This window comes from Pelecanus crispus, chromosome 32 (genome assembly GCF_030463565.1).
Source record: "Pelecanus crispus isolate bPelCri1 chromosome 32, bPelCri1.pri, whole genome shotgun sequence".
Lineage (NCBI taxonomy): Eukaryota > Metazoa > Chordata > Aves > Pelecaniformes > Pelecanidae > Pelecanus > Pelecanus crispus.
In genome coordinates, this window is record NC_134674.1 from 1 (window position 1) to 110,551 (window position 110,551).

At 64.5% G+C, this 110,551-nt stretch overlaps 1 protein-coding gene across 1 annotated transcript; it reads right to left on the reverse strand.

Annotated features, from left to right (window-relative positions):
• Nucleotides 1-12,485: 12,485 nt before the first annotated feature.
• CHD3 (chromodomain helicase DNA binding protein 3) lies at nucleotides 12,486-103,992 on the reverse strand. Its single transcript, XM_075725503.1, is given in 44 exon segments — nucleotides 12,486-12,589; nucleotides 13,653-13,779; nucleotides 15,524-15,595; nucleotides 15,597-15,688; nucleotides 17,523-17,718; nucleotides 21,118-21,250; nucleotides 24,191-24,299; nucleotides 24,384-24,497; nucleotides 24,779-24,877; nucleotides 26,203-26,338; nucleotides 28,880-28,969; nucleotides 28,971-28,993; nucleotides 31,206-31,368; nucleotides 32,670-32,814; nucleotides 37,315-37,448; nucleotides 38,925-39,010; nucleotides 41,520-41,585; nucleotides 46,275-46,413; nucleotides 46,415-46,453; nucleotides 47,731-47,897; nucleotides 50,945-51,152; nucleotides 51,154-51,177; nucleotides 52,157-52,281; nucleotides 54,251-54,368; nucleotides 54,633-54,764; nucleotides 57,005-57,146; nucleotides 57,259-57,432; nucleotides 59,195-59,316; nucleotides 60,232-60,369; nucleotides 62,095-62,295; nucleotides 63,455-63,646; nucleotides 65,132-65,231; nucleotides 66,802-66,933; nucleotides 69,665-69,879; nucleotides 71,933-72,127; nucleotides 75,625-75,855; nucleotides 76,964-77,167; nucleotides 79,202-79,351; nucleotides 79,568-79,698; nucleotides 81,206-81,444; nucleotides 82,592-82,716; nucleotides 83,799-83,981; nucleotides 87,904-88,022; nucleotides 103,779-103,992. Coding segments are annotated over 44 exon segments (6,048 nt in total).
• Between the last annotated feature and the right edge of the window lie 6,559 nt (nucleotides 103,993-110,551).

Sequence of the window (110,551 nt, forward strand, 5' to 3'; positions counted from 1 at the left end):
AATAACCCCGCCAGCGAGCCAGGGCCCGTGACATTAATTATTATTGTCCCCTTAATTGGGTCAGTGGTGGCCTTGGCAGCGTGGGGTTAATGGTGGGACTGGGTGATCTTGAAGGGCTTCGCCAACCCCAACGATTCCATGATTCCATAAATTTCTTCATGGAAAGAGTGGTCCCCAGCCCTGGAGGGGCTCAAAACCGGTAGAGGTGGCACTGGGGCCACGGTTCGGTGGGCGGGGGGTGCTGGGGTGATGATCTCAGCGATCCCTTCCAACCGTAATGATTCCCGGTTTGAATTCCATTAAAAATAACCCCGCCAGCGAGCCAGGGCCCGTGACATTAATTATTATTGTCCCCTTAATTGGGTCAGTGGTGGCCTTGGCAGCGTGGGGTTAATGGTGGGACTGGGTGATCTTGAAGGGCTTCGCCAACCCCAACGATTCCATGATTCCATAAATTTCTTCATGGAAAGAGTGGTCCCCAGCCCTGGAGGGGCTCAAGACCGGTAGAGGTGGCACTGGGGCCATGGTTCGGTGGGCGGGGGGGTGCTGGGGTGACGTTGGGCTGGGGTGATGATCTCAGCGATCCCTTCCAACCGTAATGATTCCCGGTTTGACTTCCATTAAAAATAACCCCGCCAGCGAGCCAGGGCCCGTGACATTAATTATTATTGTCCCCTTAATTGGTTTAATGGTGGGCTTGGCAGTGTAGGCTAACTGTTGGCCTGGGTGATCTTGAAGGGCTTCGCCAACCCCAACGATTCCATGATTGATTCCACGATGACTCCACGGCCGCCCTCGGTGGCAGCTGGGTTAGAGGGAGGACCTCGCGCCCCTCGGGACAGCCGCAGCGGACGGCTGCGCTACAGGCACGCGGGTTGTCTTCCGTCGGTGCTGCCTGCCTGCCGGTTTGAGGGCAGCGCGTGGGGCCGGCCACGGGCCACGGGCCACGAGAGCAGCAGGCCCGCGGCGCCGCCACCGGCCAGTCAGCGGCCGCCACGTCACAGTGGGGGCGGCGACGCGGCTGCGGCGACGCGCCGGGTGGGGGGGTCCGTGCCACGACAAGCGGGGGCGGCCGCGGGGCGGTGGGGGTCCCCGCGCGCCGGAGGGGCGGCCGCGGCAGCCATGCGTTCCTGCGCGGCTCTCGCCCCTCGGGAGCGCCCCGCCGGCGCGCGGCGTGCCGAGATGGCTCTCTGGGGCGGCCCGGAGCTCGCCTCCGTGATGCCCAGCCTCGCCGCTGGAGGGTACCGGCGCCCGTGGCCGCCGCGGGAAGGTGGTGGCGGGCGACGGTCGCCATGTTGGCGGGCGACGGTCACCATGTCGGTGGGCGATGGTCGCCATGTTGGCGGGTGACGGTCGCCATGTTGGCGGGCGATGGTCGCCATGTCGGTGGGCGATGGTCGCCATGTCGGTGGGCGATGGTCGCCATGTTGGCGGGCGACGGTCACCATGTCGGTGGGCGATGGTCGCCATGTTGGCGGGCGACGGTCGCCATGTTGGCGGGCGATAGTCGCCATGTCGGTGGGCAATGGTCGCCGTGTCGGCGGGCGGGCGATGGTCGCCATGTTGGCGGGGCGACGGTCGCCATGTTGGCGGGCGACGGTCGCCGTGTCGGCGGGCGAGACGCCGCGCCCGCAGCCGCTCTCCTTTGCTTTCCAGAGCGAAGAGCCGTCTGGGACGCGGGTGGCCGGCGCCGTTCGGGAGCGGCTCTTGCTGCGCAAGGCAGGGCAAGACCTTCGGCCTCCTCGCCCGCCCAGAGACGCGGGGAGGCCCTGCGGCCACGGGGCAGGGCCTGCGGCCGCTCTTCCCTTCTCAGAAATGGCGGGGGGGGGGGGACGGGACACCCCGAAAGTCCCCACCGAGGGCCAAACGAGGCCCGTGCGAGGCGGTGTCCCCGCCGGTCGGCGGTGGGGCTGAGCCCGCTCGCTGCGGATCCCCGGATGCCCTGGGGCGGCTCCGGCCCTGCCCCCCCCCCCAGCGCTGCTTTTTGGGAGCGGGGGGCGGCAAGGACTATGGCGTCGCCTCTCCGAAATTCTCCGCCCTGCCCCGGCTCGTTGCCTGCGAGCGGCGGGAGCGGGCAGGAGCCGCCCCGAAGCACCGTCCCGGGGCAGGGCGACCGGCGGCTCTTCCCCTCCGGCCGCTCCTCACCCTCCGCGCCTTCCCTTCTTCTTGCTCCAGGGGCTCCGAATCCCCACCCTCGGCTCCTTCGAAGCTCTCCCCGCACGGATCCAGGTTGGCGACGAGGCCGTGGCCATCCAGCGGCCCGCCTTTCGCCTGGCCAGGAATCTGGCGGTTGACCACAACCTGATGGACAACAAGGCCTACCTGCCCGGTAAAGACGGCGGATTAAAATCCGGCCGGCTCCTACGGTCATGGCATCCCTTCCCTGGCGCTGAGCTGCTTGGCTAAAGCAGCTCCCCCTCTGCAAAGCAGGCCCAAAAATGGGTTGGTGTTTTTTTTTTTTTTTTTGGGGGCGATGCGCTATGCACCCTTGGGAAACGCCGGCAGAAGGGCGGCGGTGCGAGCGTCTCCGCCCCTCTCCCGTATTTTTCCAGGCAACAAGGAGCTGGAGCCCCTCAGATACACCGAGGTGGCCGCGGCCGCCGCTGTGTCCCGGCGGAAGGTGGACGCCTGCATCCAGGGCACCACCTCCCTCCTCGCTCACTGCCTGGGGAAGGGGGAGGCCGTCGCCCTGGTCCTGAGGGACGTGGGGCTGCTTCTCATCGACGGCATGAGGGTACAGATGAGGTTCTACTACGACTTCCTGGAGCAGTTGAGCGGGACGGAGCAGGCGGAAAAAGTTTTCCAGGTGTTTTGGTGTCTCCTCGGCGCGGGCGGTCCCATGGCAGCATCCCGGCGCTGCTTTTGCGGGTGGCCCGTCAGGACATGGTCATCCACTCGGTCCAGGAGAGAGCTGAGGTCCTACCAACTCTCAAGCCTCGGGCTCCTGCGATATTGAGGGCCTCAGCCACGCTGAGGATGTCCTGACATCTCTGGGTTCCTCTGACATTGAGGGTCTCAGCCACGCTGAGGATGTCCTGACATCATTGGGTTCCTCCATCATTGAGACCCTTGGCCATGCTGGGGATGTCCTGACAGCTCTGGGTTCCTCCATCACTGAGGGCCTCGGCCATGCTGAGGATGTCCTGACATCGTTGGGTTCCTCTGACATTGAGGGTCTCGGCCACGCTGAGGATGTCCTGACATCGTTGGGTTCCTCCAATATTGAGGGTCTCAGCCACGCTGAGGATGTCCTGACATCTCTGGGTTCCTCCATCACTGAGGGCCTCGGCCATGCTGAGGATGTCCTGACATTGTTGGGTTCCTCTGACATTGAGGGTCTCAGCCACGCTGAGGATGTCCTGACATCGTTGGGTTCCTCCATCATTGAGACCCTTGGCCATGCTGGGGATGTCCTGACAGCTCTGGGTTCCTCCATCACTGAGGGCCTCGGCCATGCTGGGGATGTCCTGACATTGTTGGGTTCCTCTGACATTGAGGGTCTCGGCCACGCTGAGGATGTCCTGACATCGTTGGGTTCCTCCGATATTGAGGGTCTCAGCCACGCTGAGGATGTCCTGACATCGTTGGGTTCCTCCATCATTGAGACCCTTGGCCATGCTGGGGATGTCCTGACATCGTTGGGTTCCTCCATCACTGAGGGCCTCGGCCATGCTGAGGATGTCCTGACATCGTTGGGTTCCTCCATCACTGAGGGCCTCGGCCATGCTGGGGATGTCCTGACATCGTTGGGTTCCTCTGACATTGAGGGTCTCGGCCACACTGAGGATGTCCTGACATCGTTGGGTTCCTCCATCATTGAGGGACACTACCACACTGAGGATGTCCTGACATCGTTGGGTTCCTCCATCATTGAGGGACACTACCACACTGAGGATGTCCTGACATCGTTGGGTTCCTCCATCATTGAGGGTCTCGGCCACGCTGAGGATGTCCTGACATCTCTGGGTTCCTCCATCATTGAGGGTCTCGGCCACACTGAGGATGTCCTGACATCGTTGGGTTCCTCCATCATTGAGACCCTTGGCCATGCTGGGGATGTCCTGACATCTCTGGGTTCCTCCATCATTGAGGGTCTCGGCCACACTGAGGATGTCCTGACATCGTTGGGTTCCTCCATCATTGAGGGCCTCAGCCATGCTGGGGATGTCCTGACATCTCTGGGTTCCTCCATTGCAGGTCCCTGAGCTGCTGGACATGGTGGTGTCCCGGGTGGCACCCGTGGCCTCACTGACGTTTTCCAGCCGTGTCATCGTCTTTCCTGAGTGAGTACGACGGCGGCTGTAGCCGCTGCCTGCTGCGGGCGCCTCAAGGTAGCGTTTGCTCCGTGCTGTCCTCCCATGGGGACACCAGGCAGCGACTCTTGATGTCCCCAGATCGCAGTCGTTCCCATAAGGCAGATCCGATGGGAAAGAGAGGAATTTAGGCGACGCTTTCTTCCCATGGTGGCCTGGGCTTCTTTGCCGGGTGACTCCAATTCCCAGGACTGTCCTTGGGGATGGGGCAGGGTAGACTTGGGAAAACGACGGCCTTTACGGCAACGCCAATATCCGCCGGTGAGCGGCAAGGGCTGGGGGTGCTCTGGGTCACGTCGCTGTCTTCTCCTTGTTTCCAGGTTTGAAGTGGAGTTTGTGCCCAGGGCTCCTCCCAAGACCTCGAGACAAGTCCCCGGAGAGGGCAAGCAGAGAGGAGAACGTTTGCCATCTCTCAAGCAAGACACGAACGGTAGAGCTGCTCCCGGCTCCTTTCCATAGGACAGGAACCCAACTTTTGTCATCTGATGGGGAAGTCCCCGGCGTTGGGTGTCAAAAGGCTCCGACTTCTGCCCGGCACAGACTTTTGTCCTAACGCCTCGTTAGCTTCACCAAAACGGAGCCCTGGGGTGGGCTGCGCCCAAGGGTACGGTGGGAGGATGGTGATCCAAGAACCGCCCCCTCAGAAATGACCCCCCTGGAAGAGTCCCTGTCACCCCCCGGCATCACAGCTCCTCGTTCCCAAACCTGGTGCTGGTAACGCAGTTGCGAAATTCCCTTGGCAATGGGGAACCGGGGCGAGAGCCGGCGTTGGGCGGGGGGAGCGGGGGGCATGTCACCGGGGCCGGCAGCGGCACAGCGCTGCTCTCCTGACGAGGTGTCTCCTTCTTGGTTCCAGCGGGGTCTTGCAGTTCTTCCTTTCCTGCTAGTCCGTCCTCGTCTAGTAGCAATACACCACCCTTCTGGGAAGTCATGGGGATGAGGAAGAGGAGGAAGAGTCAGGTCAGGTGAGGCTGGAGGCTCAGGGCTGGCCATTTTTGCCCAGAGAGGTGGCGGCTGCCCCGTCCTCGGAGACGTTCAAGGTCAGGTTGGACGAGGCTCCGAGCAACCTGATCTCGTGGAGGACGCCCCTGCTCATCGCAGGGAGGTTGGACGAGATGACCTTCGAAGGTTCCTTCCAACCCAAACTGTTCTCTGATTTTTACGATTCCATGAGCCCGTTCCCCAGCCCCAAACACTCGCTGTTCGTCGCCGCCCAACAGCGGCGAAGGGCAACGCCCGGAGGGGTGGGATGGGGCTGCCGGGACCCCCTCATTTCACACGGCTGGATCTTCTCCGGCTCACGGTGCGGGATGCGGCGCCAAACCCGTCGCGCCCTCAGGTAGACCTCTCCCGTCGCGTCCTTCCAGGAAGCAGTCGGTGATCCCGGTGGATTCCTCTGTCAAAAAGCAGCCTGGGGTTGGCCAACCCAAGGGCAAACGCACGGGCAAAGGCCAAGCGTCAAAGCAGAGCCCAGCGCCGGCGGAGAAAGCGCAGCGCCATGGAGGAGGAGGAGGAGGAGGAGGAGGAGGACGAGCAGGAGGAGGAGGAGGAGGAGGAGCAGGAGGAGGAGGACGAGCAGGAGGAGGAGGAGGAGGAGGAGGAGGAAGAGGAGGAGGAGGAGGAGGAGCAGGAGGAGGAGGACGAGCAGGAGGAGGAGGAGGAGGAGGAGGAAGAGGAGGAGGAGGAGGAGGAGGAGGAGCAGGAGGAGGAGGAGGAAGAGGAGGAGGAGGACGAGCAGGAGGAGGAGGAGGAGGAGGAGGAGGAGGAGGAGCAGGAGGAGGAGGAGGAAGAGGAGGAGGAGGACGAGCAGGAGGAGGAGGAGGAGGAGGAGGACGAGCAGGAGGAGGAGGACGAGGAGGAGGAGCAGGAGGAGGAACAGGAGGAGGACGAGGAGGAGGAGGACGAGGAGGAGCAGGAGGAGCAGGAGGAGGAGGAAGAGGAGGAGGAGGAGCAGGAGCAGTAGAAGCAGGATTAGTGGAGAAAGTCCTCGCTGAAATGGCAGCGATGGAGCCGGTGGAAGCCGAGCCCTCGCCGCGCCAGGCGCCCTCGCCCTTCCTCACCCCCGTGGTAGCCGTGCTGTCGGCAGCGGGCTCGGGGGGCAGCCTGCCCGAGGAGCCCACCCACGGGGCGCGCCGACGGCCCCCACCGGGGCCAAGGCGGCAAAACCAGCGACGTTCCGTCCTGCGACGTTCCGGCGGGCGCTGGCGCAGCCGCGGCGGGCTGCGTTGGAGACCCGGAGCGCGCGAAGCCAACGTGCCGGAGGCGCCCGCGGCGAACCGGCGCTCCCTCGGCCGCGGCTGGGACGATCCGGAGAGCGACGAATAAAAACGCGGAGGAGACGTTGCAAAAAAGAAAAAAAAAGAAGCGGTGACTTGTTTTAATTCTTCCCAACTGGAACGGGGGAGAAGGGATTTACACTTGCCCATGGCTCTGAGATCAGCCGGCGTGGAAGGGGCGCTCGCGGAGGGACCTTCCCGCGGGATCTTTTCCAGCTGAGGGACCTTCCCGCGGGATCTTTTCCCCCTCAGGGACCTTCCCGCAGGATCTTTTCCAGCTGAGGGACCTTCCCGCGGGATCTTTTCCCCCTGAGGAACCTTCCCGTGGGATCTTTTCCCCATGAGGGACCTTCCCGCAGGATCTTTTCCCCATGAGGGACCTTCCCGCGGGATCTTTTCCCCCTGAGGAACCTTCCCGTGGGATCTTTTCCCCATGAGGGACCTTCCCGCAGGATCTTTTCCCCATGAGGGACCTTCCCGTGGGATCTTTTCCCCCTGAGGAACCTTCCCGTGGGATCTTTTCCCCATGAGGGACCTTCCCGCAGGATCTTTTCCCCGTGAGGGACCTTCCCGCGGGATCTTTTCCCCCTGAGGAACCTTCCTGCGGGATCTTTTCCAGCTGAGGGACCTTCCCGCGGGATCTTTTGCCCCTCAGGGACCTTCCCGCGGGATCTTTTCCAGCTGAGGGACCTTCCCGCGGGATCTTTTCCAGCTGAGGGACCTTCCCGCAGGATCTTTTCCAGCTGAGGGACCTTCCCGCGGGATCTTTTCCCCCTCAGGGACCTTCCCGCGGGATCTTTTCCCCGTGAGGGACCTTCCCGCAGGATCTTTTCCCCCTGAGGGACCTTCCCGCGGGATCTTTTCCAGCTGAGGGACCTTCCCGCGGGATCTTTTCCCCCCGAGGGACCTTCCCGCGGGATCTTTTCCCCGTGAGGGACCTTCCCGCGGGATCTTTTCCAGCTGAGGGACCTTCCCGCGGGATCTTTTCCCCCTCAGGGACCTTCCTGCGGGATCTTTTCCAGCTGAGGGACCTTCCCGCGGGATCTTTTCCCCCTCAGGGACCTTCCCGCGGGATCTTTTCCCCCTCAGGGACCTTCCCGCGGGATCTTTTCCCCCCGAGGGACCTTCCCGCGGGATCTTTTCCCCCTCAGGGACCTTCCCGTGGGATCTTTTCCCCCCGAGGGACCTTCCCGCAGGATCTTTTCCCCCTGAGGGACCATGGCCGCTATGGAAAGGACCCGGCTTTCTGGGGCAAGCGAGGGCAACGGGGCGCTCGGAGCGATGTGGTGAAGATCTGGATGTCCCCGGAGGGGAAAGGCAAGGATGCGAGCGCAGCCGGGGAAGCGTGGAGGGCACCTACGTGCGGGGGGGGCAGCGGAGACCACCCAAGCTTGCACCCAGGGCCATAGATAAGGGTCCAGGGAAGGCAAGAGAGCAAGGCTGAGCCCAGCTCTGCTGGGCTGGACTTCTACATCCACTTGAGGTAGAGCCAGGGCTCTTTACTATCCAATTTGTCTCCCAGTTTATGCAATTTAGCTCAAATTTATATCAAATTTCTCTCTCTACTTATGAAAGCCTCCAAGCCGGTCTGCCTTTGGCCACCCCATGGACCAGCCGCGATGGACAGAAGGGCCGTCTCCAGTCCCAGCGCTACGGCACTCGTGGTCCCTGCTGTTCCTTGGCGTTTTCCTCCTTGCCCAAATCCATCCTATTTAACCCAGAAACCCAACCGTCCTTATGGGCTGCTCCCCTCGCCAGGCCCACGTTGGGCTGATCTCAGAGCCATGGCGGCGCGGGTGAGGTCCCAAGAGAAGTCATGGCTAAAAGGTTAACGAAAAGGGTCCTCCCCATGGGCTGCAGATCTTCACCAACTGCTCCAACGCGGGTCCTCCCCATGGGCTGCAGCTCTTCATGAACTGCTCCAGCGTGGGTCCTCCCCATGGGCTGCAGCTCTTCAGGAACTGCTCCAGCGTGGGTCCTCCCCATGGGCTGCAGCTCTTCACCAACTGCTCCAACGCGGGTCCTCCCCATGGGCTGCAGCTCTTCATGAACTGCTCCAACGTGGGTCCTCCCCATGGGCTGCAGCTCTTCATGAACTGCTCCAGCGTGGGTCCTCCCCATGGGCTGCAGCTCTTCATGAACTGCTCCAACGTGGGTCCTCCCCATGGGCTGCAGCTCTTCATGAACTGCTCCAGCGTGGGTCCTCCCCATGGGCTGCAGCTCTTCATGAACTGCTCCAACGTGGGTCCTCCCCATGGGCTGCAGCTCTTCATGAACTGCTCCAGCGTGGGTCCTCCCCATGGGCTGCAGCTCTTCATGAACTGCTCCAGCGTGGGTCCTCCCCATGGGCTGCAGCTCTTCATGAACTGCTCCAGCGTGGGTCCTCCCCATGGGCTGCAGCTCTTCATGAACTGCTCCAGCGTGGGTCCTCCCCATGGGCTGCAGCTCTTCATGAACTGCTCCAGCGTGGGTCCTCCCCATGGGCTGCAGCTCTTCATGAACTGCTCCAACGTGGGTCCTCCCCATGGGCTGCAGCTCTTCACCAACTGCTCCAACGCGGGTCCTCCCCATGGGCTGCAGCTCTTCATGAACTGCTCCAGCGTGGGTCCTCCCCATGGGCTGCAGCTCTTCATGAACTGCTCCAACGTGGGTCCTCCCCATGGGCTGCAGCTCTTCATGAACTGCTCCAACGCGGGTCCTCCCCATGGGCTGCAGCTCTTCATGAACTGCTCCAGCGTGGGTCCTCCCCATGGGCTGCAGGCCTCCACCAACTTCTCATTTAAATGATCATTTAAATGATTTAAATGACGATTTAGGCAAAGATGATTTAGAAGATGATTTAGAAGGTGATTTGATGATGATTTAAATGACGATTTAGGCGTTGATGACTTAGAAGATGATTTAGAAGGCGATTTGACGACGATTTAAATGATTTAAATGACAATTTAGGTGACGATGATTTAGAAGATGATTTAGAAGGCGATTTGACGACGATTTAAATGATTTAAATGACAATTTAGGTGACGATGATTTAGAAGATGATTTAGAAGGTGATTTGACGACGATTTAAATGATTTAAATGACGATTTAGAAGATGATTTAGACAATAATTCAGACGGCGGCCAAACGCTCTACTACTTACTACACCGCTAATAATTAAGCTATAGCTGGGTATATGAGTGTTGCTATCGTACAATATAATTTTATATCTAATATCAAGCGTCACTCACCCCGTTGCAGTTGCCAGATCTACGGGGGGGTCCCTCAACCCTGAGGGGTGACCTTGGGAGGTGTCCTGGCGCAAGGGGAGACGACCGCCGTGCAGCACCCACCCGTGTTGGGGGTCAAGCGTGATGGGCCCCAAGGACTGAGGGGACCCCAGGGTGAACCACGCCAAGGGTGATGGGCCCATGGGTGGGCCCCCAGGGTTAACCACCGCAAAGGGTGGTGACCCCCACCCAGGGGGACGGACCCCTGGGGTTGACCTTCAGTTGTTGCAACCCATGGGTGAGCACCCCAGGGGTTAAGGGTCCCTGGGGTCAGCCAGGAAACTGCGATGATCAGCGCGGTGTCCGGGACAGGACCCCGGGAGATCCCCTGGGATCACCCCCCTTGGGTAGGACCCTGGGAGGTCCCCTAGGATCATCCCAGTTGGACAGGACCCTAGCAGATCCACTGGGATCACCCCACCTGGACAGGACCCCAGGAGGTCCCCTAGGATCATCCCAGTTGGACAGGACCCCAGGAGGTCTCCTAAGATCACCCCACCTGGGACAGGGCCCCAGGAAATCCACTGGGATCATCCCACTTGGGCAGGACCCTGGGAGGTCCCCTAGGATCATCCCAGTTGGACAGGACCCTAGCAGATCCACTGGGATCACCCCACCTGGACAGGACCCCAGGAGGTCCCCTAGGATCATCCCAGTTGGACAGGACCCCAGGAGGTCTCCTAAGATCACCCCACCTGGGACAGGGCCCCAGGAAATCCACTGGGATCATCCCACTTGGGCAGGACCCTGGGAGGTCCCCTAGGATCATCCCAGTTGGACAGGACCCTAGCAGATCCACTGGGATCACCCCACCTGGACAGGACCCCAGGAGGTCCCCTAGGATCATCCCAGTTGGACAGGACCCTAGCAGATCCACTGGGATCACCCCACCTGGACAGGACCCCAGGAGGTCCCCTAGGATCATCCCAGTTGGACAGGACCCTAGCAGATCCACTGGGATCATCCCAGTTGGACAGGACCCCAGGAGGTCTCCTAAGATCACCCCACCTGGGACAGGACCCTGGGTGGTCCCTGTAGGTGACGTGGGTCTGGAAGGTCCCCGTAGGTGACGTGGGGATGGTGTGGGCCCAGAAGGTCCCCTCATGCCTCCACCTGTCCCTCTGCCCGGCCCCCTCGTCCTTGTCAAAGGGCTCATGGTAGCCCCAGGGCACTCACGGTGGCCCCAGGGCACTCACGGTGGCCCCAAAGGGCGTTAGGTCGCCATGGCCGTAATGACTCTCCCCATGATGTCACCGCAGTCATGCTGGTCCCCATGGCTGTGCCGGTGGCCATGGCCACCGCTATGGCTGTGACTCCCACCAGGACTGTGCCGGTGGCCGTGGCCATGCTGGTGACTGTCCCCGTGGTGGCACAGGCTGCCACAGCTGGTGGCCATCCCCATGACCACGCTAGTGGCCACAATCACGCAGGTGGCTGTACCCACACCGGTGCAGGTGGCCAGTGGCCATGGGGGTGACTGTGCCAAGGGTGGTGGCCATCCCCATGACCACGTCAGTGATCATGACCACGCTGCTCATCATCACCATAGCAGAACACGCCGGTTACTGTCCCCGTGACCTTGACAGTGGCCATAACCATGTGGATGACCATCCTCATGGTGGCCATGACCATCCCTATGACCACAACCATGGCCATGACCATCCTCATGGTGGCCATGACCATCCCTATGACCACGACCACGGCCATGACCATCCTCATGCTGGCCATGACCATCCTCATGGTGGCCATGACCATCCCTATGACCGTGACCATGGCCATGACCATCCTCATGGTGGCCATGACCATCCCTATGACTGTGACCACGGGGATGATGCACCTCACGGCTGGTAGCCAAGCTGGTGACCACCCCCATGACCATGCTGGTGGCCACAATCACACGGTTGACCATTCCCATGGTGGCCACGACCATAGCCGTCCCCGCAACCACCCCAGTAGCCACCTCCACGACTGCTGGTGGCCGCAACCACCCCAGTGGCCACCTCCACGACTGCTGGTGGCCGCAACCACCCCAGTGGCCACCTCCACGACTGCTGGTGGCCACGACCGCATCGGGTGCCCATCCCTACAGCTGCCCAGGACCGCGGCCATCCCTACAGAGAGGTGACTAGCCCGACAGCGGCGCGGGTGGCCGCACAGCCGCCATCCTGGATGGGTGAACGGTGATGCCGAGGGACGAGCGGAGCCGGGTGCCGTAGCCAAGGAACCGGGTTTTATTCTGCTGCGGTTAAACAAGTGCCCGAGCCCCGGGGTGGGGGGGGGGGTGGGGGCCCTGGGGACCCCAGGGGAGGACACCGGGGCCACCCGGACACTGGGGTCCCCCCCGCCACCGGGGATATATATATATATTCATATTTATAGTTGCAGTGGTCCTCGTCACCCCGCCTTCCCCCCCCTCCCGCACCCCCCCAAAAAACACCCCCACCCCTGGGTGCTGCCCCACCCCGGCGCCGGATTTCGGGTGAAACGAGGCGTTTCTGGCAGTGTGTCCCACCCCTCCCCCCCACCCCCGCCGTTGCCGCCTCCTCCGGCTTGGGGGGGGGGTGGGGGGAGGGGTGGGGGGTGGGGGGGGTGGGGGCGTCCCCCCCGCCACGGACCCCCCCCCCCCCTCAGTCATCGATGCAGATGACCTCGCCCCCGCGCGGCTCCTTCTTCTCCGGCCCTTCGGCCTCGCGCTCCCGTTTCACCAGCACCGGGGGGCCGTTGGCAGCGGCTGTAGCGGGGAAGGACCCCCAGGAGTCCGGGCTGGGGTCCGCACACCCCCACCCAACAACACCCAACCGGGGAGCCAGGCAGGCCGGGGCAACCCCCTTCCCGGGGAAGCCAGGTGTCCCCCCCCCCCATGGGCCCAGGCGCCTGGGGGACCCCCACCCACGGACCCAAGTGTTGGGGTGTCCCCCCCATGGGCCCAGCCATCTGGGGGACCCCCACCCATGGACCCAGGCATCCGGGTGCCCCCCCCATGGACCCAAGTGTTGGGGTGTCCCCCTCCCATGGGCCCAGCCATCTGGGGGACCCCCACCCACAGACCCAGGCATCTGGGGGACCCCCACCCAGGCGTCCAGGAGGCCCCCACCCATGGACCTAGCCATCCTGGGGACCACCACCCACAGACCCAGGCATCCGGGTGCCCCCACCCATGGACCTAGGTGTCTGGGTGACCCCCACTCATGGACCCAAGTGCTGGGGTGTCCCCCTCCCATGGACCCAGCCATCCAGGGGACCACCACCCATGGGCCCAGGCATCTGGGGTGCCCCCTCCCATGGACCCAAGAATTGGGGTGCTCCCCCACCCACGGGCCCAGGCATCTGGGGGACCCCCAGCCAGGCGTCCAGGAGACCCCCACCCATGGACCTAGCCATCCTGGGGACCACCACCCACAGACCCAGGCATCCAAGGGACCACCACCCATGGACCCAGCCATCCAAGGGACCACCACCCATGGACCCAGGCATCAGGGAGACCCCCACCCATGGACCCAGCCATCCAGGCACCCCCACCCATGGACACAGGCATCTGGGGGACCCCCACCCATGGACCCAGGTGTTGGGGTGCCTCCCACCCATGGACCCAGGCATCTGGGAGACCTCCACCCATGGACCCAGCCATCCAGGCACCCCCACTCATGGACACAGGCATCTGGGGGACCCCCACCCATGGACCCAGGTATCGGGGTGCCCCCCACCCATGAGCCCAGGCATCGGGGTGCCCCCCACATATGGACGCAGGCATCCGGGTGCCCCCCACCCATGGGCCCAGGCGTCGGGGTGCTCACCAGTGATGAAGGAGCCAGGCGGCATCTGGCTGTAGTTGGCCCCTCCAGGGGGGAGGGCTCCGGCCGGGGGGGTCCCAAAGGTGCCCCCGTAGCTCTGGGGGGTGGCATAGGGCCCCGGCGGGAAGGTCTGGAGAAATGGGGACACCACTGTCACCCCCCCCGATGCCACCAGGATGGGGGGGAGGTGCTTCTGGAGGGGTCTGGGTGGGGGTCCCCAAGGTGGGGGTGCCCACGGGAGGGGTGTCCCCACGGGAGGGGGTGTCCCCACATGTCCCCAGGGCTGAGGGTGTCCCCAAGCCAGGGATGTCCCCAAGAGGGTGGCCCTGGGGCAGGGTGTTCCCAGTCTGGGTCCCCAGGGCAGGCAGGTTAAGGGTCCCTTGAGGTGGGGGTGTCCCCAGTGGAAGGGAGGGTCCCCAGGGAAGGGGTGTCCCCAAGGTGAGGGATGTCCCTAAGGCGAGGGATGTCCCCAACGCTGAAGATGTCCCCAAGGTGAAGGATGTCCCCAGGGAGGGGGGGATGTCCCCAAGTCAGGGGGAACATCCCCAAGGTGGGAGGAAAGTCCCCAAGGTGAGGGATGCCCCCAGGGTGAAGGATGTCCCCAGGGTGGGGGGAACATCCCCAAGGTGAAGGATGTCCCCAGGTTGAAGGATGTCCCCAAGGCGGGGGGAATGTCCCCAGGGCGGGGGGGACGTCCCCAAGGCAGGGGAAATGTCCCCAAGGTGAAGGATGTCCCCAAGGCAGAGGGAACATCCCCCCCAGGGTGGGGGGAACATCCCCAAGGTGAAGGATGTCCCCAAGGCAGGGGGATCGTCCCCAAGGCGGGGGGAACATCCCCAAGGTGAAGGATGTCCCCAGGGTGGGAGAACGTCCCCAAGGTGGAGGAATGTCCCCAGGGTGGGGGAATGTCCCCAAGGTGGGGGAATGTCCCCAAGGTGAATGATGTCCCGAGGGTGGGGGAACGTCCCCAAGGTGAAGGATGTCCCCAGGGTGAAGGATGTCCCCAGGGTGGGGGGAACATCCCCAAGGTGAAGGATGTCCCCAAGGTGAGGGATGTCCCCAAGGCGGGGGGAATGTCCCCAGGGCGGGGGGAATGTCCCCAGGGCGGGGGGAACGTCCCCAAGGCAGGGGAAATGTCCCCAAGGTGAAGGATGTCCCCAAGGCAGAGGGAACATCCCGCCCAGGGTGGGGGGAACATCCCCAAGGTGAAGGATGTCCCCAGGGTGAAGGATGTCCCCAAGGCAGGGGGATCGTCCCCAAGGCGGGGGGAACATCCCCAAGGTGAAGGATGTCCCCAGGGTGGGAGAACGTCCCCAAGGTGGAGGAATGTCCCCAGGGTGGGGGAATGTCCCCAGGTTGAAGGATGTCCCCAGGGTGGGGGAACGTTCCCAAGGTGGGGGAATGTCCCCCAGGGTGGGGGAACATCCCCAGGGTGGGGGAACATCTCCAAGGTGAAGGATGTCCCCAGGTTGAAGGATGTCCCCAGGGTGGGGGAACGTCCCCAGGTTGAAGGATGTCCCCAGGGTGAAGGATGTTCCCAGGGCGGGGGGGAACGTCCCCAGGGTGGGGGGAACGTCTCCAAGGTGAAGGATGTCCCCAAGGTGAAGGATGTCCCCAGGTTGAAGGATGTCCCCAGGTTGAAGGATGTTCCCAGGGCGGGGGGGGAACGTCCCCAGGGTGGAGGGAACGTCCCCAGGGTGAAGGATGTCCCCAAGGTGAAGGATGTCCCCAGGTTGAAGGATGTCCCCAAGGCAGGGGAACATCCCCAAGGTGAAGGATGTCCCCAAGGTGAAGGATGTCCCCAGGGTGAAGGATGTCCCCAGGGCGGGGGATCGCCCCCAGGGCGGGGGGGCGGGGACGCGGCTGTCACTTACGGGCGGGGGGTGGCTCTCGGTGCCCTTGCTGGCGAGGCGGCTGAGGATGCTGCGCTCCGACATCTGGAGGCGGGGCGGCGATGGGGGGGATGCGGGAGAGGGTGGCGGGCAGGCGGGTGACGTCCGCCTTCATGTCGCTCAGCAGCTCCTCCAGCTGGTTCAGCACTGGCGCCGGGGGAGAGGGGGGGGAGAGAGAGAAAAAAGAGGGGCGGGGAGGGCCCGTCAGCGCCGGGGGGGCCGCCCCGCACCTACTCGCAACTTACTCATAGGTTACTCATAGCTTACTCCGCAGCTTACTCGGCGGCTACGGGGAGGAGGGGGGGGTGGAGATACTCACGTGAGAGCGGGGGGTGGGGGGGGAGAGGGAGGGGAAGCCTGAGAGCTTCTCGAGGGATACTCGGAGGATACACCTACTCGGGGGATGCACGAGCAGGGGGCATGCTCCAGGGTGGGGGCGGGGGGGGCTCAGAGGTACCCTGGGTACGAGCCTTGAGTAGACTGGAAGTACTCTGGGTGTACTCCTTACACACTCCAGGTATACTCCTTAAACACACTGGAGATACTCGGCTTATACTATTTACTCTGGGTATAGTCTCTAGATACACTGGAGATACCTTCAGGTTTACTCTTTCCGCTCTGGGCATACTCCTCTGACACACCAGAGATACTCTGGGCGTACTCCTTACATACTCCAGGTTCTACTGTCTAGCAGACTGGAGATACTCCGGGTACGCTCTTTTAGAGACACCAGAGATACTCCAAGCATATCGCTTAGGCACTTGAGGGGCTCCCGCTGTAGCTACGCTGGAGATACTCCGGACTTACTCCTTAAACACCCTGGTATACTCTCTAGCCACACCAGAGCTATTCCAGGTATAACGTTTTAGCGACACCTGAGATACTCCGGGTATACTCCCTAGTCCCTCTGGGCATATTCTGTAGATACACCAGAGATACTCTGGGTACACTCCTTAGACACTCTGGCTACACGCTTTAAGCACTCCGGAGATACTCTTGGATATACTCCTTCGACACACTAAAGACACTCCAGGTATACTCCTTGGATACACCAGAGATACTCCAGATCCATGCTATAGCCACATGAGAGATACTCTGGGCATCCTCCTCGCTTGCTCCTGCTCAGGGCTAAGAGGCTGCAGCCACATCACCGCTACTCTGGGGATACTCAGTACACACAGCCCCTGAGATCCTCTGGGCCCCAGAGATCCTCTGCACAAGAGCCATCAGCCTACACCAAGGATACTCATTGCTTCCTCCAGTCATACTGCTGGCAAAGACATCAAAGACACCAGAGATACTCTGGGCTTCCTCAACACATTCCTCTGGAGTACTCCAGGCTTACTCATTAAATACACCAGAAGTACTCTGGGAAAAGACTGTCCGTGCCCCAGGGATACTCCGGGCAAAGCCGTTACATGCAAGCAGGGACAACCCCGTCCGTACACCAGCGTTACTCCAGGCTTACTCATGACATGCACCAGGGATACTCTGGCCACTGGGATACTCAGAATATACGCCTTCCATGCCCCCAAAATACTCCGGGTAAATGCATTACATACTCCAGAAGTACACGGGACATACCAGTGACATACTCCGGACTTACACTACAGATACTCAGCAGATACATCTTAGCGCAAAGCGACAGAGGCACCCGCCTGCTCCTCACGCACCCCAGAGCCCCTTGGCCGCCCTAAAGCCGCACCCCGCCTTACTCCGCGCTTACTCCGAGGTTACTCCAGGTTTACTCACACCCCAGAAACCCCTCGGGGACCTTCCAGCAGCTGCCCCGCCGCCCCTCCCCGCCCCCTTACGCCCCCCCCGCCCCCCCGCCGGCCGCCAGAAAGCACACGCAGAGCAAGGATACACCGGGAGCCGGTTGGGAGGAGAACCCCACTTTAATGATTGAGAGCGCGGTACAGAGGTGCGAGGCGCTACACGGGGCGTCCGCGCCGGGCGCGCCGGCCCACCCGCCTCTTACCCTTGTGCAGGACGGCGTTCGCGGGCTTGTTGCCCGCCAGCGACTCCTTGGACAAGTGCTGGTGGCTCTCGGCCAGGCACTCGACCTCGGCGAAGCGGGTGTTGAGGGCCATGGCGGGGTGGCTGGGGTCCTGCGTCATGTTCAGGTAGGCGGCGCGACGGAGCTGCTCCTCGATCACCAGCGCCTGCTCCAGCAGCTGATGGGGTGGGGAAGGGAGAAGGGTGGCCAAGGGGACCCAGGCATCCGGGCACCCAACTCTGACCTCACGCCCCAAAAAGGCCAAGGAAGGACCCAAGCGTCCGGGCACCCAACGCTGACCTCACACCCCAACACTGTCCAGAGAGGACCCAGGCGTCCAGGCACCCAACTCTGACCTCACACCTCAACAAGGCCAAGGACCCAGGTGTCCGGGCACCCAACTCTGACTTCAGCCATCGCTAAAGCCCAGAAAGGACCCAAGCGTTTGGGCACCCAACTCTGACTTCACACCTCAACAAGGCCAAGGAAGGACCCAAGCATCCGGGCACCCAACGCTGACCTCACCCATGGCTTAGAGGACCCAGGTGTCCAGGCACCCAACTCTGACCTCGTGCCCCAAAAAGGCCAAGGAAGGACCCAAGCGTCCACGCACCCAACTCTGACCTCACACCTCAACAGCGTCCAGAGGGGACCCAGGTGTCCGGGCACCCAACTCTGACCTCACACCTCAACAAGGCCAAGGAAGGAGCCAAGCATCCGGGCACCCAACTCTGACCTCACACCTCAACAGTGTCCAGAGGGGACCCAAGCATCCGGGCACCCAACTCTGACCTCACCCATCGCTTAGAGTACCCAGGTGTCCGGGCACCCAACTCTGACCTCACACCTCAACACTGTCCAGAGGGGACCCAAGCATCCGGGCACCCAACTCTGACCTCACACCTCAACAGTGTCCAGAGGGGACCCAAGCATCCGGGCACCCAACTCTGACTTCAGCCATGGCTTAGAGGACCCAGGTGTTTGGGCACCCAACTCTGACCTCACACCTCAACAAGGCCAAGGAAGGACCCAAGCGTCCACGCACCCAACTCTGACCTCACACCTCAACACTGTCCAGAGAGGACCCAAGTGTTTGGGCACCCAACTCTGACCTCACACCTCAACAAGGCCAAGGACCCAGGTGTCCAGGCATCCAACTCTGATCTCACCCATGGCTTAGAGGACCCAGGTGTCCGGGCACCCAACTCTGATCTCACACCTCAACACTGTCCAGAGAGGACCCAGGTGTCCAGGCACCCAACTCTGACTTCAGCCATCGCTAGAGCCCAGAAAGAACCCAAGCGTTTGGGCACCCAACTCTGACTTCATGCCCCAACAAGGCCAAGGAAGGACCCAAGTATTGAGGTACCCAACTCTGACCTCACCCATGGCTTAGAGGACCCAGGCATCCGGGCACCCAACTCTGACCTAGTGCCCCAAAAAGGCCAAGGAAGGACCCAAGCGTCCACGCACCCAACTCTGACCTCACCCATGGCTGAGAGGACCCAGGTGTCTGGGCACCCAACTCTGACCTCACACCTCAACACTGTCCAGAGGGGACCCAGGCATCTGGGCACCCAACTCTGACCTCACGCCCCAGAAAGGCCAAGGAAGGACACAGGCGTACAGGCACCCAACTCTGACCTCACACCCCAACACTGTCCAGAGAGGACCCAGGTGTCCAGGCACCCAACTCTGACTTCAGCCATCGCTAGAGCCCAGAAAGGACCCAAGTGTTTGGGCACCCAACTCTGACTTCATGCCCCAACAAGGCCAAGGAAGGACCCAAGTGTCCACGCACCCAACTCTGACCTCACCCATGGCTGAGAGGACCCAGGTGTCCGGGCACCCAACTCTGACCTCACACCTCAACACTGTCCAGAGGGGACCCAGGCGTCTGGGCACCCAACTCTGACCTCACGCCCCAGAAAGGGCAACGAAGGACCCAGGCGTCCGAGCACCCAACTCTGACCTCACACCCCAACACTGTCCAGAGAGGACCCAGGTGTCCAGGCACCCAACTCTGACTTCAGCCATCGCTAGAGCCCAGAAAGGACCCAAGCGTTTGGGCACCCAACTCTGACTTCATGCCCCAACAAGGCCAAGGAAGGACCCAGGCATCCGGGCACCCAACTCTGACCTCATACCCCAACAAGGCCAAGGAAGGACCCAGGCATCCAGGCACCCAACTCTGACCTCACCCATCGCTTAGAGGACCCAGGCATCCGGGCACCCAACTCTGACCTCGTGCCCCAAAAAGGCCAAGGAAGGACTCAAGCATCCACGCACCCAACTCTGACCTCACCCATGGCTGAGAGGACCCAGGTGTCCGGGCACCCAACTCTGACCTCACACCTCAACACTGTCCAGAGGGGACCCAGGCGTCCGAGCACCCAACTCTGACCTCACACCCCAACACTGTCCAGAGAGGACCCAGGCGTCCGTGCATCCAACTCTGACTTCAGCCATCGCTAGAGCCCAGAAAGGACCCAAGCGTTTGGGCACCCAACTCTGACTTCATGCCCCAAAAAGGCCAAGGAAGGACCCAAGCATTGAGGTACCCAACTCTGACCTCACCCATCGCTTAGAGGACCCAGGCATCCGGGCACCCAACTCTGACCTCGTGCCCCAAAAAGGCCAAGGAAGGACCCAGGCATCCGGGCACCCAACTCTGACCTCGTGCCCCAAAAAGGCCAAGGAAGGACCCAGGCATCCGGGCACCCAACTCTGACCTCGTGCCCCAAAAAGGCCAAGGAGGGACGCAAGCGTCCGGGCACCCAACGCTGACCTCACACCCCAACAGTGTCCGGAGAGGACCCAGGCATCCGGGCACCCAACTCTGACCTCGTGTCCCAACAAGGCCAAGGAAGGACCCAAGCACCCGGGCACCCACCTATGGCCTCACCCATCGCTTAGAGGACCCAGACGTCCATCACCCAACTCTGACCTCACACCTCACCAGTGTCCAGAGGGGACCCAGGCATCCGGGCACCCAACTCTGACGTCACCCACGGCTTAGAGGACCCAGGCGTCCGAGCACCCAACGTGGGCCTGACCACCCGCCCGCCCGCCCCACAAGCCTCTTGCACGAGGCCCCGCATTGGCCAAGCCTCACCCTCTCGTGTGCAGCCCACGTGCAAGCCCCACCCCCTTTCCACTGCCACCCCCCCCACACACCTGGGCACTTGTGCAAGATCCTCTTGTGCCCGGATCCTCGTGCAAGTCCCTCGTGCAAGCCCGACCCTCACACGAGCCCGGCCCTCGTGCAAAACCCTCGTGCGAGCACAGCCCTTGTGCGAGTGCCGCACTCACGCGTGCGCAGCCCTCGTGCGAGCCCCTCGTGCAAGCCGAGCCCCGGTGCGCACACAGCCCTCGAGCACGCCCCTGGTGCAAGGGAGCAGATCCCCGGTGTGAAAGCCACCCTCGTGCGAGGCCCTCGCACGAGCCCCCAGCGCAAAAGCAGCCGCCGCGCGTGCTCCTCGCACCGGCGCCGCCCTGGCACGAGCCCCGCGCGGGCACCACCCCCGTGCAAGCGCAACCCCCGTGCGAGCCCTCGTGCGAGCCCTCGGGCGCTCACCTTGAAGCGGCGTGCGAGGAACTTGTTCTTCATCTCGAGGAAGTTGCCCTTGGAGGCTTCGCCCTTGAAGGGTTCGTTGATGACCCCGAAGGCGCCGTCGTTCTGGATGTCCGTCCAGCGCGCGTAGCCGTGGCTGCGCGCTAAGGACTGTCACCGCGTCACCGTGTCACCGCGTCACCGTGTGGCTGTGTCACCCTGTCACCGCGTCACCCCGTCCCCAACACCCCCCTCACCCCTCACATCCAGCGCACGGAGCCATGGCTGCGTGCTAAGCGCTGCCACCTCGTCACCACCGCCGTGTCACCATCACCACGTCACTGTGTCACCGTTACCGTGTCACCGTCACCACGTCACCTTGCCCCCAACATCCCCCAGGTCATCACCCAGCCAGCGCACGGAGGCGTGGATGCACGTTATGGACTGTCACTGCAGCACCATCACCACCATGTCACCGTCACCAAGTCACCATCACATCACCGTCACCGAGTCACCGCATCACCATCACCATGTCACCCTGTCCCCAGTGTCCCCTTCAACAACCCCAGATCATCCCCTGGCCGGCCTGTGGAGGTGTGGCTGCGTGGTAAGGACTGTCACCACACGACCGTCACCACGTCACCATCACCACGTCACCATCACTGTGTCACCGCATCGTTGTCACCATGTCCCCAACATCCCTCTCATCCACCCCACGTCATCCCCCGTCCAGTGCGCAGAGCCATGGCTGCACGCTAAGGACTGTCACCGCGTCGCTGTGTCACCACCACAATGTCACCGCGTTACTGCCTCGCCATCACCGCACCACCGCCACCGTGTCACCCAGTCCCCAACGTCTTCCTCTTGTCCCCCCAGGCCATCCCCCCTCCAGCACACGGAGCTGTGGCTGCATGCTAAGGACTGTCACCGTGTCACCGTCACTGTGTCACCACCACGTCACCATCACTGCATGATGGTCACCACATCACCCTGTCCCCAGCATCCCCCCAGCTCATCCCCCGGTCCAGCACGCGGAGCCATGGCTGCACGCTAAGGACTGTCACCGCGTCACCAACACCACATCACCGTCACCGTGTCACCCCGTCCCCAACATCTCTCTCATCCCCCCCATGCTAAGGACTGGCACCGTTTCACCGCGTCACCACTGCTGTGTCATTGTCACATCACCATCACATCACCCTCATGGCATCACCCTGTCCTCAGTGTCCCCATGACCCCACGTCACCGCGTCCCCATGTCCCCAACACTACCTCCTCCTCCGTCACCTCCCCGAGGACTGTCCCCAGTGTCACCATGTCCCCACGTCACTGTGTCCCCATGTCCCCATGTCCCCAACACCACCTCCTCTGTCACCTCCCCCTGAGGACTGTCCTCAGTGTCACCATGTCCCCAGTGTCACCACATCCCCATGTCCCCAACACCACCTCCTCTGTCACCTCCCCCTGAGGACTGTCCCCAGTGTCACCATGTCCCCACGTCACCACGTCACTGTGTCCCCATGTCCCCAACACCACCTCCTCTGTCACCTCTCCCTGAGGACTGTCCTCAGTGTCACCATGTCCCCAGTGTCACCACATCCCCATGTCCCCAACACCACCTCCTCTGTCACCTCCCCCTGAGGACTGTCCTCAGTGTCACCATGTCCCCAGTGTCACCATGTCCCCATGTCCCCAACACCACCTCCTCTGTCACCTCCCCCTGAGGACTGTCCTCAGTGTCACCATGTCCCCAGTGTCACCACATCCCCATGTCCCCAACACCACCTCCTCTGTCACCTCCCCCTGAGGACTGTCCTCAGTGTCACCATGTCCCCAGTGTCACCATGTCCCCATGTCCCCAACACCACCTCCTTCTCCGTCACCTCCCCCTGAGGACTGTCCTCAGTGTCACCATGTCCCCAGTGTCACCACATCCCCATGTCCCCAACACCACCTCCTCTGTCACCTCCCCCTGAGGACTGTCCTCAGTGTCCCCATGTCCCCAGTGTCACCATGTCCCCAGTGTCACCACATCCCCATGTCCCCAACACCACCTCCTCTGTCACCTCCCCCTGAGGACTGTCCCCAGTGTCACCATGTCCCCATGTCACTGTGTCCCCATGTCCCCAACACCACCTCCTCTGTCACCTCCCCCTGAGGACTGTCCTCAGTGTCACCATGTCCCCAGTGTCACCATGTCCCCATGTCCCCAACACCACCTCCTCTGTCACCTCCCCCTGAGGACTGTCCTCAGTGTCACCATGTCCCCAGTGTCACCATGTCCCCATGTCCCCAACACCACCTCCTCTGTCACCTCCCCCTGAGGACTGTCCTCAGTGTCACCATGTCCCCAGTGTCACCATGTCCCCATGTCCCCAACACCACCTCCTCTGTCACCTCCCCCTGAGGACTGTCCCCAGTGTCCCCATGTCCCCAGTGTCACCATGTCCCCATGTCCCCAACACCACCTCCTCTGTCACCTCCCCCTGAGGACTGTCCTCAGTGTCACCATGTCCCCAGTGTCACCACATCCCCATGTCCCCAACACCACCTCCTCTGTCACCTCCCCCTGAGGACTGTCCCCGGTGTCCCCATGTCCCCAGTGTCACCACATCCCCATGTCCCCAACACCACCTCCTTCTCCGTCACCTCCCCGAGGACTGTCCCCAGTGTCACCACGTCCCCAACACCACCTCCTCCTCCATCACCTCCCCCTGAGGACTGTCCCCAGTGTCACCATGTCCCCAGTGTCACCATGTCCCCATGTCCCCAGCACCACCTCCTTCTCCGTCACCTCCCCCTGAGGACTGTCCCCAGTGTCACCACGTCCCCAACACCACCTCCTTCTCCGTCACCTCCCCCTGAGGACTGTCCCCAGTGTCACCACGTCCCCAACACCACCTCCTCCTCCATCACCTCCCCCCGAGGACCGTCCCCAGCGTCACCACCACCGCTGTCCCCAACACCACCACGCCACCTCCCGCGTCACCCGCCCCCGGCTCGCTCCCAGCTTGGCGTCACCCTCCTCGGCGCTGCCGCTGCCACCGGCGCAGGATGACACCACGGGCGGGGGGGACCCCGGCGTGCCGGAAGGATACAGGACGATGCCGGCCAGCAGCCAGTAGTCGTGGCGCCGGTGCCAGATCTCATTGAGCTTCCCCGAGGAGATGGCGGCGCGCTCCTCGTTCTGCCACAGCGTGTGCAGCTCTGCGGGGGGACACGGGCGTCGGGTCAGCGCGAAGCCCGGCCCGCGTGTCCCCACCCGCCGCCGGCCCCCGTCACCCCGCTCACCCGTGAAGCCGCCGTCGGCGATGTTGAACATGAAGCGCGGCTTCTCGGCCTTGTCATCCCGCCGGCCGTTGGCGCGCGCCTCTAGCTTGGGCTCCTTCTCGGCCTTCACCTCCTCTGCACGCAGCGGGGGGACGACGACGCGGGGGTCAGCGCCGTGTTACAACCCCCCCCCCCCAACCCCCTCTGGACCCCCAAACCACCCCCAGCCCCCCCTCAAGTAAGCAGGAAGACATTCGAACCCATCAGCCATCAGTAGGCTTCAGAGTGAACGCGACAAGAGTAAGAGCAGAGCACTCCTGGCGCCTCCCTTTGGTTAAGCCCCGCCCCCTCTGGCTTGGCCGCAGCCCTGGGTGCGTTTGGCCCCGCCCCCGCGGTTAAGCCCCGCCCCCAGGCACCTCGTTTGGGGTCAGGGTCCCCCGGCCGCTCCTTGGGCTCCTCCTCGGGGGGTTTCTCGTCGCCCTTCTCTGCCCCGGGACCCTTCTCGGCCTCGGCGCCTGCAGTGGGGGACGGGGCTGCTCGGACACCCGGGTTCCCCCAGGGATTTTGGGGGGGGGCACCCGAACGCCTGGGTCCCCTCGAGGGATGGGGTGGGGGCACCCAGACGCCTGGGTCCCCTGGAGGGATTTGTGGGGGGCACCCAAACGCCTGGGTCCCCTCAAGGGATGGGGTGGGGGCACCCGAATGCCTGGGTCCCCTTCAGGGAGTGGGGGGGACCCCCCCAAATGCCTGGGTGCCCTGGGGATTTTGGGGTGGGGGCACCCAAATGCCTGGGTCCCCCGGGGGATTTAGGGGGGGCACCCAAACGCCTGGGTCCCCTTCAGGGAGTGGGGGGGACCCCCCCAAATACCTGGGTGCCCTGGGGATTTGGGGTGGGGGCACCTGAACGCCTGGGTCCCCTCGAGGGATTTTGGGGTCGGGGCACCCAAACGCCTGGGTGCCCCTGGGGATTTTGGGGTGGGGGCACCCAAACGCCTGGGTCCCCTGGAGGGATTTGTGGGGGGCACCCAAATGCCTGGGTCCCCTCAAGGGATGGGGTGGGGGCACCCGAATGCCTGGGTCCCCTTCAGGGAGTGGGGGGAACCCCCCAAATGCCTGGGTGCCCTGAGGATTTTGGGGTGGGGGCACCCAAATGCCTGGGTCCCCTTCATGGATTGGGGGGAGCACCCAAATGCCTGGGTGCCCTGGGGATTTTGGGGTGGGGGCACCCAAACACCTGGGTCCCCTTCAGGGAGTGGGGGGGACCCCCCCAAATACCTGGGTGCCCTGGGGATTTAGGGTGGTGGCACCTGAACGCCTGGGTCCCCTCGAGGGATTTGGGGGGCGGGGGGGCACCCAAACGCCTGGGTCGCCTTCAGGGATGGGGGGAGAGCACCCGAACGCCTGGGTCCCCCCAGGGATTTGGGGGGGGGCACCCGAACGCCTGGGTCCCCTCGAGGGATTTGTGGGGGGCACCCGAATGCCTGGGTCCCCTTCAGGGAGTGGGGGGACCCCCCAAATGCCTGGGTGCCCTGAGGATTTTGAGGTGGGGGCACCCAAATGCCTGGGTCCCCTTCAGGGATCGGAGGGAGCACCCGAATGCCTGGGTGCCCCTGGGGATTTTGGGGTGGGGGCACTCAAATTCCTGGGTCCCCCAGGGGATTTTGGGGGGAGCACCCGAACGCTTGGGTGCCCCGGGGGGATTTGGGGGGCAGGGGGGCACCCAAACGCCTGGGTCCCCTGGGGATTTTGGGGTGGGGGCACCCAAACACCTGGGTCCCCTTCAGGGATGGGGGAGAGCACCCGAACGCCTGGGTGCCCCAGGGATTTTGGGGGGGCTCACCTGCTCGCTCCTCCCGGGCCGGGGGCCCTTCGGCCTCAGGCTCCCGCTGGCCGGGTCCCTCCTCCTCCTCCCCCTTCCGTGGCCCTTCGGCCTCGCTGCTGTCACCCGGGGACGGTGGCACCTCGGAGACAGGCGGCTGCGGGGACGGGGTGGGGGGCGGCGTCACCCCGGATGCCTGGGTTCCCCCGCACCCCCGGAGGGACCGGGGGGACGTGGGGACAACGGTGGGGAGGGGCCGGGGAGGGGGAGAGAGGGGACAGGGACGGAGGGGACAGGGACGGAGGGGACAGGGAGGGGACAGGGATGGGGAGAGAGGGGACAGGGACAGAGGGGACAGGGATGGAGAGGGGGGACAGGGACGGAGGGGACAGGGACGGAGGGGACAGGGAGGGGGAGAGAGGGGACAGGGAGAGAGGGGACAGGGACAGAGGGGACAGGGAGGGGGAGAGAGGGGACAGGGACGGAGGGGACAAGGACAGAGGGGACAGGGACGGAGGGGACAGGGACGGAGAGAGGGGACAGGAACAAGGACAGAGGGGCAGGGATGGGGAGGGAGGGGACAGGGACAGAGGGGACAGGGAGGGGGAGAGAGGGGACAGGGACGGAGGGGACAGGGACAGAGGGGACAGGGAGGGGGAGAGAGGGGACAGGGACGGAGGGGACAGGGACGGAGGGGACAGGGAGGGGGAGAGAGGGGACAGGGACGGAGGGGACAGGGACAGAGGGGACAGGGACGGAGGGGACAGGGACGGAGGGGACAGGGGACAGGGATGGAGGGGACAGGGAGGGGGAGAGAGGGGACAGGGATGGAGGGGACAGGGATGGGGAGAGAGGGGACAGGGACGGAGGGGACAGGGATGGAGGGGACAGGGAGGGGGAGAGAGGGGACAGGGACGGAGGGGACAAGGACAGAGGGGACAGGGACGGAGGGGACAGGGACGGAGAGAGGGGACAGGAACAAGGACAGAGGGGCAGGGATGGGGAGGGAGGGGACAGGGACAGAGGGGACAGGGAGGGGGAGAGAGGGGACAGGGACGGAGGGGACAGGGATAGAGGGGACAGGGATGGGGAGAGAGGGGACAAGGACGGAGAGAGGGGACAGGGACGGAGGGGACAGGGATGGAGGGGACAGGGATGGAGGGGACAGGGAGGGGGAGAGAGGGGACAGGGATGGAGGGGACAGGGACAGAGGGGACAGGGATGGGGAGAGAAGGGACAAGGACGGAGAGAGGGGACAGGGACGGAGGGGACAGGGATGGAGGGGACAGGGACAGAGAGAGGGGACAGGGATGGGGAGAGAGGGGACAGGGACGGACGGGACAGGGATGGGGAGAGAGGGGACAGGGACAGAGAGAGGGGACAGGGACAAGGACAGAGGGGACAGGGATGGGGAGAGAGGGGACAGGGACAGAGGGGACAGGGACAGAGGGGGGAGAGAGGCGACAGGGACGGAGGGGACAGGGATGGAGAGAGGGGACAGGGACATGGAGAGAGGGGACAGGGACAACAGGACTGGGGACAGGGACAGGATGGGACACAGGGTCAAGTTGGAGGAAAGGGGACAGAGGGGACAGGGACAGGGACAGGAGGATGACAACAGCGTTGGGGACAGACAGGGTTGGGGACAAGGATAGGGGAGGAGGACAGGGCTGGGGTGGGGACAGGGTTGGGGACAAGGGGAACATGACTGGGGACAGGGACGGGGACAGGGAGGACATGACTGGGGACAGGGACAGCAAGGACACGATTGGGGACAGGGCTGGGGATGGAGAAGACATGATTGGGGACAAGGATGGGGACAGTGTGGGGACAGAGTTGGGGACAGAGGACACGACTGGGGACAGGGGTGGGGACAGGGACGACAGGATGGGGGACAGGGACAGCAAGGACATGATTGGGGACAGCAATGGGGACAGGGTTGGGACAGAGCTGGGGACAAAGAACGTTACTGGGGACAGGGATGGGGACAGAGAGGACACGATTGGGGACAGGGTTGGGGACAGTGATGGGGACAGGGAGGATACGATGGGGGACAGGGTTGGGGACAAGGAGAATGTGACTGGGACAGGGATGGGGACAAGGAGGACACGATTTGGGACAGGGTTGGGGACAAGGAGAACGTGACTGGGACAGGGATGGGGACAAGGAGGACACGATTTGGGACAGGGTTGGGGACAGGGAGGACATGACTGGGGACAGGGTTGGGGACAGGGATGGGGACAGGGAGGATACGATGGGGGACAGGGTTGGGGACAAGGAGAACGTGACTGGGACAGGGATGGGGACAAGGAGGACACGATTTGGGACAGGGTTGGGGACAGGGAGGACATGACTGGGGACAGGGTTGGGGACAGGGATGGGGACAGGGAGGATACGATGGGGGACAGGGTTGGGGACAAGGAGAACGTGACTGGGACAGGGATGGGGACAAGGAGGACACGATTTGGGACAGGGTTGGGGACAGGGAGGACATGACTGGGGACAGGGTTGGGGACAGGGATGGGGACAGGGAGGATACGATGGGGGACAGGGTTGGGGACAAGGAGAACGTGACTGGGACAGGGATGGGGACAAGGAGGACACGATTTGGGACAGGGTTGGGGACAGGGATGGGGACAGGGAGGACATGACTGGGGACAGGGTTGGGGACAGGGATGGGGACAGCCTTGTCACCCACCTCCGTCTCCATCTTCTCGGGGCCTTTGGGCTCCTTCTCGTCCCTGGTGTCACTGTCGTCCCTGTCCGGGGGTGGCCCTGGACCGTCCCCCGCGCTCGCTGGGCGCCGGCGTGGCTGAGGACAGGGGACGTTAGGACATGGGGACACGGGGTGTCCCCACGCCTGTCCCCATATCCCCGTGTCCCCATGCTCTGTCCCTGGTGTACTCGTGCCCTGTCCTCTACGTCCTCACACCTCCATCCCCGCACCCTGTCCCCCACGTCCCTGTCCCCATCCCGTGTCCCCCTTGTCCCCATCCCCATCCCATGTCCCTGTCCCAAGTACCCCTTGTCGCCGGTGTCCCCATCCCCATCCTGACCCCTGTGTCCCCATCCTGTCCCCCATGTCCCCATCCCATGTCCCCCATCCCCGTATCTCCTCCATGTCCCCATGTCCCCATCCTATGTCCCCCATGTCTCCATCCATGTCCCCCATCCCTGTATCTTCTCCATATCCCCATCCCATGTCCCCGTCCCTGTAACTTCTCCATGTCCCCATCCCATGTCCCCCATCCCCGTATCTTCCTCATGTCCCCATCCCATGTCCCCCATGTCCCCATCCTTTCCCCATGTCCCCCATCCCATGTCCCCATCCCTGTATCTCCTCCATGTCCCCATCCCATGTCCCCCATGTCCCCATCCCTTCCCCATGTCCCCCATCCCATGTCCCCATCCCCCTTATCTTCTCCATGTCCCCATCCTACGTCCCCCATGTCCCCATCCCATGTCCTCCATGTCCCCATCCCTTCCCCATGTCCCCCATCCCTGGATCTTCCCCATGTCCCCAGCCCATGTCCCCCATGTCCCCATCCCATGTCCCCCATCCCCCTTATCTTCTCCATGTCCCCATCCCATGTCCTCCATGTCCCCATCCCTTCCCCATGTCCCCCATCCCTGTATCTTCTCCATGTCCCCAGCCCATGTCCCCCATCCCTGTATCTTCTCCATGTCCCCATCCTATGTCCCCCATGTCCCCATCCCATGTCCCCCATCCCCCTTATCTTCTCCATGTCCCCCATCCCATGTCCCCCATCCCCCTTATCTCTCCATGTACCCATCCTACGTCCCCCATGTCCCCATCCCATGTCCTCCATGTCCCCATCCCTTCCCCATGTCCCCCATCCCTGGATCTTCCCCATGTCCCCAGCCCATGTCCCCCATGTCCCCATCCCATGTCCCCCATCCCCCTTATCTTCTCCATGTCCCCATCCCTTCCCCATGTCCCCATCCCATGTCCTCCATGTCCCCATCCCTTCCCCATGTCCCCCATCCCTGTATCTTCTCCATGTCCCCAGCCCATGTCCCCCATCCCTGTATCTTCTCCATGTCCCCATCCTATGTCCCCCATGTCCCCATCCCATGTCCCCCATCCCCCTTATCTTCTCCATGTCCCCCATCCCATGTCCCCCATCCCCCTTATCTCTCCATGTACCCATCCTACGTCCCCCATGTCCCCATCCCATGTCCTCCATGTCCCCATCCCTTCCCCATGTCCCCCATCCCTGGATCTTCCCCATGTCCCCAGCCCATGTCCCCCATGTCCCCATCCCATGTCCCCCATCCCCCTTATCTTCTCCATGTCCCCATCCCTTCCCCATGTCCCCATCCCATGTCCTCCATGTCCCCATCCCTTCCCCATGTCCCCCATCCCTGTATCTTCTCCATGTCCCCAGCCCATGTCCCCCATCCCTGTATCTTCTCCATGTCCCCATCCTATGTCCCCCATGTCCCCATCCCATGTCCCCCATCCCCCTTATCTTCTCCATGTCCCCATCCCATGTCCCCCATGTCCCCATCCCATGTCCTCCATGTCCCCATCCCTTCCCCATGTCCCCCATCCCTGGATCTTCCCCATGTCCCCAGCCCATGTCCCCCATGTCCCCATCCCATGTCCCCCATCCCCCTTATCTTCTCCGTGTCCCCATCCCTTCCCCATGTCCCCATCCCATGTCCCCCATGTCCCCATCCCATGTCCCCCATGTCCCCATCCCTTCCCCATGTCCCCCATCCCTGTATCTTCTCCATGTCCCCATCCTATGTCCCCCATGTCCCCATCCCATGTCCCCCATCCCCCTTATCTTCTCCATGTCCCCATCCCATGTCCCCCATCCCCCTTATCTCTCCATGTCCCCATCCCATGTCCCCCATCCCCCTTATCTCTCCATGTCCCCATCCTACGTCCCCCATGCCCCCCATGTCCCCATCCCATGCACCCCATCCCCGTATCGTCCCCACGTCCCCATCCCACGCCCCCGCCGTCCCCCCCGGTGTCCCCGTCCCGCGGGTACCGGGCGTGGGGGGGCCGGGGCTGGGGGGGCCGCTCTGCTCGGGGCTGGGGGGGCAGGTCTTGGCGGGGGAGGAGGCGCGGGACGAGCGCTTGGAGTCGGCGCTGGGCTCCGGGGCCAGCTCGGGAAGGCTCCAGCGCCCGTTGATGTGCTCGAACTCCTGCACCTGCGGGGGGGACCCAGGCGTTGGGGGGGACCCAAGGGACCACAGAGGGGACCCTGGCGTCCAGGGGGGACCCAAGAGACCTCGGAGGGGACCCAAGGGACCATGGAGGGGACCCGGGCATCTGGGGGGTTCCTAAGGGACCATGGAAGGGACCCAGGTATCCGGCAGGGGGGACCCAGGTGTCCAGAGGAGACCCAAGGGACCACAGAGGGGACCCAGGCGTCCAGGGGGGGACCCAAGGGACCATGGAGGGGACACACGCATCCGGGGGGGGACCCAAGGGACCACGGAGGGGACCCAGGTGTCCGGGGGGGACCCAAGGGACCATGGAGGGGACCCAAGGGTCCATGTGGGGGGACCCAGGCATCCAGGGTGGGACCCAAGGGACCATGGAGGGGACCCACACGTCCCCAGGGGGACCCAGGTGTCTGGGGGGGTACCCAGGCATCCGGGGGGGGACCCAAGGGTCCATGGAGGGGACCCAGGCATCCAGGGGGGTTCCCAAGGGACTATGGAGGGGACCCAAGGGACCACAGAGGGGACCCAGGTGTCCGGGGGGGACCCAAGGGACCATGGAGGGGACCCAAGGGTCCATGTGGGGGGACCCAGGCATCCAGGGTGGGACCCAAGGGACCATGGAGGGGACCCACACGTCCCCAGGGGGACCCAGGTGTCTGGGGGGGTACCCAGGCATCCGGGGGGGGACCCAAGGGTCCATGGAGGGGACCCAGGCATCCAGGGGGGTTCCCAAGGGACTATGGAGGGGACCCAAGGGACCACAGAGGGGACCCAGGTGTCCGGGGGGGACCCAAGGGACCATGGAGGGGACCCAAGGGTCCATGTGGGGGGACCCAGGCATCCAGGGTGGGACCCAAGGGACCATGGAGGGGACCCACACGTCCCCAGGGGGACCCAAGGGACCATGGAGGGGACCCAAGGGACCACAGAGGGGATCCAGGTGTCCGGGGGGGACCCAAGGGACCATGGAGGGGACCTAAGGGACCACGGAGGGGACCCAGGTGTCTGGGGGGGACCCAAGGGACCATGGAGGGGACCCAAGGGTTCATGTGGGGGGACCCAGGCATCCAGGGTGGGACCCAAGGGACCATGGAGGGGACCCAAGGGACCACAGAGGGGGCCTAGGCGTCCAGGGGGGGACCCAAGGGACCACAAAGGGGACCCAAGGGACCATGGAGGGGACCCAGGCGTTTGGGGGGGACCCAAGGGACCACAGAGGGGACCCAGGCGTCTGGGGGGACCCAGGCATCTTGGGGGGTCCCAATCGTCCGGGGGGGCCGTACCTTCTTCTTGACGAGGGACATGACGCCGATGCGGGTCAGCACCTGCTGCCGCGAGAGCCCCTCCCGGGGGACCCCGTCCGCGAAGGTCTCGGAGCCGTCGGCCCCCGGCTCGCAGAGGTGACGCATGAACAGGGACACGTAGGCCCTGGGGGACATGCTCAGGGCCACCGCCTGCCACCGCCCCTCCCGCGGCCCCTCGGGGGACCCCTGGCCCCACGGACCCCCTCCCCAGGATCCCTGTCCCCACAGACCCTGTCCCCAGGGTCCCCGTCCCCAGGGTCCCTGTCCCTACGGTCCCTTGTCCCCACAGACCCCCTCCCCAGGGTCCCTTGTCCCCACAGACCCCCTCCCCAGGGTCCCTTGTCCGCATAGACCCCGTCCCCAGCGTCCCCGTCCCCAGGGTCCCTGTCCCGACAGTCCCTTGTTCCCACAGACCCCCTCCCCAGGATCCCTGTCCCCACAGACCCTGTCCCCAGGGTCCCCGTCCCCAGGGTCCCTGTCCCTACGGTCCCTTGTTCCCACAGACCCCCTCCCCAGGGTCCCTTGTCCCCCCAGACCCCATCACCAGGGTCCCTTGTCCCCAGACACCCTCCCCAGGGTCCCTGTCCCCAGGGTCCCTGTCCCCACAGACCCCGTCCCCAGCATCCCCGTCCCCAGGGTCCCTGTCCCTACAGTCCCTTGTCCCCACAGACCCCATTGCCAGGGTCCCTGTCCCCAGGGCCCTGTCACTAAGGTCCCTTGTCCCCACAGACCCCCTCCCCAGGGTCCCTGTCCCTACGGTCCCTTGTCCCCACAGACCCCCTCCCCAGCATCCCCATCCCTTGGGCCTTGTCCCTACGGTCCCTTGTCCCCAAAGACCCCGTCCGCAGGGTCCCGTGTCACTGTCCTCAAGAACCTGTCCCCACAGTCCTCGCTCTCAGGGTCCCTGTCACCTTCCCCAGGGCCCTGTCCCTAGGGTCCCTTGTTCCCAGACCCCGTCCCCAGGGTCCTGTCCCTACAGTCCCTTGTCCCCATAGACGCCCTCCCCAGGGTCTCCGTCCCCAGGGTCCCCATCCCTAGGGTCCCTTGTCCCCATAGATGCTGTCCCCAGGGTTCCTGTCCCCAGGACCCTGTCCGTACAGTCCCTTGTCCCCATAGACCCCATAGACCCTGTCCCCAGGGTCCCTTGTTCCCAGACCCCATTCCCAGGGTCCCCATCCCCGGGGTCCCTTGTCCCCACAGACCTGGTCCCCAGGGTCCCCATCCCCAGGGTCCCTTGCCCCCATAGACCCTGTCCCCAGGGTCCCTGTTCCCAGGGTCCCTTGTCCCCAGACCCCATTCCCAGGGTCCCCGTTCCCAGGGTCCCTTGTCCCCAGACCCCATTCCCAGGGTCCCCATCCCCAGGGTCCCTTGTCCCCATAGACCCCGTCCCCAGGGTCCCCGTTCCCAGGGTCCCTTGTCCCCATAGACCCCATTCCCAGGGTCCCCATCCCCAGGGTCCCTTGTCCCCACAGACCCCATCCCAGGGTCCCCATCCCCAAGGTCCCTTGTCCCCAGACCCCATTCCCAGGGTCCCCATCCCCAGGGTCCCTTGTCCCCAGACCCCATTCCCAGGGTCCCCATCCCCAGGGTCCCTTGTCCCCAGACCCCATTCCCAGGGTCCCCATCCCCAGGGTCCCTTGTCCCCAGACCCCATTCCCAGGGTCCCCATCCCCAGGGTCCCTTGTCCCCAGACCCCATCCCAGGGTCCCCATCCCCAGGGTCCCTTGTCCCCAGCACCCCTGACCCCAGTGTCCCCAGCATCCCCGATGGCCCCAGTGTCCCCGATTGTCCCCAAGGTCCCCACGCCATCAGCCTGTCCCCTCATCACGGCGCCCGTCCTGGGCTGTGCCGGCTCTGGCCCGGGTCCTGCCACCGCTCTGGTGTCCCCTGGGCCAGGCCCGGCCCCCCGAGGGGACCTCGGGGGTGACTCTGTGTCGGGGTGAGGGGGACACGGGCTCGTCCGGTCCCCAGGAAAACCGACAGCGACGGCGCTCGGCTGAGTAAGGGCTCATCACGTGGCGTGGGGACACGGGGGACACGGGAAGATGGGGATGCACAGGGACATGGGGGACATGGGGGGACACAGAGGGACAAGGGACAATGGGAACACAGGAGGACACAGGAAGATGGGGATGCACAGGGACATGGGGGACAAGGGGGGACACGGGAAGATGGGAATGCACAGGGACATGGGGGACAAGGGGGGACACAGGAAGATGGGGATGCACAGGGACATGGGGGACATGGGGGACACAGAGGGACAAGGGACAATGGGGACATGGGATGCACAGGGACATGGGGGACAAGGGGGGACACAGAGGGACAAGGGACAATGGGAACACAGGAGGACACAGGAAGATGGGGATGCAGAGGGACATGGGGGACATGGGGGGACACGGGAAGATGGGGATGCACAGGGACATGGGGGACACGGGGGGACATGGGAAGATGGGGATGCACAGGGACATGGGGGACAAGGGGGGACACGGGAAGATGGGAATGCACAGGGACATGGGGGACAAGGGGGGACACAGGAAGATGGGGATGCACAGGGACATGGGGGACATGGGGGACACAGAGGGACAAGGGACAATGGGGACATGGGATGCACAGGGACATGGGGGACAAGGGGGGACACAGAGGGACAAGGGACAATGGGAACACAGGAGGACACAGGAAGATGGGGATGCAGAGGGACATGGGGGACATGGGGGGACACGGGAAGATGGGGATGCACAGGGACATGGGGGACACAGAGGGACAAGGGACAATGGGGACATGGGGGGACACAGGAAGATGGGGACGCACAGGGACATTGGGGACAAGGGGGGACACGGGAAGATGGGGATGCACAGGGACATGGGGGACACGGGGGGACACGGGAAGATGGGGATGCACAGGGACATGGGGGACATGAGGGGACACAGAGGGACAAGGGACAATGGGGACACGGGGGGACACAGGAAGATGGGGACGCACAGGGTCATGGGGGACAAGGGGGGGACACAGAGGGACAAGGGACAATCGGGACACAGGGGGACACGGGAAGATGGGGACGCACAGGGACATTGGGGACATGGGGGGGACACAGAGGGACAAGGGACAATGGGGACACGGGGGGACACAGGAAGAGGGGGATGCACAGGGACATGGGGGACATGAGGGGACACAGAGGGACAAGGGACAATGGGGACACGGGGGGACACAGGAAGATGGGGACGCACAGGGACATGGGGGGGACACGGGAAGATGGGGATGCACAGGGACATGGGAGGACACAGAGGGACAAGGGACAATGGGGACATGGGGGGACACGGGAAGATGGGGATGCACAGGGACATGGGGGACATGAGGGGACACAGAGGGACAAGGGACAATGGGGACATGGGGGGACACAGGAAGATGGGGACGCACAGGGACATGGGGGACATGGGATGCACAGGGACATGGGAGGACACAGAGGGACAAGGGACAGTGGGGACACGGGGGACACGGGAAGATGGGGACGCACGGGGACATGGGGGGACACAGAGTGTCACCTGTCCCTGATGCCACCGCCTGTCCCCAGCGCCACTGCCTGTCCCTGATGCCACCGCCTGTCCCCAGCGCCACTGCCTCTCCCCAGTGTCGCCTGTCCCTGATGCCACCACCTGTCCCCAGTGTCACCTGTCCCTAATGCAAACGCCTGTCCCTGACACCACTGCCTGTCCCCAGTGTCACCTGTCCCTGATGCCACCGCCTGTCCCTGATGCCACTGCCTGTCCCCAGTGTCACCACTTGACCCCAGCGCCACCGCTTGTCCCCAGTGTCACCTGTCCCTGATGCCACTGCCTGTCCCCAGTGCCAATGCCTGTCCCCAGTATTGCCGCCTGTCCCCAGCACCACTGCCTGTCCCTGATGCCACTGCCTGTCCCCAGTGCCACCGCCTGTCCCCAGCACCACCTGTCCCTGACACCACTGCCTGTCCCTGATGCCACCTCCTACTCCTGATGCCACTGCTTGTCCCCAGTGCCACCTGTCCCCAATGCCACCACTTGTCCCCAGCACCACTGCCTATCCCCAGTGCCACCGCCTGTCCCCAGTGTTGCCTGTCCCCAGTGTCACCTGTCCCTGACACCACCGCCTGTCCCCGGTGTCGCCTGTCCCTGATGCCACCGCTTATCCCCAGTGTCACCTGTCCCTGACACCACCGCCTGTCCCTGATGCCACCGCCTGTCTCCAACGCCACTGCTTGTCCCCAACACCACCGCCTGTCCCCAGTGTCACCTGTCCCTGATGCCACCGCCTGTCCCCAGCACCACCACCTGTCCCCAGTGTCACCTGTCCCTGACGCCACCCGCCTGTCCCTGACTCCACCACCTGTCCCTGATGCCACTGCCTGTCCCCAGTGCCACCTGTCCCTGATACCACCGCCTGTCCCCAGTTCCACTGCTTGTCCCCAACACCACCGCCTGTCCCCAGTGTCACCACCTGTCCCCAGCACCACTGCCTGTCCCCAGTGTCACCCGTCCCTGACGCCACCCCGCCTGTCCCTGACGCCACCCGCCTGTCCCCGGTACCACCGCCTGTCCCTGATGTCACCCGCCTTTCCCCGATGCCACCGCCTGTCCCCAGCGTCACCTACTTGAACTCCTTCTCGGTCTTGCCGCGCAGGTCGCGGACGAGCCACTGGGAGGTGAAGGCGTCCTGGGGGGGCATCCCCCACCGCATCACCGCGTTCAGGAAGGCCTTGCGCTGCCGCGTGTTGAACCCCAGCACCTGCGGGGCGCGCGGGGGGGGACCCCAGGGCGGGGCGTGGGTGGGTGGGGGGACCCCAGCACCCAGGGGGGGCACAGGTGGGTGGGGGGACCCCAGCATCCAGGGGAGGGAGGGGCACAGGTGGGTGGGGGGACCCCAGCACCCAGGGGGGCACAGGTGGGTGGGGGGACCCCAGCATCCAGGGGAGGGAGGGGCACAGGTGGGTGGGGGGACCCCAGCACCCAGGGGGGCACAGGTGGGTGGGGGGACCCCAGCATCCAGGGGAGGGAGGGGCACAGGTGGGTGGGGGACCCCAGCACCCAGGGGAGGGAGGGGCACAGGTGGGTGGGGGGACCCCAGCACCCAGGGGGGCACAGGTGGGTGGGGGGACCCCAGCACCCAGGGGAGGGAGGGGCACAGGTGGGTGGGGGACCCCAGCACCCAGGGGAGGGAGGGGCACAGGTGGGTGGGGGACCCCAGCACCCAGGGGAGGGAGGGGCACAGGTGGGTGGGGGGACCCCAGCATCCAGGGGAGGGAGGGGCACAGGTGGGTGGGGGGACCCCAGCACCCAGGGGGGCACAGGTGGGTGGGGGGACCCCAGCATCCAGGGGAGGGAGGGGCACAGGTGGGTGGGGGGACCCCAGCATCCAGGGGGGCACAGGTGGGTGGGGGGACCCCAGCACCCAGGGGAGGGAGGGGCACAGGTGGGTGGGGGGACCCCAGCATCCAGGGGAGGGAGGGGCACAGGTGGGTGGGGGGACCCCAGCACCCAGGGGAGGGAGGGGCACAGGTGGGTGGGGGGACCCCAGCATCCAGGGGAGGGAGGGGCATGGGGGTGGGGGACCCCAGGGCAGGCGCGGGTGGGTGGGGGGACCCCAGCACCAGGGGGGCACAGGTGGGTGGGGGGAACCCAGGGTGTGGCGTGGGTGGGTGGGGGGGACCCCAGGGAGGGGCATGGGTGGGTGGGGGGGACCCCAGCAGCTGGGTGGGACATGGCGGGGCATGAGGGGGGGGACGCCAGGGTGGGGTGTGGGTGGGTGGGGGGACTCCAGGGAGCGGACGCAGGTGGGTGGGGGGACCCCAGCAGCCTGGGGGATACAGGTGGGTGGGGGGACCCCAGTAAGGGGCACAGGTGGGTGGGGGGACCCCAGCAGCCGGGGGGGGGCAGAGGTGGGTGGGGGGACCCTAGGGAGTGGACGCAGGTGGGTGGGGGGACCCCAGCAGCTGGGGGGGTACAGGTGGGTGGGGGGACCCTGGCAGCTGGGGGGGGGGCAGAGGTGGGTGGGGGGACCCCAGGGAGGGACACAGGTGGGTGGGGGGACCCCAGCACCCAGGATGGCGCGGGTGGGTGGGGGGACCCCAGCACCAGGAGAGGGAGGGACACGGGTGGGTGGGGGGACCCCAGGGAGGGGCACAGGTGGGTGGGGGGACCGCAGTACCCGCGGGGGGCACGGGTGGGTGGGTGGGGGGACCCCCCGGCACCCCGGGGTGCTCACCTCGATGTTGCCGCCCACCCGGGCCAGCAGCGGGGGCAGGGGTTTGTCCTTCTCGTTCCGCAGCTGCCGCTTGGACTGACGCCGGCCTGGGGGGCAGGGGGGTCAGCACCCACCCCTGGCACCCTGACCCCCCTTAGGGCACCCTGACACCTCCCCCCCCAGCACCCTGAACCCCTTGGGACACCCTGACCCCCCCTTGGGGTACCCTGACCCCCCCCCCCCAGCACCCTGAACCCCCTTGGGACACCCTGACCCTCCCCTTGGGGCACCCTGACCCCCCCCCCCCCAGTACCCTGATCCTCCTTGGGGCACCCTGACCCCCCCCCCCCAGCACCCTAAACCCCCTTGGGACACCCTGACCCTCCCCTTGGGGCACCCTGACCCCCCCAGCACCCTGAACCCCCTTGGGACACCCTGACCCTCCCCTTGGGGCACCCTGACACCTCCCCCCCCAGCACCCTGAACCCCTTGGGACACCCTGACCCCCCCTTGGGGTACCCTGACACCCCCCCCAGCACCCTGAACCCCTTGGGGCACCCTGACCGACCCTGGGGCACCCTGACCCCCTTTGGGGCACACTGACACCCCCCCCAGCACCCTGAACCCCCTTGGGACACCCTTACCCTCCCCTTGGGGCACCCTGACCCCCCCCCCCCCAGTACCCTGATCCTCCTTGGGGCACCCTGACCCCCCCCCCCAGCACCCTAAACCCCCTTGGGGCACCCTGACCCCCCCCCAGCACCCTGATCCTCCTTGGGGCACCCTGACCCTCCCCTTGGGGCACCCTGTCCCCCCCTCCCCAGCACCCTGACCCTCATCTTGGGGCACCCTGACCCTCCCCTTGGGGCACCCTGAACCCCCCCCCCCAGCACCCTGATCCCCCTTGGGACACCCTGACCCTCCCCCCAGGGCACCCTAACCCCCCCCAGAGCACCCTGACCCCCCCAGGGGACCCCGACCTCCCCCCACCACCCTGACCCCCTTGGGGCACCCTGACCCCCCCCCCAGGGCACCCTGACCCCCACCCCCGGGTGCCCCCACCCCCCCAGGGATCCCCCCCAATTCCCCCAGTGCCACCCTAGACCCCTCCCCAGACAAAGGGGGGGACATGGGGGGGACATGGGGGGACACAGGTGACATGGGGGGTCAGAGAGGGGACATGGGGGGACACGGGGGGGGACATGGGGGGGACACAGGTGACATGGGGGGTCAGAGAGGGGACATGGGGGGACACGGGGGGAGACATGGGAGGGACATGGGGGGGACACAGGGGACATGGGGGGGTCAGAGAGGGGACATGGGGGGACACGGGGGGAGACATGGGAGGGACATGGGGGGGGACACAGGGGACATGGGGGGTCAGAGAGGGGACATGGGGGGACACGGGGGGGACATGGAGGGACACAGGTGACATGGGGGGGTCAGAGAGGGGACGTGGGGGGACTTGGGGGGGGACACGGAGGGGGACATGGGGGGCATGGGACACTTGGGGGGACAGAGGGGACATGGAGGGACATGAGGGGACATGGGGCACTTGGGGGGACACAGAGGGGACACGGGGGACACGAAGGGGACATGGGGGGACAGGAGGGGCTATGGGGGGACACGGGGGACAGCGAGGGGACACGCAGAGGGGACATGGGGCACTTGGGGGGACACAGGAGATGGAAGGACATCAGGGGACGGGGGGGCATGAAGGGGACACGGGGGACATGGGGGGACTACACAGGAGACACTGAGGGACACGAGGGGGGTCAGAGGGGACAGAGAGGGGACATGGGGGGACTTGGGGACACAGAGGGGTCAGAGGGGGGACATGGGGGGACTTGGGGGGACTTGGGGACACAGAGGGGGGACATGGGGGGACTTGGGGACACAGAGAGGGGACACAGAGGGGGGACATGGGGGGACTTGGGGACACAGAGGGGTCAGAGGGGACACAGAGGGGGGACATGGGGGGACTTGGGGACACAGAGGGGGGACATGGGGGGGACATGGGGGGACTTGGGGACACAGAGGGGTCAGAGGGGACACAGAGGGGGGACATGGGGGGACATGGGGGGACTTGGGGACACAGAGGGGTCAGAGGGGGGACATGGGGGGACTTGGGGGGACTTGGGGACACAGAGGGGGGACATGGGGGGACTTGGGGACACAGAGAGGGGACACAGAGGGGGGACATGGGGGGACTTGGGGACACAGAGGGGTCAGAGGGGACACAGAGGGGGGACATGGGGGGACTTGGGGACACAGAGGGGGGACATGGGGGGGACATGGGGGGGACTTGGGGACACAGAGGGGTCAGAGGGGACACAGAGGGGGGACATGGGGGGACATGGGGGGACTTGGGGACACAGAGGGGTCAGAGGGGGGACATGGGGGGACTTGGGGGGACTTGGGGACACAGAGGGGGGGACATGGGGGGACTTGGGGACACAGAGAGGGGACACAGAGGGGGGACATGGGGGGACTTGGGGACACAGAGGGGTCAGAGGGGACACAGAGGGGGGACATGGGGGGGGACAGAGGGGACACGGGGGGGACACAGAGGGGGGACACAGAGGGGGGACAGAGGGGACAGAGGGGGCCGCTCACCCTCCGGCCGCTCGTCGAAGTCCTCGTCCTCCTCCTCGGAGCCCACCGAGTACTCGGACTGGTTGTCTGGGGGGCACCCTCAGCACCCAGGCACCGCGCCCCCCCCGGCACCCCCAAACACCCCCCGGCACCCCCAAACACCCCCCCCCCACACCCCCGGCACCCCCAAACACCCCCCACATGCCCCCTGCACCCCCAAATACACCCCCGCACCCCCAAACACCCCCACACCCCTGGCACCCCCAAATATCCCCCAGGCACCCCCAAACACCCCCCACATGCCCCCTGCACCCCCAAATACACCCCCGCACCCCCAAACACCCCCACACCCCTGGCACCCCCAAATATCCCCCAGGCACCCCCAAACACCCCCCCACACCCCCCCAAACATCCCCTGAACCCCCAAATGCACCCTGCACCCCCAAACGCCCCACACACGCCCCCTGCACCCCCCAAACACCCCCCACACCCCCAAACACCCACACACACCCCCAGCACCCCCAAATATCCCCCCTGCACCCCCAAACACCCCCCAAATATCCCCTGCACCCCCAAATGCACCCTGCACCCCCAAAAGCCCCACACACGCCCCCTGCACCCCCAAATACACCCCCGCACCCCCAAACACCCCCCACACACCCTGCACCCCCAAACACCCCCCAACACCCCCTGCACCCCCAAATACCCCCTGCACCCCTAAATCCCCTCTGCACCCCAAGGTACCCCCAAATACCCCCTGCACCCCTAAATCCCCTCTGCACCCCAAGGTACCCCCAAATACACCCTGCACCCCCAAACACCCCACACACCCCAGTACCCCCAAATACACCCTGCACCCCCAAACACCCCCTGCACCCCAAGGTACCCCCAAATACCCCCTGCACCCCAAGGTACCCCAAACACCCCCTGCACCTCAGGGTACCCCCAAATACCCCCTGCACCCCCAAACACCCCCTGCACCCCGGCACCCCCAAACACCCCCTGCGCCCCCAAACACCCCCTGCACCTCAGGGTACCCCCAAATACCCCCTGCACCCCCAAACACCCCCTGCACCCCGGTACCCCCAAACACCCCCTGCGCCCCCAAACACCCCCTGCACCTCAGGGTACCCCCAAATACACCCTGCACCCCCAAACACCCCCTGCACCCCGGTACCCCCAAACACCCCCTGCGCCCCCAAACACCCCCTGCACCTCAGGGTACCCCCAAACACCCCCTGCACCCCAAGGTACCCCCAAACACCCCCTGCGCCCCCAAACACCCCCTGCACATCAGGGTACCCCCAAATACCCTGCACCCCCAAACACCCCCTGCACCCCGGCACCCCCAAACACCCCCTGCGCCCCCAAACACCCCCTGCACATCAGGGTACCCCCAAATACCCTGCACCCCCAAACACCCCCTGCACCCCGGCACCCCCAAACACCCCCTGCGCCCCCAAACACCCCCTGCACATCAGGGTACCCCCAAATACCCTGCACCCCCAAACACCCCCTGCACCCCGGCACCCCCAAACACCCCCTGCGCCCCCAAACACCCCCTGCACCACAGGGTACCCCCAAATACCCTGCACCCCCAAACACCCCCTGCACCCCGGCACCCCCAAACACCCCCTGCGCCCCCAAACACCCCCTGCACATCAGGGTACCCCCAAATACCCTGCACCCCCAAACACCCCCTGCACCCCGGTACCCCCAAACGCCCCCTACACCCCCAAACACCCCCTGCACCTCAGGGTACCCCCAAATACACCCTGCACCCCCAAACACCCCCTGCACCCCCGTACCCCCAAACACCCCCCACACCCCAGTACCCCCAAATACCCCCTGCACCCCCAAACACCCCCTGCACCCCAAGGTACCCCCCAAACACCCCCTGCACCCCCAAACACCCCCTGCACATCAGGGTACCCCCAAATACCCTGCACCCCCAAACACCCCCTGCACCCCGGCACCCCCAAACACCCCCTGCGCCCCCAAACACCCCCTGCACATCAGGGTACCCCCAAATACCCTGCACCCCCAAACACCCCCTGCACCCCGGTACCCCCAAACGCCCCCTACACCCCCAAACACCCCCTGCACCTCAGGGTACCCCCAAATACCCCCTGCACCCCCAAACACCCCCTGCACCCCGGTACCCCCAAACACCCCCTGCACCCCCAAACACCCCCTGCACCCCGGTACCCCCAAACACCCCCTGCGCCCCGGTACCCCCAAACACCCCCTGCACCCCCAAACACCCCACACACCCCAGTACCCCCAAATACACCCTGCACCCCCAAACACCCCCTGCACCCCAAGGTACCCCCAAATACCCCCTGCACCCCAAACACCCCCTGCACCTCAGGGTACCCCCAAATACCCTGCACCCCCAAACACCCCCTGCACCCCGGCACCCCCAAACACCCCTGCGCCCCCAAACACCCCCTGCACCTCAGGGTACCCCCAAATACCCTGCACCCCCAAACACCCCCTGCACCCCGGCACCCCCCAAACACCCCCTGCGCCCCCAAACACCCCCTGCACATCAGGGTACCCCCAAATACCCTGCACCCCCAAACACCCCCTGCACCCCGGTACCCCCAAACGCCCCCTACACCCCCAAACACCCCCTGCACCTCAGGGTACCCCCAAATACCCCCTGCACCCCCAAACACCCCCTGCACCCCTGTACCCCCAAACACCCCCTGCGCCCCCAAACACCCCCTGCACCCCCAAACACCCCCCACAACCCCAGTACCCCCAAATACCCCCTGCACCCCCAAACACCCCCTGCACCCCGGTACCCCAAACACCCCCTGCGCCCCCAAACACCCCCTGCACATCAGGGTACCCCCAAATACCCCCTGCACCCCCAAACACCCCCTGCACCCCCGTACCCCCAAACACCCCCTGCACCCCCAAATCTGCCCCGCAAAGTCTCCCCCCCGGCTGTGGGCTAGGCCAGCCCCAAGCCCTCCCAGTGCCTCCCAGTCTGCTCCAGTGCCCTCCCAGTAACTCCCAGTGCCTCCCAGTACCTCCCAGCCCATCCCAGTATCCTCCCAGTGCCTCCTGAGGGACGTCCCAGTATCCTCCCCAGTGCTCCCAGTTGCCCCGTACCCCACCTCGGTCCTCCCGAGCGCGAGCGCCCAGGGTATCAGGACTCCCCCAGAGCCTCCCAGTCCATCCCAGTAGCCTCCCAGTCCATCCCAGTACCGACAGGGCGCGCTCTCAGTGCCTCCCGTTCCCCCAGCAATGGCACCCAGTGCCTCCCAGTGCTCCCAGTTGCCCTGTACCCACTTTGGTCCTCCTGGGTGCAAGTGCCCAGGGCATTGGGACTCTCCCCAGTAACTCCCAGTGCCCTCCCAGTAACTCCCAGTGCCTCCTGAGGGACGTCCCAGTATCCTCCCAGTGCTCCCAGTTGCCCCGTACCCCACCTCGGTCCTCCCGAGCGCGAGCGCCCAGGGTATCAGGACTCCCCCCCGAGCCTTCCAGTCCATCCCAGTAGCCTCCCAGTAGCCTCCCAGTCCATCCCAGTACCGACAGGGCGCGCTCCCAGTGCCTCCCGTTCCCCCAGCGACGGCACCCAGTGCCTCCCAGTGCTCCCAGTTGCCCTGTACCCACTTTGGTCCTCCTGGGTGCAAGCACCCAGTGCATTGGGACTCTCCCCAGTATGCCCCAGTATCCTCCCAGTCTGTCCCAGTGCCCTCCCAGTAACTCCCAGTGCCTCCTGAGGAACATCCCAGTAACTTCCAGTACTCCCAGTTGCCCTGTACCCACTTTTGTCCTCCTGGGTGTGGGCACCCGGGGCATCAGGACTCCCCCCAGTGCCTCCCAGTACCTGACCAGTGCCCTCCCAGTCTGTCCCAGTGCCTGACTGGTCTGCTCCAGTGTCCTCCCAATGTGTCCCAGTGCCCTCCCAATGTGTCCCAGTGCCTGTCCAGTCTACGCCAGGGTCCTCCCAGTCTGTCCCAGTACCTGACCAGTGCCTCCCAGTCTGCTCCAGTGCCCTCCCAATGTGTCCCAGTACCTGACCAATGCCTGACCAGTGCCTCCCAGTCTGTCCCAGTGCCCTCCCAATGCATCCCACTACCTGACCAGTGCCTCCCAGTCTGCTCCAGTGCCCTCCCAATGTGTCCCACTACCTGACCAGTCTGCTCCAGTGCCCTCCCAATGCGTCCCAGTACCTGACCAGTGCCTCCCAGTCTGCTCCAGTGCCCTCCCAATGTGTCCCACTACCTGACCAGTCTGCTCCAGTGCCCTCCCAATGCGTCCCAGTACCTGACCAGTGCCTCCCAGTCTGTCCAGTGCCCTCCCAATGCATCCCACTACCTGACCAGTGCCTCCCAGTCTGCTCCAGTGCCCTTCCAATGTGTCCCACTACCTGACCAGTGGCTCCCAGTCTGTCCCAGTGCCCTCCCAATGCATCCCACTACCTGACCAGTCTGCAACAGTCTGTCCCAGTGCCCTCCCAATGTGTCCCAGTACCAGACCAGTGCTTCCCAGTCTGTCCCAGTGCCCTCCCAATGCATCCCACTACCTGACCAGTCTGTCCCAGTCTGTCCCAGTGCCCTCCCAATACATCCCAGTACCCCACCAGTGCCTCCCAGTGCCCCCAGCTGCCCTGTACCCACCTCAGTTCTCCTGGCCAAGGGTGCCCAGCGCGTCAGAACCCCTCCCAGTAACTCCCAGTGTGTCCCAGCGCCCTCCCAGTGCCCTCCCAGGTCCTCCCAATGCCTCCCAGTGCCCTCCCAGTGCCTCCCCAGTGCCCACCTTGGTCCTCCTGGGCGGCATCGTTGTAGTTGACCTGCTTGCGCACCCGCTTCCCCTTGCCCAGGTTGCGCGCCAGGTCCTCCTGCTGCTGCTCGTAGTGGTGTCGCAGCAGCTTCTCCCAGTAGTCGGGGTCGACGTTTCTCCTCCTGCTTGATGATCTCCCGCTCGATCTCCTCGATCTGCCGGCACACGCACCCTCAGCGGCCACCCAGGGCACCCGCGGGCACCCGCTGAGAGCCCGGCGGCCTGAGGTTGCCACCACCAGGTCTGTCATCGCTGGCTCCAGGGTCCCCAGCTCCATCGTTTCCACCGTCCCCAGCTCCGTCAGCTCCCCCTGCATCATCCCGTGGCCTCCCATCCCCATCGTCCCCACCACCGTCTCCATCATCTCCACCATGACCACCACCTCCGTCACCTGTATCATCCCCATCCTCATTGTCTCCACCATCCCCACCTCCACCATACTCCTCTCCATTGTCCCCATCACCTCCGTCACCTGTATCATCCCCATCATACTCATCTCCATCGTCCCATCACCTCCATCTCCATTGTCCCCATCACCCCCACCATCTCCATCGTCCCCCATCTCCATCACCTCCACCACCTCCAATCATCTACATCACCCCCATCCTCATTGTCTCCATCATCTCCATCCACATTGTCTCCACCATCCCTGTCTCCACTGTCCCCATCATCTTCATCCTCCCCATCTCCACTGTCTTCATCACACCCAACCTCCCCATCATTCCCATCCCCACCATCCCCATCACCCCCACCTCCATTGTCCCCATCTTCCCCATCATCTCTTCATCATCTCCATTGATCCCATCTCCATTGTCTCTATTGTCCCTGCCTCTACCATCTGCATCGTCCCCACCGTCTCCATCATCCCCATCTCCATCTTCTCCAAAGTCCCCCACCTCCATCGTCTCAATCATCCCCACCTCCATTTCCATTGTCCCCATTGTCACCCATTTCCATCATCTCCATCATGCCCACCTCCACCATCTCCATCGTCCCCACTGTCTCCATCATCCCCATCTCCATCTCCCCAAAGTCCCCCATCTCCATTGTCTCAATCATTCCCACCTCCACCATTTCCATCATCCCCACCGTCTCTATCATCCCCATTGTCCCCATCATCTCCAACGTCTCCATCTCCATCATCTCAATCATCCCCACCTCCATCTCCATCATCCCCATCATGCCCACCTCCACCATCTCCATCGTCCCTGTCTCCATTGCCCCATCTCCATCTTCTCCAACATCTCCCATCTCCATCATCTCAATCATGCCCACCTCCATCATCTCCATCATCCTCATCATCCCCCATCCCCATCATCCCCATCATGCCCACCTCCACTGTCTCCATCGTCCCCACCACCTCCAACCATTCCCATCACCCCCTCCTTCACACCCTATCGCACGTCCCCGTGTCCCCGTCCCCCGGGCGCACCTTGTCCTCCTCACGCACGACGTACTGGGCCACCTTGAAGGAGCTGAGGTACTCGTTCATGTTCTGCACGTCGGCATCGTCAGTGGCATCCTGGTTGCGGTCGAGCAGCCGGGCGATGGCCTCGTTGTCATAGTGGATGACGCTACTGTCCTCCTCCTTGTTCTCCCCTGCGCCGGCAACACGCTGCTGACACAGCCTGACTTGGTCCAGCAGCGCCTGGCACGGCTCAACATGGCCTTGGCATGCTCCAACGTGGCCCAGCATGGCCTGACATGACCTAGTATGGCCCAGCGTGGCCCAGCATGGTCCGGCACAGCCCAATGCAGCTCAACATGGCCCAACGTGCCCAACACGGCCTGACATGACCTAGTATGGCCCAGCGTGGCCCAGCATGGTCCAGCACAGCCCAATACAGCTCAACATGGCCCAACATGGTCCAACACGGCCTGACATGACCTAGTATGGCCCAGCATGGTCCAGCACAGCCCAATGCAGCTCAACACGGTCCAACACGGCCCAACACGGCCTGACATGACCTAGTATGGCCCAGCGTGGCCCAGCATGGTCCGGCACAGCCCAATGCAGCTCAACATGGCCCAACGTGGCCCAACACGGCCTGGCATGACCTAGTATGGCCCAGCATGGTCCAGCACAGCCCAATGCAGCTCAACATGGCCCAACACGGTCCAACACGGCCTGACATGACCTAGTATGGCCCAGCGTGGCCCAGCATGGTCCAGCACAGCCCAATACAGCTCAACATGGCCCAACATGGTCCAACACAGCCTGACATGACCTAGTATGGCCCAGCATGGTCCAGCACAGCCCAATGCAGCTCAACATGGCCCAACACGGTCAAACACGGCCCAACGCGGCCTGACATGACCTAGTATGGCCCAGCGTGGCCCAGCATGGTCCGGCACAGCCCAATGCAGCTCAACACGGCCCAACACGGTCCAACATGGCTCAGTTACGGTCCAACATGACCTAGTACAGCCCAGCACGTCCCAACATGGCCCAACACAGCCCAATGTGGTCCAACATGGCCCAACACGGCCCAACACAACCTAGTACGGCCCAGTGTGGCCCAGCATGGTCCAGCACAGCCCAATGCAGCCCAGCATGGCCTGACACAGCCCAACACGGTCCAACATGGCTCAATATGGTCCAACACAGTTCAACATGGCCCAATATGGTCCAGCAGGATCCTGCATGGCCTCACATGGCCCAGCATGATCCAGCGTGGCCCCACACGGCCCAACACAGCCTGACATGACCTAGTATGGCCCAGCATGGCCCAACATGGTCCAGCACAGCCCAGTACAGCCCAACACAGCCTGACATGGCCCAACGCAGCCTGACATGGCATGACATGACCTAGTATGGCCCAGCATGGTCCAATACAGCCCAATGCAGCCCAACATGGCCTGACCCGGCCCAATATGGTCCAACATGGCCCAATATCGTGCAACATGGTACAACATGGCCTCACATGGCCCAGCATGGTCCAAAGTGGCCCAACACAGCCTGATATGACCTAGTATGGCCCAGCGTGGCCCAACGTGGTCCAGCACAGCCCAACACAGCTCAACATGGCCCAACAAAGCTCAACATGGCCCAACACAGCTCAACATGGCCTGACATGGCCTGACACAGCTCAACATGGCCCAGCATGGCCCAGCATGTCCTGGCACAACCCAACACAACCTGACGCGGTCCAGCATAGCCTGATGTGGCCCAGCATGGCCCAGAATGGCCTGACACACGCTGACATGGACTGTCACAGCCTGGTACAGCATGGCACGGCCTAACGCACCTGGTCACCACCTCACATGTCCCATCACAGCCCTGTCACAGCCTCTCACGCTCCATCATGGCCTCACACCTTCTGTCATAGCCTCACGTGTCCCATCATGGCCTCACGTGTTCCATCATGGCCCCAAGTCCCACCACAGCCTCATGGGCCCCATCACGGCCCCATCATGTTCTTGCATGTCCCATCACGGCCTTTCATGACCTGTCACAGCCCCATCATGACCTCACGTGTCCCACATGGCTCCATCATGGCCTCGCGTGTCCCATTACGACCTCATCATGACCTTGCACGTTCCATCATAGCTTTGCATAACATTTCATGGCCTCCCATGTCCTGCCATGGCCTCGCATGTCCTGCCATGGCCTCGCATGTCCCACTGTAGCTTTGCATGACTCATCATGACCTGGCACAACCCATCACGGCTCTGCGTGACCCATCATGACCCCTGGCACAACCCATCATGGCTTTGCGTGACCCATCATGGCCCCACAACGACCTGGCACAACCCATCACGGCTCTGCGTGACCCATCATAGCCCCACCACGACCTGGCACAACGCATCACGGCTCTGCGTGACCCATCATGGCCCCACCATGACCTTGCACATCCCATCATGGCTTTGTGTGACCCATCATGGCCCCACAACGACCTGGCACAACCCATCACGGCTCTGCGTGACCCATCATAGCCCCACCACGACCTGGCACAACCCATCATGGCTCTGCGTGACCCATCATGGCCCCACCATGACCCGGCACAACCCATCATGGCTTTGCGTGACCCATCATGGCCCCACCATGACCCGGCACAACCCATCACGGCTCTGCGTGACCCATCATGGCCCCACCATGACCTGGCACAACCCATCACGCTTTGCGTGACCCATCATAGCCCCACCACGACCTTGCACAACGCATCACGGCTCTGCGTGACCCATCATGGCCCCACCATGACCCGGCACAACCCATCATGGCTTTGCGTGACCCATCATGGCCCACCATGACCCGGCACAACCCATCACGGCTCTGCGTGACCCATCATAGCCACACCACGACCTGGCACAACCCATCATGGCTTTGCGTGACCCATCATGGCCCCCACCATGACCCGGCACAACCCACCACGGCTCTGCGTGACCCATCATGGCCCCACCATGACCTTGCACATCCCATCATGGCTTTGCGTGACCCATCATGGCCCCACCATGACCCGGCACAACCCATCACGGCTTTGCAAGCCCAGTCACAGCCCACCATGGGCTCCCGTGTCCTACCATGGCCTCCCACATCTCATCATGTCCCACCATAGCCTCCCACGGCCCACCAGGGCCTCCCAAATCCCTCCCCAAAGCCCGGCACACCCTGTCCCACCCATCCCCAAACCCCGTCGGGTGCTGACCCTCATTCTCATCCTTGAAGAGCTCCTCAGTGCCAAACTTGAGGATGTCATCAAGCTCCTGCTTGGACATGGAGCCGGCCTTGGAGCCCAGCCCTGGGCGCACCACCAAGTGCGTCAGCATCATCTTGCGCTTGGCCACCTGTGTGATGCGTTCCTCCACCGACGCGCGCGTGACGAACCGGTAGATCATCACCTTGTTGGCCTGGCCGAATGCGGTGCGCCCGGCTGAAGGCCTGCGGAGACAGGGACGCGTCAGCAGGGACGCGGCGGAGAAGGGAGGTGGAGATGGGGGACGCGGCAGGGCCGCGGTGGGGGACGTCCGTAGGGACATTGTGGCGGGGGACACGGCGAGGGGAACGTCAGAGCTGGGACAGGGTGGTGGGCGACACGGTGGGGGATGGGGGACCCGTCAGAGCAGGGACACGGTGGCGGGGGACACGCTGTAGCAGGGACACGGTGGTGGGGGACGTGGTGGCAGTGGGGGACACAGGGACAGGGGGGGAGGACCGGGACAGGGTATCAGGATGGGTGATATAGCGGGTGACAGGGTGCTGGGTGGGTGACACCGGGTGCCAAGGGGGGTGCCAGGTGGATGACACTGGGCGTGTGACAGTGCCAGGCGAGTGACAGGGTGCCAGGCGGGTGATGCCGAGCAGTTGATAGGGTGCTGGGGTGGGTGACATGGTACCAGCTGGGTGACAGGGTGCCAGGTGAGTGATGCTGAGTGGGTGACAGGGTGCTGGGTGGGTGATACCAGGTAGGTGACAGGGTGCCAAGGTGGGTGACAGAGTACTGGGTAACAGGGTGCCAGGTGGGTGACACCAGACAGGTGACAGGGTTCTGGGCAGGTGACAGGGTGCTGGGTGGGTGATGTCGGACAGCTGACAGGGTGCTGGGTGGGTGATGCCACACAGGTGACACTGGGCGGGTGACAGGGTGCTGGGTGGGTGATGCCAGACAGGTGACAGGGTGCTGGGCGGGTGACAGGGTGCTGGGTGGGTGATGCCACACAGGTGACAGGGTGCTGGGCAGGTGACAGGGTGCTGGGGTGGTGATGCCACACAGGTGACAGGGTGCTGGACAGGTGACGCTGGGTGGGTGACAGGGTGCTGAGCGTGTGACAGGGTGCTGGGTGGCTGATGCCAGACAGGTGACAGGGTGCTGGGCGGGTGACAGGGTGCTGGGGCGGGTGACGCCGGGTGGGTGACAGACCTGGATGTCGTTGTGGGGGTTCCAGTCGGAGTCGAAGATGACGACGGTGTCGGCGGTGGCCAGGTTGATGCCGAGGCCCCCGGCCCGCGTCGACAGCAGGAAGCAGAACTGCTGCGCCCCCGGCGCTGCCCCCCCGGCGTCAGCGTGGGGGGCCGGCCCCCCAAACCCGGGACCCTCCAACCCCCCCGGCGTCAGCGTGGGAGGCCGGCCCCCCAAACCGGGACCACCCAATTCCCCGGTGTTGCCCCCCCAAACCCAGGACCCCCCAACCACCCCCACATGCTGCCCCCCAAACCCCCTGATCTTATCCCCCTCCCAGTGTTGCTGTGCCCAGGGAAATTGCCCCCCCACCCCGTCCTGCCTTGGGTGGGGTGCAGGGCCCGGACACCTGGATGCCCCCTGAACTCCTGGGTCCTCCCAAACACCTGGGTCCCCCCCCAGACATCTGGGTGCCCCCTGACCACCTGGGTCCCCCCCCAAACACCTGGTTCCCCCCCCAGACATCTGGGTGCCCCCTGAACTCCTGGGTCCCTCCCAAACACCTGGGTCCCCCCCCCGACATCTGGGTGCCCCCTGAACTCCTGGGTCCCCCCAAACACCTGGGTCCCCCCCTGACTGCCTGGGTCCCCCCCCAGACATCTGGGTGCCCCCTGACCACCTGGGTCCCCCCCCCCAAACACCTGGGTGCCCCCCTGACTGCCTGGGTGCCCCTCAAACATATGGGTGCCCCTGAACTCCTGGATTCCCCCAACACCTGGGTCCCTCCCTGACCACCTGGGTGCCCCCCAAACACCTGGGTCCCCCCCAGACATCTGGGTGCCCCTCTGACTGCCTGGGTCCCCCCACAAACACCTGGGTGCCCCCCGACTGCCTGGGTGACCCTCAAACATCTGGGTGCCCCCTGAACTCCTGGATTCCCCAAACATCTGGGTCCCCTCCCAGACATCTGGGTGTCCCCTGAACTCCTGGGTCCTCCCAAACACCTGGGTCCCCCCCCCGACATCTGGGTGCCCCCTGAACTCCTGGGTCCCCCCAAACACCTGGGTCCCCCCCCTGACTGCCTGGGTCCCCCCCCAGACATCTGGGTGCCCCCTGACCACCTGGGTCCCCCCCCCCCAAACACCTGGGTGCCCCCCTGACTGCCTGGGTGCCCCTCAAACATATGGGTGCCCCCTGAACTCCTGGATTCCCCCAACACCTGGGTCCCTCCCTGACCACCTGGGTGCCCCCCAAACACCTGGGTCCCCCCCAGACATCTGGGTGCCCCTCTGACTGCCTGGGTCCCCCCACAAACACCTGGGTGCCCCCCGACTGCCTGGGTGACCCTCAATTATATGGGTGCCCCCTGAACTCCTGGATTCCCCAAACATCTGGGTCCCCTCCCAGACATCTGGGTGTCCCCTGAACTCCTGGGTGCCCCCCTGACCACCTGGGTCTCCCCCCGATCGCCTCGGTGCCCCCCAAACACCTGGGTCCCCCCCAGACATCTGGGTGCCCCCCCGAATACCTGGGTGCCCCCCTGAACTCCTGGGTGCCCCCCCCAACATCTGGGCCCCCCCTGGAACTCCTGGGTGCCCCCCTGACCGCCTGGGTGCCCCCCTGACCGCCTGGGTCCCTCGCCAGACATCTGGGTCCCCCCTGAACTCCTGGGTCCCCCCGAATACCCGGGTGCCCCCCCAAATACCTGGGTCCCCCCGGAACTCCTGGGTGCCCCCCGACCACCTAGGTCCCTCGCCAGACATCTGGGTCCCCCCTGAACTCCTGGGTGCCCCCCTGACCGTCTGGGTCCCCCCCCGAATAGCTGGGTGCCCCCCCCAAATACCTGGATCCCCCCTGAACTCCTGGGTGCCCTCCCCAGACATCTGGGTCCCCCCTAAACTCCTGGGTGCCCCCCTGACCGCCTGGGTGCCCCCCCCAGACATCTGGGTCCCCCCTAAACTCCTGGGTGCCCCCCTGACTGCCCGGGTGCCCCTCAAACATCTGGGTGCCCCGAATGCCTGGGGTCCCCCCCCCCCCCCAAACACCTAGGTCCCCCCGCCAGACATATGGGTGCCCCCCGACTGCCTGGGTGCCCCCCGGACGCCGGGGTCCTACCGTTGAAGCGGTCGATGGCCTCCTGGCGCAGGGCCCCCGTGATGCCCCCGTCGATGCGCTCGTACTTGTAGCCCTCGTAGTCCAGGAAATCCTCCAGCAGGTCCAGCATCTTCGTCATCTGCGGGCACTGGTTAGACTGGGAGCACCCAGGGGTGCTGGGGGCACCCGGTACTGGTCAGACTGGGAGGAGGTCCTGAGGGGGGGCGGTGCTGGGGTGGGCGCTGGGGTTCCTGGCCACCCCGGGAGAAGATCTGGGAGAAGATCCCAGATCTGGGAGAAAATGAGCAGCCGGTGGCTCTAGGGGGGTGTGGGTGCCCCCCCCAGGGGGGGTGTGGGTGCTGGGGGGGTCCCAGGGGGTCCCTGGGGGTCCCAGCCGCCCCACCTGGGAGAAGATGAGCACCCGGTGGTTTTGCTCCTTCAGCTTCCGCAGCATCTTCTGCAGCAGCAGCAGCTTCCCCGAGGCCTTGATCAGGGCTCCCCCCTCGTAGGCGCCGCTCGGCAGCTTCGGGGACTCCTGGGGACGGGGGCGTCACCTCGCCGGCCCCCCCGACGTCCCCCCAGCCCGCACCCCGCGTCCCTCGGCGCCCCCCAGCCCACCTCCCTCTGCCCGCTCTGCAGCCCCTCCGTGTGCCTCCAGCCTGGCTCCCCGCTGTGTCCCACCTCCCTCTGTCCCCTCCACGTCCCTCCATGTCCCCATGTCCCACCTCTATGTCCCCCCATGTCCTTCCACCCCACATCCCTCTGTCCCCTTCATGCCCCTCCAACCGTTCCATGTCCCCACCATGTCCTCCTGGCCCATCCATGCTCCTCCACCCCACATCCCTCTGCCCCATGTCCCTCCAACCCCTCCATGTCCCAATGTCCTACCATGTCCCACCATGCTTCCATGCTTCCATGCTCCTCCACCCCACAGCCCTCTGCCCCATGTCCCTCCAACCCCTCCATGTCCCCATGTCCTACCATGTCCCACCATGCTTCCATGTTCCTCCACCCTAACATCCCTCTGCCCCATGTCCCCCCCGATCCCTCCAACCCCTCCACGTCCCCATGTCCTACCGCATCCCCACCATGCCCCACCATGCTTCCATGTTCCTCCACCCCATATCCCTCTGCCCCACGTCCCTCTATCCCCCCCCGATCCCTCCAACCCCTCCACGTCCCCATGTCCTACCATGTCCCACCATGTCCCACCATGCTTCCATGTTCCTCCACCCCACAGCCCTCTGCTCCATGCCCCTCCAACCCCTCCATGCTTCCATGTCCCTCCACCCACGCCCCTCTATCCCCCCCGATCCCTCCAACCCCTCCACATCCCCATGTCCTACCATGTCCCACCATGTCCCACCATGCTTCCATGTTCCTCCACCCCATATCCCTCTGCCCCACATCCCTCTATCCCCCCGATCCCTCCAACCCCTCCATGTCCCCATGTCCTACCACGTCCCCACCATGTCCCACCATGCTTCCATGTTCCTCCACCCCATATCCCTCTGCCCCACGTCCCTCTATCCCCCCCGATCCCTCCAACCCCTCCACATCCCCATGTCCTACCACATCCCCACCATGTCCCACCATGCTTCCATGTTCCTCCACCCCACAGCCCTCTGCCCCATGCCCCTCCAACCCCTCCATGTCCCCATGTCCTACCATGTCCCACCATGTCCCACCATGCTTCCATGTTCCTCCACCCCACAGCCCTCTGCTCCATGCCCCTCCAACCCCTCCATGCTTCCATGTCCCTCCACCCCACGCCCCTCTATCCCCCCGATCCCTCCAACCCCTCCACATCCCCATGTCCTACCATGTCCCACCATGTCCCACCATGCTTCCATGTTCCTCCACCCCATATCCCTCTGCCCCACGTCCCTCTATCTCCCCCCGATCCCTCCAACCCCTCTGTGTCCCCATGTCCTACCACGTCCCCACCATGTCCCACCATGCTTCCATGTTCCTCCACCCCACAGCCCTCTGCCCCATGTCCCTCCAACCCCTCCATGTCCCCATGTCCTACCATGTCCCACCATGTTTCCATGTTCCTCCACCCTAACATCCCTCTGCCCCATGTCCCCCCGATCCCTCCAACCCCTCCACGTCCCCATGTCCTACCACGTCCCCACCATGTCCCCCATGCTTCCATGTTCCTCCACCCCATATCCCTCTGCCCCACGTCCCTCTATCCCCCCTGATCCCTCCAACCCCTCCACGTCCCCATGTCCTACCATGTCCCACCATGTCCCACCATGCTTCCATGTTCCTCCACCCCATATCCCTCTGCCCCACGTCCCTCTATCCCCCCCGATCCCTCTAACCCCTCCACATCCCCATGTCCTACCACATCCCCACCATGTCCCACCATGCTTCCATGTTCCTCCACCCCACAGCCCTCTGCCCCATGCCCCTCCAACCCCTCCATGTCCCTATGTCCTACCATGTCCCACCATGTCCCACCATGCTTCCATGTTCCTCCACCCCATATCCCTCTGCCCCACATCCCTCTATCCCCCCGATCCCTCCAACCCCTCCATGTCCCCATGTCCTACCACGTCCCCACCATGTCCCACCATGCTTCCATGTTCCTCCACCCCACAGCCTTCTGCCCCATGCCCCTCCAACCCCTCCATGCTTCCATGTCCCTCCACCCCACGCCCCTCTACCCCCCCCAATCCCACCAACCCCTCCACGTCCCCACATTCCCTCTAGGTCCTGTCCCTCCATGTCCCCCCCTCACCCCCCCGGTGTCCCCGCGGCCCCCACCATGGCAGCGACGGGGAAGAGGTAGGGGTGGTTGCAGCACTTCTTTAGGTCCATCATGATGTTGAGCAGCGACACCTGGTTCCCGCCGCCCCGCGAGTTCAACGCCTCAAAGTTGCGCGTCAGGATGTACTTGTAGTACTTCCTACGGGGAGGTCGGTGGGACCCAGGCGTCCTGGGTGCCTCCCCTCCCCTGCCTCCCGGGGGACCCCAGCACCCAGGGGACCCCCCCCAGCACCCAAGGGACCCCAGCGTACTTCTGCATGGGGCTGAGCTCCACGCGGACAATGAGCTCGGTCTTGGCCGGCATGTTCTTGAAGACGTCGGCTTTGAGGCGCCGCAGCATGTGGGGACCCAGCAGGTCGTGGAGCTTCTTGATTTGGTCCTCCTTGGAGATGTCGGCAAACTCCTCCAGAAAGCCCTCCAGGTTGCTGCGGGGAGGGGACGCAACGTGACTTTGGGGGTGGCACGGGGATGTGGGGACGGGGATGTACATGGAGGTGACATGGGGGGATGCGGGGACAGCCATGACGTGGCAGGGTGTGGGGGACATGGGGACAGCCATGACGTGGCAGGGTGTGGGGGACATGGGGACAGCCGTGACGTGGAGGGATGCGGGGACAGCCGTGACATGGAGGGGCGCAGGGGACAGGGGGACAGCCATGACATGGCAGGGTGCAGGGGACAGCCATGACGTGGCAGGGTGCAGGGGACACGGGGACATGGGGACATGGGGATGGCCGTGACGTGGAAGGATGTGGGGACAGACGTGACATGGCGGGGCGCAGGGGACACGGGGACATGGGGATGGCCGTGATGTGGAAAGATGTGGGGACAGCCGTGACATGGCAGGGCGCAGGGGACATGGAGGGATGTGGGGACAGCCATGACGTGGCGGGGTGCAGGGGACAGCCATGACGTGGTGGGGCGCAGGGGACACGGGGACATGGGGACATGGGGATGGCCGTGATGTGGAAGGATGCGGGGACAGCCATGACGTGGCAGGGCGCAGGGGACATGGGGACAGCCATGACGTGGCGGGGTGCAGGGGACATGGAGGGATGTGGGGACAGCCATGACGTGGCGGGGCGCAGGGGACACGGGGACATGGGGACATGGGGATGGCCGTGACGTGGAAGGATGTGGGGACAGCCGTGACATGGCAGGGCGCAGGGGACATGGAGGGATGTGGGGACAGCCATGACGTGGCGGGGCGCAGGGGACACGGGGACACGGGGACATGGGGATGGCCGTGATGTGGAAAGATGTGGGGACAGCCGTGACATGGCAGGGCGCAGGGGACATGGAGGGATGTGGGGACAGCCATGACGTGGCGGGACGCAGGGGACACGGGGACATGGGGACATGGGGATGGCCGTGACGTGGAAGGATGCGGGGACAGCCGTGACATGGAGGGGCGCAGGGGACATGGGGGGACATGGGGACAGCCATGACGTGGCGGGATGCAGGGGACAGGGGGACAGCCATGACATGGCGGGGTGCAGGGGACAGCCATGACGTGGCGGGGCGCAGGGGACATGGGGACACGGGGACATGGGGATGGCCGTGATGTGGAAAGATGTGGGGACAGCCGTGACATGGCAGGGCGCAGGGGACATGGAGGGATGTGGGGACAGCCATGACGTGGCGGGACGCAGGGGACATGGGGACAGCCATGACGTGGCGGGACGCAGGGGACAGGGGGACATGGGGACATGGGGATGGCTGTGACGTGGAAGGATGCGGGGACAGCCGTGACATGGAGGGGCGCAGGGGACATGGGGGGACATGGGGACAGCCATGACGTGGCGGGATGCAGGGGACAGGGGGACATGGGGACGGTCGTGACATGGAGGGATGCGGGGACAGCCATGACGTGGCGGGGCGCAGGGGACATGGGGACAGCCATGACGTGGCGGGACGCAGGGGACATGGGGACAGCCATGACGTGGCAGGACGCAGGGGACATGGGGAGGGATAGGGGGGACCCTGGGGAAGGGGAGGGGACACCAGGGGACACAGAGGGACAGGGAGGGGGGACAGGAGCAGCAGGGACACACCGGTGGCGGAGGGATGTGGGTGGATGCAGGAGGATGCAGGGGGACCCAGAAGGGACAGGAGGGGGGCACAGGGGGACCCCAGGGGAGGAGGGGGGGGGGACAGGGGGACGCGAGGGGACATCGGGGGACGCACTTGAAGCGCTCGGGGGTGAGGAAGTTGAGGAGGTGGAAGAGCTCCTCCAGGTTGTTCTGCAGCGGGGTCCCCGTCAGCAGCAGCTTGTGCTCGATCTTGTACCCGTTCAGCACCCGAAAGAACTGGGGGGGGGGGGAGGGGGGGGGGGGGGGCGTCACCCATGGACCCCGGCGTCCGGGAGCGACTCCCCCGATCCCACCCATGGACCCTGGCATCCGGGAGTGACCCCCCGACCCCCCCCCCCCCCAGGGCACCCATGGACCCCAATGTCCAGGACCAACCCTACCACCCCCCAGGATCCAGGAGCACCCCCCACCCTCCCAGGGCACCCACGGACCCCAGCATCTGGGGAACATCCCCCCCCCCCCCGCAGCACCCAGGGACCCAGGCATCTGGGTGCCCCCTCCCCAGGGACCCAGGCATCCGCATGCCCCCCACCCTGGGGACCCAGGCATCCATGTGCCCCCTCCCCGGGGACCCAGGCATCCGGGTGCCCCCTCCCCAGGGACCCAGCCATCCGCGTGCCCCCTCCCCAGGGACCCAGGCATCCGCATGCCCCCCACCCTGGGGACCCAGGCATCCATGTGCCCCCTCCCCGGGGACCCAGGCATCCGCGTGCCCCCTCCCCAGGGACCCAGGCATCCGGGTGCCCCCTCCCCAGGGACCCAGCCATCCGCGTGCCCCCTCCCCAGGGACCCAGGCATCTGGGTGCCCCCTCCCCAGGGACCCAGCCATCCGCGTGCCCCCTCCCCAGGGACCCAGGCATCCGGGTGCCCCCTCCCCAGGGACCCAGGCATCCGGGTACCCCCTCCCCAGGGACCCAGCCATCCGCGTGCCCCCTCCCAGTGGCCCCAGGCATCCGGGTGCCCCCTCCCCAGGGACCCAGCCATCCAGATGCCCGCTCCCAGTGGCCCCAGGCGTCCAGGTGCCCCCTCCCCAGGGACCCAGGCATCTGGGTGCCCCCCACCCCGGGCACCCAGCCATGCAGCCCCCCCCCCCCACCCACCCCGCGCCCAGGACCCCCGGGGCGCGGGCACCTTGGACTGGTTGTTCTTGAGGCGGTGGGCCTCGTCCACCACCAAGCAGGCCCAGCGGATGGAGCCCAGGGCCGCCTGGTCGATGGTGATCAGCTCGTAGGAGGTCAGCAACACGTGGAACTTCACCTGCGCCTCCCGCTGCCGCGGCCGTCAGCACCCATGGGTCCCCCCCGGGGACCCCGGCAGCCAGGGGACCCCGACCCCCTGCACCACCGCCACCCCCCACCCCAACCCACGCCCCACCGCCCCGGGATTCTGGCGGACAGGGCACCTCGATCCCCTGGCATCCGGCTACCCCAGCACCCCGATCCCTCTGGGACCCCAGTATCTGGGGCACCCACACCCCACCAACACCCCAACACCCTGACCCCTCAGGATCCTGGCATCTGGCCACCCCAGCACCCCGATCCCTCCAGGACCCTGGCATCTGGGGCACCCAGACCCCCAACAGCACCCCAACACCCTGACCTCCCCGGATCCTGGCATCTGGCCACCCCAGCATCCCAATTTACCCCAGGACCCCGGTGTCCGGGGCACCCCGAGCACCTGGGACCCCAGCATCTGGCCACCCCAGCACCCTGACCCCTCCAGGACCCTGGCGTCTGGGGGACCCAGACCCCCACCACCACCCCAACACCCCAGCCCCCCAGGATCCTGGCATCTGGCCACCCCAGCACCCCAATTTACCCCAGGACCCCGGCGTCTGGGGCACCCTGACCACCTGGGCCACCCCGACCCCCCTGGCACCCCAACGCCTCCTGGGATCCCAGCATGCAGGCACCCCTGTACACCCCAACCCCGGGGACCCCAATGTCTGGGCTACCCTGACCCCCTGGCACCCTGACCCCCCAGGACCCCTGTACCAGGCCACCATGTCACCCCAACACCCCCAAGACCCCAGTGTCTGGGGCACCCTGACCCCCCAGGACCCCTGTACCAGGCCACCATGTCACCCCAAGCCCCCAGGCACCCCATGTCCAGGTCACCCCAACCACCCCCCAGGGACACTACTGCCCAGGTCACCCCAAGCACCCCAACCACCCCGGGACCCCAGTGGCTGGGGTACCCTGACCCCTTGGCACCCCTGACCCCCCAGGACACCCATGTCAGGCCACCATGTCATCCCGACCCCCCTGGGACCCCAATGGCTGGGGTACCCTGACCCCCTGGCACCCTGACCCCCCAGGGGCTGGGGTACCCTGACCCCCTGGCACCCTTGACCCCCCAGGACACCCACGTCAGGCCACCATGTTACCCCGACCCCCCAGGACCCCAGTGTCCGGGGTACCCTGACCCCCCAGCACCCTGACCCCCCAGGACCCCTGTACCAGGCTACCATGTCACCCCAACCCCCCAGGCACCTTGTGTCCATGTCACCCCAACACCCCAGGCACCCCGTGTCCAGGTCACCCCAACCACCCCCCTGGGACCCTACTGTCCAGGTCACCCCCAGCACCCCAACCCCCCTGGGACCCCAGTGTCCGGGGTACCCTGACCCCCCAGCACCCTGACCCCCCAGGACCCCTGTACCAGGCTACCATGTCACCCCAACCCCCCAGGCACCCTGTGTCCATGTCACCCCAACACCCCAGGCACCCCGTGTCCAGGTCACCCCAACCACCCCCCTGGGACCCTACTGTCCAGGTCACCCCCAGCACCCCAACCCCCCTGGGACCCCAGTGGCTGGGGTACCCTGACCCTCTGGCACCCTTGACCCCCCAGCACACTCACGTCAAGGCCACCATGTCACCCTAACCCCCCATGCACCCCGTGTCCAGGTCACTCCAACCACCCCCCAGGGACCCTACTGCCCAGGTCACCCCCAGCACCCCAACCCCCTGGGGACCCCGACGTCCCGCTCACCTTCATCTTGAAGGCCTTCTTGCCTCCCTTCATGGCGTTGTCATCGAAGGAGAACTCGTTCTCGCGGATGATGGCCCGGCTGTCCTTGTCCCCAGTGTAGGTGACGACGTAGAAGGCGGGGGCCCACATCTGGAACTCCCGCTCCCAGTTGATGATGGTGGAGAGCGGGGCGCTGACGAGGAACGGGCCCTTGGTGTGGCCCTGGGGGACAGCGCGTCACACGGGGACACGGGGACGGGGCCCTTGGGGGACGTGGGGACAGTGTGACACAGGGGGATGGGGGCTGGCATGGGACAGGGGCCTTGGGGGACATGGGGACAGTGTGGGACAGGGCACTGGGGGACGTGGGGACAGTGTGGGCCGTGTGGGTGACACCAGGGCCAGGTGGGTGACACCAGGGGCCAGGAGGGTGACAACCAGGGCCCAAGTGGGTGACACCCAGGGACCAGGCGGGTGACAACCAGGGACCAGGCGGGTGACAACCAGGGCCAAGTAGGAAACACCAGGGCCAGGCGGGTGACACCAGGGTCAGGCGGGTGACAACCAGGGACCAGGTGGGTGACAACCAGGGGCAAGTAGGAAACACCGGGGCCAGGCGGGTGACACCAGGGCCCAGGCGGGTGACAACCAGGGCCCAGGCGGGTGACAACCAGGGCCCAGGCGGGTGACAACCAGGGGCAAGTAGGAAACACCGGGGCCAGGTGGGTGACACCAGGGTCAGGCGGGTGACAACCAGGGACCAGGTGGGTGACAACCAGGGGCAAGTAGGAAACACCGGGGCCAGGCGGGTGACACCAGGGTCAGGCGGGTGACAATCAGGGACCAGGTGGGTGACAACCAGGGGCAAGTAGGAAACACCGGGGCCAGGTGGGTGACACCAGGGACTAGGTGGGTGACACCAGGGCCAGGCAGGTGACAACCAGGGACCAGGCGGGTGACAACCAGGGACCAAGAAGGAAATATCAGGGCCAGGCGGGTGACACCAGGGACCAGGCGGGTGACACTGGGGCCAAGTAAGAAACACCAGGGCCAGGCAGGTGACACCCAGGGCCCAGGCGGGTGACAACCAAAGCCAAGTGAGTAACAACCAGGGACCAGTGGGTGACAACCAGGGTCAAGTAGGAAACACCAGGGCCAGGCAGGTGACAACCAGGGGCCAGGTGGGTGACAACCAGGGCTAGGCAGGTGACACCAGGGCCAGGCGGGTGACACCAGGGCCAAGTAGGAAACACAAGGGCCACGTGGGTGACAACCAGGGCCAAGTAGGAAACACAAGGGCCAGGCGGGTGACAACCAGGGCCAGGCGGGTGACTCCAGGGCCAGGCGGGTGACAACCAGGGCCAGGCGAGAGCGACCTCACCTCCTTGTAGAGGGAGTAGAGGAAGACGATGGTCTGGATGGTCTTGCCCAGCCCCATCTCGTCGGCCAGGATGGTGTCGGTGCTCTGCGCCCAGGAGAAGCGCAGCCAGTTCAGCCCCTCCAGCTGGTAGAGGTGCAGGGTGCCGCCCGTCGCCGTGATGAACCGCGGTTGCGTCTCGTACTTCACCGTCGGCTGCCGGCATAGGGGAGGGTGTCGCTGGGTGGGGGACCCAGGCATCTGGGCGACCGAACCCCCCCATGGACACCCAGGGGGGTTGTTAATGACGTGGAGGTGCCGGGGGACCCAGGTGTCCGGGGTGGGACCCAGGCATCCAGAGGTGGGACCCAAGGGACCATGGAGGGGACTCAAGGGTCCATGGAGGGGACCCAGGCATCTGGGGAACCCAAGGGCCCATGGAGGGGACCCAGGCGTCCAGGGAGGGGACCCAGGCGTCCGGAGGACCCAAGGGTGCAATGGGAGGGGTCCACGGAGGGACCCCAAGCTTCTCAGGGGACCCAGACGTCCAGGGAAGGACCCAAGGGTCCATGGAGGGGACCCAGGCATCCGGGGGACCCAAGAGACCATGAAGGGGACCCAAGGGTCCATGGAGGGGACCCAGGCATCTGGGGGACCCAAGGGACCATGGAGGGGACCCAGGCATCCAGGAAGGGGACCCAGGCGACCATGGAGGGGACCCCAAGCTTCTCAGGGGACGCAGGCATCTGGGAGGGGACCCAAGGGTCCATGGAGGGGACCCAGACATCTGGGGGACCCAAGGGACCATGGAGGGGACCCAGGCATCCAGGAAGGGGACCCAAGGGACAATGGAGGGGACCCCAAGCTTCTCAGGGGACGCAGGCATCTGGGAGGGGACCCAAGGGTCCATGGAGGGGACCCAGGCGACCATGGAGGGGACCCAGGCATCTGGGGAACCCAAGGGCCCATGGAGGGGACCCAGGCGTCCAGGGAGGGGACCCAGGCGTCCGGAGGACCCAAGGGTGCAATGGGAGGGGTCCACGGAGGGACCCCAAGCTTCTCAGGGGACCCAGACGTCCAGGGAAGGACCCAAGGGTCCATGGAGGGGACCCAGGCATCCGGGGGACCCAAGAGACCATGAAGGGGACCCAAGGGTCCATGGAGGGGACCCAGGCATCTGGGGGACCCAAGGGACCATGGAGGGGACCCAGGCATCCAGGAAGGGGACCCAGGCGACCATGGAGGGGACCCCAAGCTTCTCAGGGGACGCAGGCATCTGGGAGGGGACCCAAGGGTCCATGGAGGGGACCCAGGCATCTGGGGGACCCAAGGGACCATGGAGGGGACCCAGGCATCCAGGAAGGGGACCCAAGGGACAATGGAGGGGACCCCAAGCTTCTCAGGGGACGCAGGCATCTGGGAGGGGACCCAAGGGTCCATGGAGGGGACCCAGGCGACCATGGAGGGGACCCAGGCATCTGGGGAACCCAAGCGTCCATGGAGGGGACCCAGGCGTCCAGGGAGGGGACCCAGGCGTCCGGAGGACCCAAGGGTGCAATGGGAGGGGTCCACGGAGGGACCCCAAGCTTCTCAGGGGACCCAGACGTCCAGGGAAGGACCCAGGGGACCACGGAGGGGACCCAGGTGTCTGGGGGGGGACCCAAGGGACCACGGAGGGGACCCAGGCATCCGGACACTCACGTCGTTGGTGGGGGAGTCGGGGGGTCCCTCCCCCGGCGTCTCCTTCTTCTTCTTCTTGTAGCGGCGGGGCTGGGCCGGGTCCTCCCCCATGAACACCTCCCTGGGGACACGGGGACAGCGGGTGGGGGACAGGACACGAGGGGGACACAGGGAGATGGGGGGACATGGGGACACAGGGACATGGAGGGGACAGGGGGCACAGGGACACCGGGGAGGATGGGGACACGGGGGGGGACAGAGGGACATGGAGGGGACACATGCAGACATGAGACCATGAGGACACCACAGGGACACGTGGCAGCATGAGGACATTGGGGGACTCACGGGGACACGGGGGCACACGGCCAGTCGGGATGTCCCCATGGCCTCCCTGCGTCCCTCTGTCCCCCTCTGTCCCCATGTCCCCCCCTCGTTCCCGTATCTCCAGCCTCACCAGTGCTTCCAGCAGGCGTGTCCCCATGTCCCCCCGTGTCCCCATGTCCCCCCATGTTCTCCCATGTCCCCATGTCCCCCCACCCTCCTCCATGTCCCCCCCGTGTCCCCCCATTCCCTGTGTCCCCATGTCCCCCTGTTCCCATGATCCTCACGGATGCTTCCAGCAGCCATGTCCCCACATCCCCCATGTCCCCTCCGTGTCCCCATGTCCCCCCGCGTTCCCCCATGTCCTCATGTTCCCCCGTCTCCCCCCAGTGTCCCCAGGTCCCCCCACATTCCCCCAGTGTCCCCATGTCCCCCCTGTGTCCCCACATCCCTCACTGGTGCTTCCAGTAGGCATGTCCCCGCGTCCCCCCCCGTCCCCATGACCCTCACTGATGCTTCCAGCAGGCGTGTCCCCATGTCCCCCCATATTCCCCATGTCCCCCTGTCCCCATGACCGTCACTGATGCTTCCAGCAGGCATGTCCCCATGTCCCCCCGTGTCCCCACATCCCCCTTGTGTCCCCATGTCCCCCCGTGTCCCCATATCCCCCCCATATCCCCCCCGTGTCCCTCACCGGTGCTTCCAGTGGGCATGTCTCCATGTCCCCCCATGTCCCCCCCATGTCCCCCTGTGTCCCTCACCAGTGCTTCCAGCAGGCATGTCCCCATGTCCCCCCCGTGTCCCCCCCGTGTCCCTCACCAGTGCTTCCAGCAGGCATGTCCCCATGTCCCCCCATGTCTCCCCCATGTCCCCATGTCCCCGTGTCCCTCACCAGTGCTTCCAGCAGGCATGTCCCCATGTCCCCCTGTGTCCCCATGTCCCCCCGTGTCCCCATGTCCCCGTGTCCCTCACCAGTGCTTCCAGCAGGCATGTCCCCATGTCCCCCTGTGTCCCCATGTCCCCCCGTGTCCCCCCCAATGCTTCCAGCAGGCATGTCCCCATGTCCCCCTGTGTCCCCATGTCCCCCCGTGTCCCCCCCCAATGCTTCCAGCAGGCATGTCCCCATGTCCCCATGTCCCCCCATGTCCCCCCGTGTCCCCATGTCCCCGTGTCCCTCACCAGTGCTTCCAGCAGGCATGTCCCCATGTCCCCCTGTGTCCCCATGTCCCCCCGTGTCCCCCCCAATGCTTCCAGCAGGCATGTCCCCATGTCCCCCTGTGTCCCCATGTCCCCCCGTGTCCCCCCCCAATGCTTCCAGCAGGCATGTCCCCATGTCCCCATGTCCCCCCATGTCCCCCCGTGTCCCTCACCGGTGCTTCCAGTAGGCCATCTTGTGGAGGTCGTAGTCGGGGATGGGCATCTCGTCCTCCTCCCAGGTGGCCTGGTCGTAGGGCAGGTCCCGCCACTTCACCAGGTAGTGGTACTGCCCCTTCCGGTCCACGCTGCGCGGCACGGCGTCACGGCCCGCACCGGGCACCCGGGGGACACCGGGCACCGGGGGGACAACGGCCACCCAGGGGACAACCGGCATCGCGGGGACAACGAGCACCGGGGAGACAATGGGCATTATGGGGACAACGGGCATTATGGGGATAAGGGGCATCGTGGGGACACCAGGCACCCGGGGAACAACGGGCATCGCGGGGGACAATGGGCATCATGGGGACAACAGGCATTATGGGGACAACGGGCACCCAGGGGACAACGGGCATCGTGGGGACAACGGGCACAGAGGGGCCATTGGGCACCCAGGGGACACCGGGCACCAGGGCGGACACTGGGCACCCAGAGGACACTGGGCACCCAGGGGACACCGGGCATCGTGGGGACACCGGGCACCCAGGGGACAATGGGCATTGCGGGGACACCGGGCACCCGGGGGGACACCAGGCATCGTGGGGACAACGGGCACCCAGGGGACACCGGGCACCCGGGGGACAACGGGCACCCGGGGAGACAACAGGCATTATGGGGACACCGGGCATCGTGGGGACACCGGGCACCGGGGGGACACCGGGCATCGTGGGGACACCGGGCACAGAGGGGCCATTGGGTACCCGGGGGACACCAGGCACCAGGGGGGACACCAGGCACCCAGCGGACAATGGACCTGGGGGGGACACCGGGCACAGAGGGGACACCGGGCACAGAGGGGACACCGGGCACCCGGGGGGACAATGGGCATGGGGGGACAATGGGCACCAGGGCGGACACCAGGCATCATGGGGACAACGGGCACCCAGGGGACAATGGACATGGGGGGGACACCGGGCACCCGGGGGACACCGGGCACCCGGGGGACAACGGGCACCCGGGGGGACAACAGGCATCGTGGGGACAACGGGCACCCAGGGGACAACGGGCATTGCGGGGACACCGGGCACCTGGGGGACACCGGGCACCGGGGAGACAACAGGCATTATGGGGACACCGGGCACCGGGGGGACACCGGGCACCGGGGAGACAACAGGCATTATGGGGACACCGGGGGGACACCGGGCACTGGGGAGACAACAGGCATTATGGGGACACCGGGCACCGGGGGGACACCGGGCACCGGGGAGACAACAGGCATTATGGGGACACCGGGCACCGGGGAGACAACAGGCATTATGGGGACACCGGGCACCGGGGGGACACCGGGCACAGAGGGGCCATCGGGCACCCAGGGGACACCGGGCACCCAGGGGACACCGGGCACAGAGGGGACACCGGGCACAGAGGGGACAACGGGCACCCAGGGGACAACGGGCATGGGGGGGTCACCTGGGGACAGGGAGACATAGACAGGACAGGGTCACATGGGGTCACCCGGGGACATGGGGTCACCTGGGGACAGGGGCACACAGACAGGACATGGGGACACCTGGAGACACCTGGGGACAGGGACACATGGAGGGGACATGGGGTCACATGGGGACACCTGGGGACATGGGGTCACCTGGGGACAGGGACATGCGGAGAGGACACAGGGTCACATAGGGACATGAGGTCACCTGGGGACACCTGGGGACAGGGACACATGGAGGGGACATGGGGTCACATGGGGACAGGGGGTCACATGGGGACAGGGGGTCACATGGGGACACCTGGGGACAGGGACATGGGGTCACCTGGGGACAGGAGTCACCTGGGGACAGGGACACACGGACAAGACGCGGGGTCACATGGGGACAGGGGGTCACATGGGGACACCTGGGGACACAGGGTCACCTGGGGAAAGGGACACACGGACAGAACATGGGGACACCCAGGGACATGGGGTCACCTGGGGACAGGGACACACGGACAGGACATGGGGTCACCTGGGGACAGCTGGGGACAGGGACACATGGAGGGGACATGGGGACACCTGGGGACAGGGACACATGGACAGGACATGGGGTCACATAAGGACACAGGGACACCTGGGAACAGGGACACACAGACAGGACACGGGGTCACATGGGGACATCGGGTCACCTGGGGACAGGGACACACGGACAGGACACGGGGACACCCAGGGACACGGGGTCACCTGGGGACAGGGACAGACCGGAGAGGGGTCACATGGGGACAGGGACACCCTGAAGGGACATGGGGTCACCTGGGGACAGTGCCCAAACTGCTCCCAATGGGTGCTGGGGGGCACCCATGGGTGCTGGGGGTGCCCGTAGAGGACCCAAGGGTGCCCAGAGTGTCCCCACGGGTGCCAGCGGTGTCCCCAAACCCCGCCCAGGCGCTCCCCCAGCCCCACCACAATGCCAGCCATCCCAGCCCAATTTTGGGGGGTCCCCATGCGTACCAGGGGCCTCTGTGGGTGCTGGGGGGCACCCATGGGTGCTGGGGGTGCCCGTAGAGGACCCAAGGGTGCCCAGAGTGTCCCCACGGGTGCCAGCGGTGTCCCCAAACCCCGCCCAGGCGCTCCCCCAGCCCCACGCCAATGCCAGCCGTCTCGCCCCAATTTTGGGGGGTCCCCCTGGCTACCAGGGACCTTGTGGGTGCTGCGGGGCACCCATGGGTGCTGTGGGTGCCCGTAGAGGACCCAAGGGTGCCCAGAGTGTCCCCACGGGTGCCAGCGGTGTCCCCAAACCCCGCCCAGGCGCTCCCCTGCCCCCATGCTGATGCCACCCATCCCCTCCCGATTTCGGCGGGGGGTCCCGGGCCACGTGGCACCCATGGGTGCTACCCCACCTGTGATTGATGATGCGGTGCACCGTCATCCACTCGGGTTTGATGCCGTAGCGGTAGAAGCGCTCCTCCATCCCCCCAAAAAGGGGGTCCCCCCCGGCCCCCCGCTTCTCGCTTTTGGGGTCGTCGTCCCCCGAGCCGTAGTCGAGGGGGGGCGGCTCGTCCATGTCGTTCTTCCGCTGGTAGTTGCGGTACATCACCAGGTGGAAGATCTCCAGCTGGGGGGACACGGAGGGGGGCACCCCCAAATTACGGGGGGGCTCAGCACCCCCCCACACCCCCTCCCAGCTCCCCCCAGAGCTCCTGGAAAGGGGTAGGGGGGGAGGAATTGGGGTGCTGCCCCCGCCCCAGGGGTGGGGGTGATGGGGGAGCGGGGGGAGCGCTGCACATCATGGCGGCCCCCCAGCTGGGGATGTCCCCAAAATTGGGGACCCCTCCAGCCCCTCCAGGTGGGGAAATTGGGGGGTCCTCAGTCCTGGGGAACGCCCCCATGTCCCCCCAGCTGGGAATATTGGGGTGTCCCCAAGCCAGGGGACCCCCATTTGGGAATATTGGGGTGTCCCCAAGCCTTGGGACCCCCCAGTTGGGGATACTGGGGTGCCCCCAGTCCTGGGGAATCTCCCCGCATCCCCCCAGTTGGGGATACTGGGGTGCCCCCAGTCCTGGGGAACCCCCCCCGCATCCGCCCTGCTGGGGATATCGGGGTGTCCCCAGTATCTGCCCCCCCCAAACTGGGGATATTGGGCTCCCCCAGTATCAGGGCCCCCCACACTGGGTATATCAGGCCCCCCCCCAGTATCAGGGCCCCCAAAACTGGGTATACTGGGCTCCCCCAATATCAGATCCCCCCACACTGGGTATATCGGGCCCCCCCAGTATCTACGCCCCCCAAACTGGGTATATCGGGCCCCCCCAGTATCTACGCCCCCCCAAACTGGGTATATTGGGCTCCCCCAGTATCAGAACCCCCAAAACTGGGTATATTGGGCCCCCTCCCAATATCAGATCCCCCCACACTGGGTATATCGGGCCCCCCCCAGTATCTACACCCCCCATACTGGGTATATTGGGCTCCCCCAGTATCAGATCCCCCCAAACTGGGTATATTGGGCCCCCTCCCAATATCAGATCCCCCCACACTGGGTATATCGGGCCCCCCCCAGTATCTACACCCCCCACACTGGGTATATTGGGCTCCCCCAGTATCAGATCCCCCCAAACTGGGTATATTGGGCCCCCTCCCAATATCAGATCCCCCCACACTGGGTATATCGGGCCCCCCCCAGTATCAGGGCCCCCCAAACTGGGTATATTGGGCTCCCCCAGTATCAGGGCCCCCCAAACTGGGTATATTGGGCCCCCCCCCCAATATCAGATCCCCCCACACTGGGTATATCGGGCCCCCCCCAGTATCTACGCCCCCCAAACTGGGTATATTGGGCCCCCTCCCAATATCAGATCCCCCCACACTGGGTATATCGGGCCCCCCCCAGTATCTACGCCCCCCAAACTGGGTATATTGGGCTCCCCCAGTATCAGGGCCCCCCAAACTGGGTATATTGGGCCCCCTCCCAATATCAGATCCCCCCACACTGGGTATATCGGGCCCCCCCCAGTATCTACACCCCCCATACTGGGTATATTGGGCCCCCTCCCAATATCAGATCCCCCCACACTGGGTATATTGGGCCCCCTCCCAATATCAGATCCCCCCACACTGGGTATATCGGGCCCCCCCCAGTATCTACGCCCCCCAAACTGGGTATATTGGGCTCCCCCAGTATCAGATCCCCCCAAACTGGGTATATTGGGCCCCCTCCCAATATCAGATCCCCCCACACTGGGTATATCGGGCCCCCCCCCAGTATCAGGGCCCCCCACACTGGGTATATTGGGCTCCCCCAGTATCAGAACCCCCAAAACTGGGTATATTGGGCCCCCTCCCAATATCAGATCCCCCCACACTGGGTATATCGGGCCCCCCCCAGTATCTACGCCCCCCAAACTGGGTATATTGGGCTCCCCCAGTATCAGAACCCCCAAAACTGGGTATATTGGGCCCCCTCCCAATATCAGATCCCCCCACACTGGGTATATTGGGCCCCCTCCCAATATCAGATCCCCCCACACTGGGTATATCAGGCCCCCCCCAGTATCAGGGCCCCCCAAACTGGGTATATTGGGCTCCCCCAGTATCAGATCCCCCCACACTGGGTATATCGGGGCCCCCCCGACACTGGGGTCCCCCCCCGGTAGGGGTCCCCCCCATACCTGCAGCTCCTTGATCCAGGAGCAGTGCCAGTAGGAGAGCCCGACCCACTTGACGAAGAATTCCCGCTCGGAGCGACCCTGGAGCGCTGGGGGGGGCCCCTCGGGGGGGGCCCCGGGGGGGGCGGCCACGGGGGGGGGCGGCTCCCCCCACCGCCAGTACAGGATCTTCTGCACCCGCCCCTTCAGCACCGGGCACTGCGGGGGGACAGCGGCGTTGGGGACAGCGGGGGGACACGGGGACGGCCAGCGGGGCGGGGCCTGTCCCGTGCGTGCCCCCCCCCCCACAAACCCCCCACCCACCCACCCAGAGGTGGGGGCACCCGGGGGGGGCGGGTGCCCACCCCAAGGGGTGGCTGCAGCGTCCCTGCGTTGGCCCCGTCGCCGTGGTTGTCCTCGTCCCTGTCCCCAGCCTTGTCCCTGTCCTGTCCCTGTTCCTGTCCCCAAACTTGAGACCCCCCTGTCCCCAGCCCTGTCCTGTCCCTGTTCCTGTCCCCAAACTTGAGACCCCCCTGTCCCCAGCCCTGTCCTGTCCCTGTTCCTGTCCCCAAACTTGAGACCCCCCTGTCCCCAGCCCTGTCCTGTCCCTGTCCCTGTCCCCAGACTCGAGACCCCCCTGTCCCCAGCCCTGTCCTGTCCCTGTCCCCAGCCTTGAGACCCCCTTGTCCCTATCCCTGTCCCCATCAGGTCCTGTCCCTGTCCCCAGACTCGAGACCCCCCTGTCCCCAGCCCTGTCCTGTCCCTGTCCCCAGCCTTGAGACCCCCCTGTCCCCAGCCCTGTCCTGTCCCTGTCCCCAGACTCGAGACCCCCCTGTCCCCAGCCCTGTCCTGTCCCTGTCCCCAGACTCGAGACCCCCCTGTCCCCAGCCCTGTCCTGTCCCTGTCCCCAGCCTTGAGACCCCCCTGTCCCCAGCCCTGTCCTGTCCCTGTCCCCAGCCTTGAGACCCCCCTGTCCCCACCCCTGTCCTGTCCCTGTCCCCAAACTTGAGACCCCCCTGTCCCCAGCCCTGTCCTGTCCCTGTCCCCAGCCTTGAGACCCCCCTGTCCCCAGCCCTGTCCTGTCCCTGTTCCTGTCCCCAAACTTGAGACCCCCCTGTCCCCACCCCTGTCCTGTCCCTGTCCCCAGCCTTGAGACCCCCCTGTCCCCAGCCCTGTCCTGTCCCTGTCCCCAGCCTTGAGACCCCCCTGTCCCTATCCCTGTCCCCATCAGGTCCTGTCCCTGTCCCCAGACTCGAGACCCCCCTGTCCCCAGCCCTGTCCTGTCCCTGTCCCCAGCCTTGAGACCCCCCTGTCCCCACCCCTGTCCTGTCCCTGTCCCCAGCCTGAATCACCCCTTTCCCCAGCCCTGTCCCTGTCCCCATCAGGTCCTGTCCCTGTCCCCAAACTTGAGACCCCCCTGTCCCCAGCCTTGTCCCTGTCCCCATCAGGTCCTGTCCCCAGCCTTGAGCCGTCCCTGTCCCCATCAACTCCTGTCCCTGTCCCCTTCCCAGTCCTGTCCCCATCCCTGTCCCCACCAGACGCCCTCCATGTCCCCCTCCCCAGAGCACTCCTGTCCCCAACCCCATACTCACCCTGTCCCTGTCCCCATCCCCACCCATGTCCCATCCCTGCCCCCTCCCCACCAGGTCCTGTCCCCCTTGCTCTCCCTGTACCCACCAGCTCCCTGTCCTGTCCCCAACCCTGTCCCCATCCCATTCCCATCTTCTCCATGTCCCATCCCCATCCATGTCCCCAAGCCCATCAGCTCCATCTTTGTCCCCATCCCTGTCCATCACCATCCTCGTCCCCATCAGGTCCCTGTCCTGTCCCCAACCCTGTCCCTGTCCCCATCCCCAGCAGGTCCCTGTCCCATCCCTCTCCTGTCCCCACCAGGTCCCTGTCCCATCCTCACCCACATCCCGTCCCTCTCCTGTCCCCACCAGGTCCCTGTCCCATCCTCACCCACATCCCGTCCCTCTCCTGTCCCCACCAGGTCCCTGTCCCATCCCCACCCACATCCCATCCCTCTCCTGTCCCCACCAGGTCCCTGTCCCATCCCTGTCCCATCCTCACCCACATCCCTTCCCTCTCCCGTCCCCACCAGGTCCCTGTCCTGTCCCCAGATCCTTGTCCCATCCCCACCGACATCCCATCCCTCTCCTGTCCCCACCAGGTCCCTGTCCCGTCCCCACCAATGTCCCATCCCCACCAGGTCCCTGTCCCATCCCTCTCCTGTCCCCACCAGGTCCCTGTCCTGTCCCCAGATCCTTGTCCCATCCCCACCCACATCCCATCCCTCTCCTGTCCCCACCAGGTCCCTGTCCTGTCCCCAGATCCTTGTCCCATCCCCACCCACATCCCATCCCTCTCCTGTCCCCACCAGGTCCCTGTCCCATCCCTGTCCCATCCCCACCCACATCCCATCCCTCTCCTGTCCCCACCAGGTCCCTGTCCTGTCCCCAGATCCTTGTCCCATCCCCACCGACATCCCGTCCCTCTCCCGTCCCCACCAGGTCCCTGTCACATCCCTGTCCCATCCCCACCCACATCCCATCCCTCTCCCGTCCCCACCAGGTCCCTGTCCCATCCTCACCCACATCCCGTCCCTCTCCTGTCCCCACCAGGTCCCTGTCCTGTCCCCAGAAGATCCTTGTCCCATCCCCACCGACATCCCGTCCCTCTCCCGTCCCCACCAGGTCCCTGTCCCATCCCTGTCCCATCCCCAGCAGGTCCCAGTCCTGTCCCCACCAATGTCCCGTCCCCAGCAGGTCCCTGTCCCATCCCTCTCCTGTCCCCAGCAGGTCCCAGCCCCATCCCCACCAGGTCCCAGTCCCACCCCCACCAGGTCCCTGTCCCATCCCTGTCCCATCCCCACCCACATCCCATCCCTCTCCTGTCCCCACCAGGTCCCTGTCCCATCCCTGTCCCATCCCCACCCACATCCCATCCCTCTCCTGTCCCCACCAGGTCCCTGTCCCATCCCTGTCCCATCCCCGGCAGGTCCCAGTCCTGTCCCCACCAATGTCCCATCCCCACCAGGTCCCTGTCCCATCCCTCTCCTGTCCCCACCAGGTCCCAGTCCCATCCCTGTCCCATCCCCACCGACATCCCGTCCCTCTCCTGTCCCCACCAGGTCCCTGTCCCATCCCTGTCCCATCCCCACCGACATCCCGTCCCTCTCCTGTCCCCACCAGGTCCCTGTCCCATCCCCACCCACATCCCATCCCTCTCCTGTCCCCACCAGGTCCCTGTCCCATCCCTGTCCCATCCCCACCCACATCCCATCCCTCTCCTGTCCCCACCAGGTCCCTGTCCCATCCCTGTCCCATCCCTACCAGGTCCCTGTCCCATCCCTCTCCTGTCCCCAGCACGTCCTTCTCCCATCCCCACCAACATCCTCTCCCTCTCCTGTCCCCACCAGGTCCCAATCCTGTCCCCAGAAGATCCTTGTCCCATCCCCACCCACATCCCATCCCTCTCCTGTCCCCACCAGGTCCCTGTCCCATCCTCACCGACATCCCATCCCTCTCCCGTCCCCACCAGGTCCCTGTCCCATCCCTGTCCCATCCCCACCCACATCCCGTCCCTCTCCCGTCCCCACCAGGTCCCTGTCCCATCCCTGTCCCATCCCCACCCCGTCCCCCGCAGGTCCCCCACCACCTGCCCACTCCCCACCCCCCGCACCCCGTCCCCCCTCCGCCCCCGTGCCCCCGTACCGTGCAGCGGGGACAGAGCCACTCGCCGTTGGGGACCTCGGGCAGGGGCGGGTTGAGGCAGTGGATGTGGTAGGAGGAGACGCAGGCGTCGCAGCAGAGCAGCTCCCCGCCGTCCTTGCACACCCGGCAGTACTCCATGTGGTCGTCCTCCTCCTCCTTCTCCCCTTCCTCCTCCTCCTCTTCCTCCTCCTCCTCTTCCTCCTTCGCTTCCCACTGCACCCCCTCCTTCTCCTGAGCGACACCCAGCGTCAGGCACCCCAAACCTTCTGGGAGTGCCCCCAAAACAGCACCCAGTGACCCCAAGCCTCCTGGGGACACCCCCAGGGACACCCAACACCTCCTGGGGACACCCCCAGGGACACCCAAACCTCCTGGGGACACCCTGAGGGACACCCAAACCTCCTGGGGACACCCCCAGGGACACCCAAACCTCCTGGGGACACCCTCCAGGGACACCCAAACCTCCTGGGGACGTCCCCCAGGGACACCCAAACCTCCTGGGGACACCCTCCAGGGACACCCAAACCTCCTGGGGACGTCCCCCAGGGACACCCAAACCTCCTGGGGACACCCCCAGGGACACCCAAACCTCCTGGGGACACCCTCCAGGGACACCCAACCTCCTGGGGACACCCCCAGGGACACCCAAACCTCCTGGGGACACCCTCCAGGGACACCCAACCTCCTGGGGACACCCCCAGGGACACCCAAACCTCCTGGGGACACCCTGAGGGACACCCAAACCTCCTGGGGATATCCCCCAGGGACACCCAACCTCCTCAGGATGTCCCCCAGGGACACCCAAACCTCCTGGGGACACCTTGAGGGACACCCAACCTCTTCAGGACGTCCCCCAGGGACACCCAAACCTCCTGGGGACACCTTGAGGGACACCCAACCTCTTCAGGATGTCCCCCAGGGACACCCAAACCTCCTGGGGACATCCCCAAAACTGCCCTGGGGACACCCTGAGGGACACCCAGACCTCTTAGGGACACCCTGAGAGACCCCTACACCCCCCAGGGACCCCCAAATCCCTCTACCAGGGACCCCCAAGGAACCCTCTAACCCCTGCAGGACCCCCCTAGGGACCCCCCAAACTCCCTGAGGATCCCCTTAGGGACCCCCAAATCCCCCAGCATCCCCCCAGGGACCTCCAAACCCCCTCAGGGACCCCCAATCCCCCCCCAGGACCCCTCTAGGAGCCCCCAACCCCCCTCAGGGACCCCGAAAGCCCCGCAGGGACCCCTCTAGGACCCCCAAACCCCCCCAGGGACCCCTCTAGGACCACCCAACCCTCCTCAGGGACCCCCCCCAAGCCCCCCAGGCCGCAGCTCACGCAGTGGGGGCAGCTCCAGCGTCCCTCGGGCGCGCGGTCGAGCTCGGGGTCGAGGCAGACGAGGTGGTAGGCGCGGGGGCAGGTGTCGCAGAGGATGATCTCCCCGCCCTGCTGGCACACCTCGCAGTAGTCCTGGTGGTCCGTCTCGTAGCCGTCCCCCTCCTCCTCCGGCCCCGGCCCTGCGGGGACGCCACGCACCGCCCGCTGCCACCCGGATTGATGGGGGGGGGAGCGCCGGGGACAGGGGGATGGGGACGTGGGGACACTCGGGGATGGGGGCACTGGGGATGGGGGGACAGGAGGATGGGGACATGGGGGCACCGGGGGACAGGGGGATGGGGACATGGGGACATTCAGGGATAGGGGCATGGGGAGGGGGACGTGGGGGCACTGGGGGACAGGGGGATGGGGACGTGGGGACACTCGGGGATGGGGGCACCGGGGACACCAGGGGACAGGGGGATGGGGACATGGGGGCACCGGGGGACAGGGGGATGGGGACATGGGGACACTCGGGGATGGGGGCACTGGGGATGGGGGGACAGGAGGATGGGGACATGGGGGCACCAGGGGACAGGGGGATGGGGACATGGGGGCACCAGGGGATGGGGGCATGGGGAGGGGGACATGGGGGCACTGGGGGACAGGGGGATGGGGACGTGGGGACACTCGGGGATGGGGGCACTGGGGACACCAGGGGACAGGAGGATGGGGACATGGGGGCACCGGGGGACAGGGCGATGGGGACATGGGGACATTCAGGGATAGGGGCATGGGGAGGGGGACATGGGGGCACTGGGGGACAGGGGGATGGGGACGTGGGGACACTCGGGGATGGGGGCATGGGGAGGGGGACGTGGGGGCACTGGGGGACAGGGGGATGGGGACGTGGGGACACTCGGGGATGGGGGCACTGGGGATGGGGGGACAGGAGGATGGGGACATGGGGGCACCGGGGGATGGGGACACCAGGGGACGGGGATGGGGACATGGGGACACTCAGGGATGGGGGCATGGGGAGGGGGACATGGGGGCACTGGGGGACAGGGGGATGGGGATGTGGGGACACTCGGGGATGGGGGCACCGGGGACACCAGGGGACAGGGGGATGGGGACATGGGGGCACCGGGGGACAGGGGGATGGGGACATGGGGACACTCGGGGATGGGGGCACCGGGGACACCAGGGGACAGGAGGATGGGGACATGGGGGCACCGGGGGATGGGGACACCAGGGGACAGGAGGATGGGGACATGGGGGCACCAGGGGACAGGGGGATGGGGACATGGGGACACTCGGGGATGGGGGCATGGGGAGGGGGACGTGGGGGCACTGGGGGACAGGGGGATGGGGATGTGGGACACTCGGGGATGGGGGCACTGGGGATGGGGACATGGGGGGACAGGAGGAGACAGGGGCACTGGGGATGGGGACAGCAGGGGACAAGGCCACTGGAGATGGGGACACTGGGGCAGTGGGGACACTGGGGGGACAGGGCAGTGGGGTTGGGGACACCCAGGGACGGGGGCACTGAGGGATGGGGACGTGGGGGCACTGAGGGATGGGGCGCTGGGGACAGAGCATGGGGACACTGGGGACAGGGTGCTGGGGATGAGGGCACTGGGGTTGGGGACACCCAGGGACGGGGGCACTCGGGGATGGGGACGTGGGGGTACTGGGGTGCTGGGGACACGGGGGTTGGGGACAGCGGGGGACAGGAGCAGTGGGGATGGGGGCACTGGGACGCGGGGACACCAGGGGCACTGGGTGGATGGGAGCACTGGGACACAGGGATGGGGTGGCACCAGGGACACCAGGGGATGGGGACACTGGGATACCTGGAGACGGGGACAGTGGGGACACCAAATGCCCAGGAGAGATGGTGGGGACAGGGACGGCGGGGTCATGGGGACATGGGGACACCGCTACACCCCTTGGAAGAAGCCAGGGGCTGGGGACCCCCCAGACGCCACCACCGACACAGGGAAGGGACCGAGGACCCCGCTCAGGGGGACAGCGCGGGCTCGGGGACCCCGGGTGACAACGTGGGGACACCGGGAGGGGTGGGGTGTCTCACCGTGCGCGGGCGCCGCGCCCGTCCCCACGGGGCCGCGCTCCCGGCTGAGGCCGGCGCAGGGGGCTGCAAGGAGAGAGGGGGGACGGGGACGGGGGCGTCACCCGGCGTCCCCGCCGCGGGGTCTTCGGTGGGTGGTGGCGGCACCCGGGGGCCGGTGACACTTGGGGACACTCACCCTTCTTCTTTTTGCGGCCGGGACGTCCCCGCTTGAGCTTCTTGAGGCGGGTGGTGGGGTCGGGGCGGGCGGTGGCACCCAGCACCCCGGGGCTCTCGGCGTCCGACTCCTCCTCCACCTCCCCAGCGTCCTCGCTCTGCCCGGGGACAGCGGGTGACATCAGGGACAGCGGGTGACAGCGGGTGACATCAGGGACAGCGGGTGACAGCGGGGGGACAAGGGGACCGGGAGAGCAGGGATTTGGGGGGACAGGGAGACACGGGGGGCACCGGTGGGATGGGGCGACGGGGCGGGGTGCCACCGTTTGGGGACACTGGGGGACAGGGGGGGGACCCAGGGGTCCGGGCCCTACCGAGCTGCTCTTCTTGCGCTTGCCGCCCAGGACGCCCAATTTGATCTTGAGCGGTGCCATCTTCCTCCCCTTCATCTTCCTCTTCAGCTCCGGCACCCGCGGGCTTTTGCTGCGCTTCTTGTGGCCGGGACCTACGGGGAGGGGGGGGGGGACCCAGGCGTTCGGTGGGGGGGACCCAAGCATTCGGGCACCCCCTCCCCCAGCCCCATGAGGACCCTCGGGACCCCCCCAATCCCCCCAGGATCCACCTAGGGATCCCCAACCCCCCCCAAGGGTCCTTAAAGCCTCCCCAGGGACCCCCAACCCCCCCCCAGGATCCCCTCAAACCCCCCAAGATCCCCCTAGGGATCCCCAACCCCTCCCAAGGGTCCCTAAAGCCTCCCCAGGGATCCCCAAACCCCCCAAGATCCCTCTAGGGATCCCCAACCCCCCCCAAGGGTCCCTAAAGCCTTCCCAGGGACCCCCAAACCCCCCCAGGATCCCCTTAGGGATCCCCAACACCCTCCAAGGGTTCCTCCTAGGGACCCCCAAACCCCCTAGAGAATGCCCCAACCCACCCCAGGCACCCCCAAACTGCCCCCAGGATCCCCCTAGGGACCCCCAACCCATGCCAAGGATCCCTAAAGTCTCTCCAGGGACACCCAAAGTCCCCCAGGATCCCCACAGGGACCCCCACCCCCCCCGAGGATCCCTAAAGCCTCCCCAGGGACCCCCAAAGCCCCCAGGGTCCCCTAGGGATCCCCAGCCCCCACCAAGGAGCCCTAAAGCCTCCCGAGGGACCCCCAAACCCCCAACAGATCCCCTAGGGACCTCCAACACCTCCCAAGGATCCCTAAAGCCTCCCCAGGGACCCCCAAGGATCCCCCTAGGGACGCCCTAAACTTCCCCAGGGACCACTAGAGTCTCCCCAGGGACCCCCAAACCCCTCCCCAGGATCCCCCTAGGGATCCCCAACCCCCCCCAGGGATCCCTAAAGCCTCCCCAGGGACCCCCAAAGCCCCCCAGGATCCCCCAAACCTCCCCAAGATCCCCCTAGGGACCTCCAACACCTCCCAGGGATCCCTAAAGCCTCCCCAAGGACCCCCAAAGCCCCCCAGGATCCCCCTAGGGACCCCCTAAACTTCCCCAGGGACCACTAGAGTCTCTCCAGGGACCCCCAACCCCCTCCAAGGATCCCTAAAGTCTCCCCAGGGACCCCCAAAGCCCCCCAGGATCCCCCTAGGGACCCCCTAAACTTCCCCAGGGACCACTAGAGTCTCTCCAGGGACCCCCAACCCCCTCCAAGGATCCCTAAAGCCTGCCCAGCAGGGACCATCAAAGCCCCCTAGGATCCCTCTAGGGACCCCCTAAACTTCCCCAGGGACCACTAGAGTCTCCCCAGGGACCCCCAAACCCCCCCAAAGATCCCTAAAGTCTCCCCAGGGACCCCCAAAGCCCCCTAGGATCCCCCTAGGGACCCCCTAAACTTCCCCAGGGACCACCAGAGCCCCCCCAGGGACCCCCAACCCCTGAGGACCCAAGCGTCTGGGCACCCCCTCCCAAACCTGGCGAGGACCCAGGCATCTGGGGGGTGACCTAGGTGGTCGGGGGGACCCAGGCGTCCAGGGGGGGGACCCAGGTGACCAGGGGGGGACCCACCTTTTCCCTCTTTGGTCTTGGCCTTGCGCAGGGGCGGGGGGGGTGCTTCGGGGGCCACGGCGGCCACGGCGGCTGACACTTGCTCGGCCACGGCGGCGGCGGCAGCGGCGGCGGCGGCGGCCACGGCGGCGGCGGAGCCCTTGAAGGGGTTGTTGGCGCTGAACTCCCGCCACTTGGCCCCCAGGATGGTCATCATCTTCGACATGGGGATTTTGGGGTTCTTCTTGGCAATCAGGGGCCTGGCGGGGAGGGAGGAAGGTGGGCTGGGAACGCAGGCGGCCGGGGCACCCAGGGACCCAGGCGTCTGGGGGGAACAGGGGACCCCAGGCATCCGGGGGGGCACCCAGGGTCCACTGATGCTCCCCACAGCCCCCCAGCACCCTGGGGTGCCCCTGTGTCCCCCCAGCCCCACAAGATGCCCTCCCCAACACCCCAAGGGCCCGCCCCAGCACCCTGAGCTGCCCTAAAAACATCCCCGCAAGCACCCTGAAGCAGCCCCCGCCACCCAGAGAGACCCTCCAGGACCCTGAGGTGCCCCCCCAGCACTCCCGAGGTGCCCCTGTAGCCCCTCAAGACCCTAAGGCACCCCCCAGTACCCAGAAGAATCCCCTCCAGAATGCTGGGGGCCGCCCAGCACTCCAGGGTGCCCCCCATTCCCCTGAGGTGTCCCCCAGCACCCTGAGGTGCCCTAAAAGGACCCCAAACAGCACCCTGAACTGCCCCCCAGCACCCAGAGGGATCCTCCAGGACTCTGAGGTGCCCCCAGCACCCTGAGGTGCCCTAAAAGGACCCCAAACAGCACCCTGAACTGCCCCCCAGCACCCAGAGGGATCCTCCAGGACTCTGAGGTGCCCCCAGCACCCTGAGGTGCCCTAAAAGGACCCCAAACAGCACCCTGAACTGCCCCCCAGCACCCAGAGGGACCCTCCAGCACCCTGAGGTGCCCTAAAAGGACCCTGAAGTGCCCTAAATGCCCCCACCAGCACCCAGAACTGTCCCCCAGCACCCAGAGGGACTCTCCAGGACCCTGAGGTGCCCTAAAGGGACCCTGAGGTGCCCTAAAATGACCCCCACCCAGCACCCTGAACTGCCCCCCAGCATCCTGAGATGCCACCCAGCACCCTGAGGTGCCCTAAAACGACCCCCACCCAGCACCCTGAACTGCCCCCCAGCATCCTGAGGTGCCCTAAAAGGGCCCCCACCAGCACCCCGAAGTGTCCCCCAGCACCCAGAGGGACTCTCCAGGACCCTGAGGCGCCCTAAAAGGACCCCCACCAGCACCCCGAAGTGTCCCCCAGCACCCAGAGGGACTCTCCAGGACTCCAAGGTGCCCCCCCAGCACCCCGAGGTGCCCCCCAGGACCCCAGGGTGCCCCCCAAGCCTCACCTCATGAACTGGCTGAAGGCCTTGTAGTTGGTGAGGGTGTGATAGTCTTCCTCGGTGAAGACATGGTCCACGTCCTCCAGCCCCCAGGCCCCCAGCAGCTGCGCCGAGGACTTCTGCTCCACCGCCTGCACCGGGGAGGGGGACACGGGGGGACACGGGGGGACACGGCCAGGCCGTGGAAGGGACACGACAGAGACCGACACCAGGATGGGGAGAGAGGGATGAGAAACACGCAGGAATAGGGACAGAGAGGAGGAGGAGACATGTCACCTGCCGGGACCCCAACAGGCCCCAACACGGGTGACAGGGCGTCCACGAGGACCCACATGGGTGACGGGACCCCCACAGGCACCCACACGAGTGATGGGACCCCCCACAACGACCCACATAGGTGACGGGACCCCCATGGGCACCCACACGAGTGATGGGACCCCCCACAACGACCCACATAGGTGACGGGACCCCCATGGGCACCCACACGAGTGATGGGACCCCCGCAACGACCCACATGGGCGATGGGACCCCCCACAGGCACCCACACGAGCGATGGGACCCCCACAACGACCCACATGGGTGACAGGACCCCCGTGGGCACCCACACGAGTGATGGGACCCCCCACGATGACCCACATAGGCGACGGGACCCCCATGGACACCCACAGGAATGATGGGATCCCCACAACAACCCATGGGCGATGGGACCCCCCACAGGCACCCACATGGGCAACAGGACCCTCACGGGTCCCCATACAGTGACAGGACCCCCATGAGGACCCACACAGGTGTCAGGACCCCCATGGGCACCCACACAGGTGACGGGACCCCCCACAGGTCCCCACACAGATGTAAGGACCCCCATAGGCCCGGACACAGGGACGGGACCCCCACGGGCACCCATGTGGGTGACAGGACCCCCATGGGCACCCACATAGTGACAGGACCCCCACAAGGACCCACACGAGTGTTGGGACCCTCACTGACACCCACACAGGTGTCGGGACCCCCACAAGGACCCACATGGGTGATGGGAAACCCACGGGACCCGCCATGGACAATGAGACCCCCACAGGTGTCAGGGCCCCCAAAAGGACCCCCACAGTGATGGGACCCCCATGGGTCCCCCGCCATGGGTCCCCTGTGCACCCAGGTGCCCCCGCAACCCACCAAGTGCCCCCCACCCACGGGTGCCCCCCAGCCGTACCTTCACCTTCTGCCCCCCCTCCTCATCGGCCTTTTTCCGTCTCTTCGTTTTCTTCTCCTTCTTCTCGCGGTGCTTCCGCCGCCGCTTCCTGGCCGCCCCCCCGGAGTCGCTGCCGCCGCTCTCCGACTTCTCCCGGTACTCTTCCCGCTGGTATTCCTCCCGCTCCGACTCCAGCTCATCCTCGCTCACCTGGGACCACCGCCCAGCGCTCGTCCTTGGGGCCCATCACCCCTCCCCAGGGCCTGACAGCCACCCCGAGACCCCCATCAGCCGCCCCAGGACCCCATCAGCCACGCACAACCCTGTCAGCCACCCTGAGACCCCCATCAGCTGCCCCAGGACCCCGTCAGTCGCCCCAGGACCCCATCAGCTGCCCCAGGACCCCATCAGCTGCCCCAGGACCCCCATCAGCTGCCCCAGGACCCCATCAGCTGCCCTGAGACCCCCATCAGCTGCCCCAGGACCCCCCATCAGTCACCCCGAGACCCCCATCAGCTGCCTCCAACCCTATCAGCTGCCCCGAGACCCCCGTCAGCCGCCTCAAGACCCCATCAGTCACCCCCGACCCCGTCAGCTGCCCCGAGACCCCCGTCAGCCGCCCCCAACCCCATCAGTCACCATGAGACCCCCATCAGCTGCCCCAGGACCCCATCAGCCACTCCCAACCTTGTCAGGCACCCTGAGACCCCCATCAGCTGCCCCAGGACCCCATCAGTCACCCCGAGCCCCCCATCAGCTGCCCCCAACCCTATCAGCTGCCCCGAGACCCCCATCAGTCACCCCCAGCCCCGTCAGCTGCCCTGAGACGCCCATCAGTCACCCCCAACCCCGTCAGTCACCCCAAGACCCCCATCAGCTGCCCCGAGACCCCCGTCAGCCGCCCCGAGACCCCCGTCAGCCGCCCCCAAGAGTCCGTCACCCGTCCTCAGACCCTGTCAGCTGACACCAGACCCCGTCACCCACCCCAGACCCTGCCAGCCATCCCTGGGACCCGTCACTCCTCCCCAGGGCCCGTCAGCCGCCCCGACACCCCCATCAGCTGCCCCAGCACCCCGTCAGTGCCCCCAACAGCCACCACCAGACCCCATCAGCTGCCCCCAGACCCTGTCAGCCACTCCCGGGCCCCATCAGTCACCCTGAGACCTGTCAGCCACCTGAGACCCTGTCACACATCCCCAGACCCCGTCCATGGTCCCCAGACCCTGTCAGCCACCCTGAGACCCCGTCCAGCATCCCCAGACCCCATCATCCATCCACCTCAGACCCCCTCAGACACCCTGAGACCCCGTCCATCATCCCCAGACCCCATCATCCATCCACCTCAGACCCTGTCAGTCACCCTGAGACCCCGTCCAGCATCCCCAGACCCCATCATCCATCCACCTCAGACCCTGTCAGTCACCCTGAGACCCCGTCCATCATCCCCAGACCCCATCATCCATCCACCTCAGACCCCCTCAGCCACCCCAAGACGCCCTCATCCATCCCCAGACCCCATCAGCTGAACCAAGAGCCCCATCAGCTGCCTTGAGACCCCATCTGCTGCGCCCCAACCCCATCAGCCAACCCAGAACCCCACCAGCCACCCTGAGACCCCATGTATCATCCCCAGACCCCATCATCCATACACCTCAGACCCTGTCAGTCACCCTGAGACCCCGTCCATCATCCCCAGACCCCATCATCCATCCCCAGACCTTGTCAGCCACCCCAAGACCTCCAACAGCCACCACCAGACCCCAACAGCTGCCCCCAGACCCACATCAGCCACCCCGAGACCCCGTCCAGCATCCCCAGACCTCATCATCCATCCACCTCAGACCCTGTCAGTCACCCTGAGACCCTGTCCATCATCCCCAGACCCCATCATCCATCCACCTCAGACCCCCTCAGACACCCTGAGACCCCGTCCATCATCCCCAGACCCCATCATCCATCCACCTCAGACCCCCTCAGACACCCTGAGACCCCGTCCATCATCCCCAGACCCCATCATCCATCCACCTCAGACCCCCTCAGACACCCTGAGACCCCGTCCATCATCCCCAGACCCCATCATCCATCCACCTCAGACCCCCTCAGACACCCTGAGACCCTGTCCATCATCCCCAGACCCCATCATCCATCCACCTCAGACCCCCTCAGACACCCTGAGACCCCGTCCATCATCCCCAGACCCCATCATCCATCCACCTCAGACCCTGTCAGTCACCCTGAGACCCTGTCCATCATCCCCAGACCCCATCATCCATCCACCTCAGACCCTGTCAGTCACCCTGAGACCCCGTCCAGCATCCCCAGACCCCATCATCCATCCACCTCAGACCCTGTCAGTCACCCTGAGACCCTGTCCATCATCCCCAGACCCCATCATCCATCCACCTCAGACCCCCTCAGACACCCTGAGACCCCGTCCATCATCCCCAGACCCCATCATCCATCCACCTCAGACCCTGTCAGTCACCCTGAGACCCTGTCCATCATCCCCAGACCCCATCATCCATCCACCTCAGACCCCCTCAGACACCCTGAGACCCCGTCCATCATCCCCAGACCCCATCATCCATCCACCTCAGACCCTGTCAGTCACCCTGAGACCCTGTCCATCATCCCCAGACCCCATCATCCATCCACCTCAGACCCCCTCAGACACCCTGAGACCCCGTCCATCATCCCCAGACCCCATCATCCATCCACCTCAGACCCTGTCAGTCACCCTGAGACCCTGTCCATCATCCCCAGACCCCATCATCCATCCACCTCAGACCCCCTCAGACACCCTGAGACCCCGTCCATCATCCCCAGACCCCATCATCCATCCACCTCAGACCCTGTCAGTCACCCTGAGACCCTGTCCATCATCCCCAGACCCCATCATCCATCCCCAGACCTTGTCCATCGACCTCAGACCTTGTCAGCCACCCTGAGACCTCCATCAGCCACCGCAAGACCCCATCAGTTGCCCCCACGAGTCTGTCACCTGTCCCCAGACCCCATCAGCTGCCCTGAGAGACTGTCACCCAACCCCAGACCCCATTAGCCATCCCCAGGGCCTGTCAGCCACCCCGAGACCTTCATCAACCACCCCCAGGCCCTGTCACCCCTCCCCAGACCCCATCACCCATGCCGAGACCCCGTCACCCACCCCGAGACACCCGTCTCCAGACCCCATCCGTCATTTCCAGACCCTGTCAGCCACCCTGAGAGTCTGTCACCCATCGCCTGACCCCGTCACCCATCCTCAGACCCTGTGCATTGTCCCCAGACCCCATCAGCCACCCTGAGAGACTGTCACTCGACCCCAGACCCTGTCCGTCATTCCCAGACGCCGTCAGCCATCCCTGAGAGTCTGTCGGCTGTCCCCAGGCCCTGTCCATCATTCCCAAAACCTGTCACTGGCCCTCAAACCCTGTCACCTTTCCCCAGACCCCATCAGCCGCCCTGAGAGTCTGTCACCCATCCCCAGACCCCATCCATCGTCCCCAGACCCTGTCAGCTGTGCCCAGACCCTGTCAGCCGCCCTGAGAGTCTGTCACCTGTGCCCAGACCCCATCAGCCATGCCCAGACCCTGTCAACCGCCCTGAGAGTCTGTCACCCGTCCCCAGACCCCATCAGCCGTGCCCAGACCGTCAGCCGCGCCCAGACCCTGTCAGCCGCCCTGAGAGTCTGTCACCCATCCCCAGACCCCATCCATCGTCCCCAGACCCTGTCAGTGCCCTGAGAGTCTGTCACCCGTCCCCAGACCCCATCAGCCATGCCCAGACCCTGTCAGCCGCCCTGAGAGTCTGTCACCTGTGCCCAGACCCTGTCAGCCGTGCCCAGACCCCATCAGCCGCCCTGAGAGTCTGTCACCCATCCCCAGACCCCATCCATCCTCCCTAGACCCCGTCAGCCGTGCCCAGACCCCATCAGCCACCCTGAGAGTCTGTCACCCATGCCCAGATCCCATCAGCTGTGCCCAGACCCCGTCAGCTGCCCTGAGAGTCTGTCACCCATCTCCAGACCCCATCATCCGTGCCAGGAGGACCCAGGTGTCCGGGTGTAGCGCAGCCCCCCCACCCCAGCCTGGAGGACCCCGGCATTCAGGCCGGGTGTCCCGGCAGAACTCACCAATTTTTTCCGTTTCCGTGGTTTTCCGGGTTTATTTTCCTTCTGCTTCCGGGGGCCCCGTTTCTTCTTCTTCACCCCCAGGGCCCCCTCGAGGCCCCGCAGCAGCTCATCGTCACCATCTGCAGGGACACAGCAGCCCTCAGGGACGGGGACAGGCGCTGGCGGCTGACAGGGACGGGTGGCTGCGGGAGGGCCCGTCCGTGGCCACTGGGACGGTGACACGCAGGAAGGCGGGTGATGGGGACAGTCAACTTGCGCCAAGGTCCCCTCTTGTGGCCACCAGGATGGTGACAGGATGGAAGACGGGTGACAGGGACATGTGGCCACAATGGGGTTCCCTCCGTGGCCACCAACCCCCGACACAGGCAGAGGCAGGTGACAGGGACGGGTGCTCACGCTACGGTCCCCTCTGCGGCCAGCAAGACAGTGACACACAGGAAGATGGGTGACAGGGACAAGCAGCCGCACTGAAGTCCCCTCCACAGCCGCCAGAACTGTGACACACATAGAGGCGGGTGACAGGGACAGGCAGCCACACTGAGGTCCCCTCCACAACCACCAGCACACTGACACCACAGGAAGATGGGCGACAGCCACAGGAGGCCATGCTGAGGTGCCCTCCGCGGCCACCAACCGACTGACACACACAGAGGCGGGTGATGGCTACAGGTGGCCATGCTGAAGTCCCCTCTGCGGCCAGCAAGACAGTGACACACAGGAAGATGGGTGACAGGGACAGGCAGCCACACTGATGTCCCCTCCACAGCCACCGGGATGGTGACACGCAGCAAGATGGGTGACAGGGACAGGCAGCCACGCTGACGTCCCCTCCACAGCCACCGGGATGGTGACACGCAGCAAGATGGGTGACAGGGACAGGCAGCCACACTGATGTCCCCTCCACAGCCACCGGGATGGTGACACACAAGAAGACGGGTGACAGGGACAGGCAGCCACGCTGACGTCCCCTCCACAGCCACCGGGATGCTGACACACACGGAGGTGGGTGACAGCCACAGGTGGCCATGCTGAGGTCCCTGAGATGGTGACACACGAAGACGGGTGACGGGGACAGGTGGCCACGCTGAGGTCCCTTCTGTGGCCACCAGCACAGTGTCACCCACAGAGATGGGTGAAGAGGACAGGCCACCAGACCACTGACACACACGGAGACGGGTGACGGGGACAGGTGGCCACGCTGAGGTCCCCGCTGTGGCCAGCGGGTGACAGGGACACACCAGCACCCGCTTTCCCCTGGCAGAAACGAGCCCAAAATCGGGGCAGAAAAAGGGGCTGGGACTCCCGGCGCCACTCAGTACCACCGTTACCTTTTTACCCTGTTTTTTGACCCCAAACCAACTGACCTTTGGTTGGGCCTTTGGAGCAGAAATGTTCGGGGAAAAAAAACACCTTTTTGGGCAAAACTCAAAGATAATAAAACCAGCAGCCATAGCCCTAGGCCCCTCCACTGACGGTACTGGCAACACTCACTCACGCCATGAAAAAAAGAGTAAAAAACCACCAGAAACGGGATTCTGGGGCATTTTCCCCTGTTCACAAGAGGCCTGGAAGTACCACTTTGGCTTTCATGCTGCCAAAAACTACCAAAACCCCAGGGTTTCACCCCAAAACACTCCTGGAAATGCCCCACGGAGTGAGGGGGGGAGTTGCCCCCAAAACAGGGAACCCAACCACCAGTGGAGGGACGCTGGTGTCTCTGTGACGGTGACCAACTGCCGGTGGAGGATTCCCCAACACCTCGGCCCTGGGGACGGCGGTGTCACCGTGACGGTGACCAACCGCCGGTAGATTCCCCAACCCCTTGGCCCCGGGGACGCCTCTGTCCCCGTGACGGTGACCAACCACCAGTGGAGGATTCCCCAACACCTTGGCCTTGGGGATGGTGGTGTCATCGTGATGGTGACCAACTGCCGGTAGAGGATTTCCCAACCGCTCAGCCCTGGGGATGCCCATGTCCCCATGACGGTGACCAACCGCTGGTGGAGGACTCCCCAACACCTTAGCCCTGGGAACAGCAGTGTCCCCGTGACAGTGACCAACCGCCGGTGGAAGATTCCCCAACCCCTCAGCCCTGGCAACAACCTTGTCCCCGTGACAGTGACCAACCGCCGGTAGAGGATTCCCCAACCACTCAGCCCCGGGGACGGCGGTGTCCCCGTGACAGTGGCCAAACACCAGTAGAGGATACCCCAACACCTTGGCCCCAGGGACACCCGTGTCCCCGTGACGGTGACCAACTACCAGTAGAGGATTCCCCAACCCCTCAGCCCCGGCGACAGCGGTGTCCCCGTGACAGTGACCAACCACCAGTAGAGGATTCCCCAACCACTCAGCCCCGAGGACAGCAGTGTCCCCGTGATGGTGACCAACCGCTGATAGAGGATTCCCCAATGCGTCAGCCCCGAGGACGGCGGTGTCCCTGTGACGGTGACCAACCACCAGTAGAGGATACCCCAACACCTTGGCCCCAGGGACACCCGTGTCCCCGTGACGGTGACCAACCGCCGGTAGAGGATTCCCCAACGCGTCAGCCCCGGCGACAGCGGTGTCCCCGTGACAGTGGCCAAACACCAGTAGAGGATACCCCAACACCTTGGCCCCAGGGACACCCGTGTCCCCGTGACGGTGACCAGCTGCCGGTAGAGGATTCCCCAACCCCTCGACCCCGGGGACGGCGGTGTCCCCGTGACAGTGACCAACCACCAGTAGAGGATACCCCAACACCTTGGCCCCAGGGACGGCAGTGTCCCCATGACTGTGACCAATCACCGGTAGAGGATTCCCCAACCCCTCGGCCCCAGGGACGGTGGTGTCCCCGTGACAGTGACCAACCACCAGTAGAGGATACCCCAACCCCTCAGCCCCGGGGACGGCTGTGTCCCCGTGACAGTGACCAACCGCTGGTAGAGGATTCTCCAACCGCTCGGCCCAGGGGATGGCTGTGTCCCCGTGACGGTGACCAACCGCCGGTAGAGGGTTCCCCAACCCCTCAGCCCTGGGGACGGCGGTGTCCCCGTGACAGTGGCCAAACACCAGTAGAGGGTACCCCAACCCCTCAGCCCCAGGGATGGCAGTGTCCCCGTGACGGTGACCAACCGCTGGTAGAGGATTCCCCAATGCGTCAGCCCCGAGGACGGCGGTGTCCCTGTGACGGTGACCAACTGCTGGTAGAGGATTCCCCAACCGCTCGGCCCCAGGGACGGCAGTGTCCCCGTGACTGTGACCAATCGCCGGTAGAGGATTCCCCAACCCCTCAGCCCCGGGGACGGCGGTGTCCCCGTGATGGTGACCAACTACCAGTAGAGGATTCCCCAACCCCTCGGCCCCAGGGACGGCAGTGTCCCTGTGACGGTGACCAACCACCGGTAGAGGATTCCCCAACCCCTCAGCCCCGGGGACGGCGGTGTCCCCGTGACAGTGACCAACCACCAGTAGAGGATTCTCCAACCGCTCGGCCCAGGGGATGCCCGTGTCCCTGTGACAGTGATGAACCGCCGGCACTGGTGGATTCCCCAACCCCTCAGCCCCGGGGACGGCGGTTTCCCCCGTGACTGTGACCAACCACCGGTAGAGGATTCCCCAACCGCTCGGCCCAGGGGATGCCTGTGTCCCTATAATGGTGACAAACCGCCGGCGCTGGTGGATTCCCCCCTCCTTGATCCTAAAAGTGATCAACTGCTCGACACGGTTGCTCCTCTCTGGCTGACGGTCCCCAACCGCCGGCGGAGGATTCCCCAACCCCTCAGCCTGGGGGATGCCGGTGTCACCGTGACAGTGACTAACTGCCGGCAGCGGTGGCAGATTCCTGCCTCTTTCACCCTAAAAGCGATCAACTGCTCGGCACAATCGCTCCGCTCCGGCTGACAGCCCCCAACCGCCGGCAGAGGATTTCCCAACTGCTCACCCCAGGGGACGCCGGTGTCACCGTGACAGTGACCAACAACCGGCGGAGGATTTCCCAATCGCTCACCTGGGGGCACGCCCGTGTCACCGCGACGGTGACCAACTGCTGGTAGAGGATTCCCCAAGCGCTCAGCCCGGGGGACGCCGGTGACCCCGTGACAGTGACCAACCGCCAGCAGAGGATTTCCCAACCTCTTGGCTGAGGGCCACCGGCATCCCCGTGACGGGGGCCACCGAGAATCCCCGAGGACCATCCCCGGAGCGCTGACACCTACATCTGTGTCACGGCCTCGGTTGTCCCCGGTGTTTTTGGCAGCTGGTCGGGGTGAAGCCTGGGAGAGGTGTCACATCTGCCCGGCGGCTCTTGCAACGAGCTGGCACATCCTCAGCCCGGCATGCGTGTCGTTCCCCCCCCCCCCCCCCAACGCCGACGTCACCCGTCCGCCCCCATAAATCACAACCGGCGCTCGCTGACAGGTCCCAGCCGACCGCCGGCGGTCAGGGATGAAGCTCACCGCCGCCACTGCCGCCGGGGAGGGAACCCCCGGTGTCCCCGAGCCGCCGAGGGAGGTGGGGGGGGGTGTCCGGGCGGGTGACGGCGGGTGCTAAGTTTGGCGTGGGGAGAGGAAGCAACACCCGGCGCCGCCGGGGTCACATTCCTGCCTAATCCCTTGGCACCGCCGGCCAGCCTGCTGCCAGACCGCTGCCGGCGGGGTCCGGGGACAGGCAGCGCTGCCGGGACCACCCGGATAACACCCAACGCCACCTCCGTGTGTGCGCGGGGTGGGGGCGACGCCAGAAAATGGTAACGGGAGGGGAAGGAAAAAAAAAAAAAAAAAATCACAAAAACCCTTTTTGGGTTGTTTTTTTTTGTTGTTGTTGTTGTTCCTGCTTTTTTCCGTGGCGGCGGGGTCCCAACCGGCCAGGCCGGATCCTGCCCTCCCACTCCCCCCCCCCCCCCGCCCCAACTCCCAATTTTCCCCCCTCCCCTGGTTGTTCCCCCCCCACCACCACCCTCCACCGTCACCTTCGGGTGCTCCCCGCAGCGCACAGCCGCTCGCCGGGACGGGGCTCAGCCCCACCGGGCCTGATCCTGCCATTTTGGGGGTGTTTCCCCCAACCCCCCCCACCACCACCACCCCCCTCCATTCCCCCGCACCCCCCCCCAGCACCAGCAGACATGCGCGGGGAGCCGGGGCGCGTTGGCAAACCATCAACGAGAATTTTCCACACACGTGACGCTCCCACTCCCCGCACCTCGAGAAAAAACGTAGACACCCGGACGGGGAAGAAGGGGGGGGGGGAGGCGTACACCCGCCCGCTGCCTGTGCCGACAGGCGGCTGCCAGACACAAAGCACCCCCCACCCCGGGGCGGCGAACGTGCGCGAAAAAAGCGGAAAAATAAAAAAAAAAAAAAAAAAAAAGGAGAGAAATTGATGAAAATTTAAAAGAGCGAACAATCGTGCGGGAGAAAGGTGAAAAAAACGGGAAAGATGGGAAAAAAAAAAAAAACCACAACCCCACCGCGCGCGCACGCACACACACACAAAAAAAAAAAAGGGGGGGGAGTGATTCTGCAAAAGGGGAGGAAAGAAAAGAGTTTGAACAAAGAAAGAGGTGAGGCGTCCTCAAAAATGGGGGAAGAAAGCAAAAAACAAAAAAGGGGCGAACGGTGCGGAGAGGAGCGAGGCGCGGTTTTCCCACAGCGGAAAAAAAAAAATCACCGGTTTGGCTCTTTTTGGGGTGTTTTACCCCGTTTTCTGGCTGACCCCGGCGGCGCGGCAGCCAGCCGGGCCTTTGGTCCAACAACTTGGTGACACAGTGGAAAAAACTCAACTTTTTGCCTGATTTTGGCTTTTTTTTTTTTTTTTAAAAAAAAAACTGAAAATTTGTCGGTGGGGGCGTTCCCCCCCCTCCCCGGCGCTCGAACGAAGCCGCCGCGTCCCCAGCCGACGCCATTGTTCTCAGCCGGGACGGGCTGGAAATGGCAAAAATAGGGAAAAAAAGGGGAAAAAAAAAGAAAAAAAAACCAAACAAAAAAATCCCAACCCAACAAGTTTCAGCGGAGGAGGAGGGGGTCAGCCTCCCGCCGGAGAAGTGAGGAAAAAGCGTGATTTCACCTCAAATCCGGGGAGCCCCGAGCACCCGGCTCGCTGTCGGGAAGGGGACGGACGGACAGACGGACGGACAGAGGCCGACCTCCCGCTGCTCCTGCTCCGGGGAGAAACGTTAAAAACGTGCAATACTGCTGCTCTGGGGAGAGAAAGGTTAAAAAAAATAGCTATTATTGGTGCTAGGGGTAGGAGAAGTTTTAAAAAAAAAGGGTTATTAGCGCTGTTCTGGGGAGAAAAAAGTTTAAAAAAGTGCATTTAGGGCTGATTGAGGGGCGTCCGCACGGCCCCACGTGGAGCGTTTGTGGGATCGCGGCTGCAGAGAGAAAAAAACAATTAAAGAATTGCCAAAAAAGCCAAGAAAAAGCCAAAGGAAACGGCCGGGGAAGCGGCGCTGGCTTGGGGAGGCCGTGCCGGAAAGTCAGATTTGCCCGTTTCTAAGCGGTTTTGGAGGAAAAGAAGGGGGTGCTAAAATCCAAATTTCCCCATTTCTGAGCTTTGCCGGAAAAGAGGGAGTTCTAAAATCGGAATTTACCCATTCCTGAGCATTTGGGGGGGGGGGGGGGGGGGGAGGGGGTCTAAAACCCAAATTCACCCAATTCTGAGCACTCTGAGGAAAAACGGGGGTCTAAAACCCAAATTCACCCAATTCTGAGCATTTTTTGGGGGAAAGAGGGGTCTAAAATCCAAATTCACCCAACTCTGAGCATTCTGGGGAATAAAGGGGGGTCTAAAATCCAAATTCACCCAATTCTGAGCATTCTGAGGAAAAAGGGGGTTCTAAAATCCAAATTCACCCAATTCTGAGCATTTTGGGGGGGAAAGAGGGGTCTAAACCCAAATTCACCCAATTCTGAGCACTCTGAGTAATAAAGGGGGGTCTAAAATCCAAATTCACCCAATTCTGAGCATTTTTTGGGGAAAAGAGGGTCTAAAATCCAAATTCACCCAATTCTGAGCACTCTGAGGAAAAGGGGGGGTCTAAAATCCAAATTCACCCAATTCTGAGCATTTTGGGGGAAAGAGGGGTCTAAAATCCAAATTCACCCAATCTGAGCACTCTGAGGAAAAGGGGGGGTCTAAAATCCAAATTCACCCAATTCTGAGCACTCTGAGTAATAAAGGGGGGTCTAAAATCCAAATTCACCCAATTCTGAGCATTTTGGGGGGAAAGAGGGGTCTAAAATCCACATTCACCCAATTCTGAGCATTTTGGGGAATAAAGGGGGGTCTAAAATCCAAATTCACCCAATTCTGAGCATTTTGGGGGGGAAAGAGGGGTCTAAAATCCAAATTCACCCAATTCTGAGCATTTTGGGGGGAAAAGAGGGGTCTAAAATCCAAATTCACCCAATTCTGAGCACTCTGAGGAAAAGGGGGGGTCTAAAATCCAAATTCACCCAATTCTGAGCACTCTGAGTAATAAAGGGGGGTCTAAAATCCAAATTCACCCAATTCTGAGCATTTTGGGGGAAAAGAGGGGTCTAAAATCCACATTCACCCAATTCTGAGCATTTTGGGGAATAAAGGGGGGTCTAAAATCCAAATTCACCCAATTCTGAGCACTCTGAGGAAAAGGGGGGGTCTAAAATCCAAATTCACCCAATTCTGAGCATTTTGGGGGGAAAAGAGGGGTCTAAAATCCAAATTCACCCAATTCTGAGCACTCTGAGGAAAAGGGGGGGTCTAAAATCCAAATTCACCCAATTCTGAGCACTCTGAGTAATAAAGGGGGGTCTAAAATCCAAATTCACCCAATTCTGAGCATTTTGGGGGAAAAGAGGGGTCTAAAATCCACATTCACCCAATTCTGAGCATTTTGGGGAATAAAGGGGGGTCTAAAATCCAAATTCACCCAATTCTGAGCATTTTGGGGGGGAAAGAGGGGTCTAAAATCCAAATTCACCCAATTCTGAGCATTTTGGGGGAAAAGAGGGGTCTAAAATCCAAATTCACCCAATTCTGAGCACTCTGAGGAAAAGGGGGGGTCTAAAATCCAAATTCACCCAATTCTGAGCACTCTGAGTAATAAAGGGGGTCTAAAATCCAAATTCACCCAATTCTGAGCATTTTGGGGGGGAAAGAGGGGTCTAAAATCCAAATTCACCCAATTCTGAGCATTTTGGGGGGAAAGAGGGGTCTAAAATCCACATTCACCCAATTCTGAGCATTTTGGGGAATAAAGGGGGGTCTAAAATCCAAATTCACCCAATTCTGAGCACTCTGAGGAAAAAGGGGGGTCTAAAATCCAAATTCACCCAATTCTGAGCACTCTGAGTAATAAAGGGGAGTCTAAAATCCAAATTCACCCAATTCTGAGCATTTTGGGGGGGAAAGAGGGGTCTAAAATCCACATTCACCCAATTCTGAGCACTCTGAGGAAAAGGGGGGGGTCTAAAATCCAAATTCACCCATTCCTGAGCATTCTGGGGGAAAAAGGGGGGGGTCTATAAAATCCAAATTTACTCATTTCTAAGCTTCTCCAGCAAAGAAGGGGTTCTCAAATCCAAATTTACCCATTCCTGAGCGTTTTCAAAGCGAGCGGATCCACTTTAAAATCAAGCTGCTTTTTCAATCAAACTGGCCACTTTGGGCTACGAGATGCCTTTTCTCCCCCCTCTGTTTGAGGCCAAACTAGAAAAAGCGAAAAAATCGTATTCAGAAGGCAAAAAACTCGTATCATTTTGCAGAGAAATGGTCAATTTTGGGTCCCCACCTCGGGGAAAACCGCCAGAAAAGGTGTCCGAAACCCAAACCGTCCCCACGCGGACAAACCCGGGGACCTGCCGGGGCTCCCCGCTGAGGAAAATGGGCATTTTTTGCGCTAAATCCTCTTTTTTTCCCCCGTTTTTCCCGTTTTTTAACGCCCGTACGTGCCCCTGGGGGAGGAAACCTCAGCCGAGCGGGGCGCGTTTGGAGGGCGCAGACCTGCCCAAAACCAGCGGCGCCAAAATTTTGGGTGAAGGCGCAGCCGAGGCGCCGACACCGAGAAGTGGTGTTTGAGGAACACAAGGAACTACAATAAAACACAATAAAATACAATAAAACGCAATAAAACACAATGGAAGCGTCCCTTCGGGCCTGGCGTAAGTCAGCGCCGGGATGCCGATGGTTCGCCGGGACTTTGGGTCCTCCCTGGAAGGGGGTTTGCACGGCGCCATCCGTCACCATCGGCACCCAAACCCCCGCCAAGGGTGCAACACCCGCTCTGGGTCCCGCCAGGCAGCCAACAGCCCCCCGTCACCCCACACCATGGGGTGCAACAACCGCTCAGGGTCCTGTCAGGCGCCCAACAGCCCCCGTCACCCCACACCACACGGTGCAACAACCACCCTGGATCCTGTCAGGCACCCAACAGCCCCGTCACCCCACACCACACGGTGCAACAACCACCCTGGATCCTGTCAGGCACCCAACAGCCCCCGTCACCCCACACCACACGGTGCAACAACCACCCTGGATCCTGTCAGGCACCCAACAGCCCCCGTCACCCCACACCACACGGTGCAACAACCACCCTGGATCCTGTCAGGCACCCAACAGCCCCCGTCACCCCACACCACACGGTGCAACAACCGTGCCGGATCCTGTCAGGAGCACAACAGCACCCATCGCCCCACACCACGGGGTGCAACAACCGTGCTGGATCCTGTCAGGCACCCAACAGCCCCCGTCACCTTACACCACGGGGTGCAACAACCACCCTGGATCCTGTCAGGCGCACAACAGCACGCATCGCCCCACACCATGGGGTGCAACAACCGTGCCGGATCCTGTCAGGCGCACAACAGCACCCACTGCCCCACAACCGCCTGGGCTCCTGTCAGGCACCCCACAGCACCCATCACCCCACACCGTGGGGTGCCCCAACCATCCTAGATGCTGTCAGGCACACAACCGCATCCATCACCCCAGAACTACCTGGGTTGCTGTCAGGCACCCAACAGCACGCATCGCCCCACACCACAGGGTGCAACAACCATCCTGGATCCCGTCAGATGCACAACAGCACCCGTCGCCGTGGGGTGCAACAACCAACCTGGGTCCTCCCAGCTGCACAGCAGCACCCACCACCCCATGACAGGGTGCAACAACTGTCCTGCATGCCGTCAGGCACCCAACAGCCCCCATCACCCCACACCACAGCGTGCAACAACCGCTCTGGGTCCTCCAAGGCACACAAACAGCCCCATCACCCCACAACCGCCTGAGTTCCTGCCAGGCACCCAGCAGCACCCGTCACCCCACACCACACGGTGCAAACAACCACCCTGGATCCTGTGAGGAGTCCAACAGCCCCCTTGCCCCACAGCGCCCTGGGTTCCAACAGCACCCATCACCCTACAACTGCCTGGGTTCCTGCCAGGCAGCCAACAGCACCCATCACCCCACACCACGGGGTGTAACAACCACCCTAGATCCTGTCAGGCACCCAACAGCACCCATCACCCCACACCACGGGGTGCAACAACCATCAACCATCCCGGACCTTGTGAGGTGTCTACCAGCCCCCCTTGCCCTACAACTGCCAGGGTTCCTGTCAGGCACCCAACAGCACCCATCACCCCACACCGCAGGGTGCAACAACCACACTAGATCCTGTCAGGTGCACAACAGCACTCATCACCCTACACCATGGGGTGCAACAACCACCCTGGATCTTGTCAGGCGCACTACCGGCCCCATCACCCCACGCCACGGGGTACAAGAGCCGTCCTGGATCCTGTCAGGCACCCAACAGCACCCATCACCCCACACCATGGGGTGCAACAACCATCCTGGACCCTGTCAGCTGTCCAGCAGCCCCCGTTGCCCCAGAACATCTTGGGATCCTGTCAGGCAACCAACAGCACCCATCACCCCACACCATGGGGTACAAGAACAGTCTTGGGTCCTGTCAGACACCCAACAGCCCCCGTCACCCAACACCAGGGGGTGCAACAGTCGCCCTGGGATCCTGTCAGGTGCCCAACAGCACCCACCACCCAGAACCTCCTCGGACCCTGTCAGACACCAACAGCCCCCACCACCCCAGAGCGTGGGGTGCAACAGTTGCCCTGGGATCCTGTCAGGCACCCAACAGCACCCATCACCCCACACCACGGGGTACAACAACAGTCTTGGGTCCTGTCAGGCACCCAACAGCCCCCATCCCCCCACACCACAGGGTACAACAACAGTCTTGGGTCCTGTCAGGCACCCAACAGCCCCCATCACCCCACACCACGGCGTACAACACCACTCTCAAGTCCTTCAGGCGCCCAACAGCACCCATCACCCACAACCTCCTGGGATCCTGTCAGGCACCCAACAGCACCCATCACCCCACCCCACAGGGCACAACATTATTCTTGGGTCCCGTCAGGCGCCCAACAGCACCCATCACCCCACACCATGGGGTTCAACAACCATCCTGGATCCTGTCAGGTGTCCAACAGCACCCAGCACCCCACACCATGGGGTTCAACAACCGTCTCGGGTCCTGTCAGGCGCCCAACAGCACCCATCACCCCACACCATGGGGTTCAACAACCTCCTGGGATCCTGTCAGGCGCCCAACAGCACCCATCACCCCACACCATGGGGTTCAACAACAGTCTCGGGTCTGTCAGGCGCCCAACAGCCCCCATCACCCCACACCATGGGGTTCAACAACAGTCTCGGGTCTGTCAGGCGCCCAACAGCCCCCATCACCCCACACCATGGGGTTCAACAACCTCCTGGGATCCTGTCAGGCGCCCAACAGCACCCATCACCCCACACCATGGGGTTCAACAACCTCCTGGGATCCTGTCAGGTGCCCAACATCCCCCATCACCCCACACCATGGGGTACAACAACAGTCTCGGGTCCTGTCAGGCGCCCAACAGCACCCATCACCCCACACCATGGGGTTCAACAACCTCCTGGGATCCTGTCAGGCGCCCAACAGCACCCATCACCCCACACCATGGGGTTCAACAACAGTCTCGGGTCTGTCAGGCGCCCAACATCCCCCATCACCCCACACCATGGGGTACAACAACAGTCTTGGGTCCTGTCAGGCGCCCAACAGCCCCCATCACCCCACACCATGGGGTACAACAACCATCCTGGATCCTGTCAGGTGTCCAACAGCACCCATCACCCCACACCATGGGGTGCAACAACCACCCTGGGATCCCGTCAGGCACCCAAGAGCACCCATCACCCCACCCCACAGGGCACCACAACAGTCTTGGGTCCCGTCAGGCGCCCAACAGCACCCATCACCCAGAACCTCCTGGGACCCTGTCAGGCACCCAAGAGCTCCCATCACCCCAGAGTGTGGGGTGCAACAGCCGCCCTGGGATCCTGTCAGGCGCCCAACAGCCCCTGTCACCCCACACCATGGGGTACAACAACAGTCTTGGGTCCTATCAGGCACCCAACAGCACCCATCACCCCACAACCGCCTGAGTTCCTGCCAGGCACCCAACAACCCCCATCACCCCACACCATGGGGTTCAACAACTGTCTCGGGTCCTGTCAGGCGCCCCAACAGCCCCCATCACCCCACACCATGGGGTTCAACAACAGTCTCGGGTCCTGTCAGGCGCCCAACAGCACCCATCACCCCACACCATGGGGTTCAACAACCTCCTGGGATCCTGTCAGGCGCCCAACAGCACCCATCACCCCACACCATGGGGTTCAACAACAGTCTCGGGTCCTGTCAGGCGCCCAACAGCCCCCGTCACCCCACACCATGGGGTTCAACAACCTCCTGGGATCCTGTCAGGCGCCCAACAGCCCCCATCACCCCACACCATGGGGTACAACAACAGTCTCGGGTCCTGTCAGGCGCCCACAGCCCCCGTCACCCCACACCATGGGGTTCAACAACCTCCTGGGATCCTGTCAGGTGCCCAACAGCACCCATCACCCCACACCATGGGGTTCAACAACAGTCTCGGGTCCTGTCAGGTGCCCAACAGCCCCCATCACCCCACACCATGGGGTTCAACAACCTCCTGGGATCCTGTCAGGCGCCCAACAGCACCCATCACCCCACACCATGGGGTTCAACAACCTCCTGGGATCCTGTCAGGCGCCCAACAGCACCCATCACCCCACACCGTGGGGTTCAACAACCTTCTGGGATCCTGTCAGGCGCCCAACAGCACCCATCACCCCACACCATGGGGTTCAACAACAGTCTCGGGTCCTGTCAGGCGCCCAACAGCACCCATCACCCCACACCATTGGGTTCAACAACCTCCTGGGATCCTGTCAGGCGCCCAACAGCCCCCATCACCCCACACCATGGGGTACAACAACAGTCTCGGGTCCTGTCAGGCGCCCAACAGCCCCCGTCACCCCACCCCACGGGGTACAGCCACCACCCTGCCCGCCGTCCCCTCAGGCCCTGGGGGGGGATCCCCAGCCCCGCCCCTCCCAGGGGGTGGGACCCCCACCCGCGGGCGATGTGGGGGGGGACACACGCGTGGCAGGGTCACACACACACGCGTGGGGGGGACGACACACGCGTGGCAGGGACGGACACACGCATGTGGCGGGGATGGACACGCACGCGTGGCAGGGACGGACACGCACGCGCGCGTGGCAGGGATGGACACGTATGTGTGGGGGGGGACACGCGTGGCAGGGACACACACGTGTGGCGGGGACAGACACGCGTGGCGTGGTGAGGACAGACAGACACACACGTGTGGCATGGTGGGGACAGACACACGTGTGGTGTGGACGGACACAGACACGCGTGGGGATGGACAGACACACACACACGTGGGGGGGGATGGATGGACACATGGACACACAGACACACACGCGTGGGGGATGGATGGACACACAGACACGCGTGGGGGACACACAGACACACAGTGTGGGGGGGCACACGGACTCACGGACACACACACGTGTGGGGGGACACATGGACACACAGACACGCGTGGGGGGGATGGATGGACACACAAATACACAGACACACACATGTGTGGGGGGGACACACAGACACACAGACACGTGTGGGGGGGACACACGGACACACAGACACACACACGCGTGGGGGACGGACACACAGACACGTGTGGGGGGGCACACGGACACACACACGCGTGGGGGGGACACACACGCGTGGGGGGGCACATGGACACATGCGTGGGGGGGGCGGACAGACACATGGACACACAGACACACACACACGTTGGGGGGACACACGGACACACAGACACACACGCGTGGGGGGGCAGACAGACACACGGACACACACACACGTGGGGGGGACACACGCGTGGGGGGACACATGGACACACGGACACACACGCGTGGGGGGCAGACAGACACACGGACACACACACACGTGGGGGGGACACACGCGTGGGGGGGACACATGGACACACGGACACACACGCGTGGGGGGGCAGACAGACACATGGACACACAGACACACACACACGTTGGGGGGACACACGCGTGTGGGGGGACACATGGACACACTGACACACACGCGTGGGGGGGCGGACAGACACACAGACATGCGTGGGGGGGACACACGGACACACAGACACGCGTGGGGGGGACACACGGACACACAGACATGCGTGGGGGGGACACACGGACACACAGACACACGTGGGGGACACAGACGCGTGGGGGGGACACATGGACACACGGACACACACACGCGTGGGGGGGGCGGACAGACACACAGACACGTGTGGGGGACACAGACACACGTGGGGGGGACACATGGACACACGGACACACAGACACGCGTGGGGGGGACACACAGACACACACACACGCGTGGGGGGGGGACACGGACACACAGACACACACGTGGGGGGGACACGGACACACAGACACGCGTGTGGGGGGGACATGGACACACAGACACACGCGTGGGGGGGACACACGGACACACACACACATGCGTGGGGGGGACACACGGACACACACACGCGTGGGGGGGGACACACGGACGGACACACACACGCGTGGGGGGGGACACACAGACACGCGTGGGAGGGACACACGGACACACACACACGCGTGGGGGGACACACGGACACACGGACACACACACGCGTGGGGGACACACACGGACACACAGACACGCGTGGGGGGGGACACACGGACACACACACACGCGTGGGGGGGACACACGGACACACGGACACACACACACGCGTGGGGGGGGACACACGGACACACACACACGCGTGGGGGGGGGACACACGGACACACGGACACACACACGCGTGGGGGGGGACACACGGACACACGGACACACACACACGCGTGGGGGGGACACACGGACACACGGACACACACACGCGTGGGGGGGACACACGGACACACGGACACACACACGCGTGGGGGACACACACGGACACACACACGCGTGGGGGGACACACGGACACACGGACACACACACACGCGTGGGGGGGGGGACACACGGACACACGGACACACGGACACACACGCGTGGGGGGGGACACACGGACACACACACACGCGTGTGGGGGGGGGACACACGGACACACGGACACACGGACACACACACGCGTGGGGGGGGACACACGGACACACGGACACACGGACACACACACACACGCGTGGGGGGGTGCGATGACCCCCGCGCCGGGCGGTTGTTTACAAACACCTCGCGTGGGCCCCCCTCCCCCCCCAGCCCCCCGCCCCCCCCCCCGGGCGCCGTGAGGCGGGAAGCGCGCGGGGCCGTGTGGCGGGAAGCCGTGAGGCGGGAAGCGCGCGGCGGCGGGGGGGGGGGGGGGGGCTGTTTACCTGGCGGCGCCTCAGGCGGCCCCGCGGCGGCGGCGGGAGCGGGAGCGGGAGCGGGGGGGGGGCGGCGGCGGCGGCGGCGGCGGGGCGGGCGGCGGCGGGGGGAAGATGTCGGCCGGGCCGCGGTGTCCCCCGGTAACGGCGAGCAGAGCCGCGTCCTCCTCCTCCTCCTCCTCCTCTTCTTCCTCCTCGTCGTCTTCGTCCCCCTCCGCCTCAGACACCACCATCTCCTCCTCCTCTTCCTCGTCCTCCCTCAGAGGGGAAGCCATGGCGGGGCTGAGGGGGGCAGGAGGGAGCCGGGCGTGAGGCGGGCGGGAGGCGGAGGGAGGCGGGGGGGGGGCGGGGGGGACCCTCCGCGCTCTCCCACCTCCCCCAACCCACCGGGGGGGGGGGGGGGGCGGCAGCCGGGACGGGGCGACCCCCCCCGGGCCGGGCCCGGCCGGTGCCCGCCGCGGAGGGGGGGGGGGGTGGCGCGGTGGTGAGGAAGGGCTTTTTTTTAAAAAAAAAAAAACCCAAAAATGCTTAAAACCCCCTCAAAAAAAGTCGCCGGGGGCCCGCCCGGGACAGAGTTCCCCGCGAGAGCGAGGAGCGAAAATGGCCGCCCCGAAATTTATTTTTAAATCCGAGCACCCCCCCCCCCCCCCCCCCAGCACCAACACCACCTCGGAAGGAAAAAAATAAAAAAAATAAAAAAAAAAGCAATAAAAAAAAAAGGAGCCGGGAGGAGGAGGGGGGGTTAGGAAGGAAAAAAAGCGGAAAAAAAAAAAAAAATCCCCCCCCCTTTAAGAAAAAAAAAAAAAAAAAGCCCAAAATGGCCGGCTGAGGGTTTTTTTTTTTTTTTTTTTTTTCTTTTTAAGTCGCCCCACTCCCACACACACCTTCCTGGAGGGGAGAAAAGAGTAAAAAAAAAAAAAAAAAACGAAAAAAGCAAAAAAAAAACCAAAAAAAAAAAAAAACCAAAAACCAACCAAAAATGCCTCAAGAAAAAGCAGGCGGGGGAGAAAAACAAAAAAAATTAAAAAAAATAAAAAAAAAGCTTCCCCCCCCCTCGTTGCCGCTACGGCCCGAGCGGGCGAATAATCATAATTCTGCTTTTTTTTTTTTTTTAAAGTTGCTTTTTTGGTTTTGTTTCTTTTTTTTTTTTTTGGCTTGTTTGCTTGCTTGTTTTTTTTTCTTTTAATATATATCTCTCTCTATAATCTCTGCAGATCCCGGCTCGGTGCGTGAGATGAACAATATTTGTGTATTCCCGGCGCGGGGGGGGAACCGAAAGAGGAAGATTTCTGCATAAAACAAAGATGGCTGCGGTAAATTATTTCTTTTTTTTTTTTTTTTACGCTCTCTTTCTCCTTACACTTCCCCCCCCCCTTCAATAAAAATATTTCTGGCGGGGGGGGGAGGCGGATTAATCAGTACTCATGCTCAGTGTGACATCAGCATAAATTGTTAAAGGTTAACTAGTTCCATACTAGTCACGCCGCTTTTTTTTTTTGCCCATTTTCCCCCCGTTTCGCTAGTCCACGCCAAAAAACGAAGAAAAGGAGGGTTGGGGGGGGGGGGTGGGGGGGGAATTTTAAAACACACACACAAAAAAAAAAAAAAGTGGGGTTTTTTTTTTTTTTTTTCTTTATCCTTCCCTTCCCTACTTTTAAATACTTCAGAAGGGAGTGGTTTTATGGGCTTTTTTTTTTTTTTTTTTTTTTTACTTTCTTTAAGCTGCAGGGGAGGAAGAACAAAAAAAAAAAAAAAAAAAAGGAAAAAAATATTTAAAAAAGGCAAAAAAAACGGGCTTGAAAGTCCCTGCAGCCCCGGGGACGGGGGTTTCACCGGCCGACCCCCTGCGCCCCGCAAACCCCAGCAGCACCCCGCTTTGCCGCCCCCCTCCCTGGAAAAACGGGAGAAACGGGCAAGATTTATGGCGGGGGGGGAGGGGGGGCGAGTATTTTGTGGCGTCAGCTTGCCCCAAATTTCTCCAAACCCACCCTAAAAACCAGCAAAACCTCCCCAAACTGAGCGGGCTGGGCCCTGGGCCCCGCTGGCCTCGGGCGCCCACCCTGCCCCCCCGCACGTGGCTTTTTGACGCCTTTTTAACCTCCCGCCTCCTTTATTTTTTTTTTTTTTTTTCCCTTTTTTTGGCCTTTTTGCCCCAAAATGCCGAGGGATGAGGCGGCGGGGGCAGCGGGTCGCGCCCCGAACCGCCACGGCGACAATCGGCACCGCCGGCCTTCAGGGCCTCCTCCTGCCCCGCCGGGGCCCCAAAACCGGCGTAAAACAGAGGAAAAAAAACCCAAAAACGGTCAACGTTTAGGTTTGGGTTTTTTTTTTTTTCCCATTTGGGCTGGTTTTTTACCCCAAATCAACGTTTAGGTTTGGGTTTTTTTTTTTTTTCCCATTTGGGCTGGTTTTTTACCCCAAACTCTGCTCCCGGTTGCGGTCTCCACACCGGTGCGGCTGTTCCCAGCCGGCGAGGGCAGCGGCCTCTCAGCCTCGACCCCCTCCGGCCCCTCCGCCCTCCTTTTTTTCTGCAAATCCTAAAAAAAAAATAGATAAACCCAGGCGATCTGGGGGCAGGAAGCCCCTTGCGCCGCAACACCGGTGCCAAAAAACCCCCGGCGACCCCCCAAATCCCCCCCAACCCCTGGGGCGACCCCGTGCCGTGGCAGGCGCCAAGCAGACCCGTTCCGCTTGTCTTTTTGGGGCAGTTGTTGCTTTTTTCACCCCAAAACGCCACCCCCGTCCCCCCGACAACCCCCAAACCCTCCGCTCCCCGCCCCGCCGGCGCTTCGGCGGGACCGAACACCCCCCCCTCGCTTTCGTTTGGGGTGTTTTTTCCTCCTTTTTCACCGTTTCCCTGCCGTTCGGCACGGGTCGGTGAGCATCTCCGGCATCTCCGTCCCCCGCCGCCGGGCTCCGATGCTCCTCACACCCGGCGGGGCGCGAGGGCAACACGTGCCGCTGCCGGTGGTCACCGTGTCACCACCACCGTGCCCGGAGAGCCAGGGGTGTTTTCCCGCCCTCCCTCCGGCACCACCACGCTCCCGCTGAGGGAACCCCCGGAGTGTCCGGCGGTGATTCCAGGAGGGTGGCAACCATCCCACGCGGTGTCACCGGGCTGGTTTCGGCACAGCCGGCGGCCGAGGCGCGCGTTGTGCCCGGAGCGCTCGGTGGTTCAGCGGAGCCGGAGGGCTTGGCGGCGCGTGCCGGTTCACCCCAGGTCGCGGTGATCCGCCCCGGTGCCAGGCGGCTGTTTCGGGGTACGGATCGCTGTTGGCGGAGCCTGTGTATCCGACGGAGCCGGACAGGGGGACACCTGTGAAGAAAGATGTCACCCACCCGCGCCCCGAGTCACCCACCCCGCACCCCGAGTCACCCACCCGCGCCCCGAGTCACCCACCAGCTCGGCTGACTTACACCCGCCACGCTGCCTGTGCCCTGACGATGACGGTGCAACCACCGGACCCTCCTCTTCAGGGACACCGGAGCCACCACGGTGCAGCGGGCTGGGAGCAGCCGGACACAGATGTGGACAGCCGGACAGGGACAAACGGGACACGGACAGGAGGACAGGGATGGCCAGACAGGCGGACAGGGACAGGCGGACAGGCATCGGGAACGCCGCGAGCCCTCCGGGGGGGCGTAAGGTCAGCGTCGGGGACGCGTGCCACGTGACGCGTGGCCGTGCCAGGGGCTGGCAGCCACCCACGGGGACAAACAGCCGGCGCCACACGCCTGGCGCTTGTCACCCGCTGGCCAGTCCTGTGGGAAAACACCCTCGTAGTGGGGGGTACAGCATCACCGTCACTGGGGGGGGGCACATGGTGGTACCCCTGGGGTGACGCTTGGGGACATCGAGGCTGTGTGACCCGATAGGGGGTACAGCATCACCGTCACCCAGGGGCGGACACTTGGGGACGCCAAGGCTGAGCCTGGCTGTGTCACCCTAAGGGGGGGTACAGCATCACCGTCACCCAGGAGGGACACTTGGGGACCCTAAGGCTGAGCCTGGCTGTGTCACCCTAAAGGGGGGGGTACAGCATCACCGTCACCCAGGGGGGGACACCTGGGGACCCCAAGGCTGAGCCTGGCTGTGTCACCCTACGGGGCGGGTACAGCATCACTGTCATCCGGGGGGGGGACACTTGGGGACCCCAAGGCTGAGCCCGACTGTGTGACCCCATGGGGGGTACAGCATCACCGTCACCCCGGGGGGGACACTTGGGGACCCCAAGGCTGAGCCTGGCTGTGTCACCCTACGGGGGGGGTACAGCATCACCATCACGCAGGGGGGGACACTTGGGGGACCCCAAGGCTGAGCCTGGCTGTGTCACCCTACAGGGGGGGGGGTACAGCATCACCATCACGCAGGGGGGGACACTTGGGGACGCCAAAGCTGAGCCTGGCTGTGTCACCCTACGGGGGGGTACAGCATCACCCGTCACCCAGGGGCGGACACTTGGGGACCCCAAGGCTGAGCCTGGCTGTGTCACCCTATGGGGGGGTACAGCATCACCGTCACCCGGGGGGGGGACACAGTGGTCCCCTGGGGGTGACGCTTGGGGACACCGAGGCTGTGCCACCCCACGGCGGGGTGACAAGATGCCCCACGGCAGGTGGGGGGGGGTGACACAGAGTGACACCCCCCCTCGTCACCCCCGGAGGACCCCCAAGAGCCGCCCGCCACCGCCCCAGCTGGGGGGGTGTCCCCAAAGAGGGTCCCCGAGTGTCCCCGTGTCCCCCCACCCCGCCCCCCGAGGCTCCGCTGCGGACGCTTTTGGCAAATTCCGCTTTATTTCAGCTCAAAAAGTCACGGTGTCACCCCCAGATTTGGGGGGGGGGGGGACACACGACACCCCCTCCTGGGGACCCCCATGGCACCGTCCGCCTGTCGGGGGGGGGGTGGCCTCGCTCTGGGGCTGCAAAGGGAGGAGACGGTGGGGTTTGGGGGGGCTTAGGGGGGGTTTGGGGGGGCTTTGGGGGGGTATGGGGGGTTTTGGGGGTGCCGGGGGGGCTGGGGGAGCCAGGGGAGGTTGGGGGGGTGGGAGGTTTTGGGGTATGGGGGGGCTGGCAGGGTTTTGGGTGCTGGGGGGGTTTGGGGGGAGGTTGGGGGGATGGCAGGGTTTGGGGGTGCTGGGGGGGGTTGGGGGGTTTTGGGGTGCTGGGGGGGTTGGGTGGGGAGCTGGGGGAGTTCAGTGGTGGCAGGGGGTTTTGGGGTGCCAGGGGGGTTTGGGGGGCCCTACTGGCGGGGGTTTGGGGGTGCTCAGGGGGTTGGGGTGCCTGCTGCTGGTTTTAGGGGTGGCGGCAAGGTTTTGGGGTGCCTACCGGGGGTTCTGGGGTGCTGGGGGTGCAGGGGTTTGGGGGTGCAGGGGGGTGCAGGGGGTGTGCAGGGTTTTGGGGGTGCTGATGGGATTTGGGGGGGTGCAGGGGTGTGTGCAGGGTTTTGGGGGTGCTGATGGGATTTGGGGGTGCTGGGGGGTGCAGGGTTTTGGGGGTGCTGATGGATTTGGGGGTGCAGGGGGGTGCTGGGGGGTGCAGGGTTTTGGGGGTGCTGATGGGATTTGGGGGTGCAGGGGGTGCTGGGGGTGCAGGGTTTTGGGGTGCTGATGGGATTTGGGGGTGCAGGGGGGTGCTGGGGGGTGCAGGGTTTTGGGGGTGCTGATGGGATTTGGGGGTCGCTGGGGGGTGCAGGGTTTTGGGGGTGCTGATGGGATTTGGGGGTGCAGGGGGTGCAGGGGTTTGGGGAGGTGCAAGCTTTTGGGGGTGCTGAGGGAGTTTGGGGGTGCAGGGTATTGGGGTGCAGGGTTTGGGGGGCTGATGGGGGTGCCGGGGGGTGCAGAGTTTTGGGGGTGCTGGGGAGTTTGGGGGTGCAGGGTATTGGGGTGGGGTTTTGGGGGTGCGGGGGGTGTGGGGTTTTGGGGGGCTGATGGCTTGGGGTGATGGGGGGTGGGGTTTGGGGGTGCAAGCTTTTGGGGGTGCTGAGGGAGTTTGGGGGTGCAGGTATTGGGGTGCAGGGTTTGGTGGGCTGATGGGGTGCTGGGGGGTGCAGAGTTTTGGGGGTACTGGGGGTGCGGAGTTTTGGGGTGCTGTGGGGTGCTGAGGGGGTTTGGGGGTGCGGGGGTTTGGGGCTGCTGGGGAGTTTGGGGGTGCAGGATATTGGGGGCAGGGTTTTTGGGGGTCTGGGGGTGCAGGGTTTTGGGGGGTCATGGGGGCTTGGGGGTGCTGAGGGGGTTTGGGGGTGCGGGGGTTTGGGGGGTGCTTGGGGGTGCTGGGGGCGGTTTTGGGGCTGCTGGGGAGTTTGGGGGTGGCAGGATATCGGGGCAAGGTTTTGGGGGTTCTGGGGGTGCAGGGTTTTGGGGGGCTGATGGGGGTTTGGGGGTGCCAGGGTATTGGGAGGCAGGGTTTTGGGGGTGCTGGGGGGTGCAGGGTTTTGGGGGGCTCCTGGGGGTCTGGGGGGGTGCAGGGTATTGGGGTGCAGGGTTTTGGGGGTGCTAGGGGGGCCTGGGGGGTGCAGGGTTTTGGGGGGCTGATGGGGGTGCTGGGGGGGTGCGGGGTTATGGGGGTGCTGAGGGAGTTTGGGGGTGCAGGGTATTGGGGGCAGGGTTTTGGGGTGCTGGGGGGTCTGGGGGGGTGCAGGGTTTTGGGGGGCTGATGGGAGTTGGGGGTGCTGAGGGCTGGCGGGGTTTGGGGGTGCGGAGTTTTGGGGGTGCTGGGGGTGTTTGGGGGTGCTGAGGGAGTTTGGGGGGTGCTGAGGGGGTTTGGGGTGCTGGGGGGGTGCGGAGTTTTGGGGTGTTGGGGGGGTGCAGGGTTTTGGGGTGCTGGGGGGGTTGGGGG